Below are 134,275 nucleotides of genomic sequence, written 5' to 3'. Positions count from 1 at the left end.
AGCACGGCGCCATACGGTGTGGGATAGCCCTGGGGTCAGTTGGGGTCAGCTGTCCCGGCCGCGTCCCCTCCTAAAATTCTTGTGCCGCCCAGCCTGCTCGCTGGGGTGAGAAGCAGAAAAGGCCTTGACTCTGTGCAAGCACTGCTCAGCAATAACGAAACCATCCCTGTGTTATCAGCACAAACCTAAAACATAGCCCCGTGCTGGCTACGATGCAAAAAATTAACTCTATCCCAGCCAAAACCAGCACGGAAAGGGGAAACTTCTGCAGCCCAGAATACCTGCAATAAAAACAACATGTTTTTTTTTCCTTTAATTTTGAGTGGATGTAAGTGGCTTCCATTCTTCAGCTGTCTCATTTCAATACCTGGTTGCATCTTGACCCTCAGAGGTACAACTCTGAAGCACGGCAGCAGAAGCACCTTCGTGCCTTTAATCCTCGAGGCTGAACATAAGCTGGTTGAAACTCTGTTCTGCATCCGTAAAATAAAGCAAGAGGGACTCACACGGGGCCGCTTTTGGGGCCGGGCACCTTCCCCTGCGGCGTAAGGGGATACGTGCTTTCACGGCTGAGTTGACGAAGGACCGTTGGCATCTCATCGCTTCTTCTGATGCCTGTCTAGACTGAAAAGCCAGGTCTGAATAACGGGTTTAACTCATCCCCTCGGCGCCCACTCTCCATCAAGCGTGAACCGTCACTGTGATAACCAATTGTCTGGTAACTCTCTGAAGCTCGGGAAAGAAGAGTTAGCAAGTCTTTTCAGTGAAATACTGTATTTCGACACTTGTTGCCATGCCTTCAGGGCTGTCTCCTTGAGCTAATAACAGACTGAGAGTGGCTTTTTGGAAATGCATTGTGACACCTCCTTCTAGAGATGGCTGGATATCGTATCCGTGTTCTCCACGCTATGAATCATCGCAGATCAGAGCACCGTTCTCTGCTTCGGCTCCGGCAGCCTTTAAATGTTACAGGCTTGTGTGTCGGAGCAGGAGTCTGAGGGTTTTTCTAAAGCGCCTGCCCACGTCCTAATCTTGTCGTCTGCCCCTTATCTTAGCTCCCTTTGTTTCTGGTTAATCCTTTCTTACCTTGAGTCCTGGGATCTTTATGCTGTATTATCAAGGCAGAACGATGTTGGCCGAACCGGTTGCCAAGCATTCCCTACTCCTCTTCTTCCTTTGGTGGCTCTTTATGAATGTAAGGAGGTCAAGAAACACCTTTTGGTCCTCTTGAGTGTCTCCTTTCCAACGACATCCACATCTCCTGGCCTCAGTAAAGCCTCTCTCCTTTCAGACGAGGGGACTTCTCCGCTGACCCTGATGTTTTATTTCCTCCGAAGAGGAGGCAGGGGTTGGTGTGGGGCTGGTTCAAGATGTCACTTCCATGCTAAGCTTTTCTTTTCATTGCTCTTAGAAATATGGACCGTTTTCACCTCAGTCTAATAATTCAATTGCTCTGTTGGTCTAGAGGAGTCCCTTCTGTAGCCTGTGATTTTTTTCTTCATTGCTGTTTTCCAAGAAGACGTTAGAAAAGGTTCTCTGTATATTGGGAGGAATCAGGTGACCATTGAAAGAATCATAAAAGATGGCATCATACCTTCTGTGGAGGATCTTGGGTTATTTTGCAACGAGCTAATGAAGCCTGGCTGCCAGGGCTGAGGTCAGTATTATCCACGCTGAGAAGTAAATGTTAGCAGAGAATGCCTTCCCTTGCTCGCCCTCTCTTGAGCCTGTTCTTTCCCTCTCCGATGAGTCATTCCTGTTGGAACTGACTTTTGATGGGGACGGGTCTCCAGCCCCAACCCGATGACCGCCTTGAGCTTCCAGTCAACCCTGAGGGTCCCAAAGAGCTGCTGAAGCAATGCCTGCCTAAAATGGTGCTAGCTCCCCAGGTTGCACGGGGGTATTCTCTTCCAAAAGACTCCTCTACTTGTTGGCATCGCTGTCAGAGGCCTCCTCAGCAAATGAAACGGCTAACGGGAGTAGAGACGTTTGCTCCGAGTTAGGAATATGGCTAGGTAGACACAAACACCTCTCGGGAGGCAGCTTTTCCGTCTGAGAAGTGGTCCCTGCTCTGCTAAACGGGAGCACGCAACGGTGCTGCTGCGAGGTCACTGAGGCACGTCGACCGCTTTAGATCCCCCCCCAAATTGTTCACGTTGTTTTAACTTTCTCCATAGTCTTGGCTTTGCTGCTAGCGCGCTCTCCAACCTGTTTTGCGCTACTAGGATGTTCTTTTTTTTTTAAATTCTTTGTCTTTATTTTTCTTGTTTGTCGCAAATTTAGTTTCTCTCATATTGAGATTTGTTATATACTTTCCTTTTTTTTGGTTTGGTATTTTCTATTGCTTTTTTATATATATATATTTGGCAGTATAAGTTATTGCAAGAAAAATACTAGAATTTGTCTTAGACTTCAGAAAAAAAGAAATAAATTGAACTTTCAAGCTCTTACAAGTGAATGCCAGCCTGCTGTAGGCAGCCTCGGCTCGGAGCGCAGGGGCTGCATTGCGGACTTCAGAGTGTATTTGCCTCGACGGGGGCTGTCGCTTTCTGAAGTGCCGGACGCGTACCACATTGCAGTCGGTTACCATGTCAACCTCTGAATGACCCTTTTCTTCTCTTTTTTTTTTTTTTTATTGAAAGGAGAGAAGGTAGGTACCTGAAGTCCATTGATCTCGCTTGCCACCGCTCTTTCATTGCACCGAGCCTGCTTCTTCCTGGGGACGCTCAGATGTTAATGGAGGATTGCTTCTCTATCCGACCTTTGAGTTTTATTTCTTCTTTGCTGTGTTGCTTCGCAGGGAACTGCAGTATTCACCAGAAGAGAAAGCAATGCCCTATGAAGACCGAACTGGCGAAATCTCTGTACGCACACGTGATCCTCTTTGTGCCTCTTCGAGAGAAGCTGTTGCCGGTAGCGATGTCGGTGAATAGGGTCCGGTATGGACCCAAGGCATTGACAACGGTCCGATGTGGGTTAGATGAGACTTGGATTGGTTTGCCAGGGATTTATGTAGAGCTGTTAGTGACAGTGGGGTCTCCTGGGAAGACCAACCGCTTTCACCCTCAAGTTGTCTCGTTGGGATGCTCGGTTTTTGATTTCACCTGGAAGCATTTGAACCGTGTGCTGGCAGTGCTGCAGATCATTTTGTTTTTTAAACTAGGTCTTGGGTGTTTCCTCTTCTTTGTGGCTCTTTGTGTATTGCTGGGACGAGGGGGAAAAGACCCTGCTGGGGAAAGATTAGACTTTGGTTTTGTTCTAGAAATCAAATTAGGACTCTTGGACTCATCTGAGTGATATCTGAGGTAGATGAGTACCACTCACAGCAACGGACTGAGCATTCAGTCTATGATGTCTCCATATCAGAACTCCTTTGTCGGGTCTGGTTTGTTTGCCCGTGTCGCTTGATTACAAAGGCTTTTACCATGTAACCAGCACCAAGATAATGGCAAAGATGTCAAGAAGACAGGAGGAGCAGAAAGTCCCTGCCTTGCTTTGTTAGCGCTATTGAATTCAGCTGAATTAATCTCCCTCAATTCCATTTGTCGAGCAGTACGTGCAGGCACGACTAAGCATGCTGTGTTTGGCTTTTTATCGTGACCATGCGACCCAACAGGTTTAATATTGCAGAAGCAAAGCAAACAGGAGTGCAGATATCGGAGGTGGAGAAGACCTGGGTAAGCCTGCTAATGAAATACTCTTCTCCGCTTGTGTTCTGGCCTTGTTCTAGCAAGCCCTGAGAAGGTTTCTCTCCACCCAAGGAGACGCTGTTCACGGGATCTAAGGGTCCATACCCTGTATCTTTCTCCACACTTCATCTTGCTGCGGTTCTCGGTTTCAGCACGATTGCTGAAACAATAATTGACCCTTAAAGGCTTGTCCAGCCTAGCCTATTCCAAACACTTGAAATCCAGAAAGTAGAGACAAAAGAACCCCCCCGACTTAAACCATTTTTTTAAAAATTTTGCCTACTATTCACCAATCACGGTCTTTTTCCTTATGCATTTGCTCAGACATGATATGTCGCCTCTTCGTGCTCACGTACCGACGCCTACGCAGTTTGTAGGTAACAAAGCAAACAACTGCAGTCGCGTTGGCAGGGATTTCTTCTTTCACAGCTGGAACTTTGCGAGTCTTCTGAAGTCATTAAATAATTCAATAGCAGAGTTGACTGAACTTTTTTCCTATTAAATTCCAAAAGGGCCCAACCCAGCCGCTTCCACGCTACATGGGCAGCATCGAGATTAATCTTGTGTTATTGCTTATAGCCCAGCATACAGCAAAGTCTGTACGTGATGAATAACGCTTCTCCATGCAATGGGACTCGGTTCCCTGACCTTTTGCTGTCAAAAGGCAATAACAAGTTGTGGGCTGACCCTGGCCAGCAGCTAAGGGTTTGGGCACTTTTTCCATCAAGTTTTTCATTCCCTTGAAAGCCAGCCGGGCTATTTGTTGCTTGTGCTGCTACGTGCTGCCTGCTCGGGTTGACTTGACAAACTACTCGCCTGAATTTTGTGGGACCTGTCCTTCGTAATAAAATCATACCTGGCGACTTAAGAGTCTCTTTAACAGAAACGGAATCGCTACGGGATTGTGCTGCTTGTGGTTCTTTGCTAACAGCTGGTCCTTAATGTTCATCCAGGCTGTTGTTGACTACGAGTCCGCTCCAAAATACCTGAGCTGTACCACTATTAACAGGTTTATTTTCCCCAGGCTGTAATAAAGAAAGGCAGTAGTATGTTTGCTAGCAGCATTTGTGTCCCGAACATTAATATTTTAAATTCTCTCCCCCCATTAAGTTCTTCTCCAAACCTGAACGTGAATCGGAGGTGACTTTGGACAGGTGTTCAACACGGTAAGCCCTGAAAACGCCTGACATCTCTCCATGCTGCGGTGGCCTCGGAGGACCCGGTAAAAGTTAGTGCATTGTGGCTGGCAGCAAGATTTTGCTTTCAAAGGGAGCAAGGGAAGCGGCAAACATGATGTTTGGGAGTTCTGTTCTGCTGCAGTGAAATATCCGAGAAGTGGAAACTCATCTAACGCTTTTCCCTGGAGGGTGCAATGGTTGAGGCCAAGTCTTGAAGCATCAGGCTCTGCTGTATGCGCACAAAAAACCGGGGGGTTTCGTAATACGCTGGGGTTGCTTGCCTCTGTCATCTCTGCAGAGCGTCCTCTTGCAAACGACGTTGGTTGAGATAGAAGCACCTTATTCCCCTGCCGATCTGAGTCACTGCTTGAAGGCTGGTGGAAGAAATAGCATGGGCTTCTGCATGGGCAGCCCCGTTTTCACTGACTCTCGTGGTGTTTATTTGCCGTATCATGGAGTTTGTCTTGATTATCAGATGCGCTGCTCAAAATAAATTCAGTTGTTCATTGGAATTTTTCTCTAATGCTGCCCTGAAGCGGTCAGAAAGGATTTACAGGCTCATGCGTCAACCCTAGAGCAGGCAAAATTGTCTTTAAATGGGATTTTGAAGTGATAATCTTCCCTCTCAGTGGAAGCTGTTTTAATTTTTCTTTCAGAAAGCAAGGTTGGGGGCCTGGTGGTGGCATATTGTGGCTTCGGTATTTAAGTAACGCTCAGGGAAAGTAATTGCAAGCACGGCTTGTGCCGGCAATTCCAATCAAGTAAGCGTTTAAAGTATTAACTGCTGCATGCTTTGTGCTACTGCTCACGTTCTTAAGAGTAATACGCCAGAATAATTGGAGAAACTGTTAATTCGGTCCTGGCTATTATTTTTTTGAACAGGGCAGAAGTCGCTTTAGGAATGCGGAACGGACAGAGGCGCTCCAGCAAGCGGCTGAATACTTCTGAATATAATCTCCCACGAGCAAGAGATGGAGATGGTTCCTGGAGAAAAGAAATAAAATCCTGAAGTGAAAAATCCTACCTGATACTGAAAAGCTCTGGATTTGCAGGCTTGCAGTTTTTGTCTTATCGGTGACTGGGGCTAGAAGAGAACTTGGACGTAAAGATAACGAACGGGCTCGTGCTCCGAAAAGGTGCTGGACTAGTTTCAGTTTGGGTTTTTTTGTTAGTATTTCAAGGATCAGTTTATTTTCTTTACTGGCAAGTTAAATCAAGTGAAACTGCCGGGCCGTTTGTTAAGCTTATTTTGCTTTGTCATTTCTATTAAGTCCGTAGTTCTATGAACTTGCTTTCCTGGATGCTTCCCTCTTATTTTATTTTATTTTATTTTTTGTCACTCGGTTGTATGTTATCTCTTGCCCACTTCTCTTGCTGCCTCAGTCATCACCTTCAAACATCATGTTTTAACAAAGTGCTGCAAGAATGACTTTAATTATTGAAACAGCTCAAAAACCTCACACGAACGGAAGCGACAGGCGGGTGGATACGTAGGAGGGGCTGAAATAACGTTCAACGAGTTCAGTGTCAGGATTCTCTAACACAATATCATTTGCTGTACAGAGGTGAAAAAAACCCCTGTAGCTTCCTTCCAAGAAATCCAAAAAAGCTTGCTTCGGAGGTGGTTTTTTTTTTTTCCCAACATGAACTTAATGCCCAACAAAACAGAATTTGGGAGCAAACTTGAATGCCTTTGAAAATTGGAGGTGGTGGCTCTGGTGTTGAAGAGCAAGGTTTAAGGCTTTAGGGTTTCCCGCGAGCATGTGCTGTGCGTCCTCACCTCTTATTGCTCTTCACTCTCTTTCATCCAAAGTATCGAAGAAAACCAGCAGCTGGGGAGAAAGAAAATCATTAGTTCTCCCGTTACGCAGGTCCCAAAGCCATGCAGTGACGGGTCTAGGGGAGGTCTTGGAAAAGGGCTTTCCTGGGGCTGCAGCTGAGAAGAAACTGTGAAGATTGGTAGAAAATGAAGAAAAACCTGTACAGCTGCTGCTAAGGAGAGAAAGCAGCAGTGCCAATGGTGCTTTGTGGAAATCTCTTCCCCGTTGATGATCTTGTTATCCATCTGCTTGGGAATGGGGATAATAGCATCAGCCATTAGCGTCTTCAATAAAAATATAGAGGCTTGAGTGGGAGCGAGCGCTTGCTGCCAAGGCAGGATAGGATGCAGTCCTGCAGCCAACACAGCTTTCCGAAGCCTTGTGAGTTCAAACAAGAGCAAATTGGCATGGGGATGGTCAGAGACACCAGTCCTCAAGTCCCTCAAGACCATCTTGGGACAGTCGGAGTCAGGATGATGGTTGCATCTTACTTGGCTGCAGCAGCAACGTGATTTTTATTAATTCATTCATGGAATATCCACGCTAGCATGGTGTAAGACCTTTGAAAGTGAACTGAAAGTGCTCCTTTTTTTTTTTTTTTTCCCACCGGAGAGAGGAATATCGACAGTTCAGTTCCCGTTCGGTTTAGACCTGCGGTGCAGAAGTGAGAAGAACCGTTTCGCCTTCCTGATAAAATCGGAGTTCTGTGGCAGGTTATTCAGCCAGCAAGGCTGGGAAGCCTGACTTGCACCTAAAATGCTGGTTGTAGTCGCATCAGCTGCAAGAGGGAAGCCCGAGGGAAGCCCTGAGAAACAGGGAGAGGAGTAATTTAATGGAGGAAATTGTGCATTTTTCTTGAGTTCCTGGTGAGCGCGGGGATGCTCGACTCTTTGGGGGCAAAGATGAGTTTATATTGGTCTCGCCTTGAGAAGGAGTAACACGCAATGATTTAGTTCCTTTTTATGCTGCCGGAACGATGTAAAAGGCATAACTAACCCAAATATGACTTCTTGCTCCTCTTGCCTCTAGATTTGGGGTTGCTTTACTTCCCATGAGTATTCAGGGTCCTTAAATGAGCGAGGACCGGGCTTACGTAAAGGTACGTACAACTTGACCTCAAGCATGGGTCTGCACTGCTTTTCGGTTGATTAGTGTGTACGCATAGTTAACTCAAGGACTAGTAATGGGTCAGGCGTTTCCTAGAGGAGGCTATTTGTTGTGGTTTGACTTTGAAAGCAACTTGATTAACGGAATAGTTTAATGGGAGAGAGAGAGAGAGAACCGCAGAGCAAAAAGACTTTCCCCCTTTTTACTTAATTATGAGCATTAGTTGAAGGAGCAATGGAAAATAGAGTTGTAAAGCTTTCCTTTCATGCGACTGTCTGATGCCCTAGAGATATTTTCCTTGCTCTTTTATCATTATAGCTAGGATCATCTTGTATTTTTAGTCTAATAGCTGCAGCTTAAGTAATTTGTATAATAGTTGGTAATAGCAGCTTATGCAAAGCAGGGAGCATATACCTTGTGCAGGAAGAATGTACTGCCCTGCCTTGTGAAGACGAAATTAAATTAATGTCTCCAAAATAACCCAAGTAGGGGAAGGGAATCCAGACAGCTAGATGGTCTGCGGCGTGACTATGGATCTACAGTATTCCTATGCGTAGGGAAAGAAGGGAAAGGCTTGCTCCATGGTGGAAGAGGTGCCTAACTACGTTCTGGAAGAGGCTTCCTTTTCAAGCCTTCAAGGGTGAACGCTTCTGACGGCGAGAACAACTCGTGGCGAAGATCCCCTAGGGCAAAAATTGTCATTAGTGCATAAACTCGTGAGTTATGGCGATGGTGGCATCTGCAATCACAGGGTAAAGGGAGCAGGATCAGCTTAGGCGTAAAAAGTCCGCTACGCGTATTCACGGTGTTTGATAGGAACAGGCCGCCCAGGGAAGCAGTTGAGTCGCCATCCCTGCAGGTATTTAAAAGACGGGTAGGGACATGGTTTAGTGGTGGAACTGGGAGTGTCGGATTTACGGCTGGACTCGATCTTAAGGGTCTTTTCCAACCTAAATTATTCGAAGTTGGTTGAGATGTGGATCCTGACGGAGACCGGCTCACCCTGGGCTTTGAGTGACTGACGCATGCTCCGCGTCTTGCAGAGTCGCTTCTGCGGGTCGTTGGCCTCGAGCACAGATTTATTGCTTTGACTGAGGTGCTTGGCTAACGCGTTCGGCTCTCAAGTGTCCTCCTGGCATCAAATATAGGACTGTTCCGGGGAAGCATCAAAGTAGCATGGAGCGGTCCAGGGATTTTAGGCTTGTTGGTATGCGTTGGTCAGGATGGCTTTCCCAAGCTTATCTCATCATGAAGTTGTCAAAAGGGGGGTGAATATCCATATCGATTCACACACACGCACACACTTTCTTTTTTTCTTTTTCTTGAATTAGAGAGCAACATCAGTAGATTTTCCTGGACTGCAGAAGATCTCATTGATATGTCAGTCCCATGGCTGGATTATATCCGGGCTACAAGGTCATTTCTTTGATGTTAATGAAGGAGAAAACCCGAGGAGGCGGGGAGCGCCTTCAGCAGCAATGAAAAAATAATGTATTTCTTTCTCTAAGGACACAAAAGAGAGAACGCTTCAACCTCAGTATCAGATGTTAACCTTTGAACCCGCAAATGCGGAAGAAATGTACTTTTGTTCAAGCAGTTCAGAAAAAAAATTAAAAATACACATAAACAGACCAACGTTCATAATGTCGGTCCTTGAAATTTAGACGCCGGAAACCTGCAGAGCTGCAGATGTTTGCATTAATGCTGTGGCAAGGATCTTAATTTAAAGTCCGTGAACAACGCGTGCCGTTTGGAGGTAGTACGTAAAAGCCATCCATCAAATGAGGGAGGGGAAAAAAAAAAATCCAAGAGTAAGCTCAGGATGGAAAGAAATCTAAGGCAGGAAAAGAGTGGCAAATACAATTTTTACCCCATTTTTGGGGAAGGCGGCAGATATTCTCTTGCTGTTCTGTGCAATTGCAGGACAGAAATTTAATTATGAGTAACTTGGAATTGGGTATGTCTGCATACAAAGCTCAAAGTAGTATCCTATGAAATCTAAGGTTTAAAATAAGATTTCTTTAAAATAAGATGTACAATGTGCCTATGACATGACCCAGAAGTTGTCCCTGGTTTGAATCGCATTCGTTACGTGTTGCGTAGGAATTAATAAATACTTTTGCTGACGTGGCAGGTTTTGCTGGGCGATGCGATACGACCGGGAGCCTTTTTTTATCCGGGGTTAATAATGACCTGCGTAGAATCAGGATGGTTAAAAAAACCAACGAGTAGTGCATGGGGTTGGATTTTCATTTTTAAGATGGTAAACATGAAGTTTCACTCTAAAGGCAATGAGTCTAACAGAAAATTTATGGCACTTGCATAGGCCATAGCTTTAGGAAGAGACTCCTGATAAATGAAGTATCCACAAACCATTTTTTAATCTGTCTCTTTTGACTCGATTCGTATGCGGGAGGCATTCACTCTGACGCTGAAGGTTATTCTATTTTTAACATCCTGCTGCTGCGCATTTTTTGTTTTTTAATAAGGAGAGGTAAGTTCCATAAACTACAAAATATTTTCTTCCAAATATCAATTAAAAGAAAGGCTTTAAAAAAACCCACAACCAACCTTCCAGGAGCAATACGCATCCCAGACTGTGTCTTGACGTACATTATTTTGACAGCACTTACAGCCCTTTTCTGCATACTCACACTGTCTATCATCTATTTCCAAAAAGCTGTCGCCTTTTAAGGGTTTTACTTAGTGTTTCCACCTTACTGTTTGATAACTCATCCAAGATAAGTGCAGCGAGGAGCAGGACGGTAGCTCTTGCGGGGAGAGCGTGGCCAATAACCCCTTGCGTTTCGTTTCCTCTGCTGATGCAAGTTTTACCGTCCCTCTTGCCGAGAGGGAAGACGCTCTGCCTCGAGAGGCTGGAGTAAGGGACTCTGCTTGCTGGTTTACGGAGAACGCGTCGATGGCAAAACCCTTTTCACGTTGTTCGCAGCTGCGGGACGGAAAGGGAGTGAAAACTAGGGCAGGCGTAGCGAGTGCGTAGCCCGTCTCCTGCGAGTTGCTCGCTCAAAAAAAATGCGGCGTTGGCTTCTGAGCAGCTTTGAGACAGTAGCATGGGTGTGTGTGAGCAGAATCTGTATTTTCCTGCCTTTTTTTTTTTTTTTTTTAATCTGTGTCTTACAAAGACTAGATGGTCTAGTCTGGTTTGGGCAGAGAGTGTACTAACAGCCTGGATTTTAATCCTGCTTGACAGCATAGCCCAAAGCAATGAAGTGGCCAAACCTATGTAAAACTCCTGTCAAGAATCAGAAAAATTATTTTTTTTTGTGGTTGTTTTGCACTGTTTCTGTAAAAACTGGGCTTTCCGTAAAAGCAACGTTGAGCATCCCAAATCTCATTCCCTCTACACCCACCCGCTTTCACAGACTATCTTCTTATTTCTGTCGATCGCGGGGTTTGGGTGGGTTTTTTTTGCTGAACGCCACTTGGATATGGAGAAGCATCCTATAATCTGTGAAAATGCCCTGTCCTGAACTGAACCGCAGCAGGGAGGGGGTGAGAAGGGTGGGTTTTTTTGTAAATTAATCCGCTTTCTCCCATGCACAGAAAATGCCCGCTCGCAGCACACAGAGCAAAGCCCCTTTGGTTCGCGTTACGTGAAACTAAATTGCTTTTCAGTTTAGTGGGAACTGAAAATAGAGAAAACAATCCTTTATTTTTTAAAAAAGAGACATTTCAAAGAGGCGGCTTCACAGTAATAACGCAGCAATTGCTTATTACTTAGGTTAAGTAGATAGTTACCTCAACCAAGCATGACGTACGTAGACGTCTTGCTTTGTTTCTGGTAGCAAGACAGCGCGCCCATCTGAGGGTTTAAGTAAGACTTACAACTAGGATTAAAAGTGCTATTGGGAAGGGTTTTCCATATTGTGTTTTCGGGAGATAACCAGCTTGATTATTCTAATTAGCTTTTCATCCAGAGGGGTTGAACACCTTGCTGTGGGCGACGGGTTGGACGGGAATAGTCATCAGGTTTGGCCAAGGTCTTGCATACAAGACCAAACTTGAAAAGGAATACCTGACAAAGGCAGGTGCTGCTATGGCGAGACTCGAGGGATGACATGTCCTGCTTTCAACAGCTACAGATTTTTACCTAATTCACTTAAACTCCATAACGGGGCTTAAAGTCGTACGTTTGGACGTGGTGGGTTGACGGTCTCTCTGGCAGCGGTCGATCTTGCCAGAGCTTCTCGTGGTCCTCTGCTTTCATCCTCCTCCTCCAAAAGAATTGGTGTATAAGTGAAGGGGATGAGGAATTTGTGCGATGTTCTTTACTTCAAGTGATTTGGGCTGGTGCTGAATTTGCAAGTGGAAGGGCCTTCAAACTATTTCCTCCCCCTACTGCCTTCTGCAAAATACATTTTTAATTTCATTTCTGAACTTGTACCGTCAATATTTAAAAGCTTAGGGCTCTTCATTAAATAGTGATACTGGCTTTTTTTTGTTTGTTTGTTGGATTTTCTTCCAAAACACCAACAAAAAGGTTAGACTGCTTGGATAGCAGGTTCCAGTATTTTGCAAGGGGAACCTATTGAACTTCTCTGAAGGTTTTCCACCTTCTGACATTTTCACTGTCTAAACTAATTCTTACCTCCGCTGTATTTCCTTTATATTCTTACTCAGCTTAATTTTGTGTGCTGGAGTCCGTGCCTCTTCCATGCTCCAGTGCATTACAAATTATTTTAAGGGCTTAGAGAGCCTTTCAAAGGCTTTGGGGTTGAACTGTGCATGGTAGCTGTGAATAATTATGACTTTTCCCCACGTGATGGGAGTTTAACAAATATGGTTTTGTATCAAAGCACTTTTTTTAAAAGTAAAAACATCAAATGAACCAGTAGGAAATCTAATTAATTTTTCATCATGTACGGAGGCATAATTACCAGAGCTGAGATTCCCCACAAGCCAAAAAAAATGAGCCGTGCCATGAATATTCATGCCGAATGGACGTAGTAAGAATTTAGAGGCAGGTATCCGTTTTCACCGACTTTGGGAAATGATTGGAGACGCAGCAGGTTAGCCTCCCGCGGCGCTGCTACGTGGCGTCGGGGGTGGCCGTCTCCATAGAAGACGCTGCGACCGGTAACGTGTTTGTTTGTTTTTTTTTTTTTTTGAACGGGAAAAAAAAATTGTGCAACCTGATTGAAATGAGGAATTTCCAAGGGAGCTGCAGCTCTGGAGGCTCGTACTTGCTATAAAGCGGTTTGCCACCAGTATAGGATGGCTTGAACGATGGATGAAAGCTCGTTGGGCTGTTAATATCCCACTCTCTTTTTGCCCTTACCTGGTTTTCATGGAAATATTTGACTTCTGGGTTTTCAGCTTAATATTTGGTATTGTAGCATCATGATGTAGTTTGGATTCCTGTGCCAACAATGACCAGAAATGGGATCCTGAACAAATTTAGCCTGTTTATGGCATAAAAGCCTTTGGTCTATCTGCTGCCTTGGAAATAAGCAATTTTACAGACTGAGAAGTAAAATTATGTTCTGTATTAAATAACTGGTTTGCTTCAGTTTTATTCCTAGGAAGAACATCTACGCATGGCTGAATTAAGGCCAGGACATTTGCAAACAGCAAATGTGGAGCTGAAAAATCCATATTTTCATCCCCCTAAATCAATTGTTTTCTGAATGTCATGGTATCAAAAGGAAATGAATTTCCAAATCAGGGGTAAAAGATGGATATGGATGTTTATTTCTTATTCAAAAGCTCTTACCATGTAAGTTTATGGTGGCTTATTGCTTAAATAGCTTAATATAGAAACTGTTCAAGGCAACAGGCACCGTGGTGTGATAAAGCGTCTTAAGGCTCCACTTCAGGCCTGAACAGAGGAGTTTGCACGTGGTCTGTCCCGTATGCCACGCCGTATTTAAGTGCCTGTGAAATAGTCGTGGTGTAAATGGAAATTGGCTGCTGGGTCTTGAGTTGGCGCGTGACTGCGAATTTGCGTCCGTTTCCAAGTTTGCGTTAAAATCGGATTGTTTGTTGATAACTTTAATGGGATTTAATTAAGTGTACTTACAGGACAAGGAAAGACCATATGGTCCCACTTACTATAAGCTGATTTAACTTTTCCCAAAGATAATTAAAACCAACCGATGTATCTGCCATATTAACAACGGCAAAAATCAAGTGTCCTTCCTCCTAGCTTACTTAACACCAACCTCGCGAGCAAAACTCTCCTTTGGGATTTAAGAGTAGGTAATAGCGTGTTACTACCCTTGGTCAGTCCTCCAGATTGACCTGCCTGCTCTTTCAGTCGGAACTCCTTTTCTTTGAAGGTAAAAAGACTGTTCATCATTTGTATTGTGCGCAGAGTCAGTTCCCACCTGAACTACGTTGCTGGGTAAGGATTTTGCTTCGTTTTACGTGGTATTTCTTTGCATTTGAATGGCATCTCGTATAACTGTTTTTATGAAATGCTCTTTATAGCATGCCCACTCCTTAAAAGCAGGGATTTATGTTTTGTCTAAGCCCACCTACATTTTGACTGGATCCCGTACCGACCCTCAGCGTGACAAGGAGATGCTCCTTGGTCACAATTTCGCTTCCCCTGATTGTTAAATGACAGCTAGTTGCCTCTGCAAAAAATAAATTGGAGTACAGCATCTCTTCCAGAAATATCTCGTCTTGCTATCAAGACACAAGTGGCAAATCCTCTACCTCCCACGGTAGTTTTCTTCAAAGCTCAATCCCACTTATCGTTAAAAGCGTGAGCTTTGGTACTAATTCGAAGCGCCAACTGCAGCTTCGAGCCATTGATTTGCAATACAGCTGCTTCCTCTGGTTTTAAAGATCCTTTAATACCTGGTATTTTCTCCTCTTTAAGATATGATGGGCTGTAATCAAGTCATCTCAGGGTTGTCTGTGTGATAAATGGTGCCGGTGACATTCTTTAAGTGCTTTTTTGTTAGCCTGGTGTGGCGTTATTCTGCCTCTTCGACCCCTTTCTCCAAAAGCAGGAGGCTCTATTTTGGCGTTGGCTTTGCTTACGTCGAGGTGTGTTGTAGAAGAGAACCTAAAAAAAAAAAGTCCTGGAGCTCTGATACAGCTCTAAAGCTACCTAAAAAAAAAAAAAAAAGGGTCAACAGGTTTATCCCAAGAGTTATGGGGTGATCCGTGCCTTTTGCGAGCTGTGGGTTTTCAGCCCTAAAAGCACTGATCTTCTCAGGACCAGATGTTATGGGGGAGTGGAGGAAGCATCGCTAGAGCTGGCACGTTCTTGTCCAACTTCAGGCTTTGCACAGCTGCAGAAGCATCCTCTGCTGAGCAGCAAATACAGATGTTCGCTGCCAAAGCCAGATGACCTCCTTATTCCCGCAGGGACACGTGGTCACGTCACTTCGTGATCTCCCTTGGCGTTTGGTCCTCACCAACCGAAACGTATGGGGAGTGGGATAACCGAGAGCATCTTTTAGACGTGCCAGGAGCTTGGGGAGTTATCTTAATCTGCGGTGGCAGGGTAAGGATGGCTCTGCAGCTGCTCTTCAAATGGCAGAGCTCTGCTGAAGCCCATCAAAGCAAGAGAAACTCTCCCGTTTGCCGCCTTCTGCAGCTTCACTTGTCACCTTGGGTCATAAAGGGGGGGAGTGTGACTTTTCCAGCTCCCCAGACCCCACTGGGAAGCCAGGACTCAGCTTTTGAAGAAGTGCTTGTCTTTTTTTTTTTTTAAATTATTTTTTGTCCCGGAGGAAATTCTGCCTGCTCGTTGTGACAGCTGTCAATCATTAAGGTCCGATTCTACTGTTGCTGTCTCTTTGGATCCATCCCTGCGCTGCTGTAACACAAGTTCTTTCTTGTGTAATATCCTGTGGCATTTTCAGCCGTTGCCCCGTATTTTCAGCTATTTTCAACTAGTTATGACTATAGTCCTAGCTTCCTCTGACGAAACATGGGAGAAAAGCCTCTGAATAAAGGATTTTAAATGACTAAGCACGAAATAGGAACACACCGCCCAGAATTATTGATCGATATGCCAGCGCAGAGACCGGAAAATTAAAGGTGTGGGGCAACGGGGGGTTGTTTGCTTTTGTCGCGGCAGCAAGGCGAGAGGCAGCGTGAGAGCTCGAGCACATTTGTGGATGGACGTGGAGGGACGTGTTATGATTGCGCTGTCTGAACGGAGATTTCGGGTTTTTTGGCTCTGCATGTGTCCGTCAATAAATGTCTGAGAACATGAGAGAATTTAGGAGACGGTGTGTCTGGCTTCATATTATCCTCCTTGGGCTGCTTGCGGCATCAGTTTTTACTGATAGCGCGTTTGTAGCTCACCAAAGGATCAAGTTATCGTAAGGAAATACTTGCATGAGCTTAGAGGGGGGCGACTTTTAAGTATTTATGTGAGGTTTTGATTTCGCACACGGGGAAGAGCAGTAGGAAGGTTTCCTCGGCGTCTCGTTGTGACATCATGGCGCGTGCCCTCGAGCACTTGCGAGCAGGATTCAGATAACGTGCAGTGATTTTTTTTTTTTTTTTTTTTTTTTTTTTTTCCTCCTTCAGCTCCAGGAAGAGAGGAAAAAGCAGGGAAAAAAGTGAGTACAACTCTGTTGCAAGTCTATAAGCTTTTCTGGAGATGTGCTGGCAGAGTGCAGCGCCAGTACAAAGGAGCCTTGCTGGCCTTTTGTCTTGTTTATTATTTAATCTTTTGGTCTGACGGTGGGAAGAATGTCATAGTGGCGGTGCTGTCGCTGTGCTCTGAGACGAGAGCCCCTCTCTGCCCTCTCCAGCAGGATTTAAGTTTTCAAATGCTCCTTTAAATCCGAACCGGCCTCTTCTTTTATCATCTTTCCCCCAGCCGGAGGGAGATGGTTTATTAAACAGAAGGAACAAATTGTATTTCATTGTCAAGTCACCTGCCATTTGCAAAGAAAAGCAAAAGGAAGGAATCCAGCGCTGCTGGGGTGTAGATCTTTGTTAACTGAAATGTCTCGGGGATATCCTTCACGTTCTTTATCCCTTCCCAGCCTCCCCACCTTCCCGTCCCCGGCGCTGAATGGATATCCTGCCCATTTAATACGCTTTTTTTTTTTTTTTTTTTTTGAAAGAGGTATATAAAGGTGCAAAAGGCTATAAAATCTCTCTCTAAAACACCCAGATGGAAGGAAAAATGTAAAGAAACAGATGGCGCTTTTATAACATAGCATTTTATGGAGCTATAGAGTTTGCACTAAAACATTGCTACAGCACAGAGAGGCTTTCTGGAGAGCCACCCATCGTATACTTCAGTAACGAGACATTTGTTTTGAGGAGTTATTTTATGTAAAAAAAAAAAAAAAAAAAAAAAAGAGGATTCCTTTTCTGTCAAGAGAAGGACGCGACCGTAGACCTACGCAAGATGCGCTCGCTGTGCGAAGTGGCCGTGGCCCCGGAGCTACCTCTTCTGAAACACTCGCTGGCTCCTGCTGTCGTTGCTCGGAGGCCCCTTGCATGATTCATCTGCTCCCTGCCAGACTGCAACAAGCTTCGGGGACGATTTTCCTTGGCGATGAAAGAATTTTTTTTCCCCTCTTCTCGGAGGAGGAGCCGGGGAGGAAAGCTGCCTGGGGTGATTTGTTGCAGGGCAGTGGGCTCAGCTGCTGAACAAATGTAGATGAGGTGACCAGAAGGAAGGAGAAAAGTAAGAAAAGGAAAAATGAGCAGTGTTCGTAACTCCCTGGATATATTTCAGGGCAGCAGCATCGTGATGATCCCCACATTGACCTGTTAGGGGTCATAGGACCTCGCTCAGTGGTTTTGTATTGAGCCAGCGACTTCTGCTTGCTGTAGCCTGTATGTCAGCAACAGCCTTATTTGTTTTTTCTTTTTTTGGCAGCAGCTACGGACTTAGTCACACTTTTAATTAAAAAAACTTCAGAAGAAGGCTAGAAATCTGAAACATGAATGATGGCACAGACAAGTTGTTACCGCTGCTCCTACTAACCAGCAATATGTCTTTCACAAATGTCTCCTGGTGTGTCTTGCTCCCTTTCCCCCCCTCCTTCATCCTTCATTTTATTTACTGGTTCTCAGCTTTTGGCTGTTCCAACCAAAATATTTTAGGTATAAACTGGAGGTGATGTCTAATCGTAGAATGGCTTGGGTTAGAAGGGTTCTCAACCTAGGGATGGGTTTTGGTCTTCCTACTTCTTGGCCAAAGCCACCCAGTCTGTGGCAAAGCTGAAAGGAGGTAGATCACCATCTCTTCTCCTTGAGGGTCAACAGTACCAGTTGCTGGGACGTGAGGGTGTAACTGGTGTAACTGGCTTGTGGCTCTGCTTGATGCCTGTTGTGTTACGGAGCTGCTTTACAAGCTGAGATTTCCACCAGCTTGGCCAACAGCCATCGCCAGGGTCACGCTTGAGGCAAACACAACCCTTCATCTCACGTCACCCTTACGTGAGACCGTGGGCTTCATAAAAAAGATGGTTTCCACTAGTTTGGCTTGGGGTCCTGAGCTCAGAAAAGTGAGAAAAGCTCAGAAAAATGTGTGGGGCTTGATTTTTAGTACAAAGGCAGAATTGCTTGCTTATCTTCGATGAGCAAGAGGAGAACTAAGCTGTCAGGTCCTGTCTTTTTAAAGCTGTTGATATCTTTGATAAAGGTGAGACCAAATGATTGGACGAGGGGATTTTTATGCAGGGCTGGGCTAGCACAGCGAGCCTAACAGCTTGTATCTGTCTGCTTTCGGTAAGAAGAAACTTTTTTTTTTTTTTTTCTTCCCCCCTGTACCAAATCCTGAACTTCTTTCCAAACCATGTTCTGCTCCGTTGGTTTGTTCCTGCTGTCCCTTTCCACCTGACTGGCTTCTGCCTGAGGCAAGGAAAGTCTGCTTTCATCCGAAGCTTCAAGAGAAAAATCGCGTTATCTTTGAAAAAATATGTTGGTCGCGTCACGGTTACCTGTGGAATTTTCATGCGCTCTGCCTTCTGCTGCCTCCCCGTGATGGGACGGAGCCGTGGTGCTTCACGTTCCCTTCTCTGCCGTTTACACCCCTGGGATGAAGGCTTAAAAGGCAGCTGCCCAAAGGTGGATATTTGTCTATACAATATCTGTCCTAAATAGGTGCTGAAAATCAAGTCCCAGGGTGCTGTTCCTCGGGACATGAAGTGTATGGGGGTGACGGAGAGAGCATGGACCTTAAGTAGTTCAACAGAGGTTGAAATGATCTTCCCGTGGCTACGTGAACAGATAACTAACCCCATGATTTCGTAGCATACCAACAGAAATTTTATCACTGGGGGATCCAGGCTTCTTCCTTTTTGCTTTTCAGGGCTCTTACTCATCCAGCAGCTCACCTAAAATCTGTCCTGAGCCATGATCTCCAACGCAGTCCCCAATTCGGAGTCCACCTGACCCATATCTTAGCGAGACGCTTGTGTTGCTGATCAAAGCGGGGGAAGAAAAGGGGGTGTCCCTCCTTGGGTGATGGACTGGGGAGAGCATTGGGTGATGATGGGTTTGCTCATCAGAGTATGCTCTGCATGATGTTGGGAGCTCCTAAAGAGAAGGTTCGTGAGGGATCTGCTACGGCATTAGGTGCACTCAGAAAATGATGCAACAGAGGAGGGGAGCTGGAGAGTTTTGCTGGGGAGTGGGGACAGTGCAGAAGGAGGAAAAGGCAGCGGAGGGTGCAGGACAGGTCTAAGAGGAGCTGGTGGTGTGACATTAGCATGGCTAGAACAGCGGAGCCGTTTCTAGCAAGCCTGGCTTGTGATGAAGGCACGAAGCAACCAGGGGGGTGGGGAGTAGACAATTTTGGTGGCTTTTGGGAAAGCAAGATGATGTGCAAGGTGTTGAGGCCTCTTATTAGTGACAGTGGGTGGGAATGCAATGAATATAACCTGTCTCTTGCCTTCCAGCACAGGAGCCATCAGCAGACCTTGCCCTCAGTCCTGTTGATCTGTGCTTGCAAAGAGGCTGAGCAGTCTCCAGCCTCGGAGATATTCAAAATCTGTCTGGACGTGGTCTTTGGGTGGCCCTGCTTGAGCAGGGTGGTTGGACCAGACGACCTCCAGAGGTCCCTTCCGACCTCAACCGGTCTGTGATTCGGTGAACTTCACCGGAGGATGAAGAACAGTGGTTTGTGAGCCCCAAGGCTGTCGCAAAGTGAAAAAACCTCTGTCCAACCCCTGCGTGACGATCCTCATCGTGACTGGTCTGCTCTAGTCTTCATCTTGGGCTGCTGTGCTTTGGGATGCAGCCATCTGTTTGTTCCCTGTATACGCGTGTTGGTGTTTGTCAAGACATGAGGCATGCTTGGTGATGACGGGAAATAAGTTTTGCTTAATTACTGGCTCTTAAAAGACCTGAGGCTAACATCCTCCTACGTGCACTTAAACTTGACTGCTCTCACTTTGGACCTCGGTGCTTATCTGCAGAGTTTTAGAATCATAGAATCGTTGAGGTTGGAAAAGACCCTTAAGATCATCGAGTCCAACCGTTAACCTATCACTGCCAAGTCCATCCCTATACCATGTCCCTTTGCATTCTTGCGATGAACTGGGAGATGCACTGAGACCGAGCGGTCGCTTTTTCGTCCAGCCTGAGCGGAGTAGCCTGTGCCAAGCTTGTCCCACACCGGCGAGCGAGGCCAGGCTATTAAACGTCTCTTGGAGCTGGCTGTCAGTCTGGAGCGTGCCTCCTGGCACAGCCCTCTCGTTCATGGGTGAGTAGGCAAATTCCTGCGATGCCGCTCTTTGTTCATTCAGGAAAGGGTCCTCCTAAGCGAAGCGGCAGATGGCGATACCTCCATGCCAGGCAGTGATATTTGCAGCTCGGTGGTGACTTCACAACACGGAGCAGTTTGCCCAGAAGTACAAGTTTGGCTTAAGCTCATTTTTTTTTTTTTAAATTATTTTTTTGCTGGATGCTGCTCTAAAATTAACACAGTGCCTTCACGGCATAAGATAAAGCTAGGCTCTTCGCTAGGGTAAATCAGATTCTCCACATTACATTGGCTTAACTCAACCTAGGAATGGGAAAGCTTAAAGACAACCCAAATGGGCATTACGATTTCGGTGACACCTTTGAAATGAGAACTCAGTCCAGCCCAGGCTATTGCCTCAAAGGAGGGGGGAAGAACTGAACGTGGGTCTGAAGCTGGATTCTGTCCTTCCTCTAAAGCTCCTGTTTTCAGGTGAAATATCTCTTTTTTTTTTTTTTTTTTTTTTCTTGCTCTTTTGGGATGTCTTCCATGGATACAGACCCCCTGCCACAAAACAGATTGAGGCAAACTGAGGATTCCTCCCCGTCCCAAACCCTACCTTGACCCTCCAGAGCAGGAGAAGGCAGCAATGAGCCATTTCATGGAGGACTTCTTGGCTCTCTGCACCCACTTCTGGTTCTTTCTGGCATTTTTTTGTCCAAATTCAGACCAGTTGACCCCTTTCATTTGTCCCTAAAATATCCGTGCACTTACTGGGACTTCAGCTCAGTCTTGTCCCCTGCTGCAGAGATGCTTTTGCAGCTCAGCTCTGCCAATATCATAGAGAAAAAAATTTGGCCAAGCCTCTCCTGTGGTGCGTTGAGCTTCTGCCTTTGCCTGCTAGAAGAGGTGCTGTGCTGGCCTCCTTTAGGAGCCGTCTGTTGATTTAGATGATGATGCTTTCTCGGTTATGCATCTGTTGTCGATGAGGCCAAGGTTTTGGACACGAATGCTTTCAAAGGAGCTTAGGTTGCCTCCTTAGCACGTCCAACGTGATACCCACCTTGCACCCGGTCTGTGGTTGATGAAATTTTATTGCATACGTGCAATTCCAGCTATGCCTGCGGTCTGTTCGTGCAATTTGGGCTCCGAGTGCTACAGAGTGGTACTCGTACGCCTATACGTCTTAGGCCTATGCCATGCCTCCAGGTGTTGCAACTCCTGATGACCGACGTAAGGAGTTGATTGGCTTGGGAATCTCATGGAAAACTGCTGTGCTGGAGAAAGCAGAGCTGGCAGCAGGATACGGAGGGGTCTGACTGTAAGCGCCCTTGCCTGGCAGCGCGGTCGCTTCTTTCTCTCTATGCTTAGGGCCAAAAAAGAGTTGATATTTTAATCTCATGGTTGTGCTGTTGGCCATTCCCCAGCCTCTTCATGGCCAATCTCCTCATTCCCAAAGTGAAGGCTGAGGTTTTCAGGATCCCGTAGTCTAGAGAATAAAACAGCCGCGTTGTTCATATTTCTCACCCCGTCTTGCTCAGAAGTTGTTTGGCAAATACCTGGCTGCAAACACATTTTGAGAGTTGTATTTCTCTTGGATTGGTGGTTGGCTGGCAGCATCTTTTTTGTTTTTGTTTTGATTTTTGGGTTTTTTTTTTATTTCACAGGCTGAGCTGAGTAGGTTTTTTTTCTGCTGACTGCCTGCTGAGAGTTTACGGCATTCAACAAGATCTTTTTTGGACAACTGACTTAGTTCCCCTTGGTTTATTTGCATTTTGGTTATCTACGTGGGGGTTATCTTTCATTACAAAGCTCTGCACCGCTGAGGTCAAAACCTGGGATCGTTTCTTAGAGATTTCCAAATGTTTCTGGGGATCTTCATCACTCTGCCTTGCTTCTGTTTGCTCTTTCTCTCTTAAATTGGCAGAAAAAAACTTGAAGAATAACTTTCAGACTTTTTGAACCTGCTTTGCCAAGGTTGTTTTTTTTTTTTACTTTTTCTTCCTTTTTCCAGCTGGTTGCATCTTTCGGTCTGATAAACATGGCTCTAAATTAGATCTCTTGAGTGTGTAGTTTTCAGGTGCTCTTTAACCTTTCTCTGCCTGAAAGTGCAGACGATGCTTTTTTTTTTTTTTGCCGCGGGCACGGGGTTCTTGCGGGGACAAAGGCAGGAAAGGGAAAAGGCGCTTGGATACAGTATAAATGGGGAAAAAGTAGGAGAAAGCAGCAGGTTTGCTGCAAGGGCCCTGGGAAATAGGGAATCTGCGTGGAAGGATCGTCTTTGGCCTGGACAGAGCCTGAATTGGAGTTCAAATTGCTGCTGGAAGAGCTGCGATAAAGTATGATTGCGCTCTGCAGAGTTTCCCTATGCAGGGATATAAGAAAGCTCACTCATTCGGCGATCCCAGTGCATCCTTAAACAGAAGGAAGGAGCTAATTTAAAATTCAAGGCTCCTGGGTGTTGTTTGGTTGTTTATTGCTGGCTTGAAACCCTGTCGTCTTGCTGTGGCCGTCGTTGGTGTTGGCAATAGGAATCAATCAGACCGTTAGCTGACTTGCGTGGGTCAAGGACTTTGTCATGGCCAATAGGAAACATAAAGACCGAAGGCAGCGTTCACCCATACTGATGTTATTGGAGACTTTATCGCGTTATTTGTATTGCTTGGGGCACCAGACCATAGTTTATCTCCGCTGGAAACTTGGCTTTCTCGTGAGCTGCGCTGAGCAGCATCAGCCTCCGCCTTGCTCTGTAACGAGCAGCATCAGGCTTTAATGTTTTGGATGCGTAAAACAGGAATGCTAACAAACCCCTACGTCTCCGCGATCCCAAGCGATGCAGCTGGGGAGGGAGCTCCGCGTAATGCTGACCTACTTTCCCCTCCATTTGCAGATCTTAAACGGAGCCACATCTGCCGCAGCAGAAGTGCTCGTGGGTGAGGTGACTGATTTGGTGTTAGATATGTAAAAAGGGCTGGGAATAAAGGGAGTTATTTCATTCCACCAGCGCTTTTGCTGCCTGATGCTGACTGTGGGGTTATTTTGTTTTGGTTTTTTTTTTTTCCCCCTCCAGCCTACCTTTAGGCCACTTTCTCTTAATCTTTCATTTTCCAATGATTTTTAGTTACAAGAGCAAATGCAGTCAGAGCAGTGAGCGGCAAGCAGCACCCTCCCCAGCCCATTAAATGCACAAAAAGCAAAGCACGTGCTTCAGCGCAAGACCAAGAAGCCCAAAGCGAGCTGCTCAAGGGAGGCAGTGGCAGTACCAGCCTAGCACAGCTTTGCACTGTGACCTGGGGTGAGCTGAACCTCCGCAGTACCCGTTACCGGTCCCGGGGACAGGAGGGCACCAGCAGCGGTGCAAGTGCCGTAGGTCAGACCTTGCATCAGTTTAGGAAGAGTGTGGCCCTCAGATTTCCAGGATGACTTGCCCAGCTGAAAGGCAAGTTGGATCCTGAAGGCTGCTGAAATTCAGGATGAGTGGTTGCACGGCTGGCAAGTAGGCGGAGATCTTTTGAACTGGTTTGGCAGGGATCTGTAGGGTCGTGGAAGGCGAGAAAGTTGCTTGGAGGTTGCCATTAGGCTGCTTTGACCATAAAACAAGTGTCAGATGTGTCTTTAGGGAGATCTGCGAGGGACGGCTGTCCTTTGCCTTTCCGTCTCCTCGTCGGTGTGATGCGTCTTCGTTGGGCAGCCGATTCCGGTAGCCTGGTGCGATGTGTTGATGTGCTGCTGCTCTTGCTGGATTCCCTGCTTCAGGGTGGGGAGGTGAAAAGGTTGGGGTTGGTACCTGTTGCTTGTTCTTCATCGTGTTGTTTGCCAGCTGTCCCTGTTACCTTCCTCTCAAGCCTATTCTTTCCCTATTAATTACACAGCCATCCTTGAGTAAATGAAATAATTAGTGTTTAGTATAAACAGTGCGACCATGGACCTGGAATACCGATGAAGGTGGAGGTTTGCCTCTTTGTGCCTTTTGGTGGCCACACACTCTCCTGGTTCTCTCTTCAACAAGAGGAACACTGGCCCTGGCTCCTCGTGTGACATGCATTTCGGGATTTGGCTGGTGAGAAGTCTGCTGCTGCTGGATGGTGACCTTCTCCATCAGTTCATGCCCTATAGGCGTTAGTACGTACCTCTCCAACGAAAACCTGCTTACCCTCATGCCTGCTGTGGCGTGGCTGTGTCGTACAGGAGGTGTCGGAGCTGTCCCTTGGCGAGGAGGATAAACTGCCTTGGTCTGGGTAGTCTTCTGCTGGTGTGAACAGGAGGGGTTGCATTTGGGGTAGCTTTAGCTCTCGTTGCATCCAGCACGGTAGATAGTGGTCAGGTCTAACCGTTCTTCAGTTTTCCCATGTTGCTTGTAATAATTCCGGCATCAAGAGAGTAAATAACCTTCTTTACTTTGCCTTATCTCGGAATTTTAATTTTCTTGGTGACGCAGCTTCTGACCTCAAGGTCTGATGCTACTAATTGAGCGTCCGCAACACTGCAGCTCTTTAGGTAGGCTCTCGCTCTTGCCAGAGCACCTGGGTTAAAGACATTGCCGAGTTTCTCTAATCCGCTTGCTTCCTCTACCAAGGAAAATCTTGTTGCCGACAAGGAGACAATGCTAATTTCCAAATCTTGGTGTTTTTTTTTCTTTTTTATTTAAAAGAGAAAAAAGTAAAATGAATCATTCTGTATGCGAAACTACAGAATCATTTTGAGGAGAATTTGTACCGACTATGACAGGAGGCCTATTCAGTTGAATCAAACTGCAGATGCAGTCCCATTCATGCACTTTAAATGAATACTGTCATTTATCTTCATTAAGTGTGGAGCTGACTGTCACCGTCTGGATACTGTAGGACACTCACCCATTCCCAGTGAGACTGGGAGTTGCCTTGGCACTTGCGACACGCGGTACCTTTGCCTGACTCTCTTTAATGCCTGCCCTCGCCTTTAAGGGTGAACGTCGGCTAATACGATGCGGTGTGAGGCTTTGCGCTCGGAGATCCAACGGGAAGAAACGTTTGTGTGGTCACGGCTTTAAAAACTTCAAGAATTGGGGCTGCCCCAAACTCTTCTCTTGCTATGGGGTGAGGGTTGCTGTTGTGTCTTGTTCCAGTTGAACCAGGTCCTCCAGTGAAGGACGCTGGATGCCTTCTCAACTTAGTTTTGAACTTAGAAAAATTAAGAAGAGCTTCCTCAAGAGGTTTTGGGTTGGTTTTCTTGGATGCCTATAGGAAATCTTGCAAAGGTGGAGCTAACAACCTGCTGCAACACAGATGGGACAAAATGAACCCTGCGGCGGGTTTGAGGTTGAAATAAATGGGCAGAGCGGGTACTGGGGTTCGGGGAGGAGCGCTGGAAGGGTGTGTTGGGTGCGTGGGTGGGTTGTGTCTCTGCCCGGACTGGAATATCTGGGAGACCCACCCCATTGCGAAACAAGCAGGACACGTCACGTTGGCCAAAACCCCTCGGGGAACAGGATGGGTTTTGCCCGAGTTCGAGGCGTATGTAGGTCACTGTTCAAAACGATGTGCGGTAACCTTGATGAACGTGTCGATTCGCACGTGAGTCACGCTGCCTGTTGGCAGCTGTGGGTGCTGTCTGGTAACGACAGCACCTACGTGCGTGACACTGAGTTTTTTGGATATTCAGTTGCCATGGATCTGGAGTTGCTTATTATAGCTGCTACCAATAGAGCAGGTAATGGGCTTTTCACTGTTAACAACTCTGTGTTTGCTTATTGCTGAGGGCTGGAGGCAACAGGCTACCAGCAGAAAGGAGAGTGAGAATTATCAAAGCATGACCCATGGCTCACTCTTTTTTTTTTTTCTTCCCACCGAGTGCTTGTTGGGTATGTGTGCTGAATAGCACTCATACCTTTTGCATGCAAGGCTTCCTCCTAAAAGCAGGTACTCAAATCCTTGCCCTTTACCACCTTCCCTCTCTTGGCCGTTCGAACTGCCGACCTACCTGCAGCACCCCGGAATTTGCATGCAAAACCACAATAATTAAACCCAAACTGATCTCGCCACCCTTTGGGAGCTCGTCCTCTTGCCTAGCACGCTGCTTTCCCTGCTCTAATGCATTTATTCAAGAGAGGTGAGGACTAGATCAAGACAACAAATACGCTAAATAACTGAGCGTGCCTGCCAGTGATGTTTCCTGAAGACAGCAAGGAGTCGTAAACCAGCCGATGCTTCTGGTCTCCAGTGGGAAGAGTAAGAATCGAGTGGAAGTAAAAAGACCTCTGTTTCTCCCTCCTGGTGGGACCATCCCACTTCTGCAGTGCTTTAAGTGGACTTTCTTCCCTTCCCAGAAAGCTGGGAGGATATCTTTCCCAGGCAGAGGTTTTTTTGTGTGTCGGTAACTAAACTGCGTGAGATTTATGGAGTTGGCTGCAGGAGGGGAAAGCTGTGCTTAGAACAATTTCTTCTGCTTTCAGTGCTAATGTATTTGTTTTAAATCTGGTTTTAAATCTCCTCTGGAGAATTCCAGCAAGTTCTGTGCGTATTTATGCAGAACTCTGATCACACTTGAAATGGTTATCGTACTAACTCCCGACAAATTAATTAAATGCATCTCTAAATTTCTGGTAGAGTTCTAACAGCCTTTTTATTGTTCTTTCTAAGATTCAGATTAAAATCATGTTTAATGTAGAGAATCTATTGTAAACAATAATAAACTCCCACAGGGTTAGAACAAAAAAAAGGATTAAATCACCTTCTCTCTGTTTCTCAGAAGCAGCTTCAGACCTGGCAGGCTTGTGAAAAAGCTGCTGTGGCGAATTCAATTTGGGATTAGGGTCAAATGTTCTGCAGATGTTCCTCCAGCTGGGGAGGAACAACCCCCGTGCACCAGGACGTGCTGGAGGGGGCAACCAGTTGGAAAGCAGCTTTGCAGGAAAAGTCCTGGTGGACACCAAGTTGGCCATGAGCCACCAATGTGCCCTTGCTGCAAAAGAGGACAACGGTGTCCCGGGCTGTATTAGGAGCGTTGCCAGCAGGTTGAGGTGGTCCTTCCCCTCTGCCCAACACCGGTAAGGCCAGTGCTGAGGTGGTGGAGTCTCCATCCTTGGAGACGTTCCAAAATGTTTGGACATGGTCCTGGGCAACCGGCTCTCGGTGGCCCTGCTTGAGCAGGAGGGTTGGACCAGGTGGCCTCCAGAGGTCCCATCCGACCTTGACCGTTGGGTGCCAGCTTTGAGGCAAGCTACTGGATACCGTTCAAAGGCTGGGATGCAAAATGCCATGGTGGTTACGCACTGGGGTACATCTTCGAGCCCCAAGGTTGCCTCATTTCTACTGATACTTCTGGAGTTTGGTCCTTCCGCACGCAGAATAGTACCCATCCCGTTTCAGCTTAAACATAGGCTTTTAATCAATACTGCAAAAAAAACCCAACAAACCCTGAGAAATATGTACTGCTGGCTTTTAATTCTAAATAAATGTTGTCCTCAGGAGCCCATTTAAAGAAGGAATGATTGTTACAAGGCACAGCAGAGATGCTGAGGTAATTTTCTGGTCTTCAGTGCCTGTTTGTCACATCCTTTTGCTGTGTAGATTTAAAAACAGAGAAAAAAAACCCTAGCTTTTTAACTAGCGTATAAAATGCAAGGCTTATTCATAGCGGGTTATGTGGAAGCTGTCGGCAGCCTGTTCTGGGTGACGATCTTTGCAGACCTCTCCTTGAAGGTCTGTCCACCTCCCCAACCCTCCTTTAGCTATTGGAGGGCTCCGAGGGGGGCAAGTCACTTTTTTGGGAGGGTACCACAGCACGCTGATGTTTTGAAGGAGGCTTTTCAGTGGTTTAAATGCTGCGTGTCGGAGTCTGCTGCAGTTGGCAGTTCAAAGACCCAGCCTCTCCAAAATAATTCAGCTAAGCTGTTGAACACGCTGGGGATTTGGGAGTCCTGGGTTTGCTTTCTGCTCCCAAGCCGTAAAATAAGGTTAACAATGCATCTGTCAGCCTTGCAGGGTAATTTCATGGGGTTTTTTTTGTCCAAACAGTATGTTTTGCATAACCTAATTGGGTGGTATTCATTTTTCCTAGGCATTGCGCTGTGCCACTTTGGGTCCTCCTGAGGAAACATCGCGATGCGCTTCGCAAAACTCTGCCGAGAGCCCGGGGACTTTTGCAAGCGCAAGGTGATATCAAGAGAGTAAAATCCTTATCATCAAAGGAAACAGCATCTAGATAAGAGCTCAGCATTGCGCATCTCCAAATTGTTTCTTTACGTGGTGCTTTGCCTGGTGTTTATAGGATAATCTCCACCACCCAGTTGTCCCCGTCTGCTGTTTACAGGAGGGTCCGTGCAAGCGTGACACCGTCTCCCAGCAGAGCTCATGGGCGCAGGTTTCTCTTCTGCAGGTTGCAAGCGTGCGGTAGAAAGGCGTTTTGTATAAACACAGTTATATAAAATTATACCAGTTTGCACGAGGGTATTTCATGTTACGCATCTTCGGCGACGGTGGTGGGTGCCGAGAGCGCTGTGCCATGGAAAGGGGATGTGGGTAGTGCTCAATTTTTTTATTTTTTTTTTTTCCCCTTGGGAAAAGAAGCCTCTTCTTGCTATCTTGCTGCTCCAGCCGCTGAAAATAAATCAGTTTGTTGGCCTGTGGCACCAATAAGTATGTGTCAATCAAGTAATGAAAAGATCCATTCTCACTTAATTTGCTTCGAAGCTGCAAGACTGCCTCTTGTACCTGCTGCAGCATCTCATATTGGCCCTCATCGATTTTTTTCTTTTTTTTTTTTTTTCCCCTCCTCAGCAATGTTACCTTTCATCCTGAAATCAGCCAGGAATAGGTAAGCTGCAGCTAGAAGTGGAATCAATCCATCTTTTTGTGGGCATTTCAAGGCACATGGGAAAGCGGCTGGAGGAAAAAAAAAATCCCCTTCTCATTCACTGTCTGGGCCCGTGTTTCCTCAAAATGCTTGAAGACCTTGGATGAAGTCATGCTAAGAAGGGTTGGAGTCTCTAGCGCATACTTTCTCTTATTTAAGGTGTTCTCTTTATTTTTTGTTGACTTTTAAGGCAACAACACGATGTATGTTAGAACAAGGATCTGCAGCCTAACCTGTTGAAAGAAAATCGGCGTTACTGTTGGGTGCAACTCCTTGTTGATCAAGTCTCAGATATCCTCCCAGCTGTCAGCTCACGTTTAATCGCCTTGCAGATGACTGCTTATTGCAATGGTATTTCAGGCTGTCCTATAAATGTTGCATGTTTATGATCTGCTTCTTTATTAAACCCTGACCTTGTCGTCCAGACCCAGGGACTTTTCTACATCCACGGAGGGAGCTGTAATGCTTTGCAAGGAGTTGAATGTATTTGCAGCTCCCTTGCCTAATACAGGGCAATATTATCCTCCACGGCAGCTCCAGCGTTTGTGGCTGGTAGATCTCTGTAGCTTGAGGCTTGCTCCAGCACAAGCTTTATCTCAATTTCAGACTTTGCTGCCTGCGTGGCAGCATGAGGAGGGTGCAGAAGCTTTTCTTCTGCAATACCTTAGAGGAGCTCTAGGTCTAAGCTGTGTTTTGGATGGCATGCCCCGAAGAGGATGTGCACGCATAGCTTCTCTTCTTCCTTCAAGGAAGGCACAGACCGTTAAATTTTAAGCCTTTTTCCATGCTTTAGGTAGAGCGGTGATTGAATTCTGGGTGTAAAAGGTAACACCCCTTTGGAAAGCCAACGCTGCCAGGCTGGGCAGGGTGCTGCGAGCAGACAAAGAAATCTCATGCTCAGTTGATCACCTCTGGGATGCAAGACAAAAGCGTCTCCGCAAAGCAAAAAAAAAAAAAACAGGTACAGATTTGGTGGGTTTCTTTCTCCCATCCTCTCTGGAGCATCTGAGTTTGGCTGAGGTCAGGAGGGCGCAGAGCCGTTCCCTGCTCTGATGGGGGTTTGGGATGGATTCTGCTCCCTGGATTTGGATCTGTGAGCATCTATGCTATGGGGCACTGATTTTTTTTCTGTTCTTTGGCTTTGTCAAGCGGTTTCTTCCAAACTGACAAGCAGGATAAAATATTCTGGAAGGCAGAATAAACCCGAACCCTTAGGGGGGCGAAGCAGAAGAGTGCAGAAGCATCACCTCGGTGACCTGGTGGCCGGTTCTGCCCTTGAACTCCGATGCTTTGAGACACGAGGGGTGTTTATCAGCTCCGCTGCAGAGCCTTTGCTCCGCCTTCCCACTGCAGCGCTGCCTCTGCCGGATCGCAGGCAGTGTTGAGGCTCCTCTCCGCCGGGACAGCTGGAGGTGGAGGCTGGCTTCATGTTTGTTCTTGGCACGCAAGCTTCTCTCGGCAAACGCTCGGCTCCCGTGCTCTCAGGGGTACGCGCTGCTAACCTCAAACTCATTCGAATGCGCCTGACGCCTTCCCATCCCAGCGCCTTTCTGTTTGATCTCGAAGCAATTAATTTCGTCCTTCAGCATCTCATCCTCCCAACTGAACTTTTTCCAAGTGGGCTAATTATATGCCCTCTCATTACGGTTCTGGTGGTATCCTGGGGAGCACTAGCTTCTGTCCCCATTGCCACCGTGGCCCACAACTAGGCTCTTTCAAACCACTCGCCTGTTGCCCCCTGTTCCCGCCAGCCAGAAGGGTTGTGAACACGTGGCCACTAATGCCACGCTAATATCAGACCTTCAGGATGGTGGTTGCAAAACCACAGGACCTGCAAGGTTCCCCTGAAGGAGGCGAGGACCCACCGTTTTTGGGTGAGGACCCACCGTTTTTGGGCAGCAAACTTCTGGCTGCCATAAATTTCAAGCCGCAGCCACGTTGCTGTGGTCATGAGTTTGACAGGCGTAGCAGTGATGCCTTTGCCGTGCCAAGAGCTGCTTCTACAACAACAGACCCATCGCTTGGTCCTTCTGGTCCTCTGTTTTTTAAGAGCGAATAGGGAAAGTCTGAGAAATCAGAGGCGTCTTGGGTTTCTGTCCTTTCCTAGCGCGGGAGAGAGGGTCCTTCAAGGTGAAGCCACACCAGAAGATGCGCTCCTCGGTGCTGATGGACATCGATGCTTTCCTAAGTGTGGGAGCCAGGGTCCTTCAAGATGAAACTACACCAGAAGACGCGCTCCTCGGTGCTGACGGACATCAAGTCCACGGACCCAACTGGGATTGGAGAAGCGTGAAATAAGCCATCTAGCATCAGTATCTCTTGCTCTACAAACTTGCTTCTTGACTTGCCTCCCTTGCCGGTGTAGACGTAGCGGGCCGTCACATGGGCTCAGAAGGGGAAAATTCTTAGTTTGACTTTGAAATCCAGTCTGGCTGACGGTGCCCTAGAAGTCAACTGAATTAGCAGCCTCTGCAAAGCCACAATTAGAAGCACTTACAATGATATCACGTTGCCCCAGGGCAGAGAGGTTGCCTGCCATAACTTAGAGCAGTGAACCCAGCGGGGCTTTGAGCATTATCGAATTATTTTGGTGTATTCAGTCTTGTTGGACTATTTGAGTTTGCAAGATGTGTTTGAGTAGGTATTTTTGCGGTTTCCTCTTTTGATTAGATTAATGAGACGTCGCGTACGCGGCCCTTGTGCAATAAACCCCCCGCTAGCTGCTGTTTCATCTGCAAATTGTTGGTGGAGGAACAAAAATTGTCTGTGTTAATAGAGTATTCATTTTTTCAAGTGTTTTATTTCCTCCCTCTTTTAGTGACCTGTAGGTCGTAGCTGGCAATAGTGGAGCAGTATCCAAATCATAAAGGTTTTTTTGGGCTTTGCTAAAGGATGGTTTTAATTGGAAGAGGTAAGTAGCTTGCGTTCCTTGTAAATCCGATTGTCTTTGGCTAAATTGCACAGCGAGTTAATAGAAAGCATCTAAAGACATTTGTAAGTAATGAAGCAATAACGTATGACTGTGTTTCGTGTTCTTGGTGCGCGCTGAGGTGGAGGGAGTATTTGAAGCAGTGTTGATTTCTATTGAGAACAGCTTTTTCTAGACTGGCTTTCTCCTTTCTCCTCCTCCTGCGCTGGAGGAAGGGCAGTGGATTAGTTAAGGATCTCAGAAGCCTGAATAACAACAAGCGCAGCTCTTCTCTGTGATAGGCAGGAGTGGATGAGAAGAGTTGAGATGGTTTTACAGCCCGAGCGCTGAATGAATTTGGCACGTAGGTGGCATTTTTAGAAGGGTACCGAAAAAATTGGAAGCGCTGCAAGGAAGAAACACCAACATGACATGGTAGCTTACAGAAATGGCTGGAGAGAGATGGACTGGGAAAACGCCATCTGTTTAATCAACAAAAAAAAAAAAGGAAAAAACAGAATGGCTTGAAGTTGAGAGGGAAAATATTGTGTAAAAAGCCCTCTGACCCACTGGAGAAAAAGCACAGCAGGATCTGACAATTCGGAAGATAAAGCAAGACAAACTTGAAAGGGAAAAAGGTGGTTTTTTAATGGAGCTGGGGCTGCCCAAAGGGACAACCGACTCGGTTTGAAAAGCTCAGGAGCTTGAGAGATCAAAGAAAGCAGCTTCTAGAAGACATCCAAGTGCGTGCTTTTGGGCACGGTGCTGAGCAAATGGAAAATCCTTTGGATTAATTAATCCAACGGCTGCAGTGCTGTCAGTGGTCAAAGCTCTATGAGGGTTTAGACACAAGGCTGTCTCTTGGGCGGTCTTGTATTGGTGCCAAATGTGGCTCGGTGAGTACTGGACTCATTGCCCCATTGCTTCAGATGTGGGAGCTGAAGCACTGAGTCTCTCTGAGCCACTTGATCATCTCCCCATCCTCCAAAAATCTCAATTTCCCAGCATGAAAGGGCACGGTTTGGCCTCCAAGGTGACGTCTTATTGTCTTTTTTTTAGCACAGCAACTTCTGTGACCCAGCGCTTGGGGTAGAACAGTGCCAGGGTGCAAGCCCGTGTGCGTGGGGTTGAGTTGGCGGCTCCATTAAACGCCCACTCCGAGCTTTACAACTGTTGCTGGGGTGGGTTTTGATGCTGTCTCATGTGGTGCGGCTGCCTCTTACCAGGTGCTAGCGTAACGCAAGCAGAAACTCTTTAGTGTTGTTGATAACCAAAGGACCTGCAAATTTCTGTTCAAAAAGCTGGAAATTCTCCTTTTTCTGTATTCGACCAGTGATTTTTTTTCCGTATTATTCTTTTTTTTTAATCAGTTTTGCAGCGGGCTGGAGGGGGGCGTCCGTGGGCCCGTGCTATTGTACTGCCCATATTTGATGTGATTGCTTCTAAGGCAGAATACTTTGACAATATTATTTTTTTTTCCCCCTTGGAGTCAGGGGGAGGAAAAATTTGTAGTGGGTTGAGCCCTCAACACGTAGTCGCTGAAGTGTTTGTGCTGTTTACATAGTGGCTAGCTGCAGATATTTTTCAAAGTTAAGGACTAATTAATTCTAGCTCTTGAATATAAGAGTAAACACAAAGGGAGTGCATATTTAATGCATTATTCCACAGCTGTAATTAAATTAAATGAAAGCAATTTTCCATCAGCTCAGGTTACAGAAAAAGGGAAAAAATTCTTGGCTGGATTGCTGCAGCAATTATTATAAGAAATTAAAACCCTTTTAGTGAAATAATGAAATGTTATTTTGTATTGGAAAAAAAAAAAATCCAGGATTTCATTCTGAAAGCTGACAGGTTATTATGGATTCGAGGGTTGGCCTTGCAGGAGAAACAGGAGCTATAATTGCAGTTTCGCTTGCATTTAACGGAGCACCTGAGCAATTACCAGCTGCTGTACACAAGTGTGCAAGGGCTCCCGTGCTCTCCTCCTTCTTCCCGTAGCCTGGAAGGGACCGTCAACGTTTAAAGCTGTGCTAAGGGCTGATGATGGTCGAGGAGATGTTGTAGGCATCTTTGGGGGGAGGTCTCTTGCTTAAAACCTGTGTACTTTGGGTTCCCTTGAACTGTTAGTGTCTCAGGGTGGCTTCTGAAAGGATTGGACGCTTGCAGGCGTGGCACAAAAGGAGGATGGAAAGGACTTTTTCATGAAAATCTTTTGTTATTGCCTTGAAAGAGCTGTGCTGTAGAAGACCTCTCTCTTGGGGTAAGAGGTGCATCGGGATCAGACACTTCGGTCGGTGCTCTTGACATTTCTGCTCTTGTTGCCATCCCTTCTGTATACTGGGAAGTTTCTGGGGCCAGCAAGGGGCTGGAGACCTCGTGCTCTGCTTTCAGCTCAGCCAGAAGAGAGATGGAGAGAGCCTTGTCTCATGCTACCGTAGTGACTTGGAGCAGGGAGAGGGAGACCTCTTGTAGGTCCCTTGGGACCCACTCGCAGGCATCTCTTTCTCAGCCACATGGACTTGACTCCATGGTGAGAGGGGGGTTTTGGGGCAAGGAGAACAGGAATCTTCTCTAGCCTTGCTTATATGGACCTCATAGGTTGAGTAGGACTGTCTTATGGATGAGATGGATATTTTTGGTCGCGGTCTAACCTTTGGAAGCATGCGATTTTAAAAAGTAAACGCCATGCTGTAGGCTGACCTCGCATATCTCCATTGGTACTAAAACCCAACCTGGCTGAGCAGAGTCCCAGGCTAGCAGGTGGCACCAGCAACATGGGGTAGTTAATAATTACATGTTAATAAAGCCGGTCCGTTGTGGAGCCACTTCTAAACTGAACATTAATTTTTGGTGAGTACGTGGAGCTCGTTTCTTGCCATGTTTGCCTGGCAATCCTGAATTGAGTGAGTTGTTAGGTCTCGGACTCTTTGCTGGGATAGTGGTGATGGTGGTGTTGGTGGGGTGGGGTTGTGCAATATGCCTGTCCGAGCAATGAATCCCCTACTACGTCTTAAAATTTCATCCCCTCCACTGGATAGCAAAGGGGACTCAGGTGCAGGCAGGCTTCAGAGAGAGAAACATCCGAGTCAATCATCCCTTTTAGTAAGATATTTAGGGGGGCAATAAGACTGCAGTTTGTTGCTATAAGTAAATTTTCCATCACGGCAACTAATTTGCCACTCCCGTGTATAAGGAGCAAATTAAATCCTAAATTGAAAGCTTAAATGGAAGCATTGCCCTGTGAATTTTCCATTCCCTGAGCTGGCTCATTTCTGCTCTATTTGTGTTCTTTTTATCAGGGCACATGTGAGTAATAATTCATCCTTTGTTAGCTGAACCTGGATCCCTTGCCCTCCTCGTTGATGTATGGGATGCTCTGTGGCAGGCTGAGAAATACAGCTTGGTTGGAGCTGGGAGAGGCGCTCAATTTGACTGGACTGGGTGGGAAATGGTCCCACGGGAGCTTGATGGCTCTGTGCTGTCTCGTACGCTTAGTGGGAAACCACATCTCGGAGGAGGGCGAGATCCCAGTCCGTGTTAAGTGGTGGCAGCCCTGTGAAGAGATGGCTATCGAGCCCCGCTTGTCGTTGTTGGGGTCTATAGTTTTGAAGCTTGAAGTAATTAATGACAATAGTGAGGATATCGTTAACAAGACGAAAATGATGCTGGTCAAGCAGACCTGGACGCTCAAGGTTAGGGAGATGCAAGCCAACGCGGGAAGTGAAAGCCACAACTACCGTTTCTCCCCTGACGTTTTATTTATTTGTTGATATTAAATGGTTTGACCTTTCTGTCCTGTTCCCATGCTCGCTCTTTGTCTGCCAGCAGCTGATGCTCTCAGAAGAAATACACAATTTGGATCGTGAAAGAAGAAAGAGAAATGCCTGGAGGACCTCTACCAGTGGTGCTCAGCTGTGGGAGAAGAAGGACCTGCCAGGTTCAAGGTCCTGCAGCTCTGGCTGGGCTGGGGATCGTATGTTTTCGAGGTAATTTGACTTCAACAAATTGTATTTCGGTTGGCAAGCATCTTGCCGCTCTAGGAGAGACGTACCCTACAGCAAACCCAGTCTGGTCCCCAGGGCTTTGCGCAGATGGGAGCGGGGAGCTGGATCAACCGATGCAAATCAGCATCGCAGGCTTCTGCGGCGTGGTGCCAACATGGCCAAAACCCATCTGGCAGCAGGCAGGGAAAGATGCTGGATGGTGTTTCGGTGCCGAGGAGTTGGCATCTTGTTCGAGTTTTTCCTCTTCTCCCTTGCTGGAAACCTTTCTCTTTGCTTGACAGTTAATCTTCGTCGCTAGTTTATACTTCAGCAGGTTTGTCCTGTCTGGAGGAGGTGACAGGAGCTGTGAGGAGTACAGCAGATCCAAATCCGTGGAGATAACAGCCTTTGCTAAATCAGCAGCATCCCTTAACCGTTCACAGAAGAGAAAAAGAAAATGCTAGAATTTTTGTCTGAAGAGTTTTAAGTCTTTAGATTAAAATCCAGGTGTCACGCTTGACCTTTCGTATCCGGTACCAGCTTGGGGCTTGAGGAGTTTTCAGCAGCACAGGAGCTGTCACGTCCTGGAGCCCCTTTGCAGAACTTGTAGGGTACCCAAAAATATGGAAACGTTCCCCAAAGTGCAGCCTCTGACGGGGCTGGTGGTGTGGCGCAGCTCTGGGGAGCTGGCACGCTGGCCAGGCACTTTCCTCTGATCTCCAAGCTGGATCTCCCGTTTGGTTGGACCTCCACAGTGGTTTTTGGAGGAGACCCTCTTCCCTCCTCTTCCCTTCTGTGGTCGGAGACGTTTCTTGTTCAGTGCTGGGGGAGACTGACAGATGCTTAGAAAAATATGCAAGACCCATCATCTCCCCGACTTAACTGCCCCAGCAGTGGCCAAGCGCAAACCCCAGCAAGGCCCTCGGGGTGGACGCCACGCCGCAAGCATCTGCAGTTGAGATGTTTCCCATCTTTGCACCCTTATTCCCCGTCAACGCAGCGGAGGTGACTACCTGCCTGTTGAGGGGCGGTGAGCGTGGGCAGGTTTGGTGGAAGAGGAGCCCAAGTCCTTTAAATTTGCCGCAGCGTCGGTGCGTGAAGAGCACCAGAATCAGATTTTGGAGGTGACACCGGTGCTGCACGGGTCTGTGCCCTCAGATTTGGCACCGCGTTCTCCGTGCACTGAAATTAGGAGGTTTATGGAAAAAACTGCTTGCAGTGACTCCGTCGTTAGGCTTTCAAGCTACAGAAGAGCAGGGCAGCACATGTTCTCCCCACTGCTTGGTCCTTTGGCCACCGTCTACCTGCTGCACTGTGCTTTTAAATACAGACTCCGCTTTCTTTGCCAGAAGTGCATTTATAAAGGGGGGGTGGGGGGGGGGGAAAGGCAAGTCCTGCTGACCTGTGCTGCTAAATTTACCTGCTTGCATGTGTCTCGCCTCGTTACCAGAAAAGCAGGGGGGACGTCCACGCGTTTTTCTGGTGCTGAGCCCAGAAGCTCCTGGAGGGCACGGCGTGGCCAAGAGAAATGCTGAGCAAGCAGGAATTGCCCGGGGTTAGCCACAGCCCAGGTGCTTTTACTTCCCCTCTCTCTCAGTATTTCAGAAATAAGAGGTCTGCAACTTGGGGAGCTTTCTGGTGCACTGGGCTGCTTTGCTGGAAGCATCACCTGGCCTTTTCCGCATTTGTAGACGTAGAGCGTGAAATATTTCTCTGTCTCAAAGGCGAATACCACGCCGAAGATCTGGGGTTGGGTAATAAGCACAGGAAAGAGAAAGCAATAATTGCAACTGCGGATACGGTGTTCAGATCCGCAACAACTGCTTCCGCGTGTTCCCTGAAGCTTTGAGAAACGGGGGAAAAAAATCCCTGGATTTCCGTCCCGTGAGGTGTTACCTCTCCTCTCCTCCGCGCAAGGGAAAAGCTCACGAGCGCGCGGGGAATCTGGGTCACCGTTTTGTTCTAAAGGTACTTGCAGTGTTTGTGGGTTGGGACAGAAATGCAGCTAAGACTTAAAAGCAAGGATCCTGGCTTTGCAATGCCACTTCTTTTTGGCTTTAAGGTGTTGTCTGAGCCCCTTCCCACGACTTCGCAAGCTGTATGATAAACCAGCTGCAGCATTTTTGCTCTCTTGTTGCCTCCCCCAAAGGTGATGTGCAATGGTGTTTTGCTTTGGTAGGGATTTATTCCCTCTGTCATTTTAGTACACGGCACTTTATTATTATAGTTTTTTAATTTCCTTCTGCTGGAGCAGAAAACGTTGAGATTCGCAGCCCAAAAGTGCGAGTTTTGATGATGCTGGAAAACCCAGCCCGGGGCCGTTCTGCTTTAACGGGGGCAGCTCGCAGCTTTTTGTCGCAGCCGGTCACATCCGTGGCCCCGTCGACGTTTTGTAGCATGATACCGATTTCAGAGTCTGGAATAAACATTATTTTGAGGACTGCGGGAGGTGAGAATCCAGCCCGAAAGGATGCTACCAGTCCCACGGGCATCTCCCAGAGAGGCAGCCTCCGAGCCCGCGGTCTGTACCTGGGAACAGATGCTATTTCTGGGAGCTCGACAGCTAAACATAGCCCGGCTCCCTGCATTAAACAAGCTGCCAGCTCCTTGATTTATGGGAGCAGTAGCTCTTGCTTAATGAGTGCAGTTGGGCGGCTGCCAGACCGCAGCATATGTGGAAGCGGTTCCTTTCGGGGCGGGGAGAAAGCTGGAAGGAGGGGGGATGCTGAGCGCTTGCAAGGGAGGTTTGACTTTCTTTCTGGTTTATCCCAACCCCCTGCCCTATAAAAGCTGCTCTGCCTGCAGCGTTGTCGCTCGGCAAATCTCCCGCGTGCCTTGGGCAAGCTGAGGGGCGAGCAGGAATAGATGGGGATGGGGAGTCTTCCCCAGGGGATGCTCCCGCTCTTCCAGGCATGGGGAAGAGGTACGGCCGCTTATCTCCCCATAGATGTGCTCCCCAGTTAAACCAGGGCTTAATGCCCTTGAGATGCTCTTTGCTGCGCTGCGGCCACAGGGCTCCATGGCTGTGCTCTGCTCCCCCCCGATGTAGTCTAGAGGCCGGCAGCGTGGATGGGAATTCATTTTCATCCCTTTACGCCTGAGCTTAATTGACTTCAGCTTGCGCTTGCCCTGCGTAAAACAATGGTCGAGGCGACGGAGCTGGGGTGAGAGGTGTCTCTACTGTTTCCAGCTCCGGCATCACCCTAACGAACGGCCTCGGATAGGCAGCGAGCTGCATTCCCCAACGGCGTTACGTTCCCAGACCGCTCGCGTTTCAATTATTGCAGAGATCCCAGACGCAAACAAAAGATGCTCGCTCGCTCTCTGAAGGATTTGGGTGTTTTGAACAATGATCTTCATTGTCGCTTTGGCTCTTCTGTAAATACCATAACTAATGATGCATAATGAAAAATAATCCGTCGGATGCAGGCAGCTCTTATAAATATGGGAATTAAGGGGGATGAGCTGGATGCTTTGGATCGCGGGTGATGAGTAACGAGATCCAAGCGCTGCGGGCAACATCCAGACAAAGCTTCTTCCTTTATAGATTTTTATTAAAGGACATATTTACTCTCTGTAGGCCCCGGGCTACTTGCAGCTGTCAAGTGAAGGAGCGGGAAATGGATTAATGTCTTTGTAACACATTCCCATTTTTGGTGTTTTTTTTTTTTTTTTTTTCCCAAGACTAATCTGTGTGCTTCATCAGTCCAAGGCAGCCTGTCCTGGAGAAGTTCTTAGGGCCGGGATACGAAGTTATCGTAGCGCTGATGTAGAGCTCTACGCAACAGGGCACTGAGCAACCTGCTCTGCCTTTGGAGCTGGCCTTGCTTGGAGCGGCAGGTTGAACTGGGCACCTCCAGATGTCCCTGCCAGCCTAAATTGTTGAGCGATCCCATGATTTTCATATTTTTTTGGTTACTTTTTTTGCCTGGGCTTGATTTATCTTGAAGGCCAGTCCTGTATTTCTGAGAAGAACCTGACACTGCTTTCTGCAGTTTCGATCCTACTTACTCTTCTGCAAAATTCCCTTGTTTTTCCCAAACTGACTTCCTTCCGCACGTGGCTCGAGTTGTCGCTCATGCCTGCATGAGAGACTAACTGCAAAAAAAGCTTCGATGTGAAACCTGAGAACATTATATCGTGTTTCCATTTGCATGTGCCCTGCTATAGAAACAGCCCTGCTGAGATGGTAATTGCTGACGGTATTTTAATGAGCTAGAACAATATTTCTGTTTTCTTGGGCAGCTATTGTTGATCCTCCCCCCCCAGAAGCGACACGGAAATAGGATTTTCCCTTGTTACTGCTTTCTTGGGGAAGAGGAGGGGAAGAAGAAATGCTTTTGAGAACCTTTTGCTGGTGTGCAATCTACAGCTTGAGTTGACTTCAGAGCTTCACCGTCGGTCGTAATTGCGTGTGGTTGGTTTTCCCCTTAACGAACCACGCTGAAAACACTTTACAAGTATTCCCCTTGCTGCAAGGGATGGACTAACATCTTGCAGCAGGCGGTAGCCCCGAGATGAGAAGTAAGACTTGAACGCTCACCACTCTTGGACACGCTGTGGGGAAGGTGGCGATCTCAAGAGGTCTCCTTCTCTCCCAGTCTTGCACCATGTCTTCAGCTGTCCTCCTGTTTTCTGGGTTCGTTGGTGCTGACTTTCCATGCAAGCCCTTCCGGCGGTCTCTGGCCTTAAGTTTTGTAGGGGGTAATTACTTTTCCTTGCCTTAGCGAGCCAAGAGCTCTTTCTGGCAGGTATTCCCTCTATCTGTGTCCTGTCTAGTCTTAATGGGGCTCCTCTTTAACTGCAAACAGCTAGTGCCACCGCAGTCCAAACAATAATAAATTACTGCTTGTCTGGGCGTTCCTCCCTGCCGAATCGCTGTTTGCGGAGCGCTGTGAATATACGCGAGACGATTCTGGCTGTATCCTTAAGGTATCATGATGCAGACTGGGATGCTGTCACCCGACGCTGGGTACCAGTCACCGATGCCCAGTTGCACGGGAGGGTGCTGGGCTGTGTAAGTGTGTTCGGGAATGGGATGTACTGGTAGGAATGAGGATGACTGATGGTGCCGGCTGCACGGTGAGTGGGATGTCGTCTTCCAAGGATTGATTGCACGCACGTGCACGGCTCTGTGGCTTTGCAGCCTTTTGCTTGAACACGGGGGGGGGGGGGGGGGAACCTGATGACTGTGCAATTCGGAGTCGGGCGGTCTGTCTTCTTCTCGGACCTGATTCTCTCAGTCACCTCAAGCAAAATGCTGTTCTCTCTGCTCGGACGCCCTGCGGGATGCTGGGGGTTGCTGAGCCTGGTTTGCGGCTGCTGCAGACGAGTCGGTCGTAGTTTCGTGTCAGTAATTTCACAGCCTCACAGGCTGCTCGTTTACTTTTCCAAAAAAACCTGCACAAACAATCCATAAATCTGCTTGGGTTTGGGGTCTTTTTTTCAGAAGGGAAACCTGGATTAATTGTGTGACCCATGCTTTTCCCAGAGGGCAAATAAAGGGGTGATGCAAGAAAAGTCATTAAAGAAGAGGGCATTTGTCCGCTTCAGAGCAAACTGGGTTTGTTAAAGATAGCGTTAGCCCATGAACTTGCTTAAACGCATACGAATTATGCAAAGCGGTGGCAGAACATGGCGTAGGGCTGCAAACCTACTTCACCGCCGCCACCTGAGCTTGAAATTTTGCTGGTCGTTCCCAGCTGTAGCAGAGGCAAAACTGAAACATCTGTCTCATGCTGTTTATTTACAGATGAATTGGTCAAACCATTCAAGCTGTAGAATAACAACGGAGCGCGTGGTAATGGCTCTGGCAGTGGGGATCTGCTAAAGTGGGCAGATACATCGTGGGATTGCCCGCCTGCCAGCGCCTTCTCTAGGGAAAATCAATGAGGAGATGGTACTAAACGTACCTTCCTGCTAACCCTGCGAAGACACGTCAATGAGATGTTGAAGGCAAAAAACCATCTGCTAAAGAAATGGCAGGTGAAACGTTGCGCGTGCAACTGAGACTGAGGAGAAATACGGTGCCTGTGGTTAACCGCAACGCTTGGGGCTGGAGTCGGGTATTAATTGATGAGCAACGGGAGGAACTAAAATGTGATGCGCATCTCCGCAGCTCCTTCAGCTGGGCCATCGCCCAAGTCCTAGCAGCGAGTTCAATAAGTGCTGGTGTATTATTTTTTTGTTCTGGGTCCCTTTTGGGTGGCAGTGGACCTTCTCACCAGCAAGCGGGGTTCTGTCTTCCCATCCTCGGCAGCTGTAGGGCTGATGCACAAACCACGCATGGCTTCTCAACAAGGTATCTGTTGTTTGAGGACAAGGATTGCGTTTAGGTGAGCAGGGTTTGCTACAGGACCGCACGCAGGTCAACAAGATGGGGCAAGGAAGGGCCACAAATTGTTTTCAGTAAGAGTTTTACGTGTTTTTCTGGTGGCCCTGCTCAGGACAGTTGATGCTGCAACTTCAGGAGGAGTTTTTCTTGTCTTGTGGTGGCACTCGAACCCTAGTAGCCCTGCTCATCCTCAGAGATGAAGTTACAGGAGAGAAATCCCTGCCCAGAGAGCTTACCAGTGACATGAACAGGATGGAAACCGGCAGATCAGGAGGCACAGGTGAAGCTTTCCCGTGTGCTTTTGTGTGAACTGGCAACTGCTGTAAGAGCTGATGAGCTTGTGGACAGTAGAGTCGTCCCTCTCAGTCTTGCTTTGACAGAAAGGGTCGCACAGGGCAGAATTTCTCAGCTCAGTCGATTTATTAGCAGCCCTTATATTATAGGGAGGAAAAAAACCCAAACAACGCTCTCCGCATTCAAGCTTGGGTTGACTTGGTGCCTTGGTGCCAGAGGATGGAGGCTCTTCATGGCCAGTATCTTGGTGTAAAGGATGATGGAGAGCTGCGTAACGCCACTGCGCTCCAAGCCAGCGCATGAAAAACCCTGAAATCCCCCAAAAGACATTGGAAACATTGAGAAGACAGGATTAAACCTGTTCTCCAAGCGATGGTGCTCACATCGTGGGCTGAGCTTCCCCTTCCACTGCCCACCACGGCATCTGGCTGGTGGCTCTTGCTGGGGTAACTGGGATTTGAACCACACCTCGGTGCATTAACTGCGTTGCTTTACTTAGGAGGAGCTCTGAATCAAAGAAAATGGGAAAAAAAAAAATCAATTTATGGTCTTAATTCAGTCAAACGGGATTGAATTTGCACACACCCTTCTCATTCACCCAATTTTACTGCTCGAACTAAGGTGACATCCTGGGAAGCGCTCCTGCAAATGCCGAAGAAAGTTTTCAGCCCAGCCAAGCCAATTAGGTGGAAAAAAGACACTTTCTCCCCCATCTCCATGCTGAGAATATATTGTGAATGGTTTGGGGTGCTTCCCCCCCTCTTTTCTAATTTAAATACAGTTTATTTTAATTTTTTTTTAAAGTGGGAAACGTGTCATCTCCAGCAGTCTACGTTTCTTCCATGCTTTAGTAATTTTCAAGGATTTACTTAAAAATGAGGGTGAGTCAGGACCTTTTATGCTGTTAAAAGCGCCGAACTAGGTTGGGAACAAGGATTGGTTTTTTAAAAGTCATGTTAAAAATTATTCTTTTAATGTTTTATTGAAGTTCTTCTGGAAATCGGAGGACTCCATCCACACCTTGAAGTGCTCGCTGTCATCTGTTACCGGTTCAAAGTGAGTCTGGTTTTATTGTGATCCTTGATTTGTCACCTCACGTGGGGGTTTGTACCTCCGACAACTGGGTCTTGTTCCACTTCTCTCCACTTAACCGTGAGATATCTCATATTCTCCTTTTTTTTTTTTTTTTAATTTGTATCAAGAAGCGCACTAGTAAACCCGCGGTATCTATTTTATCGCTTGTTCCTGTGAAATCAGTGAATAACTGGAGCAGTGTGGTAAACGCCTGATTCTGCACAGGTTTAAAACCGTAATTAAGCCGCTCTTCAAGCTGTCCGTCAAGCGTTCTCTGAATAAGAAGGGAAATTTCAATAGAATTGTCTGTGTAATCTTAATTCAGGCTCTCCTTTCCCTTGTTGTAGCTTTAATTGCATCTGCTCCACGCTCTGAACTTCTCCATCGCCATCAGAAAGGCATTCTGGGGAGAAAAACTGGGAGAAAGTGCGTACGAGCAGACTCAAGAGCGGGGCGTGTTTTGGGTTTGGTTCGTGTAGTTTGGTTTTCTTGCTTCTTTTTTGAGACTTGAGGATTTGGCAAGATGGGGATTGGATTTAAAACCCCCTCGCCTGGTGCCACCTTTCCCTCTGCACATGCGTTTCTGGTTTTATTTAATGTTACAGTTGTCTCGTTCTCATCAAGCCCTAAGTTTTCTGGGGCGTTTGGTTTATAAAATAAGTTTTCTAACCTGGTCGTGACAAGTTGGTTATAACTTTGCAGAATCGTGGCTGGTGCTGAGCTTCAAAGGCAAAGCAAGGGGGGAAAAAAAAGCAAAAATGGTGTGAATTGCCCAGGGTGCTGCAAAGGGGAGAAATGTCTGCGCAGGAAGACTTTCTGCCAAAAAAAAAAAAGGGCAAAAAACCCAACAAACAAGCCCCCCCAAACAAAACAACACGAAATTATTCTTTAATTTTTCTTTAAGAGCCCAACCAAAACAATTTCCCGACTCAACCCACTTCTTTCAGGCAAACCGGTACCATGAATCACTGGGTTTTGGGGAGTTTTGCTTCCCTTTTCCTCACCATATGCTCCTCTCTCCTGGAGAAGATCTTCCGTTACAGATTTTGGTGCCCCAAAATAATAAATGTCATCTGCTGATGAAATTAGAGATACAGGATAAGTCAGATTTCTAATATTTCTGTATCAGAGTGTTTCTTGTGCCGTTGCCCATTTGAGAATCTCTTCTAGCCTATTTTTTCAGTTGCGATACGAGCAAAAATTCACCTCCACCGGTGAGCAATTTATTATTTCGGTTTTTCCCCCAGGAGTTTCCCTCGCTCGTCTCCTGTTTGCAAGCGCTGCTCGGCTCCTTGCACAATACCCCCCCACCTCTTAAAACCAGATTTATGCCTTTTGTGCCTATGTAAGGATGAGCCAGGCTTTTGGGAGGCAGTTCGCAGGTGTGCTGCTTTCAGGCTGACCTTGAAAAGCTGAGAAATTAGTCTTTAATGAATTGGAGAAGCGGCTAAGGGGGCTTGAGCTCATGCAGGAGCGTTTTCTCTTTGTGATGGGAAAAGAGGGGCTTTTCAGCTTAAGCCACACTTCTTGTATTTAGGCTGTCCACTAGAATAGTAAATTTAACGTAAAATGCAGGCAGAAGATGAGGCAGAAGTTGTCTCTTCTTCACTCCCCCCACTGATGTCGTATCTCCTGCCTGGGCTTACCTTGACTCAATAGTACAAGGAAAAAGGGAAAAAAAAATAGCGTGTCCTTTCTGAAAAGCTTCCCTCGCCAAAACATCTACCCTAAAACATGCCTGCAAATCGGTTTGCAAGGAGGACGTTGCGTCGCACTCGCTTCGCACGTGGCCGTTCCGCATCCAAGGGCGAGGCAAGGTGTAACGGCGCGTTGGAAGGCAGCTTTCTGGGGGTGAAAAGGACCAAATCTCTTCCACCTCCTCTCTGTATCTCTGCCTTTTCTGCACTGGTTGCAAATACCCGGCCAAGGCTCAATCTATATTTCTCTTCACTAGAGCCATGGCAGCTGCAGAAGCATGTCTGTCTGCTGGAATTAGCATTAAGGAGGGCAGCAGAGGTCGTAAACGTTTCTTGGAGCGTTTTTTTATCATTATGGACCTTGCCAAAAAAAGAAGTGCATGAAGGATATGCAGCTGTGAAAGTGGGACGCGAGAGCAGGCGGCGTGTTCTCCTCTTAGCGCGTGTCATTACTGTGTCCATATAAAGTTTTTAAATGGTGGCGGAACTCCTGCAAATTCGCAATTTGCGGCCGTTTCCATTCTGAAATGCAAGTTTCCTTCCTCTAAAGCATAAAGCAAGACGAGGATTTAAAAAAAAAAAAAAAAGATAATTTAGCATTAATTGCCTCGAATCCACGGCGTCTGTGGGTTATGCTTCCAGATGACCTCCAGCAATGCTGGAAAAACAAAACCAAACCAAACCAAACAAACAAACAAAAAAAAACGCAAAAACCTCAAAACTAAAAAAAAAAATTAAAAAAAACCCCGAAACCTTGCTACTTAATCTGCACATATGCACTGCATCGGTCATCTGAAGGCTTGGTCTTTGGTGGGGACAGGAATTAAGCCTGGCTCCGCTGACTTGCGCAGAAGCTGGTGGTTTCCCAACAGCTGAAAGAGCAATTTGGTATTATTCCGAGTCGCCAGGATGCTGGATGGCGAGGTAGGAGTCCTGCCCTGAACTTTAATTCTGCTTCAGAGAAAGAGATTTATCCACAGCTCAGCAAAAAGACCAGGTGGTGGCCAGCAGCTTGGGTGCTCAGGGGTTCCTCCTGGCTTTTGCAAAGCTCCTGTTGCCTCCCCGCTACCTCATTTTCTGGATGGAAGAATAAGTAGCATCCCAGAAACAACTGGCAGCAGAAAGAAAATCCATTTATCAGGCTATTTAGTAGAAAGCTGCCATGCTCAGGCTTTTTTCCCTCTCTTCAGACCTGGGCTACTTCTTCCCTAGCATGCACTGGGTGGCTTTCTGCAGTACGGGCTGTGCCAGGAAAGGTATAAAGAAAAATGTTTCTCTGGGCAGCTGTAACTCAGCTGATTTATCATACCTGGGACATGAAAAAGCGCAATTAATGGCTACAGTGAAGGAAAAATGTCATGCGTTTCTAGCCCTTGATCTCCAGAGGTAAAAGCCCCTTTATCATCTGATGAAAATATCAGCAGTGTATAAGCTAAATGGGTCGTTAAATGTGCTATAAAGTATTTAAAAGAGCCTTAAAGAAGAAAAGAGGGTTAGGTAGAGAGGGAGGGAAGGAAAATAGTATTGGAGAAGAAAGAAACAAGACATTTAAACGGGTGCATCCATCAGAATCTGCATCTCCTGGCGACGGATCTGAGCCATGCTCCGCTTCTTCCAGTCCTTGTCTCTACAACGCACAGGCCAAAGACGAAATTTGCCTGGAGTTTTGGGGTTTTCCCTCCCGTGGGTTTCAGAAGCCTTTGAGGAAAAAGAAGGAAAACATCTTTTCAATAACCTTTTTAACCCCAACAACCTCCAGGGTGGGTTTTTACTCACAGCTGGAGCAAAACCTTGAGTTCACCTTCGCTCCTGGTCCCAACGCGTGTGGGCATCAACGTCCCGTTCCTCCTGCAGACACTAAATCGGTGCAAAGCAGGACGAAATCTTCCCAGGTCGGCTGAGCAGCAAAAACCTGCTTTTTTTCTGATGTGGACGAGCACGCTGTGTGCATAACAATAAGCAATAGCAGTCCCATCTGTGCAACACGGCGCTGTGTGTGCGGCCACATCCACGCAGGCGCAAGCTGGGCTTCGTTTCAAATGGCAACCTGAATTTCCCCGGTTTGGAGGAGGTCTTCGAGTAACCCCCTCAAAATCCTGACTCTACAGCACAGAGCGAAGCTCAATAATTGGTGCTGCGTGGTTTTTCAGGTGGAAGGAAACTAAACTAGTCCGCGTTGCTGCTTTGCACTGGCCGAGCATCTGAATAAGAAGAAGAATCTGAATAACGGCGATTATAACGCGGTCGCGCGGTGTTTTGTTAGACCGAGGTTGCTTGGTCCTAAGCCAGGAGCGCTGGATGGAAAAGTTGATACCCAGATCTCAGGAGTGACAATAAAGGCTGGAAAAAAATTCATGGAAACGGTGAGGATGCTGAGAGTTTAAGGGCCAGAGCCAATTTTCAGAGCCTGTACCAGGATGCGCTCATTAGTGTGGATTCCTCATGGCCCCGTGTTGACAGCAAAGGGCAGGAGGTGGCTACGAGGACTTTTGCGAGCTCCCTTAGTTTGTTTTCTCTCTTGAGCTTGCCAGCGAAAGGGAAAAGTGGACTGAGATGTTGAAAAATTAACTGCACCAGTTGTTTTTGAACACGTGTGCGTCCCCTTCTGCAGCAAGTTCCTCTTGGCCTTTCGAAATGAGGCTTTCATAACCTTTGGAAATAAAAAGATGTTTTTAGCAAAGAGCTGCTGGAAGGATGACAAAATATTGAATCGTTCGTCGCGGTTTCGATCAGCTTTCACGTCACATGACTATATATTCAGTTAACATGCTCTTCTTGAGCTATCTGTGCAAACGTGCTCCATGCAAGGGCTACAAAGGTAGAAGGTGCGTCCAGCTGGGCTGGTGGGACCAGCACCTAAAACCCAACGTGGGTGAAGTACGAAAGAGAGATCACCGATTCTGGTATGAAGATGATGAGCCTGGTGTTGGTCCTCCAGCTGAAACGATGCTTCGCGTCTGTGCTGTTCAATAGGGTCTTTTTCACTGCAAAGAGACGCCGGAAGAGCAGATCGGGCCAAGGTCCCATCTGCTTTTTACCCGCCTGTAGCGGCAGATGGCGAAGTCACGAGGCACCGGTATGAAGATCTGCTTTGCCTCCCTGCAACCGCTGGGCTGTAACATCTCACCCAGCGTTTCCCGCGGTGCTGGGAATTATACAGTGGTTTTCTCTGCTGACTTTCAATACAATGTTTGCTGCTAAACTGTGTTCTTTCTTCCTGCAGCGTTAATTCCTTGGCCTTAAGAGGACACTGGTCTGTCGTTCATCTGCTTCCAGGGCTTTGGCTGAACCACGGGCTCCTTGAGAAGCACCTAAGAAGCCTAGAAAACACGAACTCTTAATTTCAAGAGCAAGTCGTGCTCCTCAGAGTCCCGGGATCTGATTTTTCTGAGGCGCTAGGCAAGTCCCTAGCCCGGCCCAGTGTCCATCAGCCCTCTCTGAAGCCTGGTTGGTCTCACCTGCAGCTTCCAAGGATGGTTGCCCATCACCCTGACCTCCTGAGTTGGTCTTTAAAGATGTGAAAGTCTGGGTGCTAGACTCCCCGGTTGACTCCTCCTTGTCTTGGCCCTTCAGATGTTTGGTTCAACCTCTCCAGGAGGACCTGGGTGGCTTCTTAGGAGAACCGAGGGAGAATGGGTAGAATTGGTTAATTAACCTCAGAATTAGCTAACCGTCAGGAACAACAGAAAATAGTGGCTGCCCCCAAAGATCTAAATCTTCCCTTTAGCTAAGCTTGTAACTAAGCTTACCTTAAGTTTAGTCTGAGCTCATCATTCCGGGGGTAAATGGATGAGATCCTCTGCCATGCAATACCCACAAGGTTGGGTGGGATGATCCAGCACTCGTCGCCAGCTTGACGAGCTGGATGTCAAGCAGCGGCAAGGTTTTTGCTATCGCCGCAGTGGCCAGAGCACCTTGGGTGCAAAATCACTACTAATTGCAAAATTCCTGGTGGCTCTTGGCACCTTGACACGGGTTTAGGAGCTTCACGCTAAGCGTGTCTCTCCCAGGGTTTGCCCCCAGGCTCGTGGAGGTGTTGGTATTGGTGGTGCTCTTTTGCATGTGATTTTTTTTTAATTTTGTTTTTTTATATCTTTTTCCCAGCAGGCTCCTCTCGCTGCCTGCAGAATCTGCCTTATATCGTGACACCGAGGTTACTGGACGGGTGGTTGCGGCCGCATCCTCCGCCGGCGGATGCTCTTCGCTCTGCGGTAGGTATGGTCCATGGCTCGCAGCCGATTGAAAGCCTTCAGCGGCTGCCACCTTTGTACCATCGCTGAGGTTTAACACTTACCTTTGACACCTCAAATTTACCCTCCCAGGACCCTCGTTTATCTGCGGAGCTGGCATGCTGGGGCTGATGAGACGGGGTGGGTGGTGATGGGTCTGTGAAGGGAGGAAAGCAGCTATAGGTGTGTACATATAAATATGTATCTATTTATATATTTTATATATATGTAAGTGCTGCAAGTAGCTCACAAGATGCAGAGGGAGAAGAAATCCCCCTCAGGCTTTGCAGGAGTTTTAAATGGGTGCGTTTGAAAAAGCTCTGGAATAGAGGACCACGCTATTTGCAGCTGCTTCTGGAGCGTGATCGGCTGTTCGTAGGCTCAACCCCAATGAAAAAAACGCCTTTTTGGGGCCATCCCTGTAAATCCTGTTGATGTTTTTCCGAAGGGTGCAGCTCAGGGCTTGCAGTTCCATCAGGGCAGGTTCTGGAGATGTTTCTCCTCCTCCATCACCAGCAGCACAGGATGGTCCAGGCAGGAGCTCTTGCAGCTGCTCAGGGTTTTTCTGTCCAGAGCAGCTTTTCCTGAATAATCCTATTTTTAGACACTGCTTAGAAACAGAAAAGTCACTTAAATTCACCCCCACACATACTCTTAATCCAAATTAATGTGCGTGTAGACGAGTTCTCAGGCTACAGCCCTTCCCTTCCTCTCGTGCTTCATAAGCATCTGGGCAAAGCTAATGAAACTGGACATCCTCGGTTTTTAAAAGCGCTGGTCTGAGGATTATACTCTCATATTGTCAAGTTAATAAAATTTTCCGATTTTGATGGCCTTCCCTTGCTAAATAGTTTATGGGGGACTGTAAAAGCCTGCACCCCCCCCAAACCCTCCTCATTCCCTTCCCAATCTTGTCTCCTTTTACAAGACGACAGATGCAGAGCATCAAAGCCGTGGAGCTGTTTAAAAAGATAATGGCTTAGGCAGAAATGGGCAGAGCTGTGGCTTTTTAGCGTCTAATTTTATGGACGTGAGTGTTAAAGAGCTCCAGTAATTTATATATATATTTTTTTTTTACGCTTGGGTTAATGAGCTGAGAGCGGAGGCGCTCAGTAAAGTGTAAAGGGCGAGACTTTTGGGCGGGAGAAAAAGGGCCCTGGTTTGACCAGATGACCTCCAGAGCTTCCTTCCCACCTTGACCACGCTGTGACTGAGCATCCTTTGGGATCCCTGGGCTCTCTTCCCATCACCCTCGTACATCTCTTGCATTTTGGGGGCTGCGCCACCTTGGGTTGGCACGAGAAAGCACTTTGGGCTTCTCAAAAAGAACAGGTTAGGGAAAAGCCAAGTATTGACTTTCTGTATCTGGCAGTGATGCTTTCGGGGTGCCCAAGCCCTTGAGATGCAGCTGTAGGTGACCACCCGGAGAGCCAAATGCCAGTCGCGTTGCTCCTTCGTCTGCTTTTGCCCTGTTAAAACCCAGCCGTTTTCAAAACTCTTCCACGTTTGAGCTGACCGGGATAAAACTCATCGTATTTCCCACACCGGGGATTTTCGTTGCATCTTTGAAACCTCCAAGTTGGATTTAGGACCTTGTTGCATGGGAGGAAAGCCTGATCCTGCAAGCCAGTGTCTGTGAGAGCGGTGGCTTTGTGTGTCTGGGATGGCAAATGGCTTTTTTAGGATGCCGTTTGCATTCTTCTTTAATACGTGATGGTTTTGAGGGGCGAGGCTGGCTGTGGGTCTGGCTGTGGCTTAGTTTTTATCCAGCACGCGCTCGCTGCTCCATCCTCCTTCCTTATGCAAGATGGTCTCGGAGAACAGGGCTCATCTCCCCTTTTCGCGCGTTTTAAATATCCTCATTAAGGACAAGGGCGCTGCTAATAAGTAATTAACCCTGAATACTTGCATTTAAAAATAAAATAAAATAAAAAATTGCGTAATCTCTCGGAGCAAGCTGGTGAAACTCAGTCTGTTCTGACCGTGCATCTCCACCCCAGGGTTGCTTTTGTCTGCTTGTGGTCTCATCTGCTGGAGTTGCTGTTTCTTTTGCTTATTCAACAAATGGACGATGCTTTCCCAAAAAGGAACTGGTGGGATTGTCTCCTCTCGGCCACGTTACCTCCGCTTTCACGCATATCAGATCAATACAGCGTTAGATCTGTACAAGCCTTTGAACAAGGGCTAAATTTGGAAGCTTTAGATGTCGGCTTGCAAAGCGACCGCTGTTCGCAATCATTACGCCTGTGCGCGCGCACGCAGTTTATCGTTCTGCCTGGGCTGCCGAGATCAAATCTTGTTGCTTTACCGAGGGGACAGGGAGAAGACGTATTTATGGTAGGATTATCTGGCTGCCTACTGGGGGGTTTTCGTAATTATTTTATTTTTTTAATATTTTTTTCCATGAGAGTATTGTCCTGATTGTAGGCAAAGAGGGATGGGAGCTGGGTACGAGTAAATCGGTGGCAGAAAGCAACGGTCCTGGAAAAACATCCACAGTCTCTGGATTGTGGAAGATCGCAGGGTCACGTGGATGGCTGCTCTTAGCTAAAATCTGTAATCTCAGGTACTTGTTAGCTAAAAGCTATATCCTCACGTGCTTGTTAGGCGCGCTCCGCATCTCTTGCTCTCCTCCTGCTTTCTGCCACGTCAGAGGAGCTGCATTTCCCCTTCGTAGGCTGCTTGGGTCTAACGTGTAAACCACCGATGTGCTCCAGAGCTTTGCGAAGGCTGAAGCTCTACCCCAAGGCTGCGCATCAGCACGTTACGGTCGGTCTGCTCTAGGGTTTGCTGAGCGTCTCTCTCCTTGCAAGACCTCCCGTCCTCAGCAAATACCCACAGATCCACGTCTGCCAGGAGGAATCTCGCACACCCACGGATGCTTTGCCCATCGGTGCTGCCGTCACGTGGAAGTGTTTGCCCTGCATTGGTTTCTAATCGTACTTTCAGTCTTTGGAAAGTAGCTGGGATCTAACGAAGGGTTTTTCTTCGCAAGAAGTATGGCATTTCATTCCACACCGCAGGGAGATTGTCCTGGCTTATCAGCTGGGACAGTGGCTTTGCAAGAAGAAATGGCACGCCTCTCCCTTTTGGATTTGGAAAGCCCAGGAGGTGACTCGGCCCCTCCAGCCACGAGCTTCATTTCCATCACTTTGCCTTGAGCTCCGTGTCTTGCTGCCTCCTGAAGCATCCACCGAGGAGAAGTAATCACGGAAGAAAAGTTGAGTAAAATTCCAGCTTTATTACTTGCCTCGGTGGGTCTCCGTCAACCTCCTGGAGAAGCAGCCGCAGGGTGAATTTGATGGAGATGTCAGCCTGGCTCGTGTATCTAATGGATCCTGAAGCTGCAATCCTACAGAAAACACGGCGTGATGCTGCTGTTGAAGGCTGTTGAAGGGAGCGAAGCTGGAGGGAAGGCGCTTGCGAAGCCACAGCAAGGTTGCAGGGGGCCCCTAAGCTGCGGGTCCGCGTCTGCAAACACCCGAGAGGCACGAAGCAAAGCAAACGGTCAGTGCCCTGCAGAGCTTGGCAGATTTTAGCCCGGAATCCAGGAAGAAGGGGAGAAAAACCTGATTAATTAATAATTAAAATTATTTCTATGCCTGTTCTGATCAACGTCAAAGTACAGGGAGGGAAAGAAACTCCTGCTGCCGTGTCCCAAAGCGGGCAGGGTATGTGCACGAGGACACGTGCTTTTCCACAGGCTTTCAAGAGCTCTTGCATGTTATCACCGCCCTGTCCTAGAGCAAACCCAAAGGCAGAGGCTCTCCCGGTCGTGCCCTTGACTCCCAGCTCCATCAAGCTTCTTCTCAGCTCTTGCTGTGTACGGGGAAAAGACGACCCTCCGGTGACATGATGGCAGCTTGGAAACCATCTCTGATATTGTGTTTGGGCCACCCAAACTCACTGGTTTGGGCCTTGCCATGCCCGTGGGATGCAAGGCACGGCGTCGCAGGAGGGGAAAGGGGTTTTGCAAAGGGTTTGGGGAGCAAAACACCCGCGCTGGTTGTTGCGTGACAGTGGTGGACGGGCAAAAGTTGTTCGTGGCTTGGCTTGCTCTGCGGGAGATGGATGCTTTTGGGGAGGTGGGTGCAATCCTGCCGGCGACTTTTTTACCCTTGTGGGCTCTTCTGATGGCTGAAGATGGGAAACCCACGCTAGATAAAAGGTCTGAATCGAAATGGGAGGTTTTTGCAGCTGCTTTGCAGCGTACGAGGTCACGGCGCCAAGAAATCTCCGTCCGTGTCTTCTACAGCGCGCTGAAACGCAGCTCTTATTTTGATGATGCTCAGCAGCTGCTTCACAGCCGCACACAGGAATCTGCCACAGTCGAGCGACGTTTTTCAGGGAATTTATCTCCAAGGGGAAACGCGAGTTCAAAGCGAATCAGAAATGGAATGGCACTTGAAAGCTGTCAGCGCTGGCACGGTTGGGTTGAAACGACCGCGTTCAGGTTGTGCCCATGAACCCTTTCAAAAATCCAGGTGAGGCTTTTGCAAAGCAGCCCAGAGCTCTCGCTGATTTTCTTTTTTTCCCCCCCTCGTCTCGTTAAGAGACGCGCGGTTGCTTTTCCTTTCTGCGCCTTGCTCCGCGTAACAAACCCGTTCTCTGACCGCTTAAGAGGTGGCGAGGACACTTTGAGCTCTGCAAAGCCCTTTCAATTAAGTTGGTGGAGGAGAGCTGAGCGGTGAGATAAATGTGATGCTTCGTCCGTTTAAACAAGCTCGTCTCCAGCCGCTGTTTGCTTATGCAAAGGTAGACGTAGCAGACGAGGTCCCTTGTAGGAGATGGGGAGCACAGCGTCTACCCTGCGTGCCTTTGCTGGCTGGAGAAACCCTTTGCACGGGCATTTTCCAGGGAGGTTGCTCCTGTTTTATCAACAGATTTGGCAGGAAAACAGCTGATCCAGGCCCAATTCAGACTTTTCAACCTTTTTTTTTTTTTTGTAGCCACCCTGGGGGCATGGAGGGGTGAAACCAGGGTCTGCTCTGCACCTCCCTTGCTTTCCTCCAGCAGCGGCAGGAGGACGATGCTTTCCAGCTCATGCAGGAAGGCAGTTTAATTGTATTTACACTACAGATAAGACATTTTTGAGGTCGGGACCTTCCCCGAGCTCGGGGCTTCCTACAACTCTCAAATCTGAATCCTGAGCAAAGGGTCATCGCTACTGAGCAAACACAACTCGGTTGGCTTGACCCAAATCCAAGCCCGTTTCCCCGACTCGTTGCAGATGAGCTAAAAAAGGTCTGTTGGCTGAGAAAAAAAGACATCCTGGTGTCCCAACCTGCCAAGGAAACCTTCCTCTGGGACCCTGAGGGATCCTAGTTGGCTTTCTTCTATGGCTTTGATCATTCCTTCTCCATTAAGCACCGAGATGGGGGGGGGGGGGGGGCAGCTTCCGCAGGCGATATTTGCACATTTGCGCACGTAATTACAATTATAGGTGCATTTTGAAAATATACCGAGTGGTTTCTGGCGTGGAAGTACTGTCTGAAAACCAAAGGCTTCTGCTTACGGATGGGCAGCCTTCACCTTGTTGCAGGAGGTGCAGCGAGACTCTAAGAAGGCAACGGTTTGAGGACCAATAACAGCAATCGTGTCCTCTCCAGGTCTATATTTTTTGATCCCAGCAGGATTAAGAGATGTAAAAGTATACGACATGAAAAGCCAGCTCGGACTGCTAGGTGACTTATTTAGTCCAGCCCAAAGGAAAAGCAAATTAAATGATTTGAGGCGTGTAGAGCTTTCGTGAAGGCACTTGCTATTGCAGGAGGCAGGCTGTGGTCGCACAGTTTGAGCACGCTTTTGGAGGACCACCCCACCTGCGTTTCACGGGATGCACTGCCAGTCCTCACCAGTATCTACTGGTAAGGGAGACCATTGCAGCAACAAGCTGGTTTGGGGGACGTTCAAACCAGTGGCATGTAGCTGGTGTTAATGACAAGGCAATTAAGCAGATGAGTTTACGATGCAGCCGTAGGTGACAGCTTTATCCAAAGCTGTCTCGGAGAAGCCCACGTTAACCTGACGGAGTCTGGCGTGCTTAGAGCAATAAAATATCTGGAGGTGTCGGAGTGCCAACCAAGATCTTTCATGGTAGGGCCCCGTCTCTTCCTATGGACCAAAGCAATTCACAACACGGTGCTGCTTGCGATGACCTCGGGTGGGTTTTTTAGGCTGGACTTATAGGATGCTTGGGTTTTATTAAGAGGAGCTTTTGAGGCGAGGTTGGTGCTGTGCAGATGTAAGATGAGTCTGGCGTCGCGGGACGTGTACGACCCTCGGTCCTCTGAAAATCCTGCTGATGTATCCAGAATTAGAACCTTGTTGAGGTGGGAAGGGATCTCTGGAGGTCATCTGGTCCAACCAGGGCCACCTAGAGCTGGTTGCCCAGGACCATGTCTCAACACTTTTGAATGTCTCCAAGGATGGAGAGTCCACCACCTCCTTGGGCAACCTGTGCCAGTGCTCGGTCACCCTCAGAGTAAAAAAATGTTTCTTGATGTTCAGAGGGAACCGCCTGCGTTTCAGTTTGCCCATCGCCTCTTGGTCCTGTCACTGGGCACCACTGGGAAGAGCCTGGCTCCGTCCTCGTTGCAGCCTCCCTTCAGGTATTTATATACATTGATAAGATCCCCCCGACCCTTCTCTTCTCCAGGCTGAGCAGACCCAGTCCCTCAGCCTTTCCTCCAATCCCTTCAGCATCTCCATGGCCTCTTGTTGGACTCTCTCCAGTATGGCCATGTCTCTCTCGTACTGGGGAGCCCAGAACTGGACACGGTACTGCAGCGCTGAATAGAGAAGGACCACCTCCCTTGACCTGCTGGCAACAACTTGCCTAACGCAGCCCAGGACACCGTTGTTGTCCTTCTTTGCAGCGAGGGCACGTTGCTGGCTCGTGGTCAACTCGGTGTCGACCAGCACCCTCAGGTCCTTCTCTGCCAAGCTGCTTTCCAGCTGGGTGACCCCCAGCAGAGACCGGTGCCTGGGGTTGTTCCTCCCCAGGTGCAGAACTTTGCACTTCTCCTTGTTGAACTTCATGAGTTTCCTCCCCAGTTTTCAACTCGACGCCCTCGCTGACCACGCCAGACTGTAAACGGCTGCCGTATCGCCTTTCTGTTGCAGTAGCACCGAGGGGAAGGGGAGGGGAGGAGGTTCTCCCAAAGAACCAGGACATAGAAGGACCTGAAGCACTCAATCTTGGGTTTTTTAGTGGAAAAGACTGTAGGATTTTAATCAGCGACTTGGTGTTTGCCCTTTTGCTGGAGCAGGAAGATGCTTGATTCTGTCGTGCAAACTGATAAATGCCAGAGACGGGTATTGGTTTTCCTGGGTCATCTCCATAAATTGGACGGGTTTGAGATGTGAAAGCACTAGAAGGAGAGGAGCATAAATGCCATATCGCTCACAGGGGAAGCTTATGACCCTCACTTTGTATGCGATGCAGGGAGAACCAGAGAGCTGATACGAGCCTTGCGCCGTCGCAGTGCTCAGCCGCAGAAGTTACGCGACCTTTTGTAGCAAAAGGTGCTTTTGTTAAGCCGAAAAAAAAGGAGATTTTTAGCGAAAGGTGGGGAAAAGTCTGGAGGCTGCTGCTGCATGTCAGCTCTCCTGGTTTCACCTCAAAAAAAACCCAGGGAGAATATATAATTGCTCTTGCTTTATCCTCCAGGCTTGGGCCCCTCGTTAGCCTCCTAATGAGCTTTCTGCAAGACCGTGAGGAATATTGCCAGTGGATTCATTTGTACATCCGAAGGCTTGTTTGGAAAAGGCAGCGAGGAGCGATGTCTCGCCCAAGTCGTCAGTCCCTCTCCCCGCTTACCACGCTACTTTTGTTTTGCTTGTTTTCTGTTATGCAAACTTCTCTCCCTATCGCTAGGGTTTGTTGAGCTGCGGCATTAAATTTGGCATGTCAGAGCAATGAAAAATGCATGCCTGCTCTTGGCAGCTTTGCGCCCAGACTTGTTTCCTCCTCTTACCTCCTCTTACCTTATTTCTACCGTGATTATTATTCAGACAGCAGCCGGGCTCCACAAAACTATCAGGAGGAGAATATAAACGAATACATGAGGCACGAGTGATCTGCAGGATAGCCTCGCCCTGAGGTTTGGGCTGTCCTCGTCCTCCACGGATGGAGCGGAGGAGAAGGTGGGAGGGCTGTCCTCGTCCTCCACGGGTGGAGCGGAGGAGAAGGTGGGAGGGCTGTCCTCGTCCTCCACGGGTGGAGCGGAGGAGAAGGTGGGAGGGCTGTCCTCATCCAGAAATATCTAATGTCCTTGAATCAAAGAGATAAGGACTTCTACCGCTGACCTGCTGGGCTCTTGAGGGTGGTGAGAAAGTTCTTCACCCATAGACCCAGCATGACCTTGAGGACAATCCCCGCATCTCTCCATCTTCCCCCTCCTTTCATTGCTGGGGAAGCAGTCGGCTGCTGCCAAGAGCCTGTAACTAGCCTGTTTCTTCCCGGGCGAGGGTGATGGGAGAGGGGGCTGAAAGGCAAATCCTGTCCTCCAGAAGCAGGCTTGACATCTCGGAGGAGAAAAATTTCCTGTAATTGAAATCAAGGGAGGGGAAGGCAGAGACTCCCTCGGTTTTGCTTCACAAGTGCAGATCAGCCAGCTCCGGCCCCTCAATCACATGCGCCTGCCGACGCCGGGCTGCAAAAAGAAATCCCCGAGGCGGGCGGCGCGATCAATAGCGGCAGCGCATTTCAGAGGCGGGACGAGGAGGACAAAATCACCGAGAGCTTGCACGGGGGGGAGCAGCTTGCTTCTTGAGGCTGGTCTTGGGCAAAGAGTTGCGCTCCTACGGGAGATGCACTGGAAAAATTGTAATTTTGGGTGATGGAGGGCGAGAGAGGAGGAAATTATTCATTTTGCAATGTCAGAAAAAAAAAAAAATAACAATTCAAGCTGCCCAGAATTATTTTGCACCCAGTTGGAGCCCCTTTTGCTCGTCAAAGGGGACACTAAAAGCGATTTGCATCTGCAAGGGCCAAAGCAGGGTGCAGAAAAAGGGGCGCTGTGCAAAAGCAAAGGGGGGACCATCCCCTGCCCGTCATTGCTTCGAGGGCAGAGGGGGTGCAGAAAGGGGAGCAGGGGCGGTAGCGTGTGCTCAGGCATCGCCAAAACCCCGCGTTTCACGGGTGAGCAGCGCCGAGCAAGATCCCCGAGTTTGAAGGAAGCCTCTCCCCCCGTCGCCTTTGCAAGCCCGGCTCGGCGTCGCATCAAGCAAAGTTCAGGCGATAAGCGGGCTCCTCTCCGATAATGCACGGAGCAGATGGATTAGAGAAAGGGAAGGGAAAAAAAAATAAATCAAAACTGCTGGCACATCCGCCGGCTGAAGCGTCAATTTGGTGCCTCTCCATCACCTACCGAAAGTAAATTAGTTTTCCATAGCATAACTTAGAGCAATCTCATTTCAGCCCGGCTGCTCAGCCGCAGGAGGTGGGATTTTTGCAGCAAGCTCAGCCTTTCCCAAGTATTTTTCTTCCAGGATGAGCATCCGGGAACCGTGGGGGTCGTCGCTGCCGTTAGCAGCCTTCATCTCTCCCAGGCGATCCCCGACCGCCGCTCGGCCGCAGGAGTAATTTAAAAACCAACCCGTTTCGTGCTCTCCCATGAAAAATGTATGCAACATTAGGCTCGCTTCATTATTCATTAGCGGCATTAATTATGCAGCCGTGCCACTTGAATCGTCTCTAGTTGAGGACACTCGCAGCGGGAAAAACTTTGCGAGGCAAGCCGGCGCAGGGCGATACACCCCACAAGAAGGATCGAGAGAGGAGGAAGCGCGCAAAGGTCTGACGGCAGGCGACGCAACCTGGGAGAACGGCCTCACGCTCAAGGCTGCGATGCTTTGGGGAGCCACGTTGTAATTTCTGGCTCCTTCGTGACCTTCCCAGCTGAGTCTTCTGGGCTTCGTCCACAGCGGAGCCAAGATCCTCTACCCACTTTGCTTCTGCAGAGCTTCAGGAGGTGGTGAGATCGAGCCTAAGAGGGAAAGCAGAGTCTCCGTCACGCAGAGGTGTTGATTATTACCCGGGCAATAACCAGAAATCAAGAGAAGGAAGCTTAAGGCTAATGAGGCTTAACGATCGCTCAGCGCAGAGCTGGGAATTGATTCGCCGGCCAGTTACGGGCAGCTGGCACAAGGCAGGGGAAACCAAATCCCACGAGAAGCGGAGAGAGCAGGATCCAGGCCTGCAAAGAAAAGCTTCTAGAGGGGGGGTTGAGGGGCAGCGAGCGATGAAGCGTCTTGGAAAACCAAGATAACTTGGTTCTAGCAGCATTTTAGAATTTGCAAGGCTGATTCTTGGATGAATTCTGGCTCTTTGAATAGGAAAAGCTCTCTGGAGCAGGAAACGATGCCCTCCGGGTGCTCATTTAAGGGTCGGGACACCCAGGTCCCCTCCAGCTCGTGGTCTGCAGAGGAACCGGGGTGCCCTTGCTTGGGTGGGGGGTCCCACAGAGCCCCATGCTGGGGTGCAGGGATGAACCAGAGGCTGGAGCATCCCTGTCCCCTCTGGTCACCGTCCCTGGCACCAGCCTGCCCCGAGGAATTCAGCGCTTGGTCGTGCAGCCGCCTCTGTGACAGCCAGAACGATGGTTTGGGTTCCCCCCCCCCCCCATTCCTCTTTTTTTTGGGGGGGTGTTCAGCTCCCAAGGTCTTTCCTAAGCTGCTTTTTGCACCAAAAGTGGATTTTGGGAGGCAGCCCCGGAGAAAGGCTGGAACCAGATGAAGTCAACGGGCGGGATGATGACAACGCAGGCCTGAAACGACCTCCTCCCCATCCTGGTGGGACAGGGACCTCTTGGACGGCAACGTCATCGCCGCGTTAAGGTTCTGCTCTCTCTGCATCTCCCTCTGTGCAGAGCAGGGACATCGACCAGCTGCTTCCAAAGGTCCAGCCCACCCAATAAACGAGTAATTAGTAATTAATTTGGAGGTGGCATTTCTGCATTCAGGGCCAAGGCGTTTTGGCAAAATTAAGACCCGTTTTGGGGAAGGATCAGGCAGAGTTTTGCAGCAAAGCGTTTGCTCCACAACGGGGATGCCGGGAGCTGGTGCAACCCTTCGGAGGATGCAACGGGGAGAGGCGAGAGCGCGAACCCATGGCTGCGTGATAAAATACGGCTCTTTCTGGCTCCTGCTTTGCTGCTGGCAGTAGCTGCTCCCCCACCTGCTTGTCTTCTCCTTCTCCAGCTGCATAAACAGGCGCTTTGGAGACAGCTGAGCTGTCAAGCAGGCAGAGAGTCCGTGTCACGCAGAAAAATAGGAATAAAATTACCACCTGACAGGCTGGCATCGCCTCGCCGCCGTCTCTCCCCAGCGCTGCGACGTGCCGGCGCCGGGTGCGTGGGAAATGGGATGGGGTGGGATGGCAGGGATGCACGGGGTGGCCGGGAGCATGGGGACCCCGGCCCCAAACCACCCAGGATCTCCGTCACCTGGGACCGGAGCTGAGCGGCCGCCTGTCAAAGTCCAGCGCTCTTCAACCAGGTTCCTTTAGATACTCTACACAAGGGTCTAATGTTTTAATGCTAAATTTACTTATTTGAAGATATTTGACCTTATGGGGCGGGGGGGGTGGTTTAGAAAAGCGAGCCAGCAGGCTACTGAAAAATCACAATATAACGTAGCAACTGCAACGTACAGCTGGATCGCAATACAAGCACGATCCCCCGGGCTCTAGATGCTCAGCAGCACGACGCTGGGCGTCCCAAGTCAACGGGAAGACGTGGGCTGCAGCTCTCCTCAAAGCTCATTTTGCCGGTTGGTTAATTTTTATCCTTTACGTTGGGCTGAGCCACACGTAACCTTCCCCTGCGTTGGTCTGGCTCGCTCAGGGAGACAATTCTTTCTCTGGATTAATTTAGGGAAGGCCAGTTGGCCAACTCAACTGAGGGAGCCGTTTATGGACAACGAAGTGTCCTCTTGGGGTTGAGGTAAGTTCAGCTCCCTTTGAGGGAGCTGTGGTCACCTCCTGCTTTCTTCTCTGAGCTTCACGAGCACATCATCCTCCTCCGGCTTCTCTACGCCTTCTTCCATCCCAGGGGTTGGTTGCGTGGTGCTGCGTTGGCTGCCGGTCAGGTAGGACGTTGCTGATGGCTGAGGACACGTCGGGGTCTATGGGGTAGGAGGGACTCCGGCAGCAGACGGTGGTCCTGAAAGGTTGTCCTGGCAGCGGCAGCAGGAATGGCTCACCAAGAAGTAGCCCAAAGTGCCACGTTTCATGTGATTTTGGCTCACTCACTTGAGTCCTGACGAGCAGATCACGAGCAGGAACCAAATCTCATCGTTTTGTTGTAGGTCTCAGGATGCTTTATAAAGTCCCAAGTTCTGGCCTCACATGATAATGTGATAATCTTTCCCCTAAAACCATGCATTTTTATTCCCACCCTACTCCAAGCAAAGCATGAACCCAAAGGGATCAAGAAAGAAAAAAAAAAGAAATCCATATTTCCTGCTCGCTAAGACAATTTTGGGACCTTTGGGGAGCCTTCGTCTCTCCGTGGTGGGTCACAGCGTAAGGGAAGGAGCGGGATGCTTGGACTTTGCCCGATTTTTGGAATTTTAATAGAAAGCAGAGGAAAGCTGGGAGCTTTCCATCGCGGAGGGAAAGGCTGCTCTCTGCAGGCTGCGAGTCAGCACGAGACGCCTGGGCTGGCTCTTGTACAACGTCCAAAAGCCCAAAGCCAGAAGGTCCCTCGAGGAGCGGCGTTAGCCAATAATTTAATTAAATTCTTTTCTCATATATATTTTTATTAGCAAAAAAAAACCCCACACTGGGAAAGTACTGGGATGGACAAATCAAACAGATTTGGGAATGGAATAAGCGGGGTGGGGGAACAGCAAGGCTCCTGGGTAGGGCTTGTTTTGGGGAGGGCTTGGGACCCCCCTTTGCCACGGCAGTGACGTCGAGCAGGCCCAGGGCTGACGTGACATTTATTTGCCTCCTGTCCTCCCCGTATAACTGCATTTCACACCTTTATAATTGTCAAGTATCACATAAGAGAGCGGAAAAAGCAGAGAAGTTTCCTCCTGAGAGCATCTTCCGCAGGCAAATGACTTCGATCCCTTTGCTCTTGGAAATTATTCAGATCTCAGTTAAAAAAAAAAAGATATATATCCCTGCTTCCATTTCATTACTGGCACAAAATTGGCTGAATTCAGCTGGAAGAGGGTTTTTTTTCCATCTTCGGATCAATATTTCACCTGACGCTGATGCACTTTGCATCCAGGGGGAGAAATCCCACGCCGGGCTTAGGATCCAACCATCAATCTCAAGTGGATGCTGAGTCAGCATTTCCACCCATCGCTGGCTCATTGGTTATTAATCATATAATTATTAATGATCCACTTCCCCAGCGCGCACAACCTAAAGTGCAGCGGGGGGGGGGGGGGGGGGGGGCGAATTTCTGCTTGTAAATCTGGGAATTTTAAGGCTGGAGGAGAAGCAAAGATGGATTTCTACTGATAAATCTGGCTGCCAGCTCTGAATTTTAAGGCTGGAGAAGAGAAGACGGATTCCTGCGGATAAATCGGATGCTCAAGAGCCCCAAAATGCTCTTTTTTGAGAGGGAACCGGCACACCGGAGAGCATCGCCGCGTGCGGAGAAGCTCCGGCATCGTCCTACCTGCTCCGCGCTCATTTTTAATAGGTACAGACCACCCCGTTCCCACTTAACCTCTCAAACAATTCATTTAATTATTCCCAAACAACACGCAGTGGGTTTCAATTAGAGGCTAAGGCGCTTGCCTCGACCTCCGGGAAAATAATAATCATAAAAATAATAATAAAAAATGGCAACGAACAAATGAGGGCATTCACCGGGGTTGAAGAGGGTGGCTGGATAATTGCTCGGTGTGTACAAATTGAGATTGAATAAGGAAAAAAAACCAACCTCTCTGCTCGCCGTTGCTGGGAAAAAACCCTCGTTTGCACAGGGAAAAAAAAAAAAAAACTCCTCTGCTTGTTAAATGAAAAAAATAAATATTTAAGCGTTAAGCTTTCCTTGGGAGAGCTCAGCCCCTGTGCTTTCGAGATCGTCCGACTTCTCCCATCGTTAATGAAAGGAGTTGGAAGAGGTGGTTTGACGCAGGGTTGTTTGGTTCCCAAAGAAATGGCCATCTCGATCTTACCGGCTTGTTTTTATCCAGGAAAGGCAACCTCAGAAATTCAGCCTAGAAAGAGAAGAGGCAGGTAATTAGTCGGCAGGGTAATTAGCCATTGGTACAGGCTAAGATGTAGGAAGTTATCGTCTCCGTCCCCGGGGGGGCGGCTTTTAACATCGGGTTTGGTAGATGAAAATAAAAAGGGAAAATGGTTTTCTTGGTGGGAACGCGTGCCGACCGACTTGTGCCATCTGAGGATGAGGCTTGGCTTGGGGGGCGGATGCTCGGGAACAACCTTCAAAGGAGCTTCGTGGGCAGGACGGGGACGGCCCGGCGGCGGGCAAAGAGCAGGCAGCAAGGGAAAAGGCTCCTGCCAGGGCAACCGAGCTCAAAACCCCACGTTTAGCCAGAAGAGAAAATTATTTCAATCATTAAAAAGCAAGAAAAAAACCAGGGGAGAAAGGAGGTTTTGTGCATCAGGGTGGGAGTGCGGCATTACTGGCGTCGTTACAGACTCTATAGGTGCCATACGGTGGAATTAGGAGGATTAGCGCCTCGCTCTTGGTCTAGCCTTCTCCGGAAAGACGAAAAATCAGGATTTCCCCCCCAAATCCTTCCAAAACCCTGTTCTCAGCCATCCCCTCCCCTGCGCCACGAAGGCCGGGAGATGGGGACCGCCGACTGCTCCGCCGAAGCAGCCTCTAAGCGGACGAGCACGGCACGCGGCGCGCCAGCCCCCGCCTCGATCCGCCCGTTCCGTTGTCCCGACTGAAAATTAAAGCTCACCCAGCCGTCGCTGTGAGGTTAATTAACGGTAACGAGCGACGGCCAGGTACGCAAGGCCCTTCCCAACCCACTACAAGAGCCGTTCGCCTGCGTCTCGCTCGCAGGGGCAGAGACACGGTGAAGAGCAGCGTCTCCAGATTAAGTCTTGTGCTTTTAAACAACTTCTTAAAGTCAAGGTTAAAGCTCAGGTTTTAAGGCAGCGCCGCGATGTGGTCGAACCTTCGCAGCGAGGACAGATTGCTGATGGTCAACCTGGTGGCCACCGGGACCCCCGGATGAGGTTGCCCCATCATCTGGGTCATTAAGGATGGCGGGGACCAGGCTCAGACCCAGGACTGAGCCCCCCGAGGTTACACCAGCAAAACCAGGGCACGAGCGTGGTCTGATTTGATCCCGAACATCCCAGGGTTACCACAGGGATGGGAATTCGGAAGAGTTCATTAAAACCCCAGCATTTTCCTCGCGTAAGACTTGAATTTGTGGCTTTCAGCAGTAAAGTAAATTAATCCCAATTCTTTATGGCCGCGGCAGCCTTATTTAATTTTCTGTTACGTAAACGATTTGCTCTAAGCTCAGTTTAAAAGCAATAAGGCTTTGCCGGCGCATTAACGGCAAGAGGGATATTGTGTTTTCTTCGGGAGCGCGGTCAACAGCCCGAGCTGGTTTATGTTTTATGAGCCCTAACGATTATTGCTGAGGGCTGTTGGGTTCTTCTTATGAAGGTGAGAATACGAAATTTGATTTATTGAAAGCTGAGGAGCGGCTCCGGGCTGGTTGTAGGTGGCATTTAGTGGGACCGGGTGGCCCGGAGAGAAGCTAAAGTCCCCCCGTGGCACGGGAACCGGGGACCAAACGGCCGTCAGCATCCTGGAAAGCAAAGCCCAGCTTTTTGGGGGGAAAACCGGAGGTTTTCAGAGCATCTTACACATACGGGACCAGAGCGGCGCGGACGTTTGGCTTCCAGAAACCTCAGCCAGGCTTTCAGTCACCCTCCGCCGCGCAACCTAACAAGGAGGGCGAAGAATTGGGGCTCCCGTAGCCGAAACCAGCAAAGCCGAAGCCAGCTGATGCCCGTTGCCATGGCAGGAGCATCTCCCGTCCCGCCTCGCTGCCATGGCAACAGGGACTCGTTAGGAGCATCACCCCCCCGCCGCTAAACTGGGGGAACCGGCTCGCCCCGAAAGCGAGCGGAGGGGCAGGCAGCTGCCCGCAATAAAAGCTCGAATTAAATTCCACCCGTCCCCAACCACATCATCGCCTCGGCAAATCGCCTGCTTAATTAATTTCCGCAAGCGCTACGACACCGCCAGCCGGGAATTACCTGCGCCCGAGCGGTAATTAATTGCAGATAAACCCAATCGAGAAGGGGAGGACAAACAGTGAGGCGCAAAGGGTGCGAGCTGGGAGGAGAAAGGAGGAAAAAGGAAAAAAAAAAGGGAACCAAATCAATTTAAAAAAGGAAAAAAAAGGGACGAGGAAGCACTCAGCATCCTTCTCGGTTTTTTCTTTTCCCCTCTGCCACCTATTTTACGGCGAGCCCTGGCGATCGTTAATTCCTTACGGAAAACCACGGGGCTTAAAGAAATTTAAAATCCCGGGAAACTTTGCTCTTGGAGCAGCTTCTTCCCCCAAAGCGTCTCAAGGCCGGTTAAACCACGCTTATTTATTATTTTCTTCGCCTGGTGAATAAAATGCAACATCCCAGAGAGCTAAAAATACCATCGAATCGCTTTAATTAGAAGGGGCCCCGCTAATAACCCTGCTTGAACCTAACGCAGGGCACGGGCTGATAATTAATGCATCTAAAATGGGTTTAGACAGGCGAGAAGTTCCTGTCGTCGCGGCATTTGCCTCCGCAGGGCGTGTGTGGGCGCAAGCCGCTCCGGATTTGCTTTTCCCCAGGCGTTTTCAGCCCCCAAAAAAGTGCGTCGGGAGCCAGCCACGATTTCTGAATCGTGGTAAGGCGGCGTCTTCTCGCCGCGTTGGGAGCGAGCGGCCTCCGAAAGGGCTGCTCAGGTCACTTGTTGTGAATATTGGGGGGCGGTTTTTTGAGTCCTGGTGGTGGTAAAGTCCTGGCGTGGGCTCCTCCGGCGCTTTTCCCGTGGGATAAAGCAAGAAAATGATGATTCTATGATTCTCGGAAACGACGAGGCAGGGATGAGGCCGGTATAGGAGTGCCACACGCTGGCCGTGCTGCGCCAGGCAGCGTCGCAGGCCGGAGACCCCGCAAACATCCCTTGTCCTGCAGCCCCCGGCTGCATCTGGGGGCGCAGACACCGAACCGGGCGCTGGTTTTCTCCAAAAACCTATTTATTTACATGGTTTTTTTAAAAAAAAGGGAGGGAAATCAGGTTGCCGCTACCCGAGGACGACTGACAGCATCAGCGATGGGCTGCAGGAGCCACCAGGAGACCCCCTAAACCACCAAATTCCTTTCGGGATCCAGTCAAACTCACCCGAGAGTAACGGAGGCAGCAGCGTAGGGGGGCTTCCCCCCGTTACGGGGGTCCCCTGGTTATGGGGGGGGACCCCAGCAGCGCAGTGCTCGGCACCATCTCTGCCGCCGGCTGGGGAGAGCATCCCGGCGAGCATCCCCGTCACCGGTGCTGCTTCTTGTGCCGAAGGATCTCCGTGGGGGTGAAGGTGAAATCCTGCCGGCAAAGATCGCAGTAGTAGGATCTGTGGAGGGCGGAGGTTTTGGACGAGCTTTCGGATGCTTCTTCCAGGGGGGCTGTGGGAAAAAGCAGAGAAAAACCGGGATCAGAAGGAAACCAGAGCCCTGCAAGAGCCTTTTCTTCCCCCAAAGCACCCCCAAAACCTGGCCCTCGGTAGCATTTCGAGGGGCGCACGTAAAAGCCGGCGCAAGCACAGCCGGGCTCGCCACAGCCCACGGAGCAGAGATGCCACCCCGCAGGGAAAATCCAGGCTGGTTTTCCCCGATTGTCCCTTGTCGCAGCCCCGGGAAGGGACACGCGCCTCACCCTCGGAGGGTCGGCAAGCGTTTTCGTGGCACATGCGCTCCAGCGGGGTGAAGGGCATGTGGAGATCGCAGTGGGGACACGTCCAGAAGCTCCGCAGGCAGTCGCTGTAGAGGTCCGTGTCCGTCTGCGGGATACAAAGGGAATGTTCGGACTCCCCCGGGGGGGTGACAGGCAGAGCAGGCAGGGCGGGAGAGCGGGGTACTCACGGCCAGGCAGTTGTAGGTGAGAAAATCCGTCACCCTGTGGCCGCCCTTCACCTCGTCGGGTTTCATCTCCATCCCCTGGAAGAGCCCCGGGAGCCGGGGAGCGGCAGCCACGGTTTGGGGACCGATGTAGAGGTTCTGTTTCTCCAGCCCGGTGAGCTGGCGCAGGCGGTACGGCACCTGCGAGAGGACGCGGGGGCGTCAGGGGGCCGCACCAGCTCCCCTCATCCTCCTTTCTCAGCCTTCGACGCGATGCGAGGCGCCGGAGATGGATTAAAACCGCGCTCACGGCCACATCACCTCCATCTGCAGGAACTCCAGCAGCCCCCGCGTGAGCGCGGATACGTCCCGGGAGCTCGGCCGGCAGCCCGACTCCTCTCCCCGACCTTCCAGCAGCTGATGGAGGAGTTTTTCCCAGGCGGAGCGAAGCTGCAGGGCCTTGGAGAGCAGGCGCAGGGCAGAGTCCGCATCGGGGACGGTGATCTCCAGCCAGCCATCCGCTACCAGCCGGGCGCAGTCCGCGCTGGTGTCCAGCGAACGGGAGAAGAGCAGGAGAGCCTGGAGGAGCAAAACGCAACCGGTTTGGGGTGATGAAGGTTACCGGAGGGCTTGGAGAGGAAGAGGAGGAGAGCGAAGAGCTCACCTGTAGGGCTGGTACCCGGAGGCAGTTCACCAGGTAGGGTTTGTTGGTCTCCAGCAGCGAGACAAAGGCGAGGAGCTGGTGGTGGCGGCTCAGCCCCTCCGTGGGGTCTGCAGGGACAATGAGGGACACCTCAGCTGAACCCCAAACCTCTCCCCGTCCCCAGAATTTGCCAAACCCCGAGGCCGGCAGCGCTTTCATCCGCCGGAGAAAAAGCCGGGGAGAAAGCAAAGCCAATTCCTGCGGGATTGGGGTTGTCCCACCTTTGGTCCCACCGCGCTCCGGTCCTTCCTTGGCGTGGAGGAGCTCCGGGCTGGTAGCGAAGACGCAGGTGGGATGAAGCACGACGCCCTGCTTGTTCTTGGTGTGAAAAATCTGCAGCGAGAGCAAAATAAGCATGGAGGGAGAGCAAGGGGCTGCCGGGGACCCCGGCACGGGGAGGACACGGACCTGATCGGAGTCCTTGCGGCCGCTGTTGAGCTGGTCGGGCACGGCCAGCTGGGGGTAAAGCCCCCTGCACAGCACCAGCTTGAGCAGGGCGAGCTGCGAGGAGGAGAGGGCTGAGCTGGATACGGCCTGGAGCTCCTCCACGTTGTGGCGAAGCTTAAACTTGACGTCCTGCAGAGAGAGAGAGGGCGTCAGGGGCCCGGATGGCCGGATCCTGCCTCCCAGGAGAGGAGACGGATGCGAGGGTCACCTGGATATCGATGCTGCGCTCCCCTTTCCCGCGGGTGCCGCCACCGTCGTCCTCCTCGCCGGAGGAACCGTCCGCTCCGTCCTGCAGCCGCAGCACCTTGCGCTTCCGACCCTCCGTCTCCGCGTGGGAACGCCACAGGCGGTGCAGCTCGCGGCGTTCCCGGTGCCGGCTCTGCCGGCTGTAGCTGTCGCTGGGCCGGCCGGAGGCTTCCTCCAGCAGCTGGTGGTCTCGGAGAAGCTCCTGGTGTGATGGGGAGAAGGTTGCTGAGCCCCCGCGGCCGGGAGACGGGCAAATTGGGGGCGCACGGGCAAATTCAGCTCTCCTCCGCACCAGCCATCCCCTCCCCGGAGCGAAGGCAAACCCCTTCACCGGATCCCGAGGCCGGATCCTTCCCCCCCTCACCTGAAACTGGCGCCGCAGGTTGGCGGCCTCGTAAAGCCGATGCTCCTCCAAACCTCGCCGCCGACACCATTTCCGAGAGTTGCCGCTCCGCTCCGATTTCACCTGCCCCGGGACAGCACGGCTCAGCCCCCACCAGCGACGGGCCGTCCTTCCCACCGCTCCCTGCGCCCCAAAATCAGCCCCCACCGCCTCCCAGCAGCCTCCCGCACGGATCCAAGCACGCCCCACCCCAAAACAGAGTCTCCCCGAACCCCAAAACGTGCCTCATCGCCCCCGCGACGGCAGGAATCCCACCTGGACCCACTCGTTGAAGAGGTTGAGCAGCGTCAGGGGGTCGCCGTGGGGGCTCTCGAGGGGCCGTCGGGCCGTGGCGCAGTCGGGGTTGGGGTGAGCGGGTCGCAGGAAGGGCGATTGCACGCTCAGCGCCGCCGCCACCGTCAGGGTGGGCTCGGCCAGCCCAAACAGCGTGCCCAGGACCAGCATCTTGCCTGCGTGGCAACAACAGTGAAGGCAGGGGAGGCCAACTCCTCGCGCCGTCACCTCTGCTTCGATTGGGGGGCCCCGAATCACTCACCGACCACCACGTCCACCGGCAGCTGGGCCAGCAAATTCCCGATGGGCGTCAAATCTTCGGCCTCGTCCAGGGCTCCCTGGTCCCGCAGGTACCGCACGGCCGTCTCCAGGCTGGAAGAGGGAGGCGGCTCCAGGAAGGGGAAGGTCCGGGGGTCGCCCAGCCCCATGCTCTTTAACTGAGAGAGAAACGCACGTCGAACGAGCCCGGCGACGACGCGAAGAGCCCGGAGGGTTACAAAGCCCCCCAAGAGCCGTTGCGCCCCGACGCTCGAGCCGCAGCCTGGTCTTGGCTGCTTGGGTTTCCCCAAATCTCCACCGAGGAAAGCCCAATTTTACCTGGAGCACCAGAGCATCGAGCGCTACGCGCTGGATCTCCGGCACGGGGTAGGGGGAAAAGGCATCATAGTCGGATTCGGCATAGAGCCGGTAGCAGACGCCGGGGCCGGTCCTGCCAGCACGTCCCTTCCGCTGCTCGGCGCTCGCCCGGCTGATCCAGAACTCCTGCAGCCGCTGAAGTTTGCCCTGAGGGTCGTAGCTCATCTCCTTCACCTTCCCTGGAGGGAGCAGGAGGGATGGAGAACCTCAGGGCAAGGCAGGAGGGAGGGAAAAGCCTTCCCGCCCAGCGGAGAGGGACGCCGGGAGGATTTTTACCAGAATCCAGGACGAAGCGCACGCCGTCGATCGTCACCGAGGTCTCCGCGATGTTGGTGGAGAGGATGCACTTACGGACGCCGGGAGGGGGAACGTCGAACACCTGAAGAAGGAGAAACGATGGTTCTGCATCAGCACGGCCGCCCCCAGAGCAGGAAAAAGGTAAAGACAGGTTGCACCCATCGGTTGCGCCCCAAAAGCACCCACAATCGGGGCAGAGCCGGGCTGAGCTCTGGGATTTTTCGCCACGGTGCCGAATCCCACCCCGATTTCAGGGTCAAACCCTCGCCCACCTTGTCCTGCTCCGCGACAGAGAGGGTGCTGTGCAAGGGGAGCACAATCCAGCGCTGGGTGCGCTCGGCGTAAGCCTGCGCCGCCTCCAGCACCGCCCCGATCTCGGCCACCCCGCTCAGGAACACCAGCAGGTCCCCGCGTTCCTCCGGCGGGTACTTGTGGTCGATGGCTTGCAGCACCCGCAGGTACGGGAGGGGATCCAGGCGCTCCGATTTCCCCGATTTCCCAACTGCAGGCGCTTCTTCCTTAGGGATGGGCTGGTAGATGACCTGCAGGAGCAGAAACAGGGAGGACGCTGCCTCCAGCGAGAAATCCCGCGCCGGGATTCATCCCAAAAATCACCCTCCGTCCTCACCGAGATGGGGAAGATCCTTCCCGGCACCTGCAGCACCGGGGCACCCCCAAAGTACCCCGAAAAAAGGCGGATATTGATGGTCGCCGACATCAGCACCAACTTAAGGTCCGGCCGAGCGGGAAGGAGCCGCCGCAGGACCCCCAGGAGGAAATCGCTGTGCAGATGCCGCTCGTGAACCTCGTCGGCGATCAGGACGTGGTAGCCGGGCAGCGTCGGCTCCCGCTGCACTTGCCGCAGCAGCAGCCCCTCCGTCAGGAAGACGATCTTGGTGGCGGGCGAGCGGGTGCTCTCGAAGCGGATCTGGTAGCCCACCTGCGGCAGGAAGAAGAAAAAGAAGAGCAGAAAATTGAATAAAACCGAATAAAACCGAGTATTTCGGCTGGAAGGGACCAATCCCCTACTCCAACCGCTTGACCAAAAGCTAATGCGTGTCGTTAAGGGCGTTTTTCTCTTCAACGCCGACGGGCGCGGGGCATCGACCCCCCAGGAAGCCTCTCGAGGTGTCCGAGCGCCCTCTCGGCAAAAAAACGTTTCCTAATATCAAGCCTGAACCTCCCTCGATGCAGCTTTGAACCAGGGACCTCTTGTCCCTCCGGAGAGTCCGCAGCACCTCCCAGTTCAGTACCATCAACCAATCTGCACCCAGAGCAGCGATAAAAACATCTTTTTTTTTTTTTGCATATTGATATTTTCAATACTTTTTTTGACCAGGATTGGCCCTAAATTTCAACCCCGAGGACCAGCGCTGGTGACCGGTTGCCAGCCAGACGTAGCCCAGTTCACCACAACCCCTTCCTTCACCCAGTAGCACCCAGTAGCAGGGTGGGAAGAAACCAGCAGCGCCCAACAGCTCCCAGTTACCCCTAAACCGGCCAGGGAAACGGCCGGTCGCCAGCCCACGGAGCTCACCTGGTTTCCATACTGGTGCAAGCTCTCGAAGCCGACCCGTTTGGCCAGCGAGATGCAGGCGATACGGCGAGGTTGGGTACAAGCCACGTGGCTATAACCGGCCGCCAGCAAGAACTGAGGCACCTGCGTGGATTTACCGCAGCCGGTATCGCCGGCGATCACCACCACTTGGTTTTCAGCCACGGCGCGCAGGAGCCGGTCCCGGTACTGGGAGATGGGAAGCGCCGCTCGTTCCCGTTGGAGTTTGGCCAGTTTGGCGAAGCTTTGTTTTTGGGTGAAGTCCAGGTAGTGCAAAAAAGCGGTGCGGAATTCGGCGAGGCGTTCCTGGGGTACGCCGGAATCTCCTCGCCGGCCTCGGATCGTCCCCTCCACGTCGGCGCTCAGCACCGAGAGGTTGATGCGGTAGCGGGGGTCGTATCGGCGGGGGAGGTCGAGGCGGCGGGCGGCGGCGGGGGGCTCGGCTCGGTCGTGGCGGCCGGGGCTCGGCTCGCGTTCGGTTCTCCGGCTCTGGAAACGCCGGAGGCGCTCGAAGAAAGCCCAGAAGTTGCGGACGTCCTCGGAGCCGGCTCCGATGTAATCCTGCTCGCGGAAATAGAGCTCTTCCAGCCGGCGTCGCGCGGCGGGGCAGTCCCAGTCCCATTGGGAAGGCGAAAGGTCCCGCTCGCGTCGCCGGGATCTGCTCTCCTTCTCTAGCGGCATCTCTGCGGCGGATTCCGGAGCCGAGGATCTGTGCCAGGATGGCGGCCGGTGTGAGGTGGGGGCCTGTGCCCAGCCTCGGCTCGTGGGGGGAGCAGGATGGGACCCTGCCTGGCCCCAGCCGTCCCTGACACCGCCGGGCTCCGCTACCGCCAGAGCCTCCCCCTTGCCCCCCGCCGGGACCCCCAGCATCCCACAGGTTCCGGGACCCCCCGTACCCCAGGCCGATCCCCGGGGACTCCCCACAACCTTGGCCAGACCCCTGGGACCCCCCCCACCCTGTCCCAGCCCCCTGGGACCCCTGTGCACCCCAACTGAGCCCCCTGGGACTCCCGTGCCCCCCATCCCAACCCCCTGGGGCCCCTGTGCACCCCCAACTGAGCCCCCCGAGACCCCCACACACCCCAGCCCAGACCCTGGGGACCCCCACACACCCTTGTCCAGCCCCATGGGACCCCCCCACCCTGTCCCAGCCCCCTGGGACCCCCCACGACCCATCCCAGCACCCTGGGACCTCCATGCCCCCTGTCCCAGCCCCCTGAGACCCCCCAGAACCCATCCCAGCACCCTGGGACCCCCCACAACCCAGCCAAGCCCCCTGGGACCCCCATGCCCCCCATCCCAGCCCCCTGGGACCCCTGTGCCCCCCATCCCAGCCCCCTGGGACCCTCCACAACCCAGCCAAGCCCCCTGAGACCTCCCTGCCCCCTGTCCCAGCCCTCTGGGACGCCCCCCACCCCATCCCAGCCCCCTAGGACCCCCCAGAACCCATCCCAACCCCCTGGGACCCCCACAACCCAGCCCAGCCCCATGGAACCCCCGTGCACCCCAACCCAGCCCCCTGGGACCCCCCCAGAACCCATCCCAGCCCCCTGCAGCCCCCCCCCCAAACCATCCCAGCCCCATGGGACCCCCACAACCCGGCCAAGTCCCCTGGGACCCCCCCAGAACCCATCCCAGCCCCCTGGGACCCCTGTGCACCCCACCCCAGCCCCATGGGACCCCCCCCCACCGTCCCAGCCCTCAGGACCCTCAGGCCAGGCCCGGCTCCCCAGGCCCCCCCCCCCCCCACACACACACCCCAGGCCGGCTCCCCACCGCCTCCGGCCCGCCGAGCCCCGCTTTCCCACCCGGCCCCGGCCCCGCAGGCCCCGCTCCGTCCCCGCTGCCTTCCCCGGCCCCGCTGCCCCCGGGCCGGGCCCCCCCGGGCCCGCAGCCGCCCCCCGGGCCCGCACCGGGCCCGCACTCACCCACGGGGCCCCGGCGGCGGGAGGCGCCAGGCGCGGCCGCCAGGGGGCGCCCGAGCGGCGCCGCCGCGTGGGGAAGGGGCGGGGCGGCGGGGAAGGGGGCGGGGGAAGGGGCGGGGCCTCCGCGGCAGCGCTGCGCCCCGCCGTCCCCAACTCTCCCCGATTGTCCCCAAAACCCCCGCTGTCCCCAACTGTCCCCAGCCCTCACCGTGGTGCCCCGCTGTCCCCAACTGTCCCCAATTGTCCCCAAAACCCCCGCTGTCCCCAACTGTCCCCACTGTGTCCCCAACTGTCCCCACTGTGCCCCCCTGTCCCCAACCGTCCCCATCCATCCAGGTGGTGCCCAGCTGTCCCCAACCGTCCCCATGGATCCCCAACTGTCCCCAACCATCCCCATTATCCCACTTGTGCCCAGCTGTCCCCAACCATCCCTGTGGTCCCCAACTGTCCCCACCATCCTCAACCATCCCCGTTGATGCCCAACTGTCCCCAACCATCCCCAACCGTCCCCATGGATCCCCAACTGTCCCCAACCATCCCCGCTGTCCCACTTGTGCCCAATTGTCCCCGTCCCCAACTGTCCCCACCATCCTCAACCATCCGTGTTGACACCCAACTGTCCCCAACCGTCCCCATCCCCAACCATCCCTGTGGTCCCCAACTGTCCCCAACCATCCCTGTGGTCCCCAACTGTCCCCACCATCCCCAAACATCCCCACTGTGCCCAACTGTCCCCAACCATCCCCATCCCCAACCATCCCTGTGGTCCCCAACTGTCCCCACCATCCCCAACCCTCCCCGTTGACGCCCAACCGTCCCCAACCATCCCCACTGTCCCACTTGTGCCCAACTGTCCCCAACCCTCCCCGTTGACGCCCGACCGTCCCCAACCATCCCTGTCCCCAGAGTGGGCAGCACCAGCACGGTGAAAATCAGACCAACCTCGGCCACCACCCTCCACGCTCTCCCAGCCCCGCGAGGTGACACAAGGCAAGAATTTACCACCCACCGCAAGGACTTTCCGGCGGGAAGGACGCGCTGCGGCACTCATTGCGTCACCCACGCGTTCCAATCTGCCGAGACAGCAAAAATCTTGCCCAATAAACAACCCAAAAGGAGAACCAAGGAACCGAGGTCTTGCTCAAGGCTTGAAGGAACTTCAATATTTATTGGCGACGGCAGACGCGGTTACGGTGAAGCCGGAGGAGACGGTGAAGGGCAGCCAGCCCCCCCCCCATCAATGGGGTGGACGTGAATTTTGGGGGGACGGGGACACACACACGACACGGAAGGGGGTTGAGCTTGCAGGTGGGCTCACCCACATCTTGGACCTCGCTGGGTGGTGGAGATGTGGGGCTGGGAGGGGTTCGTGGGGCAGCACAGCTCTTCTGAGGCTGGAACTAGGGTCCACACTTGGGCTGGAGAAGCAGGAGAACGTGGTGTCGCGTGCAAGGCCAAGGTCGTCTCACCGCTGGCAGGCCGCCGAGGAAAGCGGGAGGTCCCCAGGGGTAGGTGGGCACGTAACTTCCTCAGCCTGCAACCACATGGGGCAACTGGTGGGGAAAGGGGGCGATGGAGGCATCTTCTTCGCTCTCCGGGGCCCAGGGGGACCTCCAGGAGAGGAGGAGAAGGTGATGGCCTCAAGCAAGACAAACAACGTTCCAGCCCTGGTCATACCATGGTGCTGACGCTCTGGTCATCCATGGTGGACTTGGTCTTCATCCTGCTGTCCCCCATGGTGCTGGTGGGGTCGTCGCTCAGCACGCCCCGCAGCACGGCTCTCCAGGAACGCTGGAACTTGTCCTTGAAGTCCTGACCCATGATGACGTAGATGATGGGGTTGATGCAGCTGTTGATGTAGGCGATGCCGGCCACGATGGGGTCAGCTTCCAGGGCACGCTTGAACAAGCTGCTGTGAGGATGGTTGGAGGTCAGGATCAACCCCACGACATGGTAGGGCAACCAGCACACGAAGAAGCTGATGATGACCACCAAGATGAGCTTGGTGGCTTTCCGGGAGCGGGCAAAGCCCTTGCTGTGGATGCGGGCCAGCAGGAGGCCGTAGCAAGCCGTGATCACCACGAAGGGCACCAAGAAGCCGCAGATGAAGCGGGTGATGGCCGTGATGAGCTCGGTGAGGTGCTGGTGATGCCCGACGACCGTGTAGTCCAGGACGCAGGTGGTCTTCTCGGAGAAGATGTCGAAACGGGTGGTGCGGAAGATGAAGGAGGGAAGGGTGAGGAGCCCGGCCAGGAACCAGGCGGCCGCGCAAGCCCCCCGGACCAGCCCCAGGGTCCGGTGGTTTTGGCACCACACCGGCCGCGTCACCAGGGCGCAACGATCAGCACTGATGGCCATCAGGAGGAGGACGCTGGCGAACATGTTGAGGATGGTGAGGGAGGGCACCAGCTTACAGGCGAAGCGACCCAACGGCCAGTGGTGGTCACGGGCCAGCGGCAGGGCCAGGAAGGGCAGGGCCAGGCAGCAGAGGAGGTCGGCCACAGAGAGGTTGAGGAACCAGACGCCGTTCACCGTGCGCCGCAGCTCAAAGCCGGTCACCCAGATGACGGCCCCGTTGCCCAAGACGCCCAGGAGGAAGATGAGGGCGTAGAGCGCCAGGACGGCGCGGTAGCTGTGAGGGACTTCATAGTCAGCGAAATCGTACATGGAATAGTCGCCCAAGTCGGAGTAATTGAAGGTATAATTGGCCATGGAGACCATCCTCCACCAGTTCCCAACCTAGAAACCACACTGTTAGACCATCATAGAATGGTTTGGGTTGAAGGGACCTTCAAAGATCACCCAGTCCAACCTCCTGCCACGGGCAGGGACACCTGCCGCTAGATGAGGTTCCTCAAAGCCCTGTCCTGAGTCATGGAAGGGTTTGGGTTGAAGGGACCTTCAAAGATCACCCAGTCCAACCTCCGGCCACGGGCAGGGACGCCTGCCACTAGATGCGGTTGCTCCAAGTCCCGGCCAACCTGACCTTGAAGATGGGACATCCACAACTCCTCTGGGCAACCTGTTCTAACATCTCACCGTCCTCATCGTAAAACATCTCTTCCTTACATCCATCATCATCGTCTCTCCCTTCATCCAACGCTCCTCTCCCCTCACGGAAAAAGAGGCAGCACCTCCAAGACCAGCCCGGTGAGATGTTCTTCAAGAACGAGTGGTGCAAGCACCCCAACCCGCTCGGCTTCACGGTGCCCCGTCCGCCCCCGTCCCTGTCACCGAGGGAGAAGGCGTTTCCCCACTTCCTCGCCGAGCTGCCCTCAGCTGCGTGGCGCAAGAAGTTGGATGAGGAAATGCCAGGGGTGAACCTGAAGCTCCGGCAGCTTCTCCAGCACCTACTGGGTGGGTGCTACGGGGGATGGTTTTGGTTTGGCTGTCAAACCCCAAGGGGGGGCCGGGGGGGGGGGGAAGAAACCTCTCGGTGCCTAAAGCATCACCGGGAGGGGGAAAAAAAACCCTGAAGGAGGAGGAGGAGGAAAGCACGATGAAGGTCTGGGGTCTTCTGGTGGTTGGCTGAACGACCCGGAGCATGGGAAGGAGGAGTAAGGAGGAGATATGGCGTCTCCAACCATCACCCAACACCTAAAGAGGAGCCGCAACCCCACCGCATGCCCTCAGCGGGGAAAATCCATCCCACCAGCAGAAGGATGGAGATCGCCTAAAGCCCGGCTTCCACCCCACGGCGCTAGATTAGGGGGGGTTTAGGCAAAGGGAGAGAGTCTCACCCGCCGCGCACCTCACCAGCCGCTCACCTGGGTCCTCGCCGGCTGCGGTCGCGCTCCCCCGGGGACGAGCGGGTGGCGTTGGGCTTTTATATGGCGACGAAGAGGAAGCAACGCCAGCGGGGGGAAGAGATCAGCGGCGGAGGCAAAAAAAAAAAACAAAAAGAAGAAGCAGCTGGGTGGACTGGGAGGGCGGTGGGGTCGGGAAAACTTCGTTTCCAGGTGTAACGAGGGGGGAGATCGCAGGCGGAGACCCCGTCGCGGCAGAGCCGAGGAGGGGGAGCCGGCGGCAGCGAGCGGAGCTGGGAAATGAGGTGTCAACCCCCAAAACGGTGCTTTTTTGAGGGGTATCGGGTTTTTTTCAGCTCAAAGGTGGAAGCATCCCTCGCCTGTCCCCGTCCCACCGCGGCCGGGGAGAGCTGATGGCTCGCGCGGGGATGGCCCGGCCCAGGGACGTCACCGGCCACCGCCGCGGAGCCGGGGGGCTTCTCCTTTCCCGGCCGGGACCTGCCGCACCCCGAGTGTCCCCACGGGTCCCCGGGGACAGCACGAGGTCCCGGGGGGGGGGGGAGTAGGGGGGAGCCCTTCTGCTTTTACACTCATTTCACCCCAAAACCTTCTCCGGAGCCCCCTGCGCTCCTCGTTTCACCCCCAAAACCAGGAACCCCCCAACAGGGAACAGGCGTGGGCGGCTTCACCGCCCCGGCAAAGCTCCTTCCCGTGGCTCCGGTGTCTGCCGGTACCGCGACCCCATCACCTTCCCAGCCTGGAGAGGAGATGGGGACCCCCGTGAGCAAGGTGGGGGGACCCCAGCAACAAAAACGGGGGGGACCCCAGCAGCAAAAAGGAGGGGGGGGGACCCCCGCGAGCAAGGACCAGGCGCAAAGATGGTTTGGAGGTTTATTTTACGAAGAGCCGGGGGGATGAGGCGGCCTGAGGAGGGGTCAAGCCCACCCCTCGGGCACGGGAGGGGGAAAAGGGGACCCCCCCAAAGCACCCTGCCAGCAGCTTTCAGGGCAGCTGCCAGAAATTGAGGGGTGCACAGCCAAACCCCCCCCCCCCCCCCAACCCCTTCTGGGACCCTCGGCGCTGCCACCAGCTCCGGCATCCTCCGCTCCTAAACACCCCGACACCGGGCTCCATCCGCCTCGGGCACCGAAGGGATTCGGGGACCCCCCAGCAAGGGCCAAACCCCCAAAGAGGTGCAGGCAAATGATTTTTTTTTTTTTTTTTTTTCTCCACGCCCCCCCCCCGGGTTATTCCTGCCGGCTCACAGTCTCTAGAAAGCTGTAGCGGTCACGGCGGGAGCGACCCGGGTGACGGAGGGGCCGCTCGAGGACATCGGGGCGTTTGGCCGTCCTGTCGAAGGAGAGAGAGAAGAAGGAGGCGGCGTGAAGGCAGCTGCCGGCCCCAGAGCCGAGGAAGAGCTCGGGGACGGGGGGGTCCGGTCCCTGCCTGCGCCCTCCTGCCAGCCCCCACCGCCGGGCGCGGGGGACAGCGCAGCCCCGCTGCCGGGTGCCCCACGCTTGGGTGCGGGGCCTGATTCTGCCCCAGGAGGCGGCGGGGAGCAGGGGTGCTGTGTCCTCCCCCCCTGCATCTCCGAATCCAGAGCGTTATCCCGGCTCCACAACCTCCCCCCGAGCCGGGGCTACAGGGAGAGACCAGTCCCTTGGGCTGTTTGGGGAGGGAAGAGTTTAATCCAGGACAGACAGACAGACATACAGACGTGGCAGCCTCCCAGGCAAGCGCCAGCCTCCGCCACCCGACACGTTCCCGGGCTTTGCAAGGATCCCGAACCCGGAGACGCCGGGAGCAAAGCGCGGTGGCTCCGGGCTGTTTTGCAGGTAGAGTCAGTCTGTCAGCAGGAGCGTCAGAGCCGGCAAGCAGAAGTGGGAAGGACAGACAGACAAGACAAGAGCCCGGAGGGTGCGGGTGTCAGTGCCCCGTTAGCGGCCAGCCGGAGAAGGCGAGTTCTTACGGAAACGCACCCGCTCGAAGTCCGTGATCTCCACCGTGCCAGGGGCCACCTCCGCGTCCGGCTGGTGGGGAAACGTCGCGGCTCCTGGGGGAGGCCGAAAAAAAATAAAAAGAAAGAGAAGAAATTGGGGTGTGAACCCCCCGGCTCGCAGGATTCCCCACCCGAAGTGGGGAGGGGCCCCTGCGGTGGCGTTGTCCCCCCCATATTCCCCTCGCCACCTTGCGTCCCGTCCTCCGGCGGGCTCCCCGCCGCCTCCTCCTGCTTCTCCGAAGCCTCTTGCTCCGTGTCGGGTCTCGGTTCTTCCCCTCGGGGGGGCTCCGCGGGGTTCGGCGTCCCCCGGGGGGGCCCGGCCAGCTCCGCGGGGCTCAGCCCTGGCGGCGGGAAAGAGACGGTCAAGCCCCCGTTCGGCCCCTTCCCTCGTCCTCCTGCTCTGGCTCCGCGTCCCCCCCCAAATCCCAGGGGTTCAGGCCAAGTTCGGGGTGTCCCCCCCCCATCCCCAGCCCCAATTTGGGGAGAGCCCCCCCCTCTCCTTTACCTGGAGTCTCTCCGGAAGCCCCTCTCGACTTGGGGACAGTGGGACCTGAAAGGGGACTGTCCCCCAGGCTGCTGCGGGGAGAGGCCAGCTCCATCTCCTCCCCCCAGTCCGAGACGGGCTGGTGGCCTTCCACGGGGGAGAAGGGGCTCGGGGGGGTGCCGGCCCCCCCGGCTGGGGCGGGGGGCACGCGCAGTTTGGGAACCGCAGCCTGCCCGGCTCTGGGGGGACGGTGGGCTTTGGGGGACGCACTGCGGGGTGCTTCATCCTCGCTCGACGCCTCTGGGCTGTCTTCTTCCTCCTCTTCCTCCTCCTCCTCCTCGCTGACGTCCTCCCACTGGTCCTCATCCTCCTCGGGGCTCAGGGAAGCGGGGGCCTCCGGGAGGGCCCCGCGCGGTGCTTCCTCCGCCTGCGGACACGGCGTTGGGGGGGTATCGGAGGGGGAGAAGGGCACCGCGGCGCGGCCGAACGCCCGCCGGTTCCCCCCCGCCGCGTTTTACCTGCTGGCTCTCGGTTTCCTCGGTCGGCGCCGGCGGCTCCTTCTCCTCCCACCGGTTATCGTGCATGCTGGAGGGGGGGGAAAAAAAAGAAGATCCCAGCGGCTCAGAGACCAAAATCCACGGGAAAACAGGGCTCAGAGAGGATCCCCCCCCCCAAATCCTCACTGGGACGCGACCCCACCAACCTGTAGGGCTTGGTCCCGGCGCCCTGGCCGCGGCCCCGGCCCTTTTTCCTCCGCTGGGTGCGATGCGGGGTGAGAAATTCCCCGAAAGTGGGAGGTTTGGGAGGAGGGCGCTTGTTTTCCTCCCCGCCGCTCGCTTCCGAGCCGGGCGCCGCCACAGAACCCTCCTTGAACCTAAAGAAGGGAACGGGTGACATCGGCGCCGCCGCAAACCCCCCCAAATCACCCCCCGAGCTGTCGGTTACGTACATGCTCTCCGATTTCTCGGCATCCCACTCCCGCCGCCACTGCCCGGTGGGTTTACGGTGCCGCGCCAGGCGTTCCTGATCGATCTGTTCCCTTTCCTTTTTCCAACGGACGTATTCGGCTCGTTCCCGACCCGTCATGGAAAGCGTCATGTCCAACGGTCCCCCGGCTTTCGGGCTGGAACGGCGTCCCTGCGGCGAGACGCGGTTCCAGCCCTGTCCCACCCACCCAAACCCCATCCTGGCACCCCAAAAAACAGGGGGCGGGAGGTGGGGGGACCCACCGGCGTACGTACGGGGCCCTGCCAGGTCTTCTCACGCTCCATCCCCGCTTTGACCTTGTCGAAATCGGCTCCCCCCCAGTTCCGGACGTGCCGCCGGCTCCCTTCCTTACGATCGGCGTCCTGAAAGGGGCCGCTGCGGCGCGGATCGTCCAAAAAGTTGCGCACCGGGTTCTTTTCGTGAAGCCCGTCCTGATTTGGGGTTCAAGGGGGGGAAAAAGGGGGACGTTGTCACCCCTGGGGGGGACACTCGCAACCGAGCGACCTCCCCCCGATCCCCTTTTCCTCCTCACCCGCTGGTTCCTCTCGTACTCGGCGATCTTCGCCATCTCCTCGTTCATTTTCTCGATGTTTTGCCGCCGTCGCTCTTCCCACTCCTGGCGAGCAGAAATCAGATGCTTCCGAAGGCAGGCGGCACCCCCAAACCAGCCGGTAACCCCTCCCCGGCACCCCCAGGGTGCGGGGTGAACCCACCCGGCACCCAAAAAACCCACACGGACCCCAAAACACCCACCCGGCACCCAAAAAAACCCCACCCAGGGCCCAAGAATCCCACCCTAGCCCCCAAAAAACCCACCCCGGTCCCCAAAAAACCCACCTTGGACTTACGGTCGGGGCCGGCGTCGGCCCCCATCACCGGGCCGGCCGCCCCTCGGCCCCGCGAGCGCCGTCCCCGGCCGCCGCGTTCCCCCGAGGCCGCGTCGTCACCCCCTTCCCAAAAGGGGTCGGCGGGGTGCTCCCCCCGCGGGGAACGGCCGGAAGGACGCAGGCCGGCGCGGCCCGAACCGCGGGGAGCGGCGCCGCGGCCAGGTTTTGGGGTGCCCGATGGTTTCTTATCCTTCACCACGCGCTTCTCCTGGAGGGGAGGAGATGGGGGGGTTCAGGGAGACTCACAGCAGGCCCCCCCTCTTCTCCCCGAACCCCACGGATGCTCCCCTGAACCCCAACTCCCCCCACTCACCCCGGGGGTGAGCATGACCTGGACAGTGACGGAGAGATCCTTGTCCACCCATCTCCTCTCCGGTTCGGTATCGGGAGGCCGTGCCCGGCGCAAAGCCGTCACCGCGATTCCCTCCTGTTCCGCTTTCTTCCGATCCTCCTCGATCTCCTGCCGTTGGGATACGGGCGTGAGCAGGGACAACCCCCCCCCCCACGTGGATTTCGGGGAGGCAAAGGGTGGGATACCGCCCCCAAATCGCCCTCCTGTCACCCCGTATTACGTTAAACCCGGTCTTAAGCTGCTGCAGGCGGGGGATTAGGAGCTGTAAGCGCCTCCCCTGCCTCCGCGCAGGCGACGGGGCACGGGGGGAGCACGGGGCCGAGCCCCCCGCACCTGATAACGCTTGATGAGGGCCTCGTTTTTCTTCCGCAGCGCCTCGATGCGCTTGTCCAGCTCCGCGTCCTTTTCTTCTTTCGATCTCAGGTCCAGCGCTGCCGACTGAGGGGAGGGGAGAGGGGTGAGAACAGGGACCGGACCTCCAGAGCCCCAGCCCAGCCCCCCAAAAGGCCCACACGGATCCCCCAGAGCCCCAGCCCGGCCCCCCGGGAAGGTCAGGCTGCCCCAGGTGGCCCTCCAGAGCCCCCCAGTTGCCTCCTGGCAAGGCCCAGCCAGTCCCCTGGAGCCCCAGACCAGCCTGGCCGCCCTCATCGGCCCTTCAGAGGCCCAGCCTGGCCCCCTGGCAAGGTCAGGCTGCCCCAACCGGTCCCCCAGAGCCCCAGCCCGGCCTGGCTGCCCTCACCCAGCCTCCCGGAGCCCCAGGGTGGCCTCCTGGCAAGGTCAGACCGCTCCAACTGGTCCCCTGGAGCCCCAGCCCGGCCTTGCTGCCCTCACCCGGCCCCCTGGAGCCTCAGCCCGGTCCCCGACCAGGACCAACCGGTGCCCCGGAGCCCCAGCCCGGCTCCCTGCCAAGGTGATGCCGCTCCAACCGGTCCCCCGGAGCCCCAACTCGGCCCCCGACCAGGCCCAACCGGTGCCCCGGAGCCTCTGCCCGGCCTCCAACAAGGCCCAACCGGTGCCCCGGAGCCCCAGCCCAGCTCCCTGGCAAGGTCAGGCCGCTCCAACCGGTGCCCTGGAGCCCCAGCCCGGCCTGGCCGCCCTCACCCGGCCCCCTAGAGCCCCAGCTCGGCCCCCGACCAGGCCCAACCGGTGCCCCGGAGCCCCAGCCCGGCCTCCAACAAGGCCCAACCGGTCCCCCGGAGCCCCAGCCCGGCCCCCTGGCAAGGTCAGGCCGCTCCAACCGGTGCCCCGGAGCCCCAACTCGGCCCCCGACCAGGCCCAACCGGTGCCCCGGAGCCCCAGCCCGGCTCCCTGGCAAGGTCAGGCCGCTCCAACCGGTGCCCCGGAGCCCCAGCCCGGCCTCCAACAAGGCCCAACCGGTCCCCCGGAGCCCCAGCCCGGCCTGGCCGCCTCACCCGGCCCCCTGGGACCCCAGCCCGGCCCCCGACCAGGCCTCCCCGGTACCGGAGGCTCAGCCCGGCCCCCGACCAGGCCCCCCCCGGAGCGGAGCCCCCCGGGCCGGGCCTCACCATGGCGGCGGCGGGGCCGCAGACGGAGCCCCGCTGAGGGAACCGGCTGACCCCGCCCACCCGCGCGTCAGCGCGACTTCCGCTTCCGCCGCGGGCATGGGGGGGGGGCGGGCTTAAAAGGGCGATGGCGGCGGGGGGAGCGGGGCGGGCGGGCCACCCCTGGGGCCGTCCCTCTGTCCCCGCCCTGGCGTCTGTCCTTCCTCCGCGCGGCCTCGCTGGCGCTGCCCCCCGCCCTGGCTGGGGACCCCCTGTCCCCATCTGTCCCCCGTGTCCCCCGGTCCCCACGCCAGCGGGTCCCCACGTGCCCGCATGTCCCCCGTGTCCCCCCACGTCCCCCGTGTCCTCATGTCCCCCTGTCCCCACCTCCCCCGTGTCCCCCTGTCCCCCCCATGTCCCCCTGTCCCCACGTCAGTGTCCCCCCGTGTCCCCACGTCCCCCGTGTCCCCCTGTCCACCCGTGTCCCCCTGTCCCCACGTCGGTGTCCCCCCGTGTCCCCCCCATCCCTGTGTTGGTGTCCTCCGTGTCCCCCTGTCCCCACGTCAGTGTCCCCCCGTGTCCCCACATCCCCGTGTCCCCGTCCCCACGTCCCCCCGTGTCCCCCTGTCCCCCCGCGTCCACATGTCCCCCCTGTCCCCCTGTCCCCACGTCCGTGTTCTCCCCATGTCCCCCCGTGTCCCCACGTCCCCGTGTCCCCCTGTCCCCCCGTGTCCCCCTGTCCCCCCGTCAGTGTCCCTCTATGTCCCCACGTCCTCCGTGTCCCCCTGTCCCCCCATTCCCGTGTCTCCCCGTGTCCCCCTGTCCCCCCGTGCCCACGTCAGTGTCCCCCCGTGTCCCCCTGTCCCCCCGTGTCCCCCTGTCCCCCCGTGCCCACGTCAGTGTCCCCCCGTGTCCCCCTGTCCCCCCCTGTCCCCCTGTCCCCCCGTCCCCCGTGTCCCCCTGTCCCCCGGTGTCCCTCCGTCCCCCTCCGTCCCCCTCGAGGTGGGCGTGGCTCCCCGCACCCCCTCTCCGCCCCTCCCGCGGTGGGCGGGGTCGGAGGCGCGGCGTAGGCGTGGCTCTGCCCCCCAGGCCACGCCCCCCGCCTGTCTCCATGGCAGCTGCGGCTCTGGCCGCGGCGGCGCGCAGCGATTGGCTGGGCCGGGCCGGGCGCGCGGCGCCGGGGGGCGGGGCCGGGACCTATAGCGGGGCCTATAGCGGGGCCTACAGCGGGACGGAGCGACAGCCGCGCCTATGGCCGGGCCTGTGGAGGTGCCTATAGCCGCTCCTACAGCAGCGCTTGTAGCGGTACCTATATACGTAGCTGTGGCGGTAGCTGCACCTATAGATGTACCTGTGCTGGTACCTATAGCCGTAACTACAGCTGTACCCGTAGCGGGACCTGTAACAGCACCTATAGCTGTACCCACGGATGTACCTGTGGTGGTACCTATAGCCGTAGCTACGTATATACCTATAGCAGTACCCACAGCCATTACCTATAGCTGTTACCTATGGCCGTACACAGAGCAGTACTTATAGACGGTATTCAGAGCCGGTACCTATAGCCAGTGCCTATAGCCATACCCATAGCCAGTACCTATAGATGTACCCATAGCTGTTACCCATAGCCGGTGCCTATAGCCATACTCATAGCCAGTACCTATAGCCAGCACCCATAGCTGGTACCCATAGCCCTACCTATGGCCGTACCCATAGCGGTACTCATAGCTGGCACCCATAGCCGTTACCTATAGCTGTTACCTATAGCCATACCCATAGCTGTTACCCATAGCTAGCGCCTATAGCCATACACACGGCCGGTGCCTATAGATGTACCCACAGGCAGGCCCCATAGCTGGCATCCATGGCCAGTACGTATAGATGCACCCATAGCCAGTACCCATGGCCGGTACCTATAGCCATACCCATAGCCGCTGTACCTATAGCGGCCATACCTATTGCCATACCTATAGCTCCTGTACCTATAGCTCCTGTACCTATAGCCATACCTATACCTATAGCCGTACCTGTAGTCATACCTACAGCCCCTGTACCTATAGCCCCTGTACCTACAGCCATACCTATAGCCATACCTATAGTCCCTGTACCTATAGCCGTACCTACAGCCCCTGTACCTATAACCATACCTATAGCTCCTGTACCTCTACCCATACCTTTAGCCCCTGTACCTATAGACATACCTATAGCCCCTGTACCTATAGCCCCTGTACCTATAGCTGTACCTATACCCCCTGTACATATACCCATACCTATAGCCGTACTTATAGCTGTAACTATAGCCCCTGTACCTATAGCCCCTGTACCTATAGCCATACCTATAGCCATACCTATAGCCCCAGTACCTATAGCCCCGGTACCTATGGCACCGGCACCTATGGCCGTACCTATAGCCCCAGTACCTATAGCTGTACCTACAGCCCCGGTACCTACGGCCCCGGTACCTATGGCGCCGGTACCTATGGCGCCGGTACCTACGGCGCCGGTACCTATAACTGTACCTATGGCGCCGGTACCTATGGCGCCGGTACCTACGGCCCCGGTACCTACAGCCCCGGTACCTACGGCGCCGGTACCTATAGCCCCGGTACCTATAGCCCCGGTACCTATGGCCGTACCTATAGCCCCGGTACCTATAGCCCCAGTACCTATGGCGCCGGTACCTATAGCCCCGGTACCTATAGCCCCAGTACCTATGGCGCCGGTACCTATAGCCCCGGTACCTATAGCCCCGGTACCTATAGCCGTACCTATAGCCCCGGTACCTACAGCCCCGGTACCTATAGCCGCGGTACCTATGGCCGTACCTATAGCCCCGGTACCTATAGCCGTACCCACGGCCTCACCCCCGGTTCCCGCACGCTCGCGCGCTCCGCTGGATACAGCGCCGCCGCGGGCGCTGATTGGTCGCGGCGCATCCGGCTCCGTCCAATGGGAGCGCGGCGGCGGCGGAGCGCGGGGCTGGGGGGGGACGACGACGACGACGGGAGGGCCCGGGGAGGGGGGGCGTGGCCAGGGGTGACCGGCAGGTCAGGGGTCAAAGGTCGCGCGTGTGTGTTGCCCCCCCCCCCCCCGTGTCCGCGGCTGTCACCCGTGTCGGGGGGGGGGGGGGGGGCACACACGGGGACACGCGCGGCCCCCGGCGCCTGGTTGGCCCCTTCCCGCTGTTACCGGGGCGGCGGCGGCGGCTGAGTGGCTGCGGCCGCCCCGGGACCCGCCCCGGCCGGGGGAAACACACGCGTGGGGGGGGGGGGGCACCCGTGGGGGGGACACACACACCGGGGACGGGGGACGACCGTGGGGAGGGGGGCGGACACCGGGGGGGGGGGAGGGGGGTGCCCCCCCCCACGCCCCGTGTCCCGTGTCCCCCCCCCCCCCCCCCCGCGTGGGATTCGGGGGGGGGGGGGGGGGTCCCCGGGCCCCCCCCCCACAAGCCCGAACTTGTCCGGGGGCGGGGCGGGGCGGGGCGGTGACGTCACGGGGAGGAGGGGGCGGGGCCCTGCCCGGAGCGGGCAGCCCGGCGCGCGCTGCCAGACCCCAGCCGGTGCCGGTGCCGATCGCGACGAACGCCCCTCGCCCGGTTCATGCAGCTGCAGTGAGTGGGGGAACGGGGAAGGGGGGCGTCCACGCGTGAAAAGGGGGGGCACACGCGGAGGGGGGGGGCACGCGTGGGGGTCGTGGACACCCCCCCTCCTTTCCCGCTCTCCCCAGCCTCACCCCGGGGGGGGGGGGGGGCGCGGCGTGCGAGAGGGGGGTCACGCGTGGGGGTGGGGGGGTGGGGGGGGATGGGGGTGGGGGGGGAAGGAGCCCGTGGCGTGGGCGGCGTGGGTCGCAGCGGTGGGCTCCGTGGGGCGGAGCTGTGGGTTGAGGGGGGTGGGGGCGGGGGGGTGTCTGCGTGGGGAACACGCGTGGGGTGGGGGGGTGGGGGGGGGCAGCACTGTGTGGTGGTCCGGGCAGCCCCCCCCCCCCCCCCCCCCCCCGTGGAGGAGAAGGAGGAGTGGGTGCAGCGTGGGGAGGGGTGGGGGGGGTCGCCCCACGGGGGGGTCCCCACGCGTGTCCGTGGGGCGGGCCGGCGCCTCGGGGTCGCTGCCCGGTTTGTTTACAAACACCGCCCGCTCCCGTGGACGCCCCCTGGTGGGCGCGGGGGGGGGGGGCGGGCACACAACGGCGGGGGGGGCCCACCTCGCGTGGGGCTTCTCCCCACTCGTGTCCGTGTTCCCCCCCCCCCCCCTTTGCAGAGCCCCCCGGGTGCGATGGCCAGACCGCTGCGGGAAGGGAGCCTCGCCGAGCCCCCAGCCCCCCTGCCCGTACCTCCTGCCTGCGGGGGGGGGGCCCTGCCCGCACCCCCTGCCTGCGTGGGGGGGGTCCTGCCCGCACCCCCTGCCTGCGTGGGGGGGGTCCCGCCGGCCCTGCCCGCGCCCCCCCCCCGCCGCCACCCCCGCCTGAGCTGCGCCTGTCCCGGGGGGCCCCCCCCCGCTTTCCTCCTCTATCGCTACGGGACGCGGGGACCCCACGCAGCCGCCGCCGCCCACGGTGAGTCCACGCACGCGGGGGGGGGGGGTCCCTACACCCGGGGGAGGGGGTCCCTACACCCGTGGGGGGGGGTCCCTACACCCGCGGGGGGTCCCTACGCCCGCGGCGGGGGGGGGGACCCGTGCTCCGGTTCCTGTTTTGGCAGGGGGCAAGTCAGGGCATGCCCCCCCTCCCCCACTCCCACTCGTGGTTTTTTTTGGGGGGGGGGGGGGGGGGCACGGGAATTGTTTTGGGCGCCCCCCTCCCCCCCGTGTGTCCTGGTGCAGGCAGCGCAGGCAGCGCTGCCTGCTGCTTGGGGGGGGGGGGCTGACTCCCCCCTTCCCCCCCCCCCCCCCAGGCGTGTTTCAGCCCACGGAGGATGGCGACCACGAGGGACAAAGTGGGGGGAGCCGGGGGGGGGGGGCCGCGGCTAACGGCCACCTCCCCGGAGAAGCCACCGGCCCGGAGCAGGAGCTGGGCGCCCGCCTGCGCCGCCTGGGCGATGCCTTCCAGCAGACCTACGAGGAGCAGGTAAGGGGGGGGGGGGCACCCCAAAATTGGGGGGGGCACCCCTAAATCCGCCCCCCCCCCCCCTTCCCAATGGTTTTCCCCCCCTTCCCCGTGGTTTTCCCGCCCTTCCTGCTGTTTTTCCCCCTGCTTTTTGCCCACTGGGGGGGGGGGGTGTGTGTATTATTTGGGGGGGGCACCCCTAAATTTTAGAGGGGCACCCCAAAATTGGGGGGGCTCCCTTAGGGATACTTTGGAAACGGGGGGGGCGCCCCCAAATCCCACTGATATCCCCCCATTCCCGCTGTTTACCCCCCCATTCCCAGTATTATCCCCCCTTGCTCATTGCGGGGGGGGCTGTGATTTGGGGGGGGCACCCCTAAATTTGAGGGGGGGTCCCCAAATTGGGGGAGGGGCCCCCCTAGGGACCCTGTGGGAAGGGGGGGCGCCCCAAAATCCCACTGTTATCCCCCCCATTCCCCCCTTGCTCATTGTGCAGGGGGGGGGCTGTGATTTGGGGGGGCACCCCTAAATTTGAGGGGGGTCCCCAAATTGGGGGAGGGGCCCCCTAGGGACCCTGTGGGAAGGGGGGCGCCCCAAAATCCCACTGTTATCCCCCATTCCCCCTTGCTCATTGTGCAGGGGGGGGGCTGTGATTTGGGGGGGCACCCCTAAATTTGAGGGGGGGGTCCCCAAATTGGGGGAGGGGCCCCCCTAGGGACCCTGTGGGAAGGGGGGGCGCCCCAAAATCCCACTGTTATCCCCCCCATTCCCCCCTTGCTCATTGTGTGTGTGTGTGGGGGGGGGGGCTGTGATTTGGGGGAGGGGGGGAGCCCCCCAAATTAAGTAGCCCCCCGCCCGAACTTCGAAGCCGCCGGCTCGTTTGCACGCGCGCGTGCGAGCCAGCCGCTGACTCACAACCTATAAATAGCAGCGGGTCGAGAAGGCAGGCAGCCAGCGGCGGCGCGAAGGCGGGGGGGGGGACACCCCTAAAAACGCCCCCCCCCCCCAAAATAATGAATGGCCCCCCCCTTTTTAATGAACCCCCTATTAATTACCCCCCCCCCCGCGCTAATTAAGAGCTTTGCCCGCAGCGGGAGCGGCGCGGCGGCGTTTTTTGGGGTCACCTCTACCGTTTGGTCTCGCAGTGGCTGGGAGCCGGTTACAACCTGCAGGCAGCTGCCTTGCCCGCGCGGGAAGCCAACTAGCCCTGCCTGCACTTCCGCTTGCCCGCCCCCATATATTTATTTAATTTATTAAAGGGAGGGGGGCGGGGGTTATTTTGGGGGGGGGGGGAGGGGGCGTGGGGGGCCCACGGGGGGGTGGGGGGCACCCACGCCTCCCCCCCCCCCCCCCCCCCCCACGGTGCTCCGGGCTTCCCCGCGGCCGGCTGTATATACTGTACGTTGGAGGTGTATATAGGGGGCGGGGGGGCTGTACATTATATATAGGGGAGGGGGTGTATATAGGGGCGGGGGGCTGTATATAGGGGAAGACGGCGGCTGTATATGATCAGTTACTTTTTTTGTACGTTTCTTTTCAATAAAATGGATTTAAGGAGAGGGGCGTGCGGCTGCCGTGCTGGGGGGGGTCTATAGGGTCTGGGGGGTCTATAGGGTCCGGGGGTGCAGGCTTTGGGGGGTCTGCAGGGTCTGGGGGGTCTGTAGGGTCCAGGGGTGCAGGCTTTGGGGGGGTCTATAGGGTTTGGGGGGTCTATAGGGTCTGGGGGTGCAGGCTTTGGGGGGTCTATAGGGTCTGGGGGGTCTATAGGGTCCGGGGGTGCAGGCTTTGGGGGGTCTGTAGGGTCTGGGGGGGTCTATAGGGTCTGGGGGTGCAGGCTTTGGGGGGTCTATAGGGTTTGGGGGTCCATAGGGTTTGAGGAGCTGCAGGGGTGAGGGGTCTATGGGGTTTGGGGGGTCTATAGGGTTTGGGGATGCAGGGTTTGGGGGTCCATAGGGCTTGGGGGGGTGTCTATAGGGTTTGGGGGTGCAGGCTTTGGGGGGGTCCATAAGGTTTGGGGAGCCTCAGGGGTGGGGGTCTACGGGGTTTGGAGGGGTCCATAGGGTTTAGGAGGTCTATAGGGTTTGGGAATGCAGGGTTTGGGGGTCCATAGGGCTTGGGGGGTCTATAGGGTTGGGGGGTCCAGGTTTTGGGGGTCCATAAGGTTTGGGGAGCTGCAGGGCTGGGGATCTATGGGGTTTGGGGGTCTATAGAGTTTGGGGATGCAGGGTTTGGGGTCCATAGGGTTTGGGGAGTCTGTAGGGTTCGGGGATGCAGGGTTTGGGGGTCTATGGGGTTTGCGGGGTGTATAGGGTTTGGGGGGCTGCAGGGGTGGGGGTCCATGGAGTTTGGGGGTCCATAGGGTTTGGAGTCCATAGGGTTTGGGGGGTCTATAGGGTTTAAGGGTGCAGGGTTTGGGGGGTCTATAGGGTTTGGGGATCCATAGGGGTTGGGGGGGTCTATAGGGTTTGAGGGTGCAGGGTTTGGGGATCCATAGGGTTTGGGGGGTCTATAGGGTTTGAGGGTGCAGGGTTTGGGGGTCCACAGGGTTTGGGGTTCATGGGTTTTGGGGGGTGTCCATGAGATTTGGGGGGCTGCAGGGGTGGGGGTCCACAGGATTGGGGGGGTCCATAGGGTTTGGGGGGTCCATGAAGTTGAGCGCTGCAGGGTTTAGGGGTCCATAGGGTTTGGGGGTGCAATGTCTGGGGGGCTGTGGGGTTTGGGGGGGGGGGGGTCCATGGGGTTTGGGGGGCTCACGGGGTTTGAGACCGCAATGTTTGGGGGTCACAGGGTTTGGGGCTGCAGCGTTTGAGGGGCCATGGGCTTTGGGGGGGGGGGGCTGCAGCGTTTGGGGGGTCCACGAGGTTTAGGGGGGCTGCAGGGGCTGGGGGTCCATGGGGTGTGGGGCTGCAGGTTTGGGGGTCCATGGGGTTTAGGGGTGCAGGGTTGGGGGGCCCAGGGGTTTGGGGGGGGCCCAGCGTTAGCTCGGACCTTCCCCTCCATGCATGTTACAGCCGGCTCCAGCCCCAAAATAAACCACTTTGTAGAAATACGATTTTATTAACCCAAAAAACCCCCCCATACCGAACCACGGGGTGCTGGCCGCACCCCAAATTTAGCCCATCGCCAGGGGGTAACCCCAAAATGGGGGGGCTCGAGCCCCCCGAGCTCAGCTGGGGCCCAGACACTCCACGATCCCGTTGCCTTTGATGCCGTCGAAGAAGAAGAAGTTGTTGTGGGGGGGGTCCCGCTGGGACAGGGCCTGGGGGGGGGGGGCACGGGAAAGGGGGGGGCTTAAATGTGGGGAGCGGTGAATTGGGGTTCACCCCGTTCCCGAAAAATAAAGCCCGGTGCCGGGACGGGGGGGAAGCCGGGAGCGGAGGGATTTTAGCTCCGCAGCCCGGGGTCCCCCTGCCAAAAAGGGGGGGCCCGGCTGCCCCAATCGGCGGGGAAAGGGGTTTTTGGGGTGCGGGGGGGGGTGGGGAAGGGTGCGGCATGCGGAGCCCCCCCCCCGTCCCCCCAAACATCGCAATTCGCCCCCCAAAAAATAAAAACCAGCCGCTACCTTGACCACCTCCTGGCCCAGGACGCCTCCGACCACGGCGCAGACGGGAGCCATTTCGGAGAAGCAATAGCTGGAAAAAAGGAAGGGAAATTTAACGGCAAAGCGCGGAGACGCCGCGGTTTTTCCCGAAAAAAAGCTTCCCATTTGGCTAAAACACTGAGTTTTCCCCCAAAAAAAAGGAGGCGGCAGGGCCGCGGCGGCGGCAGGGCCGCGGCGTGTCCCCCTCGCGTGCCACCCTGCTAAAAATAAGCCCCTCAAAATGCCGGCCCTGCGTCCCCCCGGCACATTCCCGTCATTCCCAGTGGGAAGCGTGTGGCAACATGCAGGCAAGGGCCGGGGAGTTCCCGGTGAAAGCGCCGGGGACCTTCCCGGGGTTGACACCGGGGTTCGGCGTCACCGCGAGGACGCGGGGGGTGGGGGGGATTTCTCCACACGGCGGCGGTCCCGGCGGAGCCGGTTGGGATTGCTTGGGATCCCGCCGGCGGAGCAAGCCGGAATCTGGCCCGGCGTCAAAGCCACGGCACCAAAGGCCTTGGGGAAGGCGGTGAACCTCCTCCACCGAGCCGTTAATCCCCGGTGAGGATGACCCAGAGGAAAAGCGAGGCCACGCGGCGGCTCGGGTCACCGCCGGCGTCCTCCTGGTGAGATTCACGGTGAAATGGGTGGCGGGAGCTGCCGGAGCTTCTCCGGATCCAGCGGGAAAGGAGCAAAAACGGCTAACGAGGCGCCGGTGATGCGCTCGGCTCCCCACCGCACCTGACGAATTCATCCGGCAGCAGGTCGGCGCCGACTCCCAGCGCCTCCAGGACGTCGCGGCGGATTTGGAGCAGCAGCTTCGAGTCTTCGGCGTAGTTTTGGGGTGAAGGATCCCGGCCGTTATCCGTCCGGAACTTCAACAACACTGGGAGAGGGGGAGAGAGAGGGTCACACTGTTGCCGGCTCCGGGTGCCGGCACGCAGCTGAGGGGCTGCCGGGAGTTTTGCCGCGCGGCTTTGCCGGCAATTCCGGAGAAGCCGAGGGGAGCCGCAGCTCCCCGTCTCTTTTAGGAGCCTGCCGGCGCCCCGAAGCGACGGCAAAGTGGGTTTGGGAAAGCTTCCCAAGGGAAGAGCCGGGCTGCGAGACGCTCCGGTGTGGCTCAGCTTTCCCCGGATGCCTCGGCGGGAGCCACCGCTGGAGCCGAAAGCTCACGGCAAAGGGATGAGTAACCGGGGCCCGAGCCGCGCGGCGGGGGCTGGCGCTGTTGGGGTCAAACTCGCAAAAACCCCTCAAAGCCAACAACAAAAATAACCAAAAAAAGCTCGGTTTTACCAGGGGAAGCGACTCGCGCTCGCCGCGGCGGATCTCGGGAAGCGTCCGCCTGGTTTAGCGACCAGACAAAGCCGAATTTTCCCCCCCCCCGCGATGCCGGCGGGGAAAAGCAACGGGAATTAAGAGGCCGGGATTTACCTTGCAGAAGGAAATAATCCGGGGCGGTGCGTTTCAGCGCCGCCTTCGCCTTCTCCCCGCTCCAGTCGACGGCCAGGGCTTCCTTCAGCGGGCAGAAAACCACTCGCTGCGAGGGGAGAGAAGGCGGCGGTGGATGAGGGGGGGGGTCTCCGGCAGCAGCGCGGAGCGAAGCCCCCCCATCCCGGGCGGCGCGGCCTCCCTCCCCAGCCCCGTCTCGACGGCGGCGAGGCCGAGGGCCGGGAAACAAAAGCCGCTTTCTCCTCCTCTTCATCACGGCGGGGGGAAGGACGCGGCGGTGGCGGTCACCCCCCCGCTTCTCCCAGTTTAGCTCAGCGAGGGGACCCGGGGACGAACACGAAAGCTGGGGCCGCCGGAGCGGAAAAATAATCGGCTTTTTATTCACGGAGGGAGGCGAGAGGAGAGCAGGATCGCCCTCACCTTCACGCCACGGACCGCGGCATCCAGGCGCGAAACCCATGGGATGGCGGGAGGACGTCTCGACAACCCGCTCGCCTAATTAAAACCTTTTAAGGTAACGCTAACAGCCCTCAGCGTCGGAGTTTAGGATGGGATGAGGAGCACAAACTCCGGAGGCGTTGGAAAAAACCGGCTCCGAACCTCGGAGGTGTGAAACGAGGGAGTTGGGAAATTCTCCGCGACGCGAAGGCCGCGGATACGGGGAAAGGCTTGCCAGAGCCCCGGCCCTCTCTTGGCATCTCAGAAACGGATCTGGAGGAATTCGCCGTATCCGAACCCGTCGCGTTCGGAATCGCCATCCCTCCCCTCCTTCCAAATCGCGGGAGGGTGACAGCTGGTTCCATCGGCATCCGGGGAATATTCCCAGACTTTCCGAGGGGAAGCTGCACCCTCTAAGCCATGGGGGGGGGGGGGGGGGGGGGACGAAAGGGACACAAAGGGGCGTTAATCTGCTGGCTCAGCTCGCATTCTCCTCATAGCCAGATGAAGTCGAGGGGATTTCCACTCCTCCGTTAAATTTCCAGCTGGGAGACCAAAACAATGCCCAGGCCGGAGGCATTTCAATGTGAAAAGGTTTTGCTTTGGAGCAGATTTCGGGCCCCCCCAAGACATGGAAAAAACTTCCCGGCTGACTAAAAGGGAGCTCGGCTATCAGTTGACAGCAGCAACAATGCAGCTTTGACACACAAAAAGCCAGAGCTCCCCCAGTTAAAGCTGTTTCAACTCGCTTTCCCCCACCAAAACCAGTAGAAAAGTTGTTTTATACCAGTATGGCCACAGAGGAAAGAAAAAAAGCAGCGAGGTGGGAGCAGCCAGAGTTTTGGGGGGGGGGGTTGTATCCCCCAAAAAACGGGACGACGCGGCTTAAACGAAGCACCGCAAGCGTCTCGCTTCTCAGCGAGGAGGGAGCAGCGGCGCGGGGCGAAGATCCAGCCGGCGAGACGGCAGAAGCCGTCACCTGGGAAGCCGGCAGAAGCCACCCCGCTGCGGCTAAAAGGCAGCTGAGCTGCCCGGAAAATCCCTCCGGCTCTGCCTCGGCCAAACTGCCACGCGTTTTTTGGGTCTCAGAAGTCTCTGCGGGGTTTTTTCTCCCCCCGCCCCGCTCACCTTTTTCACCATGGTGGTCTCCGATGAGTCGAGTTTGGCTTTTTTGGTGTCCGGCCCGTCTTCTACGCCGGGGCTGACTTTAGCGACCTTGGTTTTCTCCCTACGGAGGAAAAAAATAGAGCTCGCTTTGAGAAACCGCAATCCTCATTCGTGCTGCTAAGCATCAGTCTTTTACGACTCTTAAAGATTTAAAATCTCCAAGGTGTCGAAAGCAGGCGGCCTCCCCGGGTGGGTGAAGGCGGCCGAAACACCGACGCCCTTCTCGCGGGGCCGGTTCCTCTCTCGCCACCCGTTCCCCGAAATCCCCGGACTCACTCCACGAATTCGTGTTCCCCGAGGTCGGCAAACATATAGCCGTGGTAGCCGAAAACGTCGCCGGTGAAGAACTTGACGCTGTTCTTGTGGCAAATCTGGTCGATCTTCACCATAACGTCCCGGGAGCAGCAGGTCAGGCAGACCTGCAGGCAGAGAGGGGTTGTTCTCGGCATAAAAATTGAACGTTTACCCTCGTTTTTCCTCCTCACGGGGTTATTAGCGGGGTGTGAGATCTTCCCTGCCGTCCTGGGGCAGCCGGGAAGGTTCCGGGTAGATTTGCCGTTTCGTTCACAGCGGGGCGCAACGCTTGGGGTAATTATCAATTTTCCCCTCCCGTCACATGGGCTAATTCTCAAAGCCTTCGCTCCGGGGATAATTAGGAGGTTAGGGGATACGGCATCCCGTTTCCGGATAATTTCGGTGGGAATTGGGGGACGAAGCTAAATAGGGATATTTTTAAAGCTCAGGTATTGTGGGAGCGGAGGAGGATACGCTCCCCGCAGGGCCACGTTGTTATAATCGGCGCTTTACGTTCCCCTCAACGGCTCCCGCCGCCCTACAAGGCCTGGATGCTTTCCTCCCCTCGCTTTCAGAGCCGCTGCCGGATTTTTCACCATCCGGCAGGAACGCTGAGTTGGGAAGCCGCGTTGGCTGCGGTTCCTACAACTACCAGCCCCGTCGCACCCAAAAAAAAAAAAAAAAAACCCCAAACCCCAGGCAGCCGCTGCCTGATGCGACCTACGGAGGAGACCAGAAGGGGAACAGATGCCGTTTGCAAACAGTCAGGCAGCTCAACCTGTAACCGCGGCGCGAAAACTCGCGCCGACAACAGGCAGGCAGCTGCCCGCGGCTCAAGGATTGACGCTCTCAGCGCTAACGCAATCGGAATAAAAAAAAAAAAAAAAAAAAAAAAAGCAATTAGTGAGGAGACTTAATATCAGCAAGCCCCTTCTCCTCCGACCTTTCTCTCCCCCCGCCGCACGTACTGCGTCGAACTGGGTGAAGAACTCTTCGGGTTTGCTCTCCACGCTCTCGGGGTCGGCCTTCACGTCCACCATGGGATTGAGGTTCTGCGCCCGCTCCAGCGAGGCTTCGGCTCTGTTGCGGCCCAAGGAACCCACGGGGATGAGGAACTGAGCTCGCGTGTCCTCTTGGGAAACCTAAAACGGGAGAAAACGGAGGGATGAGTCTTCCCGCGGACACAGGCGGGGTGGGAAAAGCGGGTGCTTCGCGAGCGGGAACTGACGCCTGGAAGGGAACGGTTAAGCGGTGCCATCCTCGCCGCAGGAAAACTCATCGCGAGATAACGGGTGGGGAAAAAAAAAAAAAAAAAAATTCTCTGGTTATTTCGTGCTGTTCTTTAATCCCCCGCAGCTTCGTAGCTCGCTTCTCCCCGCTCCCGAGCTCGCAGCTCCCTCTTGCGCCGGAGGAGACGCCGCGCCGTGACCTAGAGGCCACGCTGGCGTGAGAAACACGTTCAGCCGGCGCTGGCGACGTTTGCCATAGGGAACAAAGCTCCGGATTGGGAATTAAAACCCACCCCAGAGTCTGTTTAGGGGTTCCGGGGTCCAGGAGACTGGCGGTGGGAGCTTCGAGCCCCACATCTGCTTCGCACGCGCCTGCCAGCCCCCCATAAAACACGGGAAGGGGCCGTCCAGACGGAGACGGAGGGGAGAGGGCTGGGTGGGGAGCAAAGCCAGGCGTCCCCAGAAATAACCTGGCTTCTCCGAGCGGGGTGCAGCACCCAAGGACGTCCAGAAAGGGACAGGGGAGGCTGCGGTTCAGCCCCCAGCTCGAGAGCGGGCGGAGGAGCGCAGCCTGGCGTTTAGCTGCCACGCGAACGATGGGAAACACAAACTCTACGTACCCCAAAATAGAATAATTCCACCCCAAGCAGAATATTTATCCCAAAAAGCAGCGAGTCCTCCAGCGCTGGCACCGTACCGCGCCGGGGAGGGTCTGGGAGCTTTGCTAACCAAAGCTGCGAGCTCCTCACCTGCTGATGGTCCAGCATGGTCAAGCCTTTGACGCCTGCCAAGATGAGATTCTTTGCCACTTCTGCTCCGAGACCCTTCATCCCCACCAGCAGCACCCGGGAAGCTCGTAACCTGCGGCGGAAAGACCCGGTCAGCGTTAACGGCTCGGCTGGAGCGTCCCCCGAGGGGCTGGGGCGAAGGGGAACGGGCGCTCGGAGGGAAAACACGGCGGGTAAATACGGCTGGATGGGAAAGCCGCGCTCCTCCTCGGCATCCCTGCCTGGGGAAAAGCAGGTTTAACACAATTTGGAAGCAAGGAGAGAAACGCGCAGGCTGGCAGGAGCGGGTAATTCGGGAAAATTCACAGAAAAAGAGCGTTTGCAGCTTTGGAAGAGGGAAAAACACCGAAGCGTTGCGCTGCTTTTCAGCGAACGCGGCGCGGGGGTTGTGGGTTCACCACAACGCGCACTTCGGGGTGCCCAATATCCTCCCCAAAAAAAGGCTGGAGCTCCTCCTCATGTAATTAATTACAATTAATGGGAAATTAATACATTTTGGTGTGTACTTATGCCAGCACAAAACTGTGCGTGCACATTTTACGTCTTCCGAATAACTGACCGATGCGTTTTCCTCTCCTTTTCTAATTTAGGTATTTAGGTATTCCCCTTGGCAGTCTGTTATCGATTAGTCCGTATCAGTTTTCCGACAAAATCAAGTTTACTCAGCACCGAGCGACAATCCGGGCTGTTAAACAGAGAGGCTCCTGCTTTTTTGGCCTATTTTCACGCCCGCTTTTATCTGCATCCAGCAACATCATTATGTTCGTCCTCATATTTTGGGGTTGTTCCACCTTCTCCCCAACAAACCCCATTGCTGCTTCCTGGGGAACACCTAAGAAATTGGAAATGAGCAGAAATCTGGACAGACCGGAGAAAAGGACCACAAAAAATAACTTGAAAGCTGAAAAAAAAAAAAAAAAAAGCCCCTATAGAGAAAACAGGGGCTGAGCAAGAGGGTTTCTAGCAGGGAAAGACCCAGGAACTGGCGGGTGGGAGCAGATGCTTTGCAATTCCAGCTGGGAATGAGTCGGAAGCCATTTACCTTTCCCGCCCCCCTACCCCCCCCCCAGCTTCAACTCCAGGAGGCACAAATTCCACCCAAATGTGTACTACAGCGAGTGTGGCTTAGCCTGAGTTTTGTATGGAGTCAGGCAGAGACCCCACAGACCCCCGCAAGCCCCTATAGACCATATACGCTTACGTACCCACTGCCGGCCCCTCTCTGAAGCCCCTATGAAGCTCCTGAGGACCCCCGCAGTGGCTACAGTTGCCACAGAAGCCCCTACAGGGCCCTCCAGCATGCTATAGGGTCTCCATAGGCCCCCACAAGCTCCTATAGGGCCCCACACACATTGCAATGCCCCCCCAGGCCCCTACAGCGCCCAACACAAGCTCCTATACACCCCCATAAGGCCCTCCAAGGCCCCCCTCACACTGCAGAGCCCCTCCAAGGCCCTCACAAGCTCCTACAAGGCCCCCATAAGCCCCTCTTCACATTGCAGGGCCCCTCCAGGCCCCCTATAGGGCCCCCACAAGCCCCTCCAAGGCCCTATAGGCCCCCCACAAACTCCTTCAGAGTCCCTTACTGGCTGTGGGGCCCCCAGAAACCCCTCCAGGCCCCTATAGGGCCACCCACAAGCTCCTCCAAGGACCTTCTCACATTGCAGGGTCCCTATAGGGCCCCCACAAGCTCCTACAGCATCCCTCACAGGCTGTGGGGGCCCCCAGAGGCCCCTCCAGGCCCCTATAGGACCCCCCACAAGCCCCTCCTCATGTTGCAGGGCCCCTCCAAGGCCCTAGAGGCCCCCCACAAGCTCCTACAGCATCCCTCACAGGCTGTGGGGCCCCCAAAAGCCCCCCCAGGCCCCTATAGGGCCCCCCACAAGCTCCTCCAAGGACCTTCTCACATTGCAGGGTCCCTATAGGGCCCCCACAAGCTCCTACAGCATCCCTCACAGGCTGTGGGGCCCCCAAAAGCCTCTCCAGGCCCCTCCACAAGCTCCTACAGGGTCCCTCACAGGCTGCGGGGCCCCCAGAAGCCCCTCCAGGCCCCTCCAGAAGCCCCTCCTCACATTGCAGGGCCGCTCCAAGGCCCTATAGGCCCCCCACAAGGTCCTTCAGGGTCCCTCACAGGCTGTGGGGCCCTCACAAGCCCCTCCAAGGCCCTATAGGACCCCCCAAAAGCCCCTCAAGGCCCTATAAGCTCACAAGCTCCTCACAGGCCGCAGGGCCCCCAGAAGCCCCCCACTCCAGCTCCTCCAGGGCCCCTCCCCCAGGTCCCTCCTCCGGCTCCCCAGCCCCACTGACCGTTTCTGGGCCTCCAGGCCCCACAGCCGGATCTGCCGGTCATATTGTGCCGCCTCCTCCTCGCTGATGCCGCCGGGGCCGCCCTCCTCCTTCTCCACCATCCCGCCGCCGCCTCCGCCGCCGCCGCCTCACGGCCGGGGCAGCGCCCCCTGGCGGCCCGCCCAAACCCCGCGCGGTACCCGGCACCGCTCCACGTCCACCGTGGGCAGGGGGGGAGGGGGGATCCACCCCACGGGCCGGGGCGTTCCCGCAACCCCGCGCCCGCTCTGCCACGGAAGAACCACCTCGAGTGGCTTCTCCCGCCGTTTCCTCCCCGCGTGAGGGCGTGCGGCCGCGTCGCTGGGCTAGAGACCACCCCGTGGGCGCTCAGTTCCACAGCCCACCCCCCCCCCTCCCGCTCAGATGGACTCATCCTCTCCTCACCTCCTCGGCACTTTTCGGGCTTTCCCGCCATCTCCCGTTCACCTTCGGCAATCTCCGTCACCTTTCGCTGAGGGAGCGGAGGGGGAGCGCTCGTCTTTTTCCGACACCGCTCGGCTATTTCCGACAACGCTCGTCTTTCTCCGTCACCCCTCGGCTATTTCCGACAACGCTCGGCTATTTCCGACACACGCACACCCTCCCCCGCTCGGCTTTTTCCGGCCTCCGTGCGGGGCGCTGCCTCGGCGCGGCTGCGTGCCGGCGGGCGCCATTTTGTGTGCCTGCCCGTGGAGCGCGGGGCGGGCGGGCGGATAAGCCGGGCCGGGCCGGGCCGTACCGACCCCCGCGCTGTACAGTGACTGTGCCCCCCTTCCCCCCCTCCCCCGTTCGCTTTCCCCCCCTCCCCCCCACCGTCCCTCTTGCCCATGGCCGTGGAGAGCCCGAGTGTCCCCCCCGCCGCCGCCGCTTCCCCCCCAGCCCGCACTCCACCCCCCCTTCTCCGTCCTGCCACCACCACGACAGCGGCAGCTGCAGCCTCCCCCGGCCGCCGCCGCCGCTCCAACACCACCACGGCCCGGACGAAAGGTCCAGTAACCGCCTCTCCCGAGAGCCTCTCTGTCTGTCTGTGTCTGTCTGTCCGGCTCGCCGGACCAGGTTTGGGGGGGGGGTTGGACGGGACGCGGGGCGACCGGTTGGTGGGGGGCCGGGGGGGGGGGGGGAGGCCAGGGCGCAGGCCTAAGGCGGGCGGGGGGGGGGGGGGTAGGCCCGGCTTTGGGGAGGGGGGGGATAAGCGGGGCCCGGAGGGGGGTCTCCGAGGAGGAGGAGGAGGTGGAGGAGGAAGCGGGGCCAGAGGCAGGGACAGCGGGGGATATTTGGGGGGGGGGGGTCCTGGGTAGAGCAGGAGGCCGAGGGAGGAGGAGGAGGAGGGGGCCGCGGCCTGGGTTGAGCCGGGCCCTGAGGGCAGCGTAGGGCCTGGGGTACCACGGTGGGGGGGTGCTGGGGGGGTTTAGAGGGGGTTTATGAGAGGAGCGAGGGTCTGGAGGAGGCCAGGGGGGTCTTAGCTGCTGGGGGGGGGGGGGCTCCTAGCTGCCTTTTTTTTTTTTTTTTTTATTTTACTTTTTTTTTTAAAAACGGGGGGGTCCTTAATGAGGTCTTTAATGACGTTATTTCTCCTGGGCAGGGCTGGCCTCATTAACGTCCCCTTTGTCTTCCTGCTGCTTCTTAAAAATATTCCTTGGCTCAAACAGGGAGTGCAGGCGGGGGCAGGAAGGTACGGAGGGTTGGGGGTACAGGGGGGGGTGTTGGGGGGCGATAGCCTCCATCACCCCCCCCTTGCTAGAGAAAGGCTCACCTCCAGTGCTCCAGGTAGTAAAAAGTTTAAAAATATAGATAGAGAAATTTATATATATAAAGAGAGAGAGAGAAAGGCTCACCTCCAGTGCTCCAGGTAGTAAAAAGTTTAAAAATATAGATAGAGAAATATATATATGTATAAAAATAGAGAAAGGCTCACCTCCAGTGCTCCAGGTAGTAAAAAGTTTAAAAATATATATTTCTCTCTCCCCTCTTTCCTCTGAGATGTACGTAAAGCACCTCCTTCCCCCCTCCCCGACATAACTTTAGCCGTTTCCTTTATTAGCACTTTTTTTTTTTTTTTTTAATTTTATTTTCTTAGTTGAAACCATATAGCCAGAAAGCATCGGCAAAAATAAACAGCTTCAGCATGTATGTCTGGAAAAAAAAGATTAAAAAAAAGAAGGGAGGGAGGTTTGCTGCCTTTCCACTCCCCTGGAGGGCAGGTGTGCAGCGCAGAGAGCCGCTTGTACGCGTTAGCGTGCCTTTGTCTCTGAGGAGGTTTTGTTTTCCATGTGATGCAGGGTTGGGTTGGTAAGTAAGCTCTTTTATTGAATAATTAAATTATACCTTTTCCTGCCTTTCTCCCCCCCTCCTCCTCTCCCTCCCCGCCACCAAATCAGTCCTGAGATCGTCTGCAGGGTACGTTTCGTGTAAGCAGTGAGTTGATCCCGTCTGTGTACAAACCAAGCAGAATTCTCCCCCTTTGTAATGCCCGATAGAGTTGTGCACCCCGCCGATGTGAATGTTTAAAAGACAAAAAAAAAAAAAAAAAAAAAAGTCACAAAAGCACACAATTTACTCCCAAATATGTCTGTTGTGACGTTTCCAGTTGAAGTAGCACTGAGATGCCTCGGTAAAACTCATACCACTCTGACCCTTGATGCCATCTAGACGTAGGATGCGGATCCATTGCTTTGTCTGCAAACTCCATCCTCATTCCATTACGTTGACTGTAAACCGGCTGCCCCGGGGTGCGGGTCTGCCCGTAAAGCAGAAAAAGATGTTAAAAAGTTTTGTTAAACAACTCCAAAAGTGTGTCAAAAAGAAAAGAAAAAAAAAAAAAAAAAAAAAGGTGGCAAAGAAAGCACCGTTTCCCAAATGTCATCACACATTTTTCCCCCCCATCCCCATGTACAGCCTCATGTCGGATAATTAGAGAAATTGAAGTACAGTGCAAGCACCCAGTTTGTAACAAATCTCGTTAGCGTCCTCGATTTTCCTTCTCCCTTTCTTTTCCTTTGTCGATCAGGTGCGTTACGAAAAGCTCAAGTTTCTTCCTCACGCTACTTCACACGATTCAAGGTCGAAGTAAGAACACCATGCACAGTCTTGGGTATTTCTCCCCCTCCAATTAATTTAATTTCTTGGCTTAGTTTTTCCTGGAGACCAAAACCACACACTTTTGCCCCTTTTCATCCAGCTTACATTGTTCTCGGGTGGAAAAAACCCCAGTGTTTCCTCTAAGCACGCCGATACAGTTGTGTGAAATTGTGGTGGTTTGTTTCCCTCTTGTCTTGATTCCCTGAAAAAAAGAAAGAAAAAGGTGTTTACATCTGCTTAAACTGTAAAATAACGCAAGCACTTCCTAGAGCAAATTAGAGGGCTTTTCGTTATAGATTTAATTGCATTCCAGAAAGGGGTTTTCACATAAAACAATATCCAGTGATGTCTTTTACGCCTTTTTGTCGCTGTTTTGAAATGTTTGTGACGGGACCCTTATGGTCCCTGCACCTTCTGCAGCTTAACTTTACCACGAAATCATAAAGCTGGGATTTTTTATTTTTTTTTTTTGCCCCCCCCCCCCCCCCCCTCGATCAAAGGTTCACCATCAGAACTTGACAACGTTACCGGTCTGGCCGAAATGTCTCTAGTTCAGAGAGAGTGCGACCTCATAGCATCGATTTCCCCCCCTAATATATTCAATTAGTAACTTTGTTCTGTTCTTCATCTAAATGTACGTACATGTTAAGCTTTATATTTCCACTCTTGATCCCGGAAAAATCCCAACTGGTTTTTGATTCTCCGCTGCTAATGGCATAAGCAAATTTTTTAATCCATACCAAGATGAGTTGGAAAGGACAGATGCGGTAGAAAAGAAGGAAAATAAGCTGCCGGAAAAGTTTAGGTTCATTTTCTCCCTGTTGAGGGGCGGAAGAACCAGGAATTGTTCGAATGTCAGGAGTTTTCAGGGATTGTACTGCCAAGTTTACAGGAGTTGTTGACTGGTTCCATAAAGCGAGTAGTATTTTTTTTTTTTATATATAGAGAGAGTTAAATATTAGCAGTAGGAGTCCAGCTTCTTGTTTGGGGCTTTTCCTCGTGCCTTGCTTCCCCTGACCCATTTTTAATCGGGCTTAACCTCCTCCTAGCGCTCACGATTTGCTAGAGATTACCTTTTTAATCGTGCAAACACGCAGGCAAGCATTTAACATCGGTACCGTGAGTCGCTCCCTGGAAAACGGGAGCAACTTCTGATAGCGCAGCAAAGCACCCGCCAGGAATCTTTTTCTTTTTTTTTTTTTTTTTTTTTCGCAGGGACAGGTTTTTTTTTTTTTTTTCCTAAGAGCGTAATTGTTCGGCTGAGGCTCCTTGGGTCGAGCGAGGCTTTGTTGTACCGGGTTAAAGGAAGGGCTAAAGCAAATCCTAGACCCCAGCAGCTTTTTTTTTTTCCAGGGCCCGGGACGTATCCCGTTGCTGTGGCATCAGCCGTGCTGTGGCAGCGAGGACGTCAGCGCTCAGCGTTAGGATTTCACTGAAGGATTCGGATAGGAGGAGCGGGAAGGAGCTAACCTGGGAGCAGAGAGGACGTTCAGAATTAGCAGCTGAGTCGAGCCCGTTCCCCGAGAAATCTTTGGGTTGTGACCAAATAGCGCTCGAAAGTTTCCCTTAGGATAAACATCGCTTAAAAACACGGGTTTTAGGGATGTCAGGAGGAGGATTTGCCCCAGTTACAGCCAGGAGCGGGCTAAAGGGGTCTCTCTCCAAGCCTCTTATAAATTGATACAACATATTTGTTACCATAATGAAAAAAACAAGCCCCAAACCCAAACTATATAGAAAATATAAAAAGCTGATAAATTTGAAGGACTTCTGCCCTAGTCCGCGCAGTTTGAATGAGGCAGCGCGGCCCCGCTGCCTTCAAAGCGGTGCTCCTTTTATTTCTTGATTGATGTCTTTCCCCTGGTTTCCACTTGGAATAAAATGGAAGGCGGCCACGCTGGCGGGCCGGAGGAGGGCTTAGTTCCTTTGGGATTATTCTGGAATAATCAGTGTTTTGGTGAAGGAATAGAGATCTCACCGAATTATTTTCTCCGGTGCGGAGCGTGCAGGTGCGATGCTGGGGTAGGATACGTTTCCTCCGAGCAAGTCGGTGGCGAGGCAGTAAACTTCTGCTGAAGCGTTCAATGTGTGATTAATAACCTTTAGCTGGATGTAGCGGTCACTCTGAAAAGCCTGGCCTTGCGTTTTCACGAGAAAACCTTAAAATGCAGAGAATGAGCAAAAACGACGCGTCTGTCCTAAAAAGAGCTAAATTCCCCTCAAAGCAGCGTGGTATCCCTGCCGCGCTGTACAGGCGGAGGGGTCTGGTTTTAAATCCCGCTCTGAAAGAGGTTGCGGAGAGTTGTTCTCGGCCGGGATGATCCGCTCTCGCCAAAAAACCCACTCCCCCTCGAGCTCAGCCAGTTGGTTTATGGTTAATTTTCAGGTTTTAATTGGTTTTATCGAGTTTACGATTTTAATTTGCCATCTGATAAGTCCCCCCCCCCCCCCCCCGCCTGCCCTGCCGTGGAGTACGCTGTCAAATACATCAAATTGTTAGAAATCAACTTTAAACTCTCACGGTCGCTCAGCTTGAGGCAGAAGGTGTCTGTCCTAAAGATAAGCACGCGTCTGCGCAGCTTAAGTCCCCCTCAAGCATTTTACTTAAAATCACGTAAAATTAGGAGCCAACGTTTGCTTATCGTCAGATTCAATTGCGCGGATTTGCAATCCGGTGACTTCCAGAGCGTTTGCGCTTTATTTTCAAAGCCTTCCCGCTGCATCGCTCGGAGAAAGAAAAAAAAAAAAAAGCATTTTCACCCCCTCCGTGCTTTACGTTCCTTGAAGTTAAACCGAGATCTACCTTTGTACACGAACCCCCTTCCCTGCTCTCGGCATCCGTGGATCCGCTCCGGCAAAACCAGATCACGCACCGGGGCGGCCGATTTCACGCTCAGCTGCACCTCTTGTGCAAAAAGCCGCCGTATAAAGGAAGGTTTCTTCCAGCAGGTCGGCTATTAAATAGGTTTTTTTTTTTTATTGGGGTATTGTATAGAAGTTATTCCGAGGCACACGTCTGTATAGAGCAGGTGAGAGCGCACAGAGCTCGCTCTTTTCTTAAAACCAGTAAAAAACCACTTGTGTTTTTCCAAGGACGGGAGCCAAGAGGTTTATTTTCGACGGGGTTTCTTTCAGGTGTAAGGAGCAATAATATCCTTAATAGGGTTAGGAGGGTGTATCAGCTATAACTGACAGTAAATCCGCCGTCTAGGCCGCTCATTTGTCGCTTCGTTACACTCATTTCCAAATTTAACAAAGCCTCAGCTGTATAAAGTGACATAATGTATTTTAAGATAATGTTTTAATTCTTGCGCTGTTCTTCAGTGGCCAGGAGAGCAAAAACCCACTGAATTTTCTCATAACGCCGTCATTCCTACTATTTCTCCCGTAGCAAAGCGCTCAGGCTGTCGGTATGGCAGGATAACGATTGGAAAGGGCTTTTGTTTTTTTTCCAGGCGTCGTCACCGCCGTGTTACGTCATTGCCGTGGCGCTGAGGTCACAAACGCCGCGCGGCAGCCGGCGTGGGTCCTTCACTGAGGATGCGTGCTGCGCCGGGGACCGTCCCCTATAGATCAGGCGGGCAGGAGCGATAGGAAAGCCCGAGATGAGCGCGGATTCGGGGAAGAATTTTCCCCCAGTCAGTGTTTTCTGCAATACCAATAGTTGCTTAACAGACATGGCTTCTTCACCGCATACCCGCAGCGACTCTCCACGGTGAGCCGTCCCCCGAAAATGCGCAACCCTGCTTTAATTGCTTTTAATTTTTTTTTCCATCCAGCCTTAGAAATCGTTCGGTTCAAACGCCCGTACTCGCCGGTTGCCGTGTTTCAAATGCCTCCCTTTCGTTGTGTTTAAAACCATGAGGCAAAGTCAATGCTTCCGTAATACTTGCCTGAAACTTTTCAGAGCGCTTTTCCCAGCGCTAAATAAACCCCTCTGAGAGGCTGATGGATCGTTTCTGGCCCAAACCTACTCAAATCCGGCAGAACTGGAGTTAAAAAACGGCAGGAGATGATATTGCCCGTCTTACGATGTCGTTTGGTGTCTAAGCGTCTATATAATCAGACTTTCCTTCTTTAGGAGATGCGTGTTGATTAAATCATTAATTTGCATCTGCTAAACAGCTCCGCGATTGTTTTGAGGGTTCGGCCTCGTCCCGTCGCTTGGTGCTTTTCAAATAATCCTTGCAACGGCCGCAACATTTTTACGCTTTGGAGCCTTTTCGGTCCTCGTTTCTGTAACCACGGCGAATTTAATAGCGCGATTGTCGATGGGGACGCGGCTCCAGGGGCGTAGCCTCCTCTAAACCTCGATATCGGACCGGAGCAACTCAAGGCGGGGTAAAAGCGCCTGTACTATCCAAACCGAAGGCTAATTATCGCTCCTGAAAAATTCCAATTAAGGCGTTAGCGGCACGCGTTCGTTCCTCTCTGAAGGCAGCGAGCGATCGCGATCCCCGGCCGGCGAGGCCTTCTGGGAGAGGGTAAATGACACTGATTTCAACGGAGCCATGCCGAAGGGAATAGCCTTTTTTTTTTTTTTTGCAAAGACGTATGGCTGCGTATCGGGCCGCAGCGGGCTTTAGAGCAGCTCCTCGTTTCCTACGAGCCTGGCCCGGGCCGAGCTGCCTCGGTGTTTCGCTTCGCTGTGCTCGCTAGTAGGTTGCTGGAAACTGGATCCAGAAAGCCGGTTGGCGTTTCTAGTTTGAAATTCATTTATTGATGAACCTGTCCCTCTGGGGAAAGGAGAGAGGCTTTGGCAGGACTTTTATTTCAGTATTTAAATACACGGATATTTAAATTCCTTTCCGTCAGCTGCTTTTGTTTCCGTTTTTACTTCTTTGTGCGCAGCCTGAGTTTCTCAGGCCTTGTTCCAAAACTGATCTCGCTGAACACAAACACCTGAAGGATGCTGCGTTCCTGCGACGGAAGTCGTTGCCGCTGATTCTCGCCTTTAAAACTTGTATATACCCCTAGGAATTACGTGTCAGGGTTAAGAGCTTCGTGAGTAATACTTAAGCGAGCTTGATTTGGGAGCTAGTCTGTTATTAAAATGGTGCGAGCGCAAACAAAAAAACAAGAGGGGAGCTTTGCATCGGAGTCGGACCGGGCGGCTGGATGCGAGCGTTTGCTCTCCGCGATGCCGAAACCTCCCCGGGATGCTTCCCGGGGATTGTTAACCCTGGTTTTTGTAGTTTTTTTTAATGCGTCTGGGGAAATAATTCAGTTTTTCTTGGGTTTTTTTGGTTAACGTAACCTGAAGTTAACAGGTCAGCTCGCTCGTGCAGCACGGCTTTTTCCAAATGCCGTTCCTAAACCCCATTTCAGCTCCTTAATTGTTGTTTGTGAGCGACCGTGACGTATATAAACAAGCCGGCGTTTATGTTTTTAATTATAGCTTACCTTAAGTGAAAAGGGAGGAGGAGACCCCACTCTTGTTTTAAATCACGCGGCGACAAACCGGGGACCTGTCGGGAGAGAAGGAAAAGGCAGGAGCGGATTGAACCCGTGCTGTAACACACGTTTAATCCGTTACGAGGTCGTAAAAAGCTTCTTGTAACCCGTATCCCAGTAATTTCTAGTTGAATTTAATTGAGTGAGGCTTGGGGAATCCTCTTGAGGAAGTCTCAGATTTGCTTTATCACCTCCGCTAACCGCAGCGGTGGGTGAAGGGTAGCAGGAGGCAGAGAGAGTGGAAAGAACTGGGCGCACCTCTCTAGATTGGGCAAACCAACGCGGTACTTGCTTATTCTTGTCTTCTGGAGGACCAACTGTTTTATTAAAACATCGATGTCGGTTCTTGCAGCGGACCGAACCTTTTATCGAAGCATTAATTTCCATTCTGGGAGTGGATTTGCACTAGTGGCGTGCGAAAGTTGAACACCATAACGTTGGGGCTTCGGTTTGTTGTTTGCGAGATGCTTCTTCGCCGTGTTTAACTCCAGGCTGAGCGAGAGCTTGAGCAGGTTTCGGTGGCAGAGACGAACAGAATCGGTATTTGCGGTCAGATATTTAAAACCACGGCGATTAGGAATTTGGGAGCACTTTGGGAGCCGAGTGCCTGGCTGGCTGGTGAGCGGAGGAAGCGGGTTTTCTTTTCTTTTTTTTTTTTTTTTTGAATCAGGGGAATTAAACGTGCCTGTCTGCTTTACAGGGAGGATGGAGAACTGGAAGAAGGGGAGCTGGAGGACGACGGAGGGGAGGAGGCGCAGGATCCCTCCGAATCTCAAGAGAGAGGTCGGAAGGAGAAAGGGGAGAAGCACCACAGCGATTCAGATGACGAGAAGGCCCATCGACGGATGAAGCGCAAGCGTCGGAAAGAGAGAGAGAAAGAGAAGAGGAGATCCAAGAAGAAAAGGAAATCCAAACACAAGGTGAGCCACGCGCTGCTTTTGCCTCCCGGGTCCTCCGGGATCCCAGCTCCCGTCTGCCTTCCTCTGCCATCAGGCGTCTCCAGGGAATTCCTCCTCTAACGTTATTATGGGTGGTTTGAGGCTCTTCCCCTAACGATAATTGCGAGGTGGGAGCGCTCGCAGGATTTCTCGGGGTTCAGCTCCTCAACGCCTTCCTCCTCCGAGGACTGGCAAGCACAGCAGCGGGGCACCGAGGTCCGCGGGTAGAAGGATAAAAATGCTGCAGCACTCTCGTCCGTCTGAGGACGCAGAGCGGAAAGAAAACAGGTTTTGAGTTAGGGAATTACTTTGCTCGTTACTTTTGAGTTAGGGAATTACGTTGGAGTTAGGTATTTACCTCAAAGCGGGTTGCAGACGGCCGTATTTGCAAAATCAAGGATGTTCGTTACTGAAGTTCCAGGAATTTCTGGAGCGCAGGAGGCGTATCGTGTTTGTCTTCCTTAGATAACCCGCTAGCAGGCTTCCAAGTTTGTAATTCAGTCAAGATTTTGTTAAACAAAAACTGAGTTTCCTAAAAAAAAAAATAGACAAAGGGAGACTTAGTCGTGTTGCACAGAAGGGCCAGAGGCCTGGCAGCAGCGTCGGAGTCAGAGCCGGCCTGTAATCAAATCGCACCGCGCGTTTTTCCTCGCCTCGCAGCGCCACGCTTCTTCCAGCGATGACTTCTCCGATTACAGCGAGGACTCGGACTTCAGTCCTGGTGAAAAGGGACACAGAAAATACAGGGAATACAGCCCTCCCTACTCTTCCGTAAGTACCCGCCAGCGGGCAGGGAAGGGGAAGCCGCTCTCTGGTTCAGAGCCGCTGCAAGATTTGAGCGCAGGTGCCCGGCTAGCTCCATCTATGGGCCACACGCTTTGGCTCTGGTCCTTGAGCCTGTTTATTTTTCACCTACCTGTTCTTTGTTGGGTTTTTTTTTTTTTTTTTAATGATTTTTAAAAATTAAGTCATGATTTTGGGCTTGAGACATTCCTTCATCCCTAACCTCTCTGCTTTTCCCAAAGTCCCACCAGCAGTATCCGTCCTCTCACAGCGCTCCCATGCAAAAGAAGAGCTACTCTAAAATGGAGAGCAAGAATTACGGCATGTATGAGGACTACGAGAACGAGGAGTACGGTCAGTACGAGGGGGAGGAGGACGAAGATCTAGGGAAGGAAGATTACGATGACTTTGCGAAAGAGCTGAATCAATACCGGAGAGCAAAGGAAGGCTCCCACCGGGGGCGAGGTACGTTTCAACGTTCCTTTCTTCACCGTATCTCCGACGCTCGTTACCCGCAGCTCGTTTAGCTGATCTGCGGCCGAATAAGGCCCGACACGTGCGGGAAGCTTCCTGAAGGTGAACTGCGGAGAGCCAGCTGCAATGGCCTAAACCGCCCAGCGGTGTTAGTTTGTGACAGGGGAAAGTGTTGTTTCCTCTTTTCCGCTCCGAGGGGAACGTTCAGATCCCCGTGGATAATTGAACGTTTTAAATAAGCATTTTTCTTGCTGGAGTAGATCGTTTTAAAAGCACGTAAGCGGTTGAAAATGGATAAAATAAAACAAAACATTTATACGAAAGGAAAAGGCAGTCGAGCGATAGCGTAACGAGTCCGATATCATCGCTTCTGGAGTACACAGGTCTACGTTACCGGTCTAACATACCTGTGCAGCAGCTGACGTGGTCGCACGGCGTTGCTTTTTTTTTTTAAAAAAGGTTATCCTTTGGCTTGGGAAAACTCCGTTCTTTTAGCATATTAAAAGCTGATTCACTTAGAAACAAGGTTTTAAGATGCCACTAATCCCGTACTGAAAGGTTATTATTTATTTTGCCTTCTCTGGCGTATTATTGTGCTTTTTTTAATGTCCCTGAGGGGTGAAACGCAGCACAAAGCCGACCCCGTCCCCTTCGTTTCGCCAGGTGGCCGCGGCCGAGGCAGAGGGTACCGAGGGCGAGGTGGCAGAGGGGGAATGAGAGGAGGCCGAGGCATGGGCCGAGGGAACCGAGGGCGAGGCAGAGGCGACCACCCCGAGGAAGAGGAGGAAATGTATGACGAAGAGATGGAAGTAAGTCCCGAGTCTCTGACCTGCTCCCGGGGAACCACGGAGGCGAGCGAATCTTCTTTTTCACCATCGGGGCGCCTGCGTTCGAGGGGGAACCGGGCCGCGCTTCATCCCCGCTCGCTGAAGGCACCGATCTTTCTCGTTTGCAGTACTGCGATAACGAGGAGCCCATGGGCGATGACGAGTACGACGACTACTCGAAAGAGCTGAATCAGTACCGCAGGAGTAAGGAGAATCGGGGACGGGGTGAGTGGGATAACGAGCTGTGCCGCGACGGTCCCTGCTTTCCGCTCTCTCTCTCGCTCGCTTTTTACGGAAGGAGAGAAATGAGAAAGGAGGGGGCCTGTTTCAGGTTTAAATCGAGGACGTGGTCGTGGCCCCAGAGGAAGAGGAAATAAAGGAATGGGCAGAGGACGAGGCAGAGGTGGAAACAGAAGCGGAATGGGGAAAGGAGGTGGAATGAACGAGGACGACGATTACTACGATGAGGACATGGGGGTAAGGAGCTCTTTGTTTTCTACTGGCTTGCTGCAGTGCTGGCTGCCCCCCCTTTCCACCATCCCCCTCCGTCAATCCAGTCAGGCTTCGAAGAAAGCCTTCGCAGGAGCAAAAAAACCAAACGCGTCTTCCCCGGGATCCACAAAAGTCGTCCCGTCTCCGAAGGGGACGGATGTTTTGGATTCCGATCCGCTGACAGGCCCCTCGAGCCGTGCTCAGGAGCCTGCTAGGCTCAGCGCGCTCGTCTTCGCCTCCCTTTTTCATCCCAAATCTCGGTGTTTTTCCCTCTCGGAGACAGCCGCGTAGGAAGTTTTAATTTCTCTCATGTGATCTGTTGCTTTGTATTTCAACTTCTTTGTCAACTCATATAATCTGCTTCCGATAGGATGGAGGAGGCGGTGGAAATTACCGGCGGAACGACCACGACAAACCCCACCAGCAGTCGGATAAGAAAGGGAAAGTGATCTGCAAATACTTTGTGGAAGGCAGATGTACCTGGGTAAGGGAATCATTCAAGAATATTGCTGTAGATCTCTTTATAGGCACGCGGAACGGTCACTGAAGCGTCAGGTCCGGGTTTTAACCCATCTCGGGGAGGGATTCCTGCCTCCCAGGAGCATTTTGTGAAGGGTACACCTCTCCCCGTCCGGCCTAGGTTTGTTCCGGGCTGCTGACAAACGCCTTTGCGCTTCCAGCTGCTAAGGCGCCGTCGTGTTGTTTCCGAACAGGGCGACCACTGCAATTTCAGTCATGACATTGAACTACCAAAGAAACGGGAACTGTGCAAGTTCTACATCACCGGCTACTGCGCCAGGGCTGAAAACTGCCCTTACATGCATGATATCCTTTCGGGTTTTTACCGGTTTATTCAGCCAGCCTTAAATCAGTGCCGTTTACTCTGCGTAGATGCATGGGGGGGGGATCGGGGGGACAAAAAAAGGCCGTTCCTGGGTGACACGTCCTCCGCTGACAGGCTGAACGACCGGGGCCGCGGACAGCCCTCCCGGTTCCTTCTTAGCCTCGCCGTTCCTGTTGAAGAAATGAGGTTTGTGGCCGTTGCACCTACAGAAAAACACGGCAAAAAGGAAAGCGGGGTGTTTCTGGCAACGGTCGTTTCATATCAGTGTCGTGACCGCGAAAATCCTCCACGGTGAGAGCCGCATTTCGAAGCGAAAAGCATCTATGGCCTCTCCGGCTGTAGGAATAACTCGCTCTTGGGGTTTATTTTCCTTAATAAATGCTACGGGACTTCCCTTGCAAGCTGTTCCACACCACGGGCAACTGTATCAACGGGGATGACTGCATGTTTTCCCACGATCCGCTCACCGAGGAGACACGGGAGCTTCTGGACAAGGTACGGGGCGGGTATTAACGCAGGTTCGCCCTCTGTTTTTCTTCCGTGGAAGCAGATCCCGCAGGTGGAGAGGATTTCTGGAGCGTGTCGGGCGAGCTCCGCGGATCCGTTCTTACTCCTTTGTCTTCCCAGATGCTGGCGGATGATGCAGAAGCAGGCGCTGAGGATGAGAAAGAAGTGGAAGAGCTAAAGAAACAGGGCATCAATCCTCTCCCCAAACCACCCCCGGGGGTCGGCTTGCTGCCCACGCCTCCTCGCCCTCCCGGCCCGCCGGCTCCAACCTCTCCGAACGGGAGACCGATCCCCGGCGGCCCTCCTCCTCCTCCGCCGCCACCGCTTCCACCGCCGGGGCCTCAGATGCCGCCGCCGATGCACGAGCCTCTCTCGCCGCAGCAGTTGCAGCAACAACAGGACATGTATAAAAAGATTCCCTCGCTGTTTGAGATCGTCGTACGGCCGACCGGGCAGCTGGCGGAGAAGCTGGGCGTGAGGTGAGCGTCACCATCTCCCGGTAGCGGGGAGAAGGACGGGGACGGCAGATTTTTGCGTCCAACGAGGAGCTCTGCCCCGACGCAGCCGCTGACGGCGGGCGCGAGCGCGTAGAAAAGAGGTTGCTCTCCGTTTTTGGCTCCGGCGCGGGTGCTGCCGCTCAGAGAGCCCCGGGTCCGTCCCTTCAGAAGCAGCAAGCGCGCGTTAAAGCGAAATTTCCTTCTCTTTTCCTCTTTCAGGCACCCAGGCCCACCTCCCCCCAGGTTCCCCGGGCCAGGAGGACCCCCCGGACCAATGCCTGGACCCATGCACCCCGACATGCACCCCGATATGCACCCAGACATGCACCCTGACATGCACCCTGACATGCACCCCGACATGCACCCCGACATGCACCCCGACATGCCGATGGGTCCGGGAATGAATCCCGGCCCTCCGATGGGGCCCGGACCCCCCATGATGCCCTACGGACCGGATGATTCCCCCCACTCCGGCATGATGCCGCCCGTCCCACCGCCGCAAGGTTTCTATGAGAATTTTTACCAGCAGCAAGAAGGTCTGGAGATGGATCACGGCATGATGGGAGACCCAGGTACGTCCCAAAAATCTGCCGGGATCGGCTCGTACGCGCTTCGCCGGACACGCCGGCTCGGAGACGGGTTGTTCCCGGGATCCCCGGGCACAGCGGCAGGCCGAGAGGGGGAAAAATCGGGTTGTTTTTCCCAGCTTTGAGATTTTCTTTTAACACGCGATGCTCTTTCCTCGGCAGAAGACTACGGTGGTTACGAGGACATGGAAGGGCCTCCGGGAGAGCACATGTTTCCCGATCCCTCCTTGGATCACGATGCCTTGTGCGAAGGAGGCCCGCCCGGCTTAGCGAAACCGCCGGGCAGCATTCCCGATTTCATGCCGTCGGCGCAGAGAGCGCTTTACTTGCGAATCCAGCAGAAGCAGCAAGAGGAAGAGGAGCGAGCTCGGAGGCTAGCCGAGAGCAATAAGCAGGACCGTGAAAATGAGGAAGGCAAGTGGCAAAATACATTTTTCCGTTCAAATCCGGGCGCGTGGAGGGGGATAACTCGGATCTGCTTCGGTTTCCACCCACCCAGAGGTGCGATTTCCGAAAAAGAGGGGGCTGTGGGAGAAATGGGGGTGGTGGGGAGGAATTCTTTAGGGGACGAGGGGTGCCGAGTGCCTCGGAGAAAAGCGGCAGTCGAAAGGGCGCGTCGCTGGTGAAGGAAGGGGAGCGGGTCTGCCGAAGAAACGGGAACGGCTGGCCAGAAGGTGAAGGAGATAGGGTTGCTGGCTTAAATTGTGGTGAAATCGGAGTCTGCTGCAGACAGGAGGAAGAGGAAGAGAGGGATGCTTACGGCTCTCCGGTAATTTGGGCTGCGAAAACGAGAGCGGGGAGGCCGAGGCTCTCCCGCGTCGTCCCCCGTTTCGGCCAAAGACGGGGACGGCTGGGAATTGGAGCAGCGTTGAGTTGAGAGGGGAGAGGCGACGCGTTTTGGGGACCTCCTCGTCGGCGTCACGGCTTAACCGTGCTTTAATTGCCTTTTATCAGCGGCTTTCTCTTCTCCCCCCCTCCCAGGCGATACCGGGAACTGGTATTCCAGCGACGAAGACGACGGTGGAAGTAGCGTCACCTCCATTTTGAAAACCCTGAGGCAGCAGAGCTCCGGCAGACCTCACGCCCAACCCTCCCACGGAGAAATCGGGCCGCCCTCCGGCGTCAGCGACCCTCGCCTGCAAAAAGCCCAAGCGGGAGGGAGCGGTCGTCCTGCCGATCCGCGTTTACGAGATCCCAGGCTTTCCCGAAACGCCGACCTTTCCGTCCCGGCTCTCCCCGGGGATTCGGGACCCACCGACCCCAGGCTCGCGCGACACATTCCCTCCTCCGCCCCCAAACCAGAAGCTCCTCATTCCAGCGGCGTCGGCGGTCAGAAACCCCCCCTGCTTCCCGACGAAGAAGAAGGGGAAAGGGCTCTACGGGATAAACCCGTCACCATCCCGCTGGATGCTCTCCCGGGCCATTCCCTGCGGGATCCTCGCTCCCAGCTGCAGCAGTTCAGTCACATCAAGAAGGACGTCGTCCTCAACAAACCCAACTTTGCCCGGATGATCCTGTGGAGCCCGGAGGATCTGATTCCGCTACCGATCCCAAAGCAAGAGTTTATTCCCGTCCCGGCTGCCCTTCAATCCATGCCTACCCTCGATCCGCGTCTTAACAGACCCCAAACGGGGCTTTCCGATCCCAGGCAGAGGGGGGGAACCGCGTCGGGGGACGCCGGTTCCTCTTCGGGCACCGGTCTCCCCGATTTCGAGCTCCTGTCGAGGATATTAAAGACTGTGAACGCCGCCGGCAGCCCGTCTTCCAGCCAGAGCGACAAACCCAGCGACCCTCGGATGCGGAAAGCCCCCGCCGATCCCAGGTTACAAAAATCCGCGGAAACGGGGGTTTCTAGAGTCGCTAAAACGGCAGAACCGGCGTCCGCCGGCGAGGCCGCCCCGGCTATCGCTCCCTACGACCCTCGGCTGCTGACGGCCGGCGGGTTGAGCAAAGGCAGCGGGCAGAGCAGCGTGCTGAGCGCCATCAGCTTGTACGATCCCAGGACTCCGAGCTCGGGCAGCAAAGCTTCCGAGTCTCCCAACGACGGCAACTCAGCCTCAAAATCCTCCGATTCCGGCAAAACGGCGGGTAAAACCAAGGAACCCCTTTTCGTCCGACGATCGGCTTTGGATCAACCCGAATCGGAAAAAACGAGCGCCGAATCCGCTACGGACAGGTACAACAGCTATAACCGGCCTCGGCCCAAAACCGCCGCCGTCGTTCCCCCTGCCCAAGAAACGGCCCCCCAACCCGGGGTCCACAACCTCCCGGTCCCTTCCGTTTACGGCATGGTCAAACAAAGCGCCAAATCGGGAGCGGGAAGCCCGTTCGCGGGGAACAGCCCGGCTCAGGACGGCGACCAACAAGACGCCGCTTCCCTTAAAGACGTCTTTAAGGGTTTCGATCCCACGGCTTCCCCTTTCTGCCAGTAGTATTAAAAACCATCAACAAAAGAAGAAAACAGCCCCAAAAACCAAACCCTGCCTCCGCTCCGTGCATCGAATTAGCAGCGCGCAGTCGGTAATTTGATTTATTTGGGAGTTTTGGGTTCTTTTCTTTTGTTTTAATTCCATTAGCGCTCAACTTTAGCCATATAACGTGTATATAAATCTCGGTTTCCGCTGGAACTAAAGCGCGTTGCCCAGACGGCGTTTTAAAAGAAGAATCAACGTCTCCCTCCGCGATAACAACCAGCCTTTTCTTTATTTTAGCGCTTTTTTTCCCCCCCTCCCCCCCCAAAAAAAAACAAAAACAAAACACAACCCCACCCCGCACCCGATCGAAATCACCCCGGGGCGGGGGAAATAAATCGCGTTTCAAACCCGATTTCTCCGGAGGAAAAATTACCGCGATTTCTTAATTTCTCGCTTTCAAAAGCCGCGCCGCTGCCTCGCGGGCTTCATTTTTACACCGGAATGAACTACAAAAATAATAAAAAAAAAACCACTTTGTATTATAGTCTTTTTCTAAAATTCTGCTGTGGCGACCGGGAATAACCATGAGGAAAAAAAAAAAAACAAAAAAACCAAAACCACAACCCCCCCTCCCCAAAAATCCAAGAAAAACCATGTGAAATCGCTTTTGTAATCGTGGGGAGGGGGCGTTTTGGGTCCCTTTGGCTTTTTTTTTTTTTTTTAATCCGATTTCAATATTTTTTATGCCGCTTCTCGGAGATTTTTCAAGGCCCCGGAGATTTTTTTTTCAAGGCCTCGAGAAGGTGCCGAAATATCGACAGCCCCCCCCCCCCTCCCCCCAGGCTGCGCCGTCTACCACGAAAATCCACCCCCCCCCCCCCAAAAAACCAAGGAAACAAAAAAATTGTATTATCGCGATGAAACGATTCACCTCAAATCGGATTTCGCTCGTGTTTTGCAACCCAAAAAGGGGGTTTTTCCCCCCAAAAATAAGCAGGTTTGCGCTCGGAGGCTCTCGGTGCCTTTTTTCCCCCCCCCACCCCCATCGCGGAAATCACCCTTCCCGGCTCGGCCGCGATCGGAAAAAGATCGGAAAAGGGACTTAAACCCCATTTCCCGGCTGAATTTTACCGGCGACACAACCGAAAGCGGATTAAAAAATAAAAAAAAAAAAAAAAAAACCCTCACGCGTGGAAAACCCGCCGCGTTTTGGGGGAAAAAAACCACATTTCTGAGCAGGTAACCGCCGCCGCGCCAAAAAAAAAAAAACCCCAAAAATGGTTCTTTTCCAGCGATAAAACTCCTTTTTTTTTTTTCCTCGCGCCTTCACATTTACGCTGGGTTTTTCGCACCCGTCGCCCCCCCCAAAATATTTTTCCCCTCGGCGTTTCCAGCGTCCGGGTTTTGTTTGGAACCGGGGGGGGGGGTGTTAAAAAAAAAAAAAAAAAAACAACAACCAAACCCAAAAAACCCTGAACTTTTTGTAAAATGACTTAATATTATTTTATTTTATAGGGATTTCCAAATAAAACCAGCTATCGAAGCCGGGTGGGGGCGGGGGGTATTTTTTTTTCCACCTGCCGGAGGTTTCGAAGAAGAGCGATTGTAATAAAGGTGTAAATAATTGGTTCGGAGTCGCGGTCGTTGATGGAAATCCCCGGATTTTGCCCCAAAATTGGGGGGGGTTGGGGGGAGGGGGGTTCCTTTTTTTTTTCCCCTTTTTTGGAGGGTGTTTTTTAAATGGCGGTGGTTGAGCGGCGGCACCTTGGGGTTTGGGGGTGCCTGGGGGGGGGTTTGGGGTGAATGGGGGGGTTTTGGGGTGTCGGGGGTGCAGGTGGGGGGTGTATGGGGGCGTTTGGGGTGAATCTATGGGATTTTGGGGGTGAATGTGGGGGGTTTTGGGGTGTCCGGGGTTTTGGGGGTGCAGGTGGGGGGTGTATGGGGGTTTTGGGGTGAATCTATGGGATTTTGGGGGTGAATGTGGGGGGTTTTGGGGTGTCCGGGGTTTTGGGGGTGCAGGTGGGGGGTGTATGGGGGCGTTTGGGGTGAATCTATGGGATTTTGGGGGTGAATGTGGGGGGTTTTGGGGTGTCCAGGGTTTTGGGGGTGCAGGTGGGGGGTGTATGGGGGTTTTGGGGTGAATCTATGGGATTTTGGGGGTGAATGGGGGGTTTTGGGGTGTCGAGGGTGCAGGTGGGGGGTGTATGGGGGTTTTGGGGTGAATCTATGGGATTTTGGGGTGTCGGGGGTGCAGGTGGGGGGTGTGCAGGGATTTTGGGGTGAATGTGGGGGGTTTTGGGGTGTTCAGGGGTGCAGGTGGGGGGTGTATGGGGGTTTTGGGGTGAATCTCGGGGGTTTTGGGGTGTCGGGGGGGTTTGGGGGTGAATCAGGGGGATTTGGGGTGGGGGTCTGGGTTTTTGGGGTGAATGTGGGGGGTTTTGGGGGTGCAGGTGGGGGGTTTTGGGGGTGTCTGGGGGGTGCGAGGGGTTTTGGGGTGAATCTATGGGGTTTCGGGGGTGCAGGTGGGGGGGTTGGGGTGAATGTGGGGGGTTTTGGGGTGTCTGGGGTTTGGGGGTGCAGGGGTTGCGGGGTGCCCCAGCGCCCCCCAGCCCCGGGTCCTTCCCACCACAACCTGCTGCCGCGGGGGGGGGTCCCCAACTTTTAGGGTCCCCCCCACCTTCTAGGGTCCCCCAGCCCCCCATCACCCCCCAGTACTCCCAGTTCCCCCTCCCAGTACCCCCCCCAATTTTGTCCCATTCCCACGCACTATAAATGATGGGGGGGAGCAGCACCCCATTTGGGGGGGGGCAGGGTGCCTGCAGGGGTGTCCCCACATTGGGGGGGGGTCGTGTCCCTCCCACTCGTGTCCCCCCCGGGTTCATGCCTAAATAAGGGGGGGGCTGTTTTGGGGGGGGTCCCCACCACACCCATGCGGCTCAATGAGGTTTTTATTCCTGGGGGGGTTAAATACTGTACAGCGGGTGCTGGGGGGGGTTATGGGTGCTGGGAGTGGGTGACACCCCCAGGGTCACGCGTGGGGGGTGGGGGTCACGGGGAGGGGGGTGGGGGTCCTCCGGGCTGAGGCATTGCAGGACTTGCTGCTTCGGCAGCCCCTTGAGTTGGGCGAGGAGCTCCCGGATGAAATCCTGCTTGGAAAACGGGGGGCAGGGGGGTAAAAAGAGGGGGGGGGGAGGGGCTCATTAGGGACCCCCCAAAAAATGAAGGGCCCCCCCCCGACGCCGCGGCGGGCGATAAGCGGGGAGGAAAAGGCCCCCCCCGGCGGCGGCCGGCGCCGAATGCTTTTGCCTTTTAAAGCCCGGTTGGAGCAGCCGGAGCCGGGAGAATGCGGGGGGGGGGGGGGGGGGGGGCAGCGTGGGCCCCCCCACTCGTGTCCACACCCCACGCGTGTCCCCGTCCCGTCCCCCGCCCCCGCCGTGGCGTGGGTGCCTACCTCGGTGTCGGCGGTGCACGACTTCAGGATGGCCTGGATGGGTGAAGGGGGTGAGGGGGGGGCCCCACGCGTGGCCCCCCCCCACTCAAAACTCGCGTGGGCCCCCCCCCCCCCACACCTGAAGTTTCTGGGCTCGCTCCTCGTCCGTCTCCAGCTCCAGGAGGTCGTCGATGTTCACCTCGTCCGGCATCTCCTCCTCCTGCCGCGAGTGGGGACCCTTGGGTGTCCCCAAGGCCACCGCACCCCCCGCGTGGCCCCCCCACCCACGCGTGGGGGGGAGGCCCCCTTCCCCCCCCCCCCCCCCGTGCCCACCGTGGGTCCCCAACCCCTTCCCGGGGTCCCCAAATCGCCACGCCTCCCCCCCCCCCCCGCCCCCTCGTGGGGTGTCCCCGACACCCCCACGCGTGTCCCCGACCCGAGGCCAGCGGGACAACGGGACATCTGTCTGTCCGTGTCCCCCCGGGGCCCTCCGTGTCGCCCCCACGGGGGACCGGGTCCGGTGCCGAGCGGCCCGGGGGGGGGTCCCCACTCGCCACCGGCGCCTTGCGGTCCCGGTGCCATCCCCGGTCCCGTTCCCAGTGGGTCCCGGTCCCATTCCCGGTCCCGGTCCCGAGCATCCCGGGTCCCCTCCAGCCGGGACCCGCGCCTTGCGGTCCCGGTCCCGTTCCCGATGCCGGTCCCGGTGGGTCCCGGTCCCGGCCCCGAGCATCCCGGGTCCCCTCCAGCCGGGATCCGCGCCCTGCGGTCCCGTTCCCGGTGCGGTCCCGGTCCCGAGCATCCCGGGTCCCCTCCAGCCGGGATCCGCGCCCTGCGGTCCCGTTCCCGGTGCGGTCCCGGTCCCGAGCATCCCGGGTCCCCTCCAGCCGGGACCCGCGCCCTGCGGTCCCGGTGCCGGTCCCGTTCCCGGTGGGTCCCGTTCCCGGTGCCGGTGCCGGTCCCGGTGCCTACCCGCCCGCGGTAGAGCTCCTCCAGCCGCCCGTCGATCCACTGCTCGGTGTCCAGCCGCCGCTGCAGCTCCCGCCGGTTGTACTTGACCGTGGCCCGCGCCGGTCGCCGTTGAAGCCCGGGGCTACGGGCGGGGGGTTGCGGTCGCCGGGTGGCGAGGGAGCGGCCGGGGGAGACCCCCCGCCCCTGCCGCCGCCCCACGCGGTTCGCCGCCATCGCTCGGGACGCGGGGCCGGGGGCGGCCGGCGGCTATAGGGGGCGGGGGGCGGGGCCGGGCCGGAGGGGGCGGGGCCGAGGGGGCGGGGCCGAGGGGGCGTATGGGGGGAGCTCCCCCCCGCCCCCCCTAGAGACCTATAGGGCCCACGGCTCCTCTAACCCTATAGCCCCTACAGACCCTATAGCCCCTATAGCCCTCTATAGCCCCCACAGCTCCTGTGAACCCTATAGCCCCTATAGGCCCCTAGAGCCCCCACAGCTCCCCTAACCCTATAGCCCCTATAGGCCCCTATAGCCCCCACAGCTCCTGTGAACCCTATAGCCCCTATAGGCCCCTAGAGCCCCCACAGCTCCCCTAACCCTATAGCCCCTATAGGCCCCTAGAGCCCCCACAGCTCCCCTAACCCTATAGACCCTATAGCTCCCTAGAGCCCCCACAGCTCCTGTGAACCCCATAGGCCCCTATATCACCCACAGTTCCTGTGAACCCTATAGCTCCCTATAGCCTCCTATAGCCCCCACAGCTCCTGTGAACCCTATAGCCCTCCATAGGGCCCATGGCTCCCCTCACCTTATAGCCCCCTATAGCACCCACAGCTCCCCTCACCCTATAGCCCCCTATAGGCCCCTCACAGCTCCCTATACCTTCCCTCACCCTATAACCCCCCCAACCCCCTCATAGCTCCCTATAGCCCCTCATAGCCCCCTATAGCTCCCCTCACCTATAGCCCCCTATAGGCCCCTCACAGCTCCCTATACCTCCCCTCACCCTATAGCCCCCCAAACCCCCCATAGCTCCCTATACCTCCCCTCACCCTATAGCTCTCTACAGCCCCCCTATAGCCCCCGACAGCCCCCATAGCCCCCCTCCCCCTATAGCCCCTATAGCCCCCCTGCAGCTCCGGCTCCCCAGCGGGCGCGGGGCAGGGCCTTTTCCCGCGCCGCATGCAAACGACGGGGCGGGGCTTGGCGGCAGCGCCACGGGGGGGGCGGGGCGGAGCTTAGATGACGGGCGTGGTTTGCTGACGGGCGGGGTTTGGCGAGTGGGCGGGGGGCACCTGTGCGGGGCGGAGCTTGGCGGCGGGGCGGGGCGCACCTGTGTGGCGCAAGCGGGGCGGGGCGCACCTGTGTGACGCAAGCGGCGGCGGCCATGGCGGCCGGGCGGCTCCTCCCGCTCCTCTGCCTGCTGCTCCTGCCCGCGGCCGCCGCCATCGACGCCCGGCCCGGCCCCAACGGGCGCCCCCTGCTCGGTAACGGCAACAACGGCCGGCGCCGGGCCCCGGGGCGGGGGGGGGGGGGGGGCGCGGCCTGCGGGGGCCTCTCGGGGGAGGCCGCGGCCTCCTCGGGGCCCTTCGGGGCGGGGCGGATCCTGAGGGGGGGCGTGGCCTTTGAGGGCCCTGAGGGGGTCCCGACCCTCGGGGGGGCCCTGGGAGGGTGTGAGGGGGGCCCCGCCTTGAGGGGGGGGGGGCTCTGAAGCCCTTTGAAGGTCCCTGAGGGGGGCTGTGGATTTGGGGGGCCCTGAGGGCGTCCCCGCCTTGAGGGGGGCTCTGAAGCCCTTTGAGGGTCCCTGAGGGGGGCTGTGGATCTGGGGGGGTCCTGATCTGTGTGTGAGGGGGTCCCCGCCTTGAGGGGGGGCTCTGAAGCTCTTTGAGGGTCCCTGAGGGAGGGCTGTGGATTTGGGGGGCCCTGAGGGGGTCCCCGCCTTGAGGGGGGCTCTGAAGCCCTTTGAGGGTCCCTGAGGGGGGCTGTGGATCTGGGGGGGTCCTGATCTGTGTGTGAGGGGGTCCCTGCCTTGGGGGGGGCTCTGAAGCTCTTTGAGGGTCCCTGAGGGGGGGCTGTGGATCTGGGGGGTCCTGATCTGTGTGTGAGGGGGTCCCTGCCTTGGGGGGGGGGCTCTGAAGCTCTTTGAGGGTCCCTGAGGGGGGCTGTGGATTTGGGGGGCCCTGAGGGGGTCCTGACCTTCGGGGGGGCCCTGGGAGGGCTTGAGAGGGGTCCCCGCCTTGAGGGGGGGCTCTGAAGCCCTTTAAGGGTCCCTGGGGGGGGGGGGGGCTGTGGATTTGGGGGGCTCTGGGGAGGGAGGCCTCTATAAGGGTCGTGACCTTTTGGGGGGGGGGCAGCCGTGACCTTAGGTCTGAGCGGGGTCACAGCCCCGAGGAGTGACCCTGGGGGGGGTCTCTAAATCCTCCTCGGGGGGGGGTCCAGGCCCTGCGGGGTTTTGTCCCTTTCGGAACCAACGCGGCCCTCGTTCCCTCCGCTCCCAACTTCCTCCTCGCCAGGCGGAAATCCAACCGGAGCCCTCGCCGACGCCCCGGGCTTGCTTTCGGGGTGATTTTTTTGGGGGGGGGGGGTTGGGTTCAAAGCCCCCCTCACCCCCCCCCCCCAGCCGTGGGGTAAGGGGGCAGATTCAGCCCCCGCCGCGGTCGCGGGATCCGTCCCGCTCCCTCGGGATGAAGCATCGGTGAGAATCCGGATTCCCGGGGATCCCAAGCGGCCGGGAGCCCTCGAGGGAGCGAATTCGTTGGGTCGCTGCCCTCAAATCTCCGTAAACAGGAAACAACTTGCACTTTTAAACCCAGTTCGTTACCTCGGCGCCTTAACGAGGAAGAAATTTTAGGCCCGTTCCAAGCTGCCGGAGCCCAATCCCATCGGAATTTTCTCTTCCCGAGCCAAAAATGTGGCTTTTGGGGGCTTTTTTGGGGGATGCGTTGCATCGTTTTCCGCTGGAAATCGGGTCCCAGCCGGGTAATTTTGCGGCACCGGGAGCGTCCGTGGCCACCGGCCCGGCAAATCCGCGAGAGAGAGTCCGGTAAAGCCCAAATTGAGGGATTTAGGCTGGGTTTTGTCTAAAACTGGAAGTTTCTGGCTCTTTGGTTTAGTATTATTAGTGTTATTAGTATTATTAGTATTAGTATTTGGTTTATTATACAGTTTATTATTATTATTCAGTTTATTCTTATTATTTGGCCTATTATTTTAGGCTTGTTCTTCTTATTTGGCCTATTATTTTAGGTTTATTCTTCTTATTTGGTTTGTTCTTGTCAGATTATTATTATTTTGTTATTGTCAATTTATTCTTATTATTTGGCTTAGTCTTATGGTCTATTATTTTCAGTTTATTCTTATTATTTGGTCTATTATTGTCGGTTTAATCTTATTATTTGGTCTGTTGTCGGTTTATTCTTATGTTTTGGTCTATTATTGTCGGTTTATTCTTATTATTTGGTCTATTATTGTCGGTTTATTCTTATTATTTGATCTATTATTGTCAGTTTATTATTATTTGGTCTATTATTGTCGGTTTATTCTTATTATTTGATCTATTATTGTCAGTTTATTATTATTTGGTCTATTATTTTTGGTTTATTCTTATTATTTGATCTATTATTGTCAGTTTATTATTATTTGGTCTATTATTTTTGGTTTATTCTTATTTTCTGGTTTATTATTTTTGGTTTATTCTTATTTTCTGGTTTATTATTTTTGGTTTATTCTTATTATTTGGTCTATTATTGTCAGTTTATTCTTATTATTTGGTCTATTATTATTTGCTTTATGAATGCCGCTTTATTCTTATTATTTGCTTTCTGATAGCCAGTTTATTCTTATTATTTGCTTTATGATTGCTGGTTTATTACTATTATTTGCTTTACGATAGCCAGTTTATTACTATTATTCGGTTAATTATTTATTATCCCGGTGGATTCGCCTTCGCTCCGGCCCCGGCGCATCGCTCGCTGCCCGATTTCCGGCAGCGCAGGCAGGGTTGCAGGCAGGAGGGGGGGGGTGCTGGATGTTTTTTTGGGGGGATAATTTGCCTTCCGAGCCGTGCCGCGTGCCGGGAATCGGCGCCGAGCCGGTAAATCCCTTCCCAAACCGGGGAGGAGGCGTCCGGCCCCGCAAAATTCGGGGAAAGCGGGATTTGGTCGTGGTAATTAATGTCGTTTTTTTTTAATTTTCCCTCCCGGCAGAGCTCTGCGCGCTGCCGAAGGCGGTGGGACGCTGCCGGGCCTCCATGCTGCGCTGGTGGTTCAACGGCACCGGCGGCTCCTGCCAAAGCTTCGTCTTCGGCGGCTGCGAGGGGAACGCCAACAACTTCCCGACGGAGCGGGAATGTCGGGAGAGCTGCGTCCCCGGAGCGGGTAAGGGCACCGCGGAGAGGGGATCGGCCCGTGCCACCAAATCGGGTTATTTTGGGGTTTTTTTAAATTGTTTTGGCATCAAACACCCCAAAATAAGCCACCAAATTGGGTCGGTTTATGGTTTTGGTGCCAAAACCCCGCAAATAACCCAACAAATGGGGTTATACTGGGTTTTTTTTTACTTTTTTGGCATCAAACACCCCAAAATAAGCCACCAAATTGGGTCGGTTTATGGTTTTGGTGCCAAAACCCCGCAAATAACCCAACAAATCAGGTTATATTGGGGTTTTTTCACTGTTTTGGCATCAAACACCCCAAAATAAGCCACCAAATTGGGTTATACTGGTTTTTTTTTTTTACTTTTTTGGCATCAAACACCCCAAAATAAGCCAACAAATTGGGTCAGTTTATGGTTTTGGTGCCAAAAACCCTGCAAATAACCCAACAGATTGGGTTATATTGGTTTTTTTTTTACTTTTTTGGCATCAAACACCCCAAAATAAGCCACCAAATTGGGTCGGTTTATGGTTTTGGTGCCAAAACCCCGCAAATAACCCAACAAATCAGGTTATATTGGGGTTTTTTTTCACTGTTTTGGCATCAAAACCCTCAAATAACCCACCAAATTGGGTTGTTTTGGGTTATTTTTTATTATTTTGGTGTCAAACACCTCAAAATACTCCACCAAACTGAGTTATTTTCTATTTTTGGTGCCAAAACTCCCAAAATAACCCACCAAACTGGGTTGCTTGGGTTATTTTTTTATTGTTTTGATGCCAAACACCCCAAAACAACGCACCGAACTGGGTGACTTTAGGATTTTGGGGTTTGTTTGTTTTTTTATCGTTTCCCCCAGCGGCGAAGAAACCCGAGCATCGCGCCAAGCAGCCCGACGCCGACTCCACCTACGACGGTAAAACCTCACCGCGCCGCTGCCGAATCCTTCCCCCCCCCCCCCTTTCCTTAGAGAATTTGGGGGAGGGGGTCTGCACCCAACGGACCCCCACCTAAATTCACCCCCCCCCTCCCAGAGTACTGCGCCGTCCCCCGGGTGACCGGCCCGTGCCGCGCCTCCTTCCCGCGCTGGTACTACAGCCCGGCAAACCGAACCTGCCGCCGATTCACCTACGGCGGCTGCCGGGGAAATAAAAACAACTACCAGAACGAAGAGGAATGTTTGAACCGCTGCGGTCTCAAACCAGGTGAGGGGTTTTTTTGTGTGTCGTCCCCCCCCCCCCCCCCGCCTCGGGGACATCCCCGTGTCACCCCCCCACCGCCATCTCACACCGGTTTCCCTCCTCGCAGAAGATACTGGCGGCACCGGTGCCGATTTCGGCGGCGATTTCCTCTCTAGCAAAGGTAAGCGCCGGCGCGGCTCCGCTCCCCGCCTCCCTTGGGGACGCGGGTGACGCCCTAACGTCACCTCTTTATTTTTTTGGGGTGTCCCCCCCCCTCCCCATTCCGCAGTGCTGGCACTGGGGGTGCTCCTGGGAATCCTGGCAGCCATTTTGTTGGGTTACGTGACGGACGTCACCATCAAAACGTGCCGGAGAAAACCGGAGCTGCCGGGAGCGGGAATGGGATGGAGCCCCGGGGACGACAAGGAATACCTGATGAGCAACGCCTACACCCTCTGAGGGGGGGCACCCCCTCTTTGTGGACCCCCCCAAAGCGAGAGACACACCCCCCCCCCCAAAATGACTTTTCTGGTGCATTTTGGGCACCTCGCTTGTTCGTTATAATTATTTTTCTCTTTTTTTTTTCTTTCCTGTTTTTTTTTTTAAGAAATTCTTTTGTAGAAAAACAGGGTTGTGGGGAAATCGCTACTGGGGGGGTGGGGGGGGGGGAGCCCCCCCACGAGCACCCACTCCCCTGTGGGGGGGGGGGGTTCTCCCCCCTTCCCTGGCTTTTCCTACTGGGAATCGGTGGCCAGCTGGACCCAAGGGGGGCGGGCCCCTCTCCCAGTGATTTTGGGGGGGGTCCCAGTGATTTTGGGGGACCCCATCCCCTTGCTTTTGTGGGGGGGGGGGGTGTCTTTGTGATTGTTGTGTCGAATCAACCGGATTTAGGGTTTAATTATTAATTGTGGGGGTGGGGGGGTTTTTTAATATGTTTAATTTGGGTTTTTTTTTTTCCTGAATAAAGGGAGTTGTGAACCAACCTCTGGGGGGGCTCGGGATTCTTGGGGTGGGTGGGGGGCACCCCAAAAGCGCCTGGGGGGGGGCTGAGGGGCTTAAACTTGGGGTGAGGGGGAGCTCTTTGATGGGGCTGGGCCCCCCCAAGCCTGGATGAGGCCCTTTTTTTGGGGGGGGAAGGGGGGCAAAATGGGGTGTCCAGACCCCTGTAGGTGTTGGGGGGGGCACTGGCACCCCCTCATCTGTGTGTATCCCCCCCCCCCCAGCACCCCAAATCCGCCAGCTCGGCGAGGATAAACCTGGCTGGGCCGGATCCGGGACACGCCCTGGGGGTGGGGGGGTCCCCCAAACCTGCTGGGGAAAATTGGGGTGCCGGGGAGGGGGGGGAAGGGGTAGAACTGTCCCTGTTTTAGGTGGGGGGGGGCCTCCTGTACCTTGCCCCCCCACCCATCCACGCAAACAAAAGTTTGGGGACCCCACCCCCCCCGGGGGGCGCCGCCCAGGGCCAGGCCCCCCCGCCCCGCCCCGAGCACCCATAAAAACCGGGGGGGGTCGGGGCGACACCGCAGCCGCCGGCAGCTCCCCCGCCATGGACAAGCAGCACCACAAGGAGCCGGGCAAGAAGCACAAGGTGAGGGGCTGCGGGGACACCCCCCCCCCAAAAAAATCCCTGGGACACCCCCCCCCCCCAAACCCCAGCCACCCACAGCCCCGGGGCGCCCACACCCATGGGACCCCCCCCCTCCTAATCTGGGGACCGCCACACCCCCAGAACCCCAAATTCTGGCACCCCATAGCCCAGGGCCCCCCCCATGACACTGGGACCCTGCACCCCACAGCCCTGGGACCCCAAACTCTGGCACTCCATAGCCCATGGACCCCCAATTCTGGCACCCCATAGCCCTGGGGACCCCCACACCCTGGCACCCCAAACTCTCAAGACACCTCCCCCCCAGCCCAGGGACCCCCACACCCCAAAGCCCCTGGACCCCCTCTGCTCTAGGGACCCCCCTCCCCACTCTGGGGACCCCCCACCTTTGGGACACCCCCCCCCCAAACTGGGGACCCCCAATCCCAGCCCCCTACAGCCCCAGAACCCCCATGGGACCAGGACACCCCTCCAGCCTGGGACCCCCCCACAGAACCCCACACCCTGCCACCCCCGCCACCCTGGGGACCCCCCAAGCTGGGTGGGGGGCACCCAAAGGTCCCCTAACTCCCCCCTCCCCCCAGGACGGCCACTCCTCGGACTCGTCCAGTTCCAGCTCCGGCTCCGACAATGAGGGGAAGGTAAGGATGCAGCCCCCCCGCCCCCCCCGGTGTCCCCTGTACCCCAAAACCCCCCCGGGGGGTGGGGGGACACAGCCCTGTGACCCCCCCCCCCCCCGTGTCCCGTCCCCCCCCCCCCGCAGCACCACGGCCACGAGCACAAGAAGAAGGAAAAAGTGCACAAAAAGCCCAAAGAGAAGAAAAAGGAGAAGAAAAGTCACTGAGGGGGGGGGACAGGAGGTGACAAGGGGGTGACAACACCCCACCCCCCCACCATGGGGTGTCACCCCCCCGCCCCCCCCCCCCCTAATAAAGGCGTCACCGGCGCAAAGTCCACGGGGGTCACACCCTGGGGTGGGTGGGGACGAAGCCACGGGGGCGGGGGGGCACCCCAAAATCCTTGGGGGGGGGCCGGGATTGACGCGGCAGCTCCCCGGGGGGGGGGCTGGAAGGAGGAGACCCCCCCCCCAAAACCTGGGGGGGAGCCCCACGAGGGATGCTGCGCCCCTAAAAGCGACACCCGTGATATCGGAGGGGGGGTCCCCGATAGCCAAAGCCCCCCCGAAGCGGGGTAAACCCCCCCCCCATAAGCAGGTTAAACTCCCCAAAGTGGGGTGCACCCCCCCTAAAGTGGGGTTAAACCCCCCCAAATCGGGGTAAACCCCCCCAAAAGTGGGGTAACCCCCCCAAATCGGGGTAAACCCCCCAAAAGTGGGGTAACCCCCTCAAAAGCGGGGTAAATCCCCCTAAAGTGGGGTAAACCCCCCCAAAGCGGGTTAAAACCCCCCCTAAAGTGGGGTAACCCCCCCAAAAGTGGGGTAAAACCCCCCTAAAGTGGGGTAACTCCCTCAAAAGCGGGGTAACTCCCTCAAAAGCGGGGTAAAACCCCCCCAAAGGTGGGGTAAAACCCCTCAAAAGCGGGGTAAATCCCCCCTAAAGTGGGGTAAACCCCCCCTAAAGTGGGGTAAACCCCCCCAAAGCGGGGTAAAACCCCCCCTAAAGTGGGGTAACACTCCCCAAAGGCAGGGTATCACTCCCCGTAAAGTGGGGTAACCCCCCCAAAAGTGGGGTAACCCCTCCCAAGTGGGGTAAAACCCCTCCCAAGTGGGGTAAAACCCCTCCCAAGTGGGGTAAAACCCCCAAAAGCGGGTTAAAACCCCCCTAAAATGGGGTAACACTCCCCAAAGGCGGGGTAAAACCCCCCCTAAAGTGGGGCAACCCCCCCAAAAGCGGGGTAAACCCCCAAAAGCGGGGTAAAACCCCCCCCTAAAGTGGGGTAACCCCCCCAAAACCCGGGGTACGGACACCACACAGGCGCACCGCGCTGCGTTTATTGAAGCAGCTGAGGGCAAAGCGGGGTTCGGGGGTAAAAAGCGGCGGGGTTTTTTTGGGGGTCGGGTAAAAAGTGGGGTTCGGGGGTCCCCCCCCTCACCTGAGGAGGTGGTAGGTGAGCCAGTACATGAAGAGCGGCTGGGCGGCGGCGATGGCCATGGTCAAATACATCCGCAACTGGTTTTTGGCCCCTCGCACCAGCACCCCCTCGGCCGCCGCCTCCGACAGCAGCTTCAGCCTCAGCGTCCTGATCTGGGGGAGATGTCGAAAAAGGGGTGTAACCCCCCAAAAAACACCCCCCCCCCCCCCCCAAAAACCACACACCCCCCCCCTTTTTTTTTTCTTTACCATGAAGACGAAGATGCTGAGGCAGCACCAGCTCAGCACCACGTAGTAACCGGTTCGGCCGAAGAGGAGGCCGGAGATGAGGCCGATGATCATCCTGCCGTCAGGCGGGGTGGGTTATTAGGGTGCAGCCCCCCCAAACCCCCCCCCCCCCCCGAACCCCCCCTAAAAAAATCTCTCACCCCACGTATTTGTAGCCGGCGAAGGCGAGGAGGTCGATGGTGGTGAGATCGGTGTTGACGGTGACGAGGTAGAGGCTGAAGAGGACGGCCAGCACCTCCACGATCAGCCAGGCCAGCGCCGAGCTCGCCTGCAAGCCCAGGCTGTCGGGGGAGAATCTGCGGGGAGGGGGGGCACCCCCAAAATTGGGGGGGGTGGGGGTCAGGGGGGATCTGCCTCCCGGGCGGGGGGCTTTGGGGATGGGGGGGGCCTTGGGGATGGGGGGTGGCCTCAGGGGGCGGCTTTGGGGACAAAGGAGTGGCCTTGGGGACAGGGGGGTGGCCTCAGGGGGCAGCTTTGGGGACAAGGGGGTCCTTGGGGACAGGGGGGTGGCTTTGGGGATGGGGGGAGTGGCCTTAGGGGGTGGCTTTGCGGACAAAGGAGTGGCCTTGGGGACAGGGGGGTGGCCTCAGGGGGCGGCTTTGGGGACAAAGGAGTGGCCTTAGGGACAGGGGGGTGGCCTCAGGGGGCAGCTTTGGGGACAAGGGGGTCCTTGGGGACAGGGGGGTGGCTTTGGGGACAAGGGGGTGGCAGCCTTGGGGACAAGGGAGGGACCCTTGGGGACCAGGGGTGGCCTTGGGGACGGGGTCCTCACCTGTTTTGGGTGCCCAGCGCCAAGCCGGCGACGAGGACGTAGGTGATGAAGGCCATCACTGCGGAGAGGGGGGGACAGACGTCACTGGGGGGGGGGGGTGTCACCGGGGCGGGGGGGGACACCAGGGGGGTCCCCAGGGGGCTACCCGAGGACCGGGAGGTGACAAATACCCGGGATGTAGAGATCGGGGGCGTTGACGTCGAAGCGGGGAGCGACCGGGGCGTCCTGCTGGTACCGCACCTGCCAGTCCTGGGGGGGGGGCATCCCGTTAGGGCCCCCCGGGCTCCGGTAATGCCCCCCCCGCCCGGTACCGGGGCCCTGACCCCCGGTATCGGGCCCCCCCTGCCCGGTACCGAGCCCCCAACCCCCAGTACCGGTCCCCCCGACCCCTCAACCCCCGGTACCGGTCCCTCCCCGCCCGGTACCGGTCCCCCGACCCCTCAACCCCCGGTACCGGTCCCTCCCCGCCCGGTACCGGTCCCCCCGACCCCCCCACCCCCCGCGCCCGTCCCTCCCCGCCCGGTACCGGTCCCCCCGACCCCTCAACCCCCGGTACCGGTCCCTCCCCGCCCGGTACCGGTCCCTCCCCGCCCGGTACCGGTCTCCCCGACCCCTCAACCCCCGGTACCGGTCCCTCCCCGCCCGGTACCGGTCCCCCCGACCCCTCAACCCCCGGTACCGGTCCCTCCCCGCCCGGTACCGGTCCCCCCGACCCCTCAACCCCCGGTACCGGTCCCTCCCCGCCCGGTACCGGTCCCCCCGACCCCTCAACCCCCGGTACCGGTCCCTCCCCGCCCGGTACCGGTCCCCCCGACCCCTCAACCCCCGGTACCGGTCCCTCCCCGCCCGGTACCGGTCCCCCCGACCCCTCAACCCCCGGTACCGGTCCCTCCCCGCCCGGTACCGGTCTCCCCGACCCCTCAACCCCCGGTACCGGTCCCTCCCCGCCCGGTACCGGTCCCTCCCTGCCCGGTACCGGTCCCCCCGACCCCTCAACCCCCGGTACCGGTCCCCCCGACCCCCTCCTCACCTGATGCACGAAAGGAAAAACGAGGAGCCCGAGTTTCCTCCCCACGTAGACGGTGTCCACGGCGAAATAATACTTCAGCCTCCCCACCGGGATGAACCGGTCGAGCTGCGGGGCGAGGCGGGGGTTACAAAGCCGTCCCGGTAACCGGTCACGCAGCCCCCCCCCCCCCCGTGTCCGTGTCCCCCGTCCCCACTCACGTTCCGGTCCACGATGTCGCGGCCCTGGCTGGCCAAGGAGCTGCCGTAAGCCACGGCCAGGCTGGATACCGGTTCGCTCAGGAAGGAAGCGGGCGGTGGGTACGGGGAGGAGGAGGGCGGCGGAGCTCCGTAACCCCGACCGGGCTGGGCCCCGCCGCCTCCCGCCGCGCTGGTATCATCGAAGAGAGGGTGGGGATCCGCCATACGCGGTGCCGCCGCCGGTACCCGGCGTTTAGGGGCTGCGGGGAGAGGGAAGGTGAGGCCCGGGAGGGAGCCGGGACCGGGGCCGGGCCCTGCCGCCCCCGCCCCCACCCCCGCCGCGCTCACGGTGCCGCGTCGCCCCGTCCAGCTCCATTCCGCCGCCGCCTCTCTCCTACTTCCGCTTCCGCCAGCCCCACGTGACCCCTCAGCGCCGCGCCGATTGGTTCGCCGCGCCGGAAGTCGTTGGCTTCTGGCTGCCGCCCGAGAGCTGGCAGGTGACCGGAAGCCGGGGGGGGAGGAGCCGTGACGCTGTGCCCGGCTTCAAGATGGCGGCGCTTGCCAGGCCTGGTGTCGCCATGGCGACGGAGTAGGCGCGGGCGGGGCCTGGCGGCCTCAGGGCTACGGTGTGATGGCCACGGGGCTGGTCCTGGTGGCCATGGTGGCCCCAGGGCCACAGCGTCATGGCCACAGGACTGGCCATGGTGGCCATGGTGGCCCCAGGGGTGTCCCCAGGGCCACAGTGTCATGGCCACAGTGCTGGCCATGGTGGCCATGGTGGCCCCAGGGCCTTGGTGGCCACAGGGATGTCCCCAGGGCCACAGTGTGATGGCCACAGGGCTGGCCATGGTGGCCATGGTGGCCCCAGGGCCACAGCGTCATGGCCACAGGGCTGGCCATGGTGGCCATGGTGGCCCCAGGGGTGTC

At 54.8% G+C, this 134,275-nt stretch overlaps 8 protein-coding genes and 1 long non-coding RNA gene across 29 annotated transcripts; 3 read left to right on the top strand and 6 right to left on the bottom strand.

Moving 5' to 3' along the window:
* Window positions 1-63,203: 63,203 nt before the first annotated feature.
* On the bottom strand, window positions 63,204-75,488 carry DHX34 (DExH-box helicase 34). Of its 6 annotated transcripts, none has more exons than XM_087729693.1 (19): window positions 75,347-75,488; window positions 72,395-73,121; window positions 71,486-71,797; window positions 71,130-71,399; window positions 70,837-70,939; window positions 70,522-70,739; window positions 70,187-70,361; window positions 69,907-70,100; window positions 69,613-69,714; window positions 69,211-69,450; window positions 68,964-69,131; window positions 68,777-68,888; window positions 68,517-68,623; window positions 68,174-68,431; window positions 67,877-68,053; window positions 67,671-67,794; window positions 67,146-67,420; window positions 65,615-65,693; window positions 63,204-63,972 (listed from the first exon to the last, which is right to left on the bottom strand). In XM_087729693.1, exons 2-17 carry the CDS (start codon window positions 73,091-73,093, stop codon window positions 67,287-67,289), a joined length of 3,393 nt encoding a protein of 1,130 aa, XP_087585819.1. In that variant the 5' UTR covers window positions 73,094-73,121; window positions 75,347-75,488; the 3' UTR covers window positions 63,204-63,972; window positions 65,615-65,693; window positions 67,146-67,286. The 6 variants fall into 6 exon arrangements, with proteins under 6 accessions (XP_087585819.1, XP_087585816.1, XP_087585815.1 ...); XM_087729690.1 differs by having other exon boundaries at window positions 65,621-65,693; XM_087729689.1 differs by lacking the exon at window positions 65,615-65,693.
* A 10-nt stretch (window positions 75,489-75,498) lies between these two features.
* Window positions 75,499-78,228, bottom strand: C5AR1 (complement C5a receptor 1). 2 transcript variants are annotated; one of them, XM_009464115.2, is made up of 3 exons: window positions 78,105-78,228; window positions 76,015-77,076; window positions 75,499-75,871 (listed from the first exon to the last, which is right to left on the bottom strand). In XM_009464115.2, the coding sequence occupies exons 2-3, from the start codon at window positions 77,056-77,058 to the stop codon at window positions 75,803-75,805; spliced, it is 1,113 nt and encodes a 370-aa protein (XP_009462390.2). In that variant the 5' UTR covers window positions 77,059-77,076; window positions 78,105-78,228; the 3' UTR covers window positions 75,499-75,802. The 2 variants fall into 2 exon arrangements, with proteins under 2 accessions (XP_009462390.2, XP_087585832.1); XM_087729706.1 differs by having other exon boundaries at window positions 75,500-77,076.
* On the bottom strand, window positions 77,054-84,591 carry CCDC9 (coiled-coil domain containing 9). 10 transcript variants are annotated; one of them, XR_015698502.1, is made up of 15 exons: window positions 84,319-84,591; window positions 83,126-83,230; window positions 82,754-82,900; window positions 82,391-82,648; window positions 82,086-82,169; window positions 81,796-81,984; window positions 81,516-81,703; window positions 81,270-81,440; window positions 81,085-81,151; window positions 80,588-80,993; window positions 80,271-80,423; window positions 80,063-80,136; window positions 79,349-79,433; window positions 78,105-78,160; window positions 77,054-77,076 (listed from the first exon to the last, which is right to left on the bottom strand). XR_015698502.1 is itself a non-coding variant. In XM_087729705.1 (14 exons), the coding sequence occupies exons 1-13, from the start codon at window positions 84,574-84,576 to the stop codon at window positions 79,371-79,373; spliced, it is 2,163 nt and encodes a 720-aa protein (XP_087585831.1). In that variant the 5' UTR covers window positions 84,577-84,591; the 3' UTR covers window positions 77,423-78,160; window positions 79,349-79,370. The 10 variants fall into 10 exon arrangements, 9 of the variants coding, with proteins under 9 accessions (XP_087585831.1, XP_087585829.1, XP_087585823.1 ...); XM_087729705.1 differs by lacking the exon at window positions 77,054-77,076 and having other exon boundaries at window positions 77,423-78,160; XM_087729703.1 differs by lacking the exon at window positions 77,054-77,076 and having other exon boundaries at window positions 77,423-78,160; window positions 80,276-80,423.
* A 4,114-nt stretch (window positions 84,592-88,705) lies between these two features.
* LOC148052603 (uncharacterized) lies at window positions 88,706-90,618 on the top strand. The gene is made up of 3 exons (XR_015698503.1): window positions 88,706-88,845; window positions 89,183-89,355; window positions 90,426-90,618. It is a non-coding gene; the product is annotated as an uncharacterized LOC148052603 (long non-coding RNA).
* A 1,753-nt stretch (window positions 90,619-92,371) lies between these two features.
* On the bottom strand, window positions 92,372-101,139 carry SAE1 (SUMO1 activating enzyme subunit 1). Of its 2 annotated transcripts, none has more exons than XM_087729708.1 (9): window positions 101,007-101,139; window positions 98,238-98,349; window positions 97,228-97,401; window positions 96,242-96,384; window positions 95,927-96,026; window positions 94,343-94,448; window positions 93,653-93,797; window positions 92,897-92,966; window positions 92,372-92,593 (listed from the first exon to the last, which is right to left on the bottom strand). In XM_087729708.1, the coding sequence occupies exons 2-9, from the start codon at window positions 98,316-98,318 to the stop codon at window positions 92,501-92,503; spliced, it is 912 nt and encodes a 303-aa protein (XP_087585834.1). In that variant the 5' UTR covers window positions 98,319-98,349; window positions 101,007-101,139; the 3' UTR covers window positions 92,372-92,500. The 2 variants fall into 2 exon arrangements, with proteins under 2 accessions (XP_087585834.1, XP_087585833.1); XM_087729707.1 differs by lacking the exon at window positions 101,007-101,139 and adding an exon at window positions 100,584-100,741.
* A 331-nt stretch (window positions 101,140-101,470) lies between these two features.
* ZC3H4 (zinc finger CCCH-type containing 4) lies at window positions 101,471-118,921 on the top strand. Of its 5 annotated transcripts, none has more exons than XM_087729684.1 (16): window positions 101,471-101,588; window positions 102,679-102,890; window positions 103,609-103,692; window positions 109,834-110,053; window positions 110,732-110,842; window positions 111,097-111,319; window positions 111,992-112,137; window positions 112,284-112,380; window positions 112,487-112,632; window positions 113,018-113,131; window positions 113,361-113,472; window positions 113,877-113,986; window positions 114,119-114,477; window positions 114,715-115,067; window positions 115,245-115,496; window positions 116,064-118,921. In XM_087729684.1, the coding sequence occupies exons 2-16, from the start codon at window positions 102,727-102,729 to the stop codon at window positions 117,512-117,514; spliced, it is 3,942 nt and encodes a 1,313-aa protein (XP_087585810.1). In that variant the 5' UTR covers window positions 101,471-101,588; window positions 102,679-102,726; the 3' UTR covers window positions 117,515-118,921. The 5 variants fall into 5 exon arrangements, with proteins under 5 accessions (XP_087585810.1, XP_087585813.1, XP_087585812.1 ...); XM_087729685.1 differs by lacking the exon at window positions 101,471-101,588 and adding an exon at window positions 107,135-107,394 and having other exon boundaries at window positions 102,754-102,890; XM_087729687.1 differs by lacking the exons at window positions 102,679-102,890; window positions 103,609-103,692 and adding an exon at window positions 107,135-107,394 and having other exon boundaries at window positions 101,472-101,588.
* Window positions 118,922-120,440: 1,519 nt separating this feature from the next.
* On the bottom strand, window positions 120,441-122,146 carry PPP1R14A (protein phosphatase 1 regulatory inhibitor subunit 14A). The gene is made up of 4 exons (XM_087729712.1): window positions 121,896-122,146; window positions 121,066-121,146; window positions 120,948-120,980; window positions 120,441-120,642 (listed from the first exon to the last, which is right to left on the bottom strand). The coding sequence occupies exons 1-4, from the start codon at window positions 122,106-122,108 to the stop codon at window positions 120,460-120,462; spliced, it is 510 nt and encodes a 169-aa protein (XP_087585838.1). The 5' UTR covers window positions 122,109-122,146; the 3' UTR covers window positions 120,441-120,459.
* Window positions 122,147-123,173: 1,027 nt separating this feature from the next.
* Window positions 123,174-128,006, top strand: SPINT2 (serine peptidase inhibitor, Kunitz type 2). The gene is made up of 6 exons (XM_087729711.1): window positions 123,174-123,358; window positions 126,077-126,247; window positions 127,104-127,160; window positions 127,279-127,449; window positions 127,553-127,606; window positions 127,715-128,006. Exons 1-6 carry the CDS (start codon window positions 123,259-123,261, stop codon window positions 127,882-127,884), a joined length of 723 nt encoding a protein of 240 aa, XP_087585837.1. The 5' UTR covers window positions 123,174-123,258; the 3' UTR covers window positions 127,885-128,006.
* Window positions 128,007-130,960: 2,954 nt separating this feature from the next.
* YIF1B (Yip1 interacting factor homolog B, membrane trafficking protein) lies at window positions 130,961-133,897 on the bottom strand. The gene is made up of 8 exons (XM_087729709.1): window positions 133,697-133,897; window positions 133,370-133,608; window positions 133,173-133,277; window positions 132,313-132,391; window positions 132,143-132,200; window positions 131,511-131,666; window positions 131,332-131,425; window positions 130,961-131,235 (listed from the first exon to the last, which is right to left on the bottom strand). The coding sequence occupies exons 1-8, from the start codon at window positions 133,722-133,724 to the stop codon at window positions 131,080-131,082; spliced, it is 915 nt and encodes a 304-aa protein (XP_087585835.1). The 5' UTR covers window positions 133,725-133,897; the 3' UTR covers window positions 130,961-131,079.
* Between the last annotated feature and the right edge of the window lie 378 nt (window positions 133,898-134,275).

This window comes from Nipponia nippon, unplaced genomic scaffold (assembly GCF_047370975.1).
Source record: "Nipponia nippon isolate SJK-2023a ecotype South Korea unplaced genomic scaffold, ASM4737097v1 scaffold_46, whole genome shotgun sequence".
Lineage (NCBI taxonomy): Eukaryota > Metazoa > Chordata > Aves > Pelecaniformes > Threskiornithidae > Nipponia > Nipponia nippon.
Note: the sequence above shows the minus strand (reverse complement) of the source record. Positions and strands in the feature narration are given on the sequence as shown.

What these genes read in the sequence shown, in the direction of transcription:
- CCDC9 (XM_087729696.1), bottom strand. Translation starts at nt 84,576, where the DNA reads ATGGGGACAGGGGGTCCCCAGCCAGGGCGGGGGGCAGCGCCAGCGAGG. An exon ending in CCCTCATCAAGCGTTATCAG is followed by an intron (nt 82,901 to 83,125) that starts GTGCGGGGGGCT and finishes TCCCAACGGCAG; the next exon opens with GAGATCGAGGAGGATCGGAA. An exon ending in GCTACAGCTTTCTAGAGACT is followed by an intron (nt 78,841 to 79,348) that starts GTGAGCCGGCAG and finishes TCTCCTCTCCAG; the next exon opens with GCTGGGAAGGTGATGGGGTC.
- SAE1 (XM_087729707.1), bottom strand. Translation starts at nt 100,684, where the DNA reads ATGGTGGAGAAGGAGGAGGGCGGCCCCGGCGGCATCAGCGAGGAGGAG. An exon ending in CCATGCTGGACCATCAGCAG is followed by an intron (nt 97,402 to 98,237) that starts GTGAGGAGCTCG and finishes CTCCCGTTTTAG; the next exon opens with GTTTCCCAAGAGGACACGCG. An exon ending in GGGGAACACGAATTCGTGGA is followed by an intron (nt 96,027 to 96,241) that starts GTGAGTCCGGGG and finishes TTTCCTCCGTAG; the next exon opens with GGAGAAAACCAAGGTCGCTA.
- C5AR1 (XM_009464115.2), bottom strand. Translation starts at nt 77,058, where the DNA reads ATGGTCTCCATGGCCAATTATACCTTCAATTACTCCGACTTGGGCGAC. An exon ending in ACCAGAGCGTCAGCACCATG is followed by an intron (nt 75,872 to 76,014) that starts GTATGACCAGGG and finishes ATGTGGTTGCAG; the next exon opens with GCTGAGGAAGTTACGTGCCC.
- SPINT2 (XM_087729711.1), top strand. Translation starts at nt 123,259, where the DNA reads ATGGCGGCCGGGCGGCTCCTCCCGCTCCTCTGCCTGCTGCTCCTGCCC. An exon ending in CGCCGACTCCACCTACGACG is followed by an intron (nt 127,161 to 127,278) that starts GTAAAACCTCAC and finishes CCCCCCTCCCAG; the next exon opens with AGTACTGCGCCGTCCCCCGG. An exon ending in CCGCTGCGGTCTCAAACCAG is followed by an intron (nt 127,450 to 127,552) that starts GTGAGGGGTTTT and finishes CCCTCCTCGCAG; the next exon opens with AAGATACTGGCGGCACCGGT.
- ZC3H4 (XM_087729684.1), top strand. Translation starts at nt 102,727, where the DNA reads ATGTATGTCTGGAAAAAAAAGATTAAAAAAAAGAAGGGAGGGAGGTTT. An exon ending in AAAGGAAATCCAAACACAAG is followed by an intron (nt 110,054 to 110,731) that starts GTGAGCCACGCG and finishes CTCGCCTCGCAG; the next exon opens with CGCCACGCTTCTTCCAGCGA. An exon ending in AGGCTCCCACCGGGGGCGAG is followed by an intron (nt 111,320 to 111,991) that starts GTACGTTTCAAC and finishes TCGTTTCGCCAG; the next exon opens with GTGGCCGCGGCCGAGGCAGA.
- DHX34 (XM_087729693.1), bottom strand. Translation starts at nt 73,093, where the DNA reads ATGCCGCTAGAGAAGGAGAGCAGATCCCGGCGACGCGAGCGGGACCTT. An exon ending in TGCACCAGTATGGAAACCAG is followed by an intron (nt 71,798 to 72,394) that starts GTGAGCTCCGTG and finishes TTCCTGCCGCAG; the next exon opens with GTGGGCTACCAGATCCGCTT. An exon ending in GCGCTTCGTCCTGGATTCTG is followed by an intron (nt 70,740 to 70,836) that starts GTAAAAATCCTC and finishes TGCTCCCTCCAG; the next exon opens with GGAAGGTGAAGGAGATGAGC.
- YIF1B (XM_087729709.1), bottom strand. Translation starts at nt 133,724, where the DNA reads ATGGAGCTGGACGGGGCGACGCGGCACC. An exon ending in GCGACATCGTGGACCGGAAC is followed by an intron (nt 133,278 to 133,369) that starts GTGAGTGGGGAC and finishes CTCGCCCCGCAG; the next exon opens with CTCGACCGGTTCATCCCGGT. An exon ending in GCGCTGGGCACCCAAAACAG is followed by an intron (nt 131,667 to 132,142) that starts GTGAGGACCCCG and finishes CCCTCCCCGCAG; the next exon opens with ATTCTCCCCCGACAGCCTGG.
- PPP1R14A (XM_087729712.1), bottom strand. Translation starts at nt 122,108, where the DNA reads ATGGCGGCGAACCGCGTGGGGCGGCGGCAGGGGCGGGGGGTCTCCCCC. An exon ending in AGGAGCTCTACCGCGGGCGG is followed by an intron (nt 121,147 to 121,895) that starts GTAGGCACCGGG and finishes CACTCGCGGCAG; the next exon opens with GAGGAGGAGATGCCGGACGA. An exon ending in CGTGCACCGCCGACACCGAG is followed by an intron (nt 120,643 to 120,947) that starts GTAGGCACCCAC and finishes TTTTCCAAGCAG; the next exon opens with GATTTCATCCGGGAGCTCCT.